This window comes from Pelecanus crispus, chromosome 9 (assembly GCF_030463565.1).
Source record: "Pelecanus crispus isolate bPelCri1 chromosome 9, bPelCri1.pri, whole genome shotgun sequence".
NCBI lineage: Eukaryota > Metazoa > Chordata > Aves > Pelecaniformes > Pelecanidae > Pelecanus > Pelecanus crispus.
In genome coordinates this window covers 6503067-6644572 of record NC_134651.1, presented here as the reverse complement: position 1 = coordinate 6644572, position 141506 = coordinate 6503067, and the positions used below count along the sequence as shown (strand labels likewise).

Genomic DNA, 141506 nt, shown 5'->3' with positions numbered 1-141506 from the left:
CTTCGCCTCGGCTGCGGGAACAGGCGATGCACCGCGCTCCCGCCTGATCACATTTCAGTGGGTGTTGCCTTAGCTTGATGTAATTTTTACTTTTTTTTTTTTTCCAGCTAGTGCTGGGTGGGGAAGTTTTTTCAGTAAGTCTAGCTATTGAGTTCCAAATAAACAAATAGTGTTAGCCTGTTACAGTTCTTCCGCTCCCTCAAGAAATAGTTATTAACAGGGTCAGTGTGAAGAAAGGTATTTTATGGTTGTCTGCATAGTATCTAGCTCAAATGAGATCAGTCTTATACAGAAAACCAGCTACATTAAAAAAATTTAACTCATGGATACCTCCTGGTTAATTAAAAGGTGTGATTTGTTCCTCACAGGCTGGCGTTGTGTTTTACTTGGAATAACTGTTGGCACATGGACTTCAGGGTGGTTCCTCCATCTGGGCAAGCCACCTTGGGGTGTCTGCAGGGATTGCTGGTGCGGGCCCCAAGGGGATGGGATGGGATGGGATGGGAGCCTCTGCTGCTGAGCTCTCATCCAAGCTCCTCCTCCAGAACGGAGAACGTGTTGTAATGGTAAGTAGTGGTCAGTGTGCCAGACAGAGGGCTGGAAAGGAGAGCTTGGAGCTTTTTCCAAGGATTCTGCTTCTTCCTGCCCATTTATCCTTGATTTTCCTGGTGAGGGTGTAATGGCCAGGGCGCTGGGCTGGCGGGCTCTGTGCCCGCAGGTGGGTCAGCGTCTTGTGTGGCAGCGCTGGTTTGCATTTTAAAAAAATATATTTATAGGTGAGTGTCGCTGAGGAGGGGTTGAACACGTTAACCTCAATGACAAAGAAACCAAATTTAGGCAGATTTTTCTTTTTAACTTTTTTCTTTTAAACGCCACATGATGGATCTGTCCCCGCAGAGCTAGGACTGAGGCATGGCCACGGAGAGCGGTACTGCGCTTATCTCTGCCGTGAATTAAGCTGGTTTGCTTCACGCCGAGGAGCAGAAAGAAAAGCGAGTCACTGCAATGGGTCGTTCATGGTAGCAGTCTCATTTTTCATGAATTGCTCAGGTCTCTGCCCACGTTTTCCAACACCTATATATCCACGTTCAGACCTACTAGTTTTAATCCTGATATCTCACTGCTTCTGTATGACAAAGAAAAAATCCCTACAAAGTGTAGTGAGGACTTGAGCCTTCAATTTGTTGCGTGGCCTTCCAAGTGCTGAGCAGCTGGTGGCACCCGTGGGAGTCAGCAGCACAGCGTGCCGTCCCTGGGCTCCGGCACCGGCATCCCGGGGCTCCGGCACGCTGCTGGTGTCGGTGCCGAGGTCCAGCGAGTGGAGGGGATGTGCTGGGGGGAGACCATCGTCTCTCCTGCCAGGGTCTCTGGGGTCAGCCCCATGCTGGCAGCGGTGAGATGCACGCAGGGAGCCATTCAATGCTTCCAGCTTACTCTTTTTCTTTTTTTCCTGCTTTGCATCCCTTTTTGAAAAGATGGGATGTTCCTGCTCCGGCACATCTTGCAGTTGATAAGTCTTTATACTAACGCTTTCCTTGGTGTTGCAATTTGTCCCTGAGCAAAACCATTAGTTGGGAATATGATGTCTCATTAAGTGTCTTAACTTGAGCATTCAGAAGCCTCCAGCTGGCCTCCCCATCCTGGACACATAAAAACCTCTTTATAGAGTTTGAAGCTCTTATGGACAACACGAAGGGCTGGAAATGCATCTTTATGTTTTATGGAAATAGAAATTCACATGTAAGAAGCTATCAGGGCTTAGGAAAATTGCAAATACGACTGGACTTGCCATTAGTCTCTTGTTTTATTAGAACAATTATGGTTATAGCCGAAGTCGGCAGTACTGCTGGTGCGTGGTGGAAATGCCTTCGTGTTCCTGTGCTTCAGAGATTTTTCTCTTTCACACTTTAATTCAGCAGGTCCAGGATTGAGGCCAAAGCTTTTCTTCTCTACATAGCTAATAGAAAGACAGTCAATTCAGCAGAATTTCTGTAAATAGCCTGTTCCAGATGAATTGCGAATTGTGTATCCGAATGCCAATAGGGCTAACGCGAGGGGTAGTTTGCAAAAGAAAATGGAAGTCTTGTGTTAGAGGAGCAGGCTTCTGAAATGCAAGGTAAATTTGCAAAAATAAGGTTTGCTGTAGTCATGAAACTGTGACCAAATCGCAGGAAACCAAAAGTCTTGGTCCCTGGTGCTGAAGGGCAGCATCCAGTGGGTGAATCCTCCCGGTCGCACAGAAGATGCTTAGGATCTGCTTAAAATCCTACAGCAGCCACGCAGCGAGCTGGTCCCTTGAACATCTACTAAAAGGGCTCCTCCAGTATTTTATATTACTTTTTTTTTTTTTTTTAATTGGCAAACAACAGCATCCGTTGGGATAAAAGAGCCATGGCCGTCGCAGCATGGTTTGGGATAGTCTTTAGCATCCGTAGAGTTGGGGGTTTAGGGGGTGGTGGGTACCGCGGGGGAGCTGCTCGGCCGGGCGGTGGTCCAGGGCAGCAGTGACCGCTGCCCGCGGCTCACACCCCACGGGAACGGTTGGATTCGAGGGCTGTCGCTGCGTAGCCTTTAAAAGCCAGCATTGATGGGGCGGGTTGTTCCTCCACGCTAGCTGCCGTGTGGCTCCTCGGGCTGTAAATGGATTTGCACGCGTGCCGCTGTGCTGGGCTGTGCAGGGCACGGGAGATTCAGCTTACAGCTTTCTGCTTGAGGAAGGGCACCGGCGGCAGGGAGAGGCTTGCTCTCGAGCTCCGTGTGTGTCTGTGGCTGGGTTGACTTGGGCTCTGAATCATTTGCATTCAGCTTTGTTGCAGAGTACGTACAGCGTATTTTATTTGTTTGCTCAGGTTAAGCACGACAGCGCTGTGCCAGGGCTGCATCTCCATCGTGCAGCCTTTTTCTCCCTTATGGCTAACTTGGCGGTTTGGGGTTTAGTTTTGTTTTCTGGGTTTTTTTGGGGGTTTTTTGTTTTTTGAGTGGATGGTTTGGTGGTTTTGGGGTTTTTTTTTTTGTTTGTTTGTTTGGTTTTTTTTTTGCATCTGCCTGTATTAGCTGAAACTTGGCACAGCCAAGGAAACTGGTGCCTTTCCCATGCTGTTCTGCAGCAGATACAGGTTTGCATGCAGGGCGGTGCCAGCAGCCAGCAAGGTCATAAAGCAAAGGACGTGGATCAGGCAAAGGGCTGACGGTAAGAGCGCAATTTCAGGCTAGCCCATGTGACGAAGACAAGCTTTCTTCCTCCAGATCTGTTGCCTTACTTCTAGTAAAAGCCCTAAACCTCTGATAATGGTGCCTGGAGTTGCGTTTAGCGAGGACTCAGCGTGTCACCAGTTGGATTTGAATATGGTGGGGGAAGAGGCTGGCGTGGGCTCGGCGTGAGCCCCGTCCCCAGCGCTGGCTGAGCCCCGGCAGCGGGACGTGCCCGCTGGCGAGGGTCCGAGCAGCCCCAGCCGGGCGGCAAGGGTCCGAAGAGCCCCAGCCGGGCGGCGAGGGCAGCCCGCATCCCTGGGGAGGGGACGTGGCTCCCGGCATAGCTATGGCAGCGTGCGCCTTAACCTCTGCTAATTACTGCCCTCAGCCCTATTCCAATCCTAGGGAATATCGCTTGGGTCGCGTGAGCCCGCGGATGCCTTGGCGTGGGGAGAAATGCAGTGGTGGGGAGGAGCACGTGTTCTTGAAAGCTCCTGCATACGCTCCCAGTGTTGGGGTTTTTTTGTTCCTTTATTGGTGATGGTTCACAACCTATTTGGGCAGGCACTTGAGAAGAAGTAAGCTAATTAGATAATTTAATAAAAGATGTGAGAGTACCGATCTAAGCACGCCGGCAGTGTTGGAGGAGCTGGGGCTGCAGAACGTGATTTGCGTTGCACGGGAGAGATTAATCACGTCGACTCCTGGGAGACAGGTCTGCTAGAAAGGTGCTTGTGTTGGATGCACCGTTTGTATCGTTAAACTTAGGCTGTGTACAAGAACTAATAAAAGCGGGAGAAAAGATTTCTAGCAGAAGGGATCAATAACTTGAAAGCATTCTAATTCAAAATTAGAAAAATGAGAACAGTTATGGGCAAGGAGGGTGTATTAATAAAGGAAAATGAGTATTTGTTACTCCTGGTGTGAAATGAGATAATTTAAGAGAAATGCTCTAAGTGCCTTTTGTCACAGTTAATGCCTTTTGTTAGATTTCCAAGCAATACGGAGCCTGCGACTTTCAATTTCAGGGTTCTCAGATGATCAAAATACCGTAGGGCAGTCTGATCATCTCATACTTTACTGGAATGAGGTCATCAATAACTTTTGCCTGGGTGTGATTTACACAGTTGTCAGTGTCTGAATTGCCATAATATGTCTCTGCCTGGGGAAAATGCTGCATTCAGAGGGGGGGAAAAAATAAAACCCAAAGCAGGAGGTCTCTGGGTAGCTGGTTCACTGCTAATAATGGATACAGAAAAGTGATTACTTGTGATCCATTCAAATAGAAAGGCTCAGCCTCTAAAGCTGGAGGCATGGAAGCTGTTACAAGGTCAAGCAGCGTCCTCTAAGGAGAAATAGGTGGCGAATACTGTCAGCTGCAGATAACACATCTGCAACATCATGAAAGTACATCTGAAATTAAGATTAAAGGTGCTTTGCACTTGTATTGGGGGGGGGGGGGAGAGAGAAGATAGAGGTGAAATCGGAAAAAAGAGGATTAGCTTTTGGTGGGTGACAAGCGATAGCTCTGGCCAGGGAGAGATTTAAGCAGCTAAGTGCTCGGTAACCTGGGGAATTATCGGAGGTTTCTGCAGCTGCTTCCAACGGATGGTATTCAACAGCCCCAAATTCCTTCTGTTTGAACCGCTCTCTCGCCCCATGCCTGCGTGTGTACATGCACATGCAAAACCTCGTCGGCAGCCCCATAGGTCAGGCTGGGAGTCTGGAAACCAGAGGCCCTGGTCATCCACGCTTGCAGAAGTCTGCTTTAATTTTAGATGCCTTACTTTATATTGAGGCAGAAAGGGACCTGACCTTCAGCTATGCTCAGTGGGCCTTTCTTTTGTTGACATACGCCGTGGGTCAGGGCGCCGAGAGCTTCTGAAAATGAAGTCCTCATGTCTTGGCAGATGTTTTCAAGTTTCTGCTTTGGTAAAGGGGCTAGGAAGCTTTGCTGAAGGTCCTGCAAGAGAAACTGGATCTCTCGACTGATGGATATGAGCCAGAATTAGCATTTCTTAATATGTTGAAGTGGGTGATTCTGTGAGATTTGTCAGTCCCACCATGCTGAGAAACCCCAGTTTGTGAAAATACGTTTTGGCTACAACCTCTCCAAGGAGTAGAAGGACTGGACCCTTTATAACCATGGCGGTGGCTCCACAGACAGGTGGGAAACTTGGATTCGTGTTCCCAACTTAGAGTGATCCCAAAGGAAAATACCTCCCCTGAAGCAGAACAAGCAAGGTCCAAGGGGTCTAATATGCTTTTCCTCCACCTTGGGAAAACACCACAGCCAAACAAAACCTATGGGTTTTTCATTCAAATCAGACCCTTTGATGCAAATCTCATTCTTGCAAAAACTTCCAAAAGGTTTGGGGTTTATTCTGTAGTGGAAGAAAAATGTGTTTGCAAATTTCAAGCATTTTGGGGAGCTGGTGGTGGTGTCCTGGGGTCAGCGGTACCCAGGACCACACGTCTGCTTGCTTCCTCTGTGGCAAGATGCTTGCTGACACCTGATTCATCAGGTCCCTAAATACCCGGGCGCCTGGGAGACCTTACTGGTGTCTGGTCCGTAGCTGACCTTTCATTTTGCTGGCAGAAAATGAAGATTAACCTTGAGATCAGCAGACTACAGTGAAGATTGCACACCCATGCTACAGGATAAAAACAGACGCAGAAACTGGAAAGGCAGAATATCGTGTCTGTTAAAGATCATCTATGTGCTATTAACGTACAGTGACCAGGCCTCATCCTGAGCTTGTGGAAGCTTTCCCTGCATAAGAAAATTGTGTATGAGCTATAAGGACCTCCCAGGTACGTGTCCTTCTTGTATGTACGTGGACCTTGCCTCCTCCATTTTCTCATGTGCCCAGACTCGTCTTATCAAAGGAGCACAGTGTTTAATTTGAGGCAAGGCTCAGAAGAATAAGCTACTATGTTTTTTGGTAGTCTGGTAGAAAATTCTTTCTGCATTTCTTGGCGCTTAGTTATTAATGAGGCATTTGTTCTGTTTGCTTAAAAACCTCCCAGCAGCTAGCACATGTGTGCTATGCAAATTATTTGTGGTCTTGTTAAATACTGTTTTTCTAGGAAGGGGAATAACTGAACTTAGTAGAGGAAAAAGAAGTAACATTAACCCTCTGTAGGTTGTTCGCTCATCAATTATTTTGGTTATTTGGCTCTTGCAATGGAACTGAGCGTTCTGCTGTCATTAACAGTGATTCGGGATCTTGGCTTGAATAGTCACGTACCCCTGAGTGCTTACTTTGGGTGGCAGTGGTCCAGAAAACTGCCAGCATCCTAATTAACACACTTTTTCAATGGACAATATTAATATTCATACTATTATACTGTAAAATGAGTAATTTGAATAGACAGAATGTCTTGCACTCTCTTGATCTCTTGTGGATTAACCTACAAAAGGCCATTGGCACTCATTCTTTCAGGCCTTAATGGGTACAAAGGCTCCTAATAAAACGGTGTGGAGCAGAGGTACCTAAAAGTGTGTAGCAAATATAATGCATCTGAGAGGGATGTTAATATTTTGTTAGAGCAGCGAAGGAAAACGTGAAGGGAAATGTTTGTAATAGATGAGCACCTCCGAATGATGGAGGAGTAAGGCAGCTCTTGGGGGTCACCAGTCCCACAACATCCATCTAAATGATGTCAGCCCAGCAGCAGTGATGCAGAAGTCTCCCAGCTGAGCCGGTGCTTAGAGGAAAATAGTACTGAAAGGGAGAAAGCAAATATATGTTTGACTGGAAAACAAAAGACTTGGAAGGCTGGTCATGTTTTATTGATGCCCACCATTAGGGTCTACCACAAGATATACTCCTGAGTTTAGCAAAAGGAATGGAGGTGCGGAAAATACTGTGGAAAAAAGAGTTTCACCCGGAGGAAAAAGTAGAGGTGCAGCTGAAGCAGAAAACACTGTATTTAGCAAGTAGGTTAAGAGGCACGAGGGTTGCAGGGTATGTTTGGGTAACCACCAATTCACTTACTAAAGTATCCAGATTACTCTGTTCACCTGAGATATGTGCCCCGCACGTGCACAAACCATGCTACGGCAGATACCCTCTGCCTCTCCCGGGGTCCGACTGACTTTGAGTCCTCAAGGAAGGAGAAACCAGCTTTGGGGTCCGTATTGAGGGGAAACCGCTGCTGAAGAGAAGACGAGTCTCAGCGCATCTTTGGTGCAACATTCAGTATAGAATAGGCTGTTAGCTGGCGGTGAACGGGCTTTCCAGTTGCTCCATCCTCTAAAGAGCCTTTGTTGGCGCAAATAGCGCAAAGGAAGGAGGCCCTTTCGGTGGCTGTGGTCCCTGCAGGACTTGAGATCCTGCAGAGATGCTGGTCTGTCTTCCGCAGCAGAGGAGCAAGCCTCCTTGAGTGCAGAATTGATGCTAACAAATGGCATTTTGACTGGCTCAGCATAGGAACGAGATCACATTCGACAGCATCGGGGGATACTTTGAAGAATTGATAGCAGGGAGCTGAGTGAGAGGGCAGCTGTGCACACAGATTACCTGCACCCAGGATGGCTTCTGGTGGCATCACGCACAATCTGTGCATTCGCGGGGAATGCACCGGCTGCGGTCTCTTTTGGAGGATGCAAACAAGCCTTAGATCTCAACAAGCAGAAGGCATCTGTAAAGAGCAGCATTTTTCTAAAGAGGAAGGTGACTGCATAGTACTGTGGGGCTCAGCTTAAAACTGATTTAGTTCACTTTGCATGCAGGTAGCTTTGACTTGTGGGTGAAAGCTTAACCATGGAAACTATAGCTGCCAGTCAGAGCAGCAAACCTCTTTCTGCAGAGCCTGGCCTGACTCTGCTCTGCTGGTGCCATCTTTGTGTCTGTGGCCTGTATAGGCTGTTGGAATGGGGAAACCTCTTTTTCTGAAGGTAACTCATCAACCCTTCTGCCAGCAGCCGAGATGGGGAGACAAGACTGAATTACCCAGTTGACTTCAGATGCTGCCTGTCAGCTGGTGGAAGACCTAAAGCGTTTGTGTGTGTCTGCCTAGGCTGTGTCCATCAGATGTTCAAAGATGGGTGGCATCTGCTCTTTTCAAATAGCTTCAAATACATCTTTTTACGGTGTGTTCACAATGAACACTTACCTCTGGTACCACCCATGAGCTCTTTCCGTAAGCTGGGACGTGGTGGGTCCTGTGCAAACACTGAATGTGGATGACTATTGAAGTATTCCAACCTTAGTGATTGCTAGTTTTACTTCCATTAAAAAATTAACCCAGCCACCAAGGCAGGAAACATGAAATTAATTATTACTCTACCCTTAATTGGTTTAGTGGTGAACTTGGTAGTGTTAGGTCAATGATTGGGCTTGATGATCTTAAAGGTCTTTTCCAACCTAAACGATTCTATAATTCTATGATATACATGCCTTTGCCCTTTCAAACCCCATGGCACGTTTGTGCATCCAACCACAACACCAATGGCCACGTTAGCTGTCACTTGGTCCACCGTGTCCCAACTGGAGCACGTCCCCAGCCTGCATCTTCATCAAATGTCACCCTGAGAAATGGTGTCATCGCACAAAGATTTGCGCTGGGCTATGGTGCCTGGAGAGCAACGCTGTGAACCCGTTCCCCTCAACTTCTGGGTAGGCACATTCCCACAGGTAGCGGCAGGAGTGCCACAGCAGGGACACTTAGTCTTCCTGGCTCTGTGAATTCAGTTTAATATTAAAAAAAAAAAAAAAGAAAAAAAAATCTATAATAATTAAGGTGAAAGGAGAAGAAAAAGAATGTCTTCAGCCTGTGCCAGAGGTTACTTGAGTCCCTGCACAAAGGAACCCACCAGCAAGATTGGAGAAATCCCGTTAGCCAGGAGCTGATGGAAAAATTAGAGGCTTTTAGAGCCTGAGTCAGTGTTGTGAATCAAATGCTGAAAACCTACTTTGTTATTGCAGCTTTAAGAGAACTTAGCAAATCTCCTTCAAGGAGTTTCTGTGATTGAATGAGTGTAAAATACAAGTCCCCATCCCACATGCTTCTCCGCTGCGGCCGTGGGGGGCCGGCTGGGGCTGGCTGCCTCCCCCATCAGCCCTGACTTCGTCTCTCCGCAGCTCCCTCCCTTGAGCAGAAGGTATTTTGGCTAGCAGTGAAATAGCCAGTGAGTCAAAAAAGGAGGAGGGGTAAAAAAAAAAAAAAAAAAAAAAAAGGAGGGAGCGAGGAATAATAATAAAAACAACGCTCAAGCCAGTTGGAAGGGGAGGGAAGCGGGCATCGCGCGGTGCGGAGCTGCGACTCCGGCAGCCCCGCTCCCCACGCGTGCCCAGCCAAGCGAACGCAACGCTGCAGCATCTCCGCCGACGGGCTTGGCGGCTTCCCGGCAGCCGGGGAGGCAGCGAGGCCGGCGGGCGGCACCGCTTTCCCCATCCCTCCATCCCTCCTCCGCTCTCCTCTCCAGCCCGGTGTCTCCTGCCGGCACCGCGGGCTTGCCTGTAGCGATGCCCGGGTCAGCCCCTGCCTCCGCACGGAGCTCGCCCTTCGCTCCGGCCGCCGAGAGCGCTGAGATCGAGGAATTGGAACTGCGGCGTGGAAGCAAGATGCCCGGTGCTGGGTGGCACGGGTACGCTCCTGCTGGGTTCGTGCGCATGATAAGCTGAGCTGAGCTCCCTCGCTGCTTCTTCCATCTGCCCGTGTCTTTGCTGCCAGAGTTCATAGAAGTACCGAAATCTGTTTTCCTGCCGACGCTTGCTGTCCTTACGTGTCCTCCTTTTGTGAAGCGCTTTCACTTTAATTGATTATTTTTTGGAACTTTTGGAGAAAGTCCCAAAGAAAGCCTTAAAATAGAGAAATCATGCAGGCTTAAATATTTTTGAGGAAGGCTGGGAAAGTATTCTGCAGCCTGCTCCATGACCTTTTCACGTCTCCTAGGAGGCTGATAGCAGCTTATTTTTGAATAATCCCCCAGTTGCATTCAAAATATGAAAAATACACATTTGTATAACTGCGTATTTGTCTTCAAGGTGACCTAAGTTAAGTCTTAAATGTTGGCAATGCGGGGCTGATGCCAGGAGGGTATCTGTGTCTGTCAGAACACCAAGGCACAGGGCATGATTTTTTTTATTTTTATTTAATCTCCCTTATGAGAAGGCTAGGGTTAACCAGGCCAGGCTTGAAGGTCGGTCTCCGCTCCGCCTAAAAGCTCGCATGGCATTTTATTCAATTGAGCTTTAGAGGGTTTATTGCATTGTTCTATAGGATCAAAAATTATTTTCCCCCTTTTTGCAGGAAGGACATTTTCTCCCAGATCCTTTGCTTTGGTGATGGGGGAAGGAAATTCTTCTGACTCAAAATATTCAAATGATGGTTTCCCAGTAGAAAGGATTTAACTACTTCCCCCCCGCCATCTTTTTTGGGGGGGGGTGGGGATTGTCCCAAAATGTGTATATAATGCAATACCTGTCTGGGAAATACGTGCTACTTTGAGGTTTGGTTCCCATTCTGGGGTTTTGCTTTGTTTTTAATGCGTCTCTGCAGCGGGAGCTGCTGCTGTTCCAGCTAGCTCTCTCCTCACTCGACATGAAGGCAGTTCACGAGAGGTCTTCCGAGGCTCCCCTTTCTCAACCAAATGCCTTTTCCTGCCTCCGCGCCCTGGCCTGAGGTTAAGCATCTCTGCTCCTCGAGGAACGCCGGCGTGCCCTTTGCGGGAGCAGCTAATTGGCAGCGGCTGCGGAGGTGAGAGTGCCCTTCGTCTGCCAGCCGGAGCGACGCTGTTAGCCAGCGGCGTGAGAGCACAGAAAGGAACCGTTTATTTTCCAATTACTATTATTTTGGCAGATTCTTCTGACTTTCTGAAGAGCCTGTAACCGATCTCTGACTTTGAGCAGTGGCTCGCTCCAGCCTCAGCTGCAGAGCCGTGTTATCCTGGTGCGGCGTTCACAAAATACTGTTTCTTGCTAATTTTGCGTAATGCTGTCGGAGGTACTTGAAGCCTGGATGGGGCAGCCAGTGCGAAGTGCAGCAGAGGGATCCGTGTGTTCATCCATCCTTCCCTGCCCTGCGGGATCCCTGCCTGCCCTGGGCAGCACGGGGAACAGGGGTGCTGCGTGCACCCTCTGGAATAGCTACCCCGGTGTCAGGGTTGGCCTCTGAAAAATGTCAAAACGCATATTATTTTGAACAGAATGAGGTATCTGTTTGCAAAACAAATGACTTCTGTTGGTTAAGTTGAGCTCCCCACCGGGGTTAACTTGAGCTCCCCACCAGTTCACAAACTTTGGGCTGCGTAGAGGCGAGGCACCCAGCTTGCTTGGTGTTGCAGTAAGGAAAGGAGATACCTCCGTGGTTATTTAACAACGACTGGCTCAATATTGTCCGTATTAGTTCCTAATACGGTTGTTTGCATGCTCAGCCCAAGCGTATGAACAGCCCTTTTGAAATCAAATGGGGCTGCTTGGGCGTCTAAGGGGGAATATTGGGGAGGTGTTTTGTGCTTACCAGCCTGATCCAAGTTAACCGTCCTCCCCTTTATTTCACTGGCCCTCACATGGTCAGGAGATAAAATTATGTGATGTTTTTCTCCCCTGAGATTGCATGGGTATGTAAGGCAGGGACAGACAGGTATAGATGCACCACAAAGGAGAAAGCCCCCTCCTCTGGCAGAGGCGGTGGCCGAGGAGACCCTGCAAACGCCCCCGCTGCAGCGCAGCGGGGAGAGGATGCTCGAGGGAAAATGGAAAATTAGTTCCCACGGCATTTTATCTAAGACCCAGACCCAGTTACTGCTCCAAGACTAGTTGAGTCTGATGAAGAACTGAAAGCCAGCAGATTATTTCGAATTTCTTTTTTATTTGGGAGGGAGAGGGGGGGAAGTAATTTTTAAGCTGTGAGGGTGGTATCAATTACCAAAGAGTGAGAGGACGGGAGGGAGTGCTGCGTGGAAACCCCAAGGGGTTTGCTGCTGCCAGGGTGGTGGTACAGGGGTCCTGGCCCCGTGCCCCGGGGTCGCATCCTGGCCCGTCGGAGCAAATGGGCGCTGACGTTGTCGTCCCTTCGTTAGGGCAGGCAGGGATCCGGGGCGGCTGGGCGCCTGCGAGGCCGGCAGCTGAGTCCCGGCTGCGGCGAGGGGATGCTCCGGGAGCCGGGACCCGTGCCCTCATCCCCACCGGAGCATCCCTGCCCGCCCCGCAGGGCTTAGGTGGCACCCAGCGGGTGTTTGAGGGTGGTGGAGGGGGTATCCCTCCAGCAATTAAGGCTGTCTTCATTCCCATCTTCTTTCGGTCCTGAAGCAGCGTTTGCATTCGTATCCATTTTTTTTCCCTGGCTGCTGCGAGATTTGTGCCGAGGGGGCCTTTTTGGAGAACGCCTCTGACAGAAATGTGTTTTCTTATCCCTTGAAGCTGAAAGCCATAAAGAAAAGAATGACTTTAATGAACAGACCTTGCCGAATCACCACCTTGAAGCTCTAGCTGCTCATGTGAATCAAAACCCACCAAAAGTAGGTCATATAGTAAAAATGAATTAAGTTTACTTCACATTTTATTGACTCTGCCAGTTTTTCATTCATAGAGAGGTATAGTTAAGAACGTATCTTGTCTTTTTAATGCTAGGCTGAGGTAGAAGGGGAAAAATACTGTTCTTTATTCCCTCCCTTTTAGCTTGCATGTTTGAGGTAGTCAAGTGTATGATGGATGCCCTTCCTCTTTTCCCTGTTTATTTTTTCTTTTATTCTCCTGCACTGAGGAACTGCTTAAGTGATGATCAAACTCCCGTGGTACGTTCACAAGTGGGAATTCAGCCTGGTCCTAAAAGTTTGTGCAACACCTAAATTCTTCTCAAAACTCCCGTCAAGGGTTGAAGTGGTGGCGTGGTGCCGGTCTGCAGGCAGATGGATTGCACTGCATCTCCTCCTTAGTGCCCCACTGAACCAGGGAAGCACCCTTGGACCAAGGATGCTTGGGGTCTCCAACCCTATTTATTGTGCTGTAATGTTGAGAAGACCCTGGGTGGCTGCACTGAGGTGGGCTGTGGGGGACATTTGCAGGTCCAGAGGGTGCCAAGTTTTTTTCAAAAGGAAGATTTTCTTGTTGCTCCTTGTTTATATGATTCACTTTAGTTATCTGAGAAGAAGCACAAATGAAAATCCTTGTAGAAGCTTGTTTTATAGAGCTGCAGGTTGGACTCTGCTGCGAGCAAGGGAGGAAGAGGGACCCAGCTGTGCAGCCACATTTGTGAAGGTTTTATCACCAACACAGCAGCCGGTTGCAATCCTGAGAGTTAATCTGGAGTTTTTAATTCATATTTGAGTTGCATTTATTATGCTATCACTAATTTAGCCCCTGTTTGTTTGTTTTGGCAGTGGGGCTGCAGCATCAGCGTGCCACTTCCCAGAAATCTCTGAGGATGGGGCTGGGGGGAGTCGGTGGTTTTGGACACTGAATAGCCGAGTAGTTGGGAAAGTTAGGAGCAACACTGTATTAATTTTGCTAAAATATGGGACTTTTAAGACCAATCTTGGTGGGTTTTGGATTGAATGCTGTCGCTGTCCCCATTCTGTTGATAGGACAAACCTGGCTGGGTGCAGGCTTGGTGTGGGAGGTGTGTGCTGGGGGTGGGTTGGGGAACCTCTGTGCTCTCTGTTTCATAGCAGCGTGATCAGATGAATTCTCTTTTATTTGTGATGTTACATGTACGTCAGTGTGGCTGGCTTACAGCAGAGCAGTCCAAGGCCAGCGGGTAGCGTGGGTGGGATAACCACGTACAAGTGTGACTGTGGGACCCACAAGTGAGTCACTGTAGCTGAGACCCCATTTAGATGAATTCAGAAGGACTTTCTACAAGGCCAGTTGGCAGGATGCGTACATAAAGTAGCAAATACAATGCATAAAATGGCAAATAAACCCTGGAAACTTCTAGATCTGACATTTCTAAATGATCCAGCACTGACCCCTGGGTTTCCAAATCTGGGGAGTTAGAACCACGTTCCCACGGCAGTGCGCGGGGAAGGGAGGGATGGGAGTCAGGCTGGAAAAGGGGGGATGTAGTGGAGAGGACTTTCAGCATCCGAGCACCAGAGCCATGACTATTGAGCTTCGTTAGCATGCTGCAGGTTAGTACTCAGGATGAACTGGTCAGATTCCTTCCCAAAGAGCCCAGCTGGTCCAGTCCCTGTCCTTATGGCCTTGGGGCGGTTGCTCCTCAGACATGAGTGGGTGGGAACACTCATGGACCAAGGCAGGAGGTCTGGTGAGGCTCTTCAGTGGAAGGTACTTAAATTGGGGTGTCTTGGGGATGCGCTGAGAGGGGGAGTGGAAACCAGAGCACAGTAACTAATTCCTCAAGAGACTCGGCCAGCATTCGAGATGACATGCAATACATGGAGGACATGAGGGATGGGTTTGAATGGCCAAGGCTGGTGGTGAACGACGGGCAGTGAGGACAGTGACTCTGTGCTCAGTACCCCTCACTGACAGGGCTTGGGGCTGGTTACGCTGATCATTTCTATCCCTTTTTAGAAGGTTGGAATTACTTTCCATATTTTAAGGATGATGATGGAGGGCTTTAATGGCGTGGTGGATGTCGTAGCCCTGAGGTACTGCAGTGGAGATGAGGTGAGGTAGGTCTCAGCTTCCAGTGCTAATGTGGTGATAGGATGCCTCCTGGGCTTTTTAACTGAGAATTAAATGCGCTAATTAGGATTTGGGAGTGTAAACAAGGGGGTGCAGCTCCATAAGTTCGTTTGACCATTTGGTTACAGCTTGCCGCAGCTTCTTTTGACATGACTTGCTGCACACGGGGAGGATGTTTTTCTGGTGGGAAAGGAGTAAAAGGGAACCGTAGGGCAGATGTTCACCTGCTGTACGCGAGGGCAGAGCCTGTCTGCCATCCTGCGGCTGGGGAGCTCAGTGCTTAAAGCATGAAGGTGTGAGGGCTCTCCGGCAGCGGGGTTCTCTCCTTCTGAAACAGTTTTCTGGGTTTGTGAAATCCTGGATTTCAGGGCAGTCAGACCTGCCTTGTCATCTGGCAGATGATGGACTCCACACGTTAATTTTTACGGCGTGGGCACAGCTGCAGGTTGGGCACCTTATTCAGATCAAACTTTTAATTTTGTTGTAAAGCTTTCAAGCATCAGCGGTTCTACTGCTCCATCAACCCCTGCTGGTGATTAATTACTCTCGCTTAAAAATGATGTGCTTTATTTCCCATTAGACTTTGTCTGTCCTCAGTTTGTAGTTGTTGGATCTCACGGTCTCTGTCTGCCATGTTCTGTCTCTTTCTGGTATCGAGATTTCTCCTGAAGTTTCTACCGGATTTAAACAACCTGGTCTCAGCTTTAGCAAGAAGCTGGGAGGAAGAGGATGGAGAGAAGGCAGAAACGTCGCAGCGGTGGGATCCCATGGCTTTGTGCACGCGGTATTCTTCATTTAAAAGACATTTTTTAAGGGAGATGTGTAATAACACAAAGCACTGAGATTTTATCTTGTGTTTAGGATTTCTGTCATAGCTAATGGCAAAACTGTGAACGAGGGCAGCTTCTCTAATGATTGATGATTTTTTTCCTGCCTTCCGCTCTCTTCTGCGTGCTGTAGATGGTACATACTTTAAGGGGGTGAAAAATCCCTACTGATAAATTAAGATTTGTTTTGCAGCCTTCTCTCTGCAATTATAGCTAACTGCTTTGATCTTAGCTGAAGACCTTTATCCAATGACAGAATATAAATCTTCTCTACCCATGGTTTCATAGTTTAAAGAAATAAAGCCAGAAGCTGTCTGGGTAAGAGGAGAGAGTCCCCACCGGTACCCCTGTACCAGGCTGCCTGGGGAGGGCACAGCAGAGAGTACAAGTAGCCTCTGTCCTTTTAATTACTGCTGGAGAATCCACACATTACCTAAAATCACAGCTTGAAAAACCTAAACTGTTTAATCTTGCATAATACAATGTGATGTACAGACGAAGGCCTGTAAGTAAACCACTGTTCTACTCCAGAAAAGACCTTCATTGACTATTATGTGAATAATAAATCTTTCATTTTCTCTAAGAAACAGTAATTACAGAATCTTCAGCTGCAATGGGTATCTCCTGCTGACAATAAATGTCTGTCCTTCAGCACATCATCAGTATCTCTGTGATGGATGCTGGTGTGGACTACGCTATAGGGGTAATATAAAATACTGTCTGTAGTACGTACTGGCAGCCCTTTTTTTAAGCCTTGTGAGTACAGATTGGGACAGTGCTCTGTGTATCCAGGAACACGTCTTGTTTGTCACACTTTCTTTTTTTAACAGTTCCAAGATATTTTTGCTGTCTGGCTCTTGGTTACTAGCAAGGAGCTCCAAGGAGATAAGCTCCACTCTTGGGTAGGTAGGAAGCCGCCTCAGCAGTCGCAGCAGAGAGGGATGACCTCTTTCACTGCTTCACCAGCAAAATTGAAGCAGAAAACCAAGGGGATCAATGGGAGCCGTAATCCAGTTTTGCAGCGTGGAACTGGGTCGCGGGGAAGCGCGGGCAGCTTGCAGGCTTCGCTGCTGCCTGCTGCGGGGGGCCTGCCTGCGGGTTCAGCTCCTGTGCCCGGAGCCAGCTCAAGGTCATGTTCGACTGCCGTTCCCTTTCGACCCTGATGGACACCGACTGTCCTACAACAGGGATTGGTACGTGTAGCAGGAATCGTCTTCAATATACATCTTCATTAGGGTTAACATAGATGTTGCTGGAAGGCAAACGTGAAGTTTCTCTGGCATAGGACCTACAGCTGGAGGCTTCAGCTCTGCTGCTCAAGCCGTCCCTGGGGACGATGGCTCTGCCACATGTTGGCATGTGTTTGGGTGCTGGTTACGAGACATCTTGACTCTAGATATCGTGGACCTAGCAGGACAACTGAGAGTACCTGGAAGCAGCCAAGGGTTGGGGAATCAGCCCAAGGTGACTGTCTCCCTGTAGTAACATCCAAGAGCTGAACTTCCACATGCTCCATGGAAGGGCTTCTGCTACTGGGTGTCTGCAATTTAGCACACAATGTTGGATGGATTTTTTTTTTAATCACTCTTACTCATGCAGGCTGTGTCCTGGTGGCGAGCTGTGCTGGGCACTGGGGAGGATCCCCTCTCTCTCTCCTTGAGAGGCAGCAGTTCTCCCATGACACTGCTTGACGCTTCCAAAAGTTGTCTTCAGGGTTAGTTCCTGATAGAGACTGTTGTGACAAGCTGGTCTTGAGCAGAAATGGAAAAATAATTGGGACAAGGTCCGGATGAAAAAAGAAGTGTTGCCAAAACCTTGCAAAGTACAGGTTTTAAAAATACACTCCTTCACCACTAGGCTTCATCCCTGCTTCCAGAATATCCACATACACCAGGGGCTCTATGGCTTTAAAATTGGATTCTTCTTTTTGGAAGGAAAAATAAGAGAGTATTTCTGGACTCAGAATGCTTCTAATCTTTAAATCCTGAACGTACATACCTTTGAGATCAACATAAAACTGGAAAGGTTTTACAGAAAACTTCATCTCTCAAATACTCTACTTGGGAAGAGCTGTGCAGCAGCAAGCCCCTCTTGGATGCTCAGCCAGGTACCCTGAAGAACAGGGGCCTCTGTGGTGGGGTTGTTTTGGCTGGGCAGATGGGGCCAGCCTCGGTGACTGCTTGCCTGAGCTGGATTCTGGACTTAATGCTGAAAAAGGTAGAAGGATAACAGGATGGAGCTAGATGGAGTCTGCATTTTTTTTAATTCTTAGACTGGTTCTTGAGAAAATATTTCTTGAGAAAGATTGCAACCTTATTTAGATGGCTGCAGATCTGAATTCACCGACAGTTCTGAGATTCTGAGATTTTTTGGTTTTATTTCTTTTTCCCCTGGCTTAACATTTATAAGCCCACAGGAGTTTGGTAGCAGCAGAGAGGCTTGACTTCTCTTTTGGAGAAGGCTCAGGTAGATCTGATTTTCTTGTGGTCTCATTAATTTCAGAGCCTCTTTGAATCGCCGAGAATTCAGAGCGAATTGGGGTCAAGGTGTCAGGTTGTTGCCTGTTTTGGCTGTCGTGTCGCAGCACAGACTTTTTCCATGCAGGGTTCACGTGCTTGGGACTTGAAACCGTCTAGATAAACTTTGGGAGGTGTGTGTGCCTCCATCAGCGCTGCTGGGGGCTTTGGCCAAGTCTTACCTGTGGTTCTGTAACTTCTAAAAAGAGTGGGATTGGGCAAGCAGATGCTGTGCTTGGACCTTGGGATTTTCTCTCCTCTGTTGCCTCTCTTCCAGGCTGCTCTTAAACAACTGTGCAGGGGGCACACGATGAACACCATATTGGTTTGAAGAGAGCATCAAAACAGGCAAATAGGCAACTTTTGTTTTTAATAGTAGCTGCATTCCTTGCTTCCCTTTCCTTTTGTAGAGTTTTTCTGGTTTTTTTCTTTTTTTCCTTTTCTTTATTTATTTTTTATCTTGCCCTAACTGAAATTGCCCTAGTTACAGCTGTCAGATTCTGGCTTTGCGGTGGTCTGATTTGGCAGCCCTATTCCCTCTTAAAACTTGCAGACAAATGATGGCATTTAACTTGCAGCATCCTCTGGTTGCTCTAGACTGTCACAACAAGATTAGAGCAATTCACGTGAAAGTAGAAAACCCAACTGTCTTCTAGGAGGAAAGGTGTACAGAATATGAAGATGGAGCAGGTTTTGCTGGAGAGCCAGAGCTCCTCTAGTTGCGTGCCTGTGTTTAAGCCACGCCAAGCGAATGCTGCATCCTCCAGTGTTAGTGGTGGTTTCATGGTGTTCTGTGCCCATCCTCTGCTTGTCTTCTGGAGGTGGAGTCGACTGGGCACCATTTCATTGCTGCTGGTTTAAATCCCAGGTTGAGCCGTATTGTTCCTCGGAAATGAGCGGAAATAACTTGCTGAGATGAGTGCCTAAATAATTTACTCTTGGAGGAGCATTCTTTGTGCGCTTTCCAAAGCGATGATGAGGAAGGAAGTAGGATGCTTCTCCTACACAGCAGCACGTTGAAAAACATCTCCACTTCTTTTTAAGTGATGCGAACAAATTTTGCAGGCCATGTTAATGTTCTGCTACCTCGTGTCCAGTGACTGATGTGGTCCGTTTCATATTATTCAGTGTTTTTTTTCCTGTCTGGAGCAAAAACTGGCCTTGCCTTTGTGGCTGGTGACAGAGGAGCTCCTGGCATTTCCTGAGATGACTCATCTCTTGCCATGTTGATGCATTTGGGATGACTTTGGGCTCTGTGGTAGTTTGGTAATTAACTGGGTATCTTTCTGAAAGGGCTTTCAATAGTGACTCCTCATGACTTTTTTTTGCTGTTTAGGTCATTGAACTGCGGTATTGAGAAACTCATGTTTGTGGAAAAGGGAGCTTTTGGGTTTTCCTTGCTGCGGGATTAGTGAGATAATGCCCAGTGGGCTACAGCTTGAAAAGGGGCAGATATATGTGGTTAAAGCACTAAGATTGAAGAGCTGAACATTTCTGCCGCGCCATGTGTTTTTGCTATGATCTGGGCCGTTGACCTTTCTGTGCCTCCCTTGTCTCATTGGTACCATCAGCCCAACAGGAACACTGCTCATTCCATTATGTCTCTTGGGTAATTGATGCCAAAACCGCATTTTCTAGTCTGTCCTCCTGTCTCCCCAGGGAGTTGCTGAACGAGCTTGTCAGCCTTGCGAAGCTCTGGGTGGGTCCTTGGTGTAGTACGTAGGGTCTGGTTAAGGAAGGGGTCATGGGGGACCAAGTCCTCAGCTGCAGGAGGGCTCCACGGGCATCGGTCCCTGCAGATGTGCATCGGTCCCTGCAGATGTGCATCGGTGCAGAGCAGTCTGCCTGCAGCTGAAGAGGAGCTCCACAGCCTTCACAGGGGTGTCGGCAGCTCTGAGCACTGGCTCTGGGTGTGCATTTCAGTAGCATTTGGGGGAGATCACATCTCCCATGGAGAAGACCCAGTCCTGGACCCGTTTTTGCCTATGCAGATGGAAGGCTCGGGTCTAGCGAGCGAGGGTACTTATTCTTGGGAGGGAGCAGAGGCTGCTCTTGCTTCCGTGAATTTATAGCACATGCCTCGTCATGGGAGCAGGTTTTAAAACCTGGGCAGCGTGGCAGTCTGTTGTTTGGGAATACGCTTGGTTACGGAAGCAGCCTTGTGCTCTTCTGTGAGCCATCCTGTAAAGGAAAAGGTAGGTCTCTGTGATAAAACACCTTGATCCAGGTACTGGTGTTGCACTAATTACAATATGTAACACTCTGTTAGGGACCACATTACTCAGCCTAGCTGCGGCCCCACAGGGAGGGCGCAGGAGAGGATGAGCAGGTAATAGATGACTGCGGTAGGAGCAGAGTGAATTTATCTGGAGGTGATCTGTGAAGCACCCTTTAAAAAATACTGCTGTGGATAGAAAAGCTTCACGGCGGTTTTAAACAAAGTGGAGCCAGCGGGGTCAGAGCTGTCCCCATGCTCTCCGCAGTTTGTGGCATACGCAGGTCACCAGCCAGATCCTGCTGTGTTCGTACCTGTCTGCACCACAGGTTGCTTACTGTAAGAAAAACAGAGTCCTTTTTCATTGTGGCTTTGAGAGATGCTGTTTTTCTGACCGAATACCCATGACTTAGCCGTGATCTTCACAGAATGACTTTTGTACGGAAGGTTTGATGTCAACCTTGGCTGCGCCACTATAAAAAATGCTGTGATTTTTATGAAGGCTGGAGTTCATGGAAATAATATGAAAATTCTATTTATTGTTAATACATGAAAACCCACGCTGAAGATGAAAACTCATCTCACAAACTGCTCTTTAAATTATAGCCATGTGGTGTTCGAAACATTCTGCTCGACCCTTTTAATTAAAGACTAAACTCTACGAGGCAACTGCTTTGCATCCCTCCCCTCATCCCCCCTTTGCTTCCTTGGCTGTTTGCTTAAAACACTTTCCCTCTGTTGGGATGAACGACTGAATTGTGCTGCTCCTTCCTCTCCCAAATGTCCAGGGGCGGGTTATTTTCTGGAGAGAGCATACGCCGTAGTATGGGTTAGCTCTATAAGCAGCAGGACTGCTGGTCCCTTTTTCCATGTGAGTAGCAAAACCGAACGGGTACCATGCCCTGACCCACGGGTGGGTTCAGCCATGGCTAAGTAAGGTGTCACTCAAAACACATTTTTTATTACATGTCCTGCTGTCCTGCTTTTGCTGCCAAACTGGTTGCTTTTGGACCAGGAAGAACTGATGGTGACCTCAGGGAAGACCATCACAGCATTGTAGTGCTCCTGTTGTGCCAAAAGCATTCTCCTCTTTGGTGAGCATTGCTCTTTGTGGGGCTTTTTTCCTTCTCATCTGTAACTGTAGTGTTGTTAGTAGAGTCGTATGTTGTGGTGCCTGTCCAAGTGCTGCCAGCATTGCTGCAGGCAGCGGGGTCCTTGCTGCCGGCGCTTGGAAAGCAATCAAAGGCTTTGATGTGTCAGGTCAGCTGAGCTCAGCGTAGCGTGAGGGTTCATTTGTGCCACCTAAATAAACAGTGTTTCAACCAGTCAGCTTTGCTTTTCCGGCCCGCTTTGAGAACAGCTAGGAATGGGGTCTCTGAGAACAAAAAGGCAGCAGTGATGTGAAGAGATGAACGAGTGACTTCTCTAATAGACAAGTGACCATCACGTTGCTGGTGCCCATGCCCTGTGCAAGTGGCAAAGCCCTGTCTGTGGTGTTTTCTTGTCCTTCTTAATCCCTTAATACCTGTTTTCTTCTTAATACCTTGGGAATGAGTGGCATCAGTCTCAGGATCAAGGTTCAGACAAGAACCTCCTAAAAGACTGAGACCATTTTCTCTTCTGAGCACTGCGCATGTACACTGACCGCTGCAGGAGTCAGGGAGCAAACTACTATAATGAAAAAAATCCCGCTCATAAACCACTGTGTTCTCGCACACTGTTATGGGAGAATCCCAGAGCATGTTCAGTTGTGTGTTTGCAAGAAATAGATGGGGAGAAGGGACCGTAAGTGGGACGGGTGCTCTTATATCACACCGAAGGAGAGAGCAATCTCGTACTTGCTGTTCAGAGAAGCGGGATGCCCCTATATTACAGCAGCAAATTGAAAAGTCATGGGGTAGATTAGGCTTACTAGTCTGGAGAATGCCTTCTGGAATTCAGATACAGTCGTGCAGATAATAGAGCATTAAAATTTGATAGCTCTTGGTTTTATTGAAAGTCTGAGTTTACAGCTAGTTACCGGAGCACGCTGGTGACCTGGTGAAGGTGGTAGAGGCTGGTAGAGCGTCCACCAGCATCTCTGCGCTTCACAGAGCAGTGCCGTGCACTTGTGTGTGCTGGTGCTGCCCAAGGCTGTGCTGGTGCGGACGGAGCAGCTTGGGGTGGAACTGCTGTTGCCTTTTGGCTGGAGGTCTCCATCCTTGAGCAAAGAGGGCTGACTTCTTAAAGAAGATACTGATGGTAAAATCCCAACCACTTTTTGAGTTTTGACCCTAATTCATCATGTTGTGCATCACGCAGGGCGCTTCTTTCTTCTCATGTGGCTGAACCTCTCAGCTTTGCTTGGCATCCTCGTCACTTGTGTGTTGGGGCTGTTTGACACAGCCTTTGACCTGGAGATGCTGTGAGGGGCTTTCTGAGGCGTAGCATCCAACCATGAGGGCCAGGATCACACTTGAGGAGAACCTTGCCCCTGGCTGAGGGGACTTCGCGGGCCATCGTACCATTGGAAGGATGGTCTTGTTGGTGCTCAGTGCTTTTCTTTTGTAGACCAATTCAAAACGAAGAGCAACACACATTGCTTTAACCAAGTCTCTGCTGATGATACAAGGTCCTCTTCATGGTGGTGTGGCATGTAGAAGCCTTTGGGATGTAGCTGTGGATCAATAATTCTGTTGCATTTGGCTTTTTGCAACCCCCATTCAAAGGTATCATCCCCACTCCAAAAGACTTCAAAAAAAAGAAAAATAAAATCTGTAATGCCCCCTGAGGGGACAGCGTGTGGAGGTGTTTTTGTCTCTGACAGCAGCTGAGCTGACTAGCTGGAGTTGGGAGAGAGCCTTGCTCTCTCCCGTGGGTCTGCTCTCGCATCTGGGTGGTCATGGTCCACGGTGGCCCTGCCTTGCATGGGGGTTGGACCAGGTGGAGGTCCCTTCCAACCTGTACCCTTTAAAAAAAGAAAAAAGTGAGGACAGCAGTTTTGTCTGTGAACTCAGCAGTTTTGAGTAACTCCAGGTGAGCAGAGAGAGTCCTGTTGTAACTCTGCTGCTTTCTCACCATCCCCACATCTGAGGTGGGTTACCAGATGACCTCCCCACCAGCAGGCCCAGGGAGGGTGAAGCGGACGGCCAGGTGAACGTCCCATTCCTGCACCACCGGTACCGCAGGATGTGGTGCGCGTTCCCCTATCCATCCCTTCACCTGCGGACAGTGGCCAACCACCGGGAAGCAAAGGGAGGATCTCCGTGCCATGCCGAGCACCGTGACCTTCTGCTGGCAGCGCCGGCCGGCCACCAGCCCCGGCTCAAGCCGCTGGTGTTTCCCAGGCAGGGCAGGAGGCGGGAGCAGAAGAGCTGACCGGGCACACCACGTGCCTGCGCTCAGCACAGATCATCCCGACCGCTCGCTTTGGAGGGCTTATTATTTTTAGACGAAGCAGGAGATGGGAATGTGCTGAGCCGGCTCCTAAGACCTGCCAAAAAAAGAACATCTTTCAGGACTTATTTTAACTTCCAGCCCTGTCTCGACGCAAGAGTGATCTACCTGGAATTGATAAGTGGTATCATGTAGGGTCAATAAGGCTTTTGTAAAACATCCGTAAGGTGTGAGACATATTTCAGAAGTAGTAGAGGCATTCTGTCAGGGCAAACATCAGGCTTAAAAAATAAAGCAGGCATTTTACAGCCAGAAAAATCTAAGTAGTAGATTTTTAGTACTTAGTACTAGGCAAGTACTAAGGGACTTCTCATCATTTAGGGACAAATTACGGCAGCTGTATTTGCATTGGGGTTATTGGTGGTTAGCGCGTGGCTGGAAGGCGCACAGCCCTCCGAATGAGAAGAGCAGTGGGGAAAGCCAGAGTCCTGGTGCAAAGATGGGCAGAGCTGCTGGCTCTTATCTTAGTGGAGTTAGGTTTGTTTTTTTTTCATCTGTATTTCCCGCAGTTTCATCAGTTAAACTCATGAGTTGTTTCATGAGTTGTTTGGCGATGCTCTTCAGCTTTCTGAGACCAAACCACTTTTATGCAAATGAGAAGTTTGTTTTCCATGGAGAGGCTTGACTCTGTTTTCACGGAGTTTCTAGGAAGGGAGGGTGGGGAGTGAGTGTGTGCAGCCGAAACCCAGAGCCCGTCGGTGCCCCCCGGGTGGGCCATGTCCCAGGGAGGGTGGGCATCTGGCCCCTGGCTCCCCGCAGCGCCCTGCCCGTGCCTCCAGAGTGAAATACGCAGAATATTTTTAATGAAATGTTCCAGGGTTTAAATGTTTTGGGGATGGTTTGAAGCGGTCCCCGGTACCGCTGAGCGGTGGGAGCTCAGGGTGGCGTGTGGGCGGTGGGTGTTTGCTGCCTGCCCCGCCACGTGCCGCAGCCCAGCAGCAACTGCAGAGCTGTCCGTGTGATGCGAGGAATGCCAGGCTTCCCCGGCGAGCAGGGCTGGGCATGACGTGCACCTTCAAATATGCTCTTTTATTCTTGGCCCTTGCAACCAGAAGATAAACTCCTGACTTATAGGGTAAAGACAAAGACCAGAAGCACAGCCTGGAGTTATCTTGCGTGACATGATTGCTGTGATGAAGTGCCTTGCCAAGGATGTTACCATAGCGTTTTAGTCTTATATTATATTACGTCCATATTATAAGGACAGCAGTAGAGGGTTGCGGAGGGATACGGCATTTTTGTATTGCTCAGTGAGCTTAATAGGGATAACTCATCTTTTTCCCAGACTGATAAGTTGTATTAAAAGTTTTCAAGACCTGTAAAATTAGGAGTAAATTAAAAAAAGTCTGGAACAGAGGTATCTTTTCTGTGTAATCTTTTTGTGTACTTAATAAGCAAAATATTTGGAAGTAGTGTTTGTTGTAGCCATGATGAACCAGGGACAGAAGAAAAGCCACGTTTGTAGAGAGCGGTAATGTCTTTTATTAGAACAGCCAGCAGAGCTGGAGAAGCTGCCTGAGCCCTAGGGCATGCTCAGTCCTTTCCTCAGTCTGGAAAAAGACGAAGTAAATATTTTAAGCAGACTGCTGACCGCGTTAGGATCTAAATCGGTGTCGCAGGTCGGTGGATTCAGTTAGAGTGGGAAAGGTTGGTCCATCTCCGCGTAGGATGGATGGGGTTTATCTACCTCCATGAGGAGATCTGGGATCTTTGGATCGATGGCTGATGTGAAACCCGCCGAGATGAACTGGAAGGCGGTGGTGGTCACTTGGGTTTGGGGATGAAGCGCGGGCAGCCTTATTTATGTCCCCGTCCGGCTGCTCCCTCAGCTTGCAGGTGTCCCTGGAAGGGGGAGAGCTGGCTCAGCAAGCTTAGCTTTCTCCTTGGCTATCAGTGCTTCACTTCCATGAGTAAATGTTTTCTGCCAGAAAAATGTTCCCAGCTATATTTTTTTTTTTTTTCCCCACTGGCTTTATGGAAACACTGTGCCTTTCTTCTCCTGGCATCCCAGCTGGTGCCTGCCCTTCCTGTGCATACCAAGTCCTCCCTTCGTCGCTGATAGGGGCTGCTCAAAGCTCTTGGTCAAAACTGGTTTGCATTAGGGGGAGGAAAAAAACCCCAAACCACTTTTATGCAAATGAGAAGTTTGTTTTCCATGGAGAGGCTTGACTCTGTTTTCACGGAGTTTCTAGGAAGGGAGGGTGGGGAGTGAGTGTGTGCAGCCGAAACCCAGAGCCCGTCGGTGCCCCCCGGGTGGGCCATGTCCCAGGGAGGGTGGGCACCTGGCCCCTGGCTCCCCGCAGCGCCCTGCCCATGCCTCCAGAGTGAAATACTCAGAATATTTTTAGTGAAATGTTCCAGGATTTAAATGTTTTGGGGAAATGAATCTGCAGGAAAGTTTTGTTTGGAGGGTTTTTTTTTTTTTTGGCTAATGTTTTGGGGTTTGTTTTTTTTTTTTTTTTTTAAACCATCTTTACTTGGTGCCAGCCTGGAATTGAGCATGAAAGCGATGATATGCTTTTTAGCTGAATTTCATAAAGAAATGAAGCTGCTGCAACTCACAGGGCTGTCAGTCAGACTCCTCCTCCGTCTGCAAGTCACGGAGATTTCCAGCCTCCCGGCTGATCCCAGCCGGATTTGACAAAAGAGTAGAGGTCTCCGAGACAAGCAGTTCCAACAGATTCCCCAAGGACAGGTAATCAGAATAAACGAAAGGCCCTCCATGCTGCTGAGGGAACAGCTGCAAATACTAAATTCAATTAGGTTATTGGACATCAAAGAATTTATATTTATGAGTGGCAGAAAATAGTTTTCATAAACTGTGATGCTTGTTTCTCTTTACCTTTTAACGAACAGAATCGCTCGTATATAAGAGATGTGTAAAGGACCCTGTGTGCAGCACTTATTTAACAGCTTGTAGTGAGCCTTGATGGGAAAGTGACCTAGTTCAAGTCCCTGGAGGCTACTGCAATAAAAATGATTATGAATAAAAATATTCTTATCACCATATGGCAGTTTCAGGCATTGCACACATACATAGTCTGCGACCGGTTTGTCCAGAAATGGTGAGCTTTCTCTTAAATAAATCTGTCTAGCAAAGGCAGAAGAGGAGGGGTTGCCATTATTAGTATTCTTCTCCGTGAATCGGCTGCAAAATCCTCAGTTGCTGGGAAGGGGAGGATGGGTTTTGTTCTGCAGGCTGCCCTGGATAATGTGCTTTGGGGATCTGAAATCCTCCGATGGAACAGAATCCGTTTTGCAGGTGCAGAGCACTTTACTTTTTCCTTATAAGCCCAAGCAGAGATTTAATTGCTGCTCTTCACAAGTGCAAAACAAGAGAATGTAATAATTAGAGCTGTCAGGGTGTCCTTTCTTTTACGCTGATGCTGACATTAGCTGGTTTAAAGCCTATTTTTAACCTCTGCAGCATTGAAGACTTCCTGTGTATTTTCAGTCTGGCTTTATTTGTTTCAAACTTTGTAAATTTTAAGTAACCTAAGCCACAGGAGGTGGGAAGAAAGAGGAAGAACTGGATGAAAATAGGAAGGAAGGAGGAAAAATTAACCAAACTAAATGAAAAATTATGTCGGTAAATTCTGTCCACCTTACAGTGAGTTCTTTTTATGAGCCTGCAAAATTCCCTCTAACTGGAAGCTAAAAAATCTCAAAACATAAAGTGCCAAGAGCGCCTGGTAAGATAAATATTGTGTTTAACATACCTTCAGACAGTGCCCTGGATACTACAGACAGCAGGAGGGCTGGTTTTCTGCTTAAATAGTCAGGGGTTTATCAAACTTCACCCCTGACCCCTCTGGGGGTTATCCTGGTGAGCCAGCAGCCATGGTAGCACTGCTGGAAAGCAGGTAGGATGTGCAGTGCTGATTCAGCACTTTGTATATATTATATGTACATCACAGAATCATAGACTCGTTTAGGTTGGAAAAGACCTTTAAGATCATCCAGTGCAACCATTAACCTAACATTACCAAGTCCACCACTAAACCAGTTAAGGGTAGAGCAGCAATTTCATGTTTCCTGGCTTGGTGGTTGTCCATATATGTGTGAGTAAATATGTCTATATATGCATAGTGAGTGTCGAGGGTGACCCACTGCTGCCCTGCAGCTTTACTGGGGTGATGGGGAACTGCTGGTTTTTACTGGAGACTGGAGAAGGCTGAGCTGGTGGAGATGCACCCATGCAGAGTGCCGACTATTTTGCCATGATGTAGCGAAGGGTTCCTCCTTATCCTGGATGGATAAACCCAAAGGGCATGCTGAAGCTGGGACTTCTTGGGATGCCCGAAAGGTCACAGCCCTTTGGGGCTGGTTAAGTATCTCCTTTAAACCAAGGCAGGGATGGAGGAATAGCGGTGCAGTTGCATGGTCTCAGTCTCGCTAAATTAGTGCCAGAATGGGCTGCTCAGACAGTCTCACCACATGGCTTCGCATATATAGGTGTTTTCTCTATCTGGCATTTAATTATACTTTTTTTTTGGCACCTGTCAGTGCCGTCAGCAGTACCTGGAGGCTGCAGGGAGGGGTGGGGATGGTTGGCCGGTGGAGGACTCCTCTTGGACCCATCTGAAGGTAGGGTAGACCCTGCCATGTCACTGGGTAGGTGCTCAAGTCTTGTGGCTGCAGCTGGAGAATCCCAGCAGAGGTGGTGGGAGTCTGCACGGTGGTGCACGTTAGTCCTCCCAGTGAGGGACCGTTTTACTGGAGAACACAGGCAGTGGTGTTTGCGGCAGATTGATTATACTTTTTTTAGAGTTTCTTGGCATGGGTGGCTCATTCTCTGCTTGCCCTGCCAGTTCCTCGCGGATGGATTAGAGCGTCGTCATGCCACTGCTCCTGGCCCTTTTCTTGTGCAAGGTATTGACATCCAAAATATGGATTTCTAATCTTAAAATTATATCCTGCTCTTTCATAACACAAAATCAGTTATTTAATCTCCAAATAGTTCCCCAGCCCCTCGTTAGTCACTTTGTGCTATTACGCTCTCAGCAAAACCTTTATCTAGGCATTAAAGCATGAATGTTAAATACGCCCGCTGTTTTGCTAAGGCGGCTCTGAACCTGCAGACCCCAAAGAAGGATGGGGTAGCAGGGGACGGAGCTTTTTGCGGCTGAAGTGACCGCCGGTGGGCTCAGCGCTGCCGTGGGGAGTTGGTGGCTTTACCTTCTCCTTCTCAAAGCCTGTTGGTGTGTGCTGCGAGACCCGCTGATCCTGACTTCCCTCTTACATGGGGGAAAGTGAGAAGCACTGGTGTAAATCAGACCTGAGAGCCAGGGTCGAAAACTTCCCTCGAGGCTGGCCAAGCTGTAATTTGTATTTTGTAACCACAGTTAAACCAGAACCAGGCTCCTCCTGTAATGAGCTCAGTTACTCGTCATGAGCACCGTGTTTCTAGAAGCTCTTGAGTTTTGGTTGGTTTTGTTATTAACTTTTTCTGAAGGAGTGAACCAGGACTGTGCTATTAAGATTACTGATTTTTTTTTTTTTTCCCTCCCCCATTAATCAGGAACCAAATGGGCATTTCTGCAAGCACCAGAACTAATAAACCTGGTTTCCTTTGTATTTATGTCTGTTGGTTGATTGAGTACTTCCCTAATTAAATTAGGATTCTGTTACGTCTGCCTATACCTAGTCTCTCCCTCCCATTACTTTTCTGGCAACACAGAGGCTGCTATAATTGACTGGAGAAAGGGGCCGATGGGATTAAAAGCGGTTGGAGATAAACCTCGTGAATGGCTGCATCCAGCATCCTTTGCCACCCAGCTGCCTGTTTCCGTGCAGTTGGTAGAAAATAATTATCTTTGATGTCTTTGAAGCTACCTAATAGTGTTAAAACTCACAAGCACGCACCCACATGAGTCAGATCTCCGGGTCAACTTGTTGCCGAGGAAGCTGGGATAAAATGGTGGAGGGATGGTGTCTTTTTAGTCTAAGCCAAGCGCTGAGGATTTTGGGTTGCGTGCTTTGCTTCAGAAGGCAAAGAATGTGTACGGTCAGCATGTTAAAGCCTGGTTTGGCAGTCGTGATATGGCACGGTGCTTTGTGCGTGTGTGCTTTAGTAGCACTGTATGTAAGGGAAGTCAGCTTACAAGTGAACTCTGGGGGCTTTTTTTGTGTAAGCACCAGCTTCCCAAATGTGGTCTGTACCCAGAAAATCGGGCTGTGCTTTGAAAATTGAGCGCCAGGGTAAACCTTACTGATTTCGGGGCAGGCAGGAGGTGGTTGAGCCCGTGTGAAAGCAAAGCTGCTTCTCTGGGAATGCCACAGCATAGACATCAATAGGAAAAATAGCATCTCATAGACCCCTGAAGGAGCTTCATTTGTAAGCCCTACTGCCCTCGTGCCCCCCCTGAGAAGGGGTGACACCCTCCGAGCAGGAGAACCTCCACGCTGAGCCTCCTGGGTCGCTCCACCTCGGACCATGTGGGGTCTTGATGTGCATTTTGGGAGCCCTTACCCTGAGGAGCAAGCGTGCCTGATGCAAGACTGTGGGGACTCTGTCCTGTAATAGGGTTGAGAAGGCAAGTTAGTAGGTTGAAGGGTGGTGTGAGATATTCCTCTGTGTGTTAAAAAAATCCTGGAATGATTGTAATTCTTGCTGGAACTCAATCTTCAGTCCGAAATGCTGAGTCAGGCTTGGTGGTTTAGAAAAGGTGGGAAAATCAAGACCTTGCATGGCAGATACCCACGTGCATATAATGATCTGGCTTAAGAGATGGCAGCAATGCTCAATTAAACTTTTAAAAAAACCAAACAAACAACACCAAACAAAAAAACCCCAACCAAACACCCAGAAATACAAGGGTGCGGAGACAACCTGAGGACTACAGTAAAAAGTGAGTTACCTGAGAAATGTGAATCTTTATATTTGCATATATGGCAAGACAGGGGAATTGCTTAATACTGGTATGGCAGCACTGCGCAGTCCTACAAAAGTAATTGCATAAATAGCAAATGTCCTCAGCCCACCTTTTTGCCCTTTCTTAAAAGTACATATATTCTTCTACAGGATGGGATAATTTTGCAGCCTTGGAATTGCCGTTTGTTGTTTCTCATTAACTAAATTAGATGTATTGTTGCTTTTCTGAATTACTCTGTATTGTTCTGCATGCTTTTAGGTGCTTTTAGTTTTAATTTATATTGTGTTCAGGTGCCACAATCAGAGAAGTATGGGTGGGGGAAAGGAGGAATCCTCCCATCAGCCCCATCCCTGCACCCACCTTGAGACAAAACTGCAGGGCGAGTGGCTTTGACCAAGTCCTCCGGCATCCTTACTGGATAGATGCCTCACCAGGTGGATACCTGGTATCGGATGGATACCTCACCATCCTTACCAGGACTGCAGTGGAAGAGGAAGCGGGGAAAAGCGGGGTGCGAGAAGTGGAGGAAAATGGAAAGAATGAAAATAAACGTGAGAGAGGAGGAAGACAGTGAGGAGGCAGCGGGGTCTCACGGGGCTTCGAAAGCTGGAGGCAATCAGCTGTCAGACAATGCCGCAGGAAGCCTGAACTTGTATTTTTAGGGACACTTGGGTTTATACTTTACTAAAAATAATGGGTTTGGGGGAGGAGGGGGAAAGAAACAACTGCTCTTCCTGCCGCCGGCTCCACCAGGCTTTGTTTCACTTCTGTGTTCCTTCCTCCCAACCTCAGCGTTTGCAGAGCGAGGGGCGTTAGCGTCTTCCCACCCCATCACTCCTGGCGCTTGTCCCCAGCACGGCGGGGCATTTCAGGGTGACACGTGGGCCGGGGAGCCACCATGTACTGTATGGGGTGGGCAGGGACCCAGCCCATCTCCTGGAAAACTGGTTCCTTCAGTCAGTTGTTTAATAGTGGTTTACCAAATTGGCAGCCTCTTGACCCAGGACCAGGTTTGCTGTATGTCAGAAGATCTTTCTTTTATGTTCCTAAGTCAGTGTTTACATTTCAAGCAGCACTCAGCTCAAAGCAGAAGAGCAACGGGTGGTTAATCCAATTTGCATAAAATTGTTCAGGGAAACAGGGTGCTTGTGGTGTTTGGAAGGAGAGCTGTACTTTTGACCTGTTCACTAAGCTTTCAGAACGAGAAATTATTTCAGATTTCCTCGAAGTGATTTCAAGCTGTCCAGGCGTTTCAGGGGAGACCGAGATCTTTGCTGTTGTCACATCAGGTGCTTTTCACTTCTTCTTTCTGACTTATTTTTTAGCAGAACTGGGACGCGTTTACATTAAATCACAACATTGTGCATTACTGGAAGTGTTGCTGAGGCAGGTTTTAAGAGGGCTTTTAAAAGACTCTTCCCCTATCAACATTTAAGACAGGACTATGGGGATGACTTTCATCTATCATCAGCATAAGCCTTTTCAGGAGGGACAGGACCATCATTTCAGAGCACATTAAGAGGCTGCTACAGATGGCATATCCTGAGCAGGTGTAAGGAGCTTTTTCCCAGTCTGCAAGTGCTGCTGAAATCTCTTATTCTTAACAACTATCCTTCATGACCACGAAACCCAACTCCCCGTCAGCCTTTCCTGCAGGGAACAGCCTGACTTGGCCATCATTCAGGTCAACTTAGTGGTACTGATCTCTTCAGGTGGATCTACATTTACACGGAGGCAGTTTATCCCCTCTGTATTGCCATTTATCTTCAAGGTGGGTTTTATTTGCTGAGTCCCATCTCTTTCTAGTCTATCACATTAAAGCTTTGAGATCCCATGAAGACAAGGAAAGGTACTGCAACAGAAATGTTAGGGGATGCACATGGGGTTAATAGGGACTAGATTTATTGAAATCTCTGGTGGTTCTTGATCTGAAAGGTACTGGGAACAGCAGCCTTCAGGGAATACTTCAGCTTATCTCTTTCAGAGATGGGTAGGAATTTGGAAATCTGGAAGAGGGAAACAAAATGTGAAAAGCTTAAAAAAGAAGAAAAGAAAAAAAGAGATTGTAGCACAAGTACCTAATCCAGTCCAGAGATTTGTGTTTCAGAAGTTTTGACAAGAGCTCATTCTTTGTCTGAAATTACTCATCTTCCCCCTTTGTTTAAAGCGCTGGAGGCTCACGGCTTGTAGGCAGTGCTGAGGAGTTGTGGCTTCTGCAGTCATCCCTGTCATCAGCAGTCGCTGGTGCTGCTGGTGTTGCCAGTGACTTCACTCCTCGGTTGCATCACCGCTGTGAGCATTAACCACAATTGTTCACTAGTAATTAAATAGCCAGGATGGATTTGTAACGGCGTTGTGGGCTCTCTGGAGTGAGCTTGGTTGGAGGCAACATCTAGAGAGGTTACGTTGGGGTCAGCAAGCCTACCCAAGTGAAAGGCAGGAGGAGGGGGCTGGAAAGGAGGGCCTAAATTAGGGGAAGTGTCTGTCCTAGGTCTGCTTTTTCCCAGCTAAAAGATTTCTCTCCGTGTTTCATTTGTGAGAATTAGCTTATGCATCTTTTAAATCCCCAAATAGTGGGAAGGGGAGGGAGGAGGTTTAAAGGCCAGACTGGTGGGTCCCAAGCCAAGTGTTGAAGAGCGCTTGCATCTATCCTTCAGGGACTTTGAAAGCTGTTTTGTTTAGGGACAGTGACAGTGATGGTGGTACCATGAACATCTGCAGGTGAGGAGACCGCTACGTCACCCACACAGAAAGTGGTCCAAAACTTTGCAGTGGTGTTCATCTAATCTGTGCTGACCTGAGAGCTGTCAGTCTGAGGAAGAGGTGTGGAGTCCCAGTGCTCAGTAGGGTGGCTGGTCCCTGCTCAACGTGTGCTTCCCCTTTGCTGTGGTCTTCATTTCCATCAGGAAACGCTCAGTTGAGAAGTCTTCCTCCTGGTGTCTTGCCTTTTGAGGGTGGTGACCTGAATGCAGACCAGTTGGGTGCTGGGAGGGAACAAAAATGATCTGTCACATTTGTTTTGTTGTCTGTGTCCTCCACTGTCTAATCTTCTGGTTTTGTATGATTAATTGAATGGCCAGTGGACTTCAGGGTTATTATGTTGGTCTTCTCGACCACACCCTGAACATCGGTTCTACCTTGCAAGTCTGATACGCAAATGGCACGTGGTCTGACTTGCTTCGGGCACAGCTCTGCAGTACTTGTGCCGTGACAGAAGTCTGCCTCCCTGCCCATTTGCCTGTGCTGCACTTTGCGTGTTAAAAACACGTATTCCTATTCAGCATGGACTCATCGCTCTCTACAACTACCTGAAAGGAGGTAGTAGTGAGGTGGGTGTTGGTCTCTTCTCCCAAGTAGCTAGCGATAGGACGAGAGGAAATGGGCTCAAGCTGCGCCAGGGGAGGTTTAGGCTGGAAATTAGGAAAAATTTCTTTACGGAAAGGGTGGTCAAGCATTGGAACAGGCTGCCCAGAGAGGTGGTGGAGTCACCATCCCTGGAAGTGTTCAAAAAACAGGTAGATGTGGCACTTCGGGATATGGTTTAGTCTAGTCTACCCTTGATTGGTTTAGTGTGGACTTGGTAAGTGTAGGTTAATGGTTGGACTGGATGATCTTAAAGGTCTTTTCCAACCTAGACGATTCTATGATTCTATGATTCTATCTTTGTGATACACAGTAAGCGTCTTTTGGAGGAGCTGTTCTGTTCAAAGGGATCTGCCTGCTCTTTGTGATGAGAGGGAAGGAACATCTTTCACCTCTCACAAGGACCCCCAGGTTGTACAAGTGCACCCTGTGACCCGATGCAGAGACACATCCAGAGGTTTAAGGTCAGAGCTGCCCGGTGCCTTTGCTGTAGATGTCCTCTGCTTCTCACAGCACTGCTCCTGTCTGAGCAAATGCAGCCCTGGCATTTCATTACCCTCTCGGAGTCTCCCAGCTACCTTTGCCTGCCCGGGAGTCCTCATCAGAGGTTCACCTCTTGCAGAAGCCGTCACTCTGAGGAGCACCAGGATGCACCATCTCTGCCTCATCTCAGCTCCTCACCCACATAATTACTGAAACAACAACAAAAAAACGGGCCAGGCACATCTTGTACCTCCCTCAGGGAAATGTGATGCCTGTGGAAATATTAGAAATTAAATACCAGGGTGATATTCCGGCAGCCAGTGGGTCCCGCTGAGCTACCGCGGTTGGAGGGGTGAGAAATACCGGGCAGTTTGGCAAGGCAGTTTTCTGCTCTGAAGGCAAAGGGACAGGTCACGTTTATGATGGTATTTATACAGAAAAACACTTGTGTTGATGGGCTCCCTCCTTCCCTTGGTGGTCCAGGGGGCTTCACACCCCATTTCGGTGTGGCTCACCCCTGGCCTCATGGCTTCCCATGGGGTAGACCAATAGTAAATGAACACCTTGGTTGCGGGTTGGGTTGTGAGGAGGTGGCTCAGAGGAGAGGGGCTTTCCTTGGTCTCTGTATGGCAATGCTGCCTTTGATCTGGTAGATGAGCGCCTGTCACCTCCTGAGCCCTGAGAAACTAAAGAAGAATAGATTCAGACTAGACATAAGTGAGAAATGTTTTACAGTGAGGGTGGTGAAGCAGTGGCACAGGTTGCCCAGAGAGGCGGTGGAGGCCCCATCCCTGGGAACATCCCAGGCCAGGTTGGACGGGGCTGTGAGCACCCTGGGCTGGGTAAAGCTGTCCCTGCTCGCTGCAGGGGTTGGGCTGGGTGGGCTCTGAAGGTCCCTTCCAACCCAAAGCATTCTGTGATTCTATGAAACTGGAGAGGAGAGTCAGGTCCTCAGCAGTGGTTCACCGGTGGGTTGCAAGGTGGTTCCCATCTCTTCTCATCTTCTGCAATTGGCTTGAGTTGATCTTGGGATCACCTTGGGTTTGGGGAAGGACCCTGGCAATGAAGGTGCCCTGGATTACCCCTCCCCAGTCTCCTCTGCCTCCAGCTCGGCCTTTGTGATCCCTTCTGCAGGCAGAGGCCCTTGCTCTGTGGTTTCTTTGGAGATGCTGAAGACTAGCTGATGCTTGTGTCTAAACAGGAGGCAGCCAAGTCTCTTGCATTCACCATGGCACTGGCACCTTCCCTGGGCTCACTGGCTGTTTGCATTGAGGGTTTTAATCTGACCCTTGCCAGGTCCTGGGGGAAAATCCTTTCACTCTGTGGCAAGGCTTCTGTTTCTAAAATCATTAGCAGAAACATGGTTTCCCTGTTTGCGGAGCCACCTCCTCCAGCACTAGAGAGGGGTCTGGTCCTTTGCTCTCATGGGCTGCTCATTTCCCCTCCGATGATGCCCAGAAATTAGGTGATAATAACTTCATTTTATCTTTCGCCCTTCGTTTTTAAGCAAGCCTTCCCCTAATCTTCGATAAATGCTGGCAGCTCACCGTGTGCTGTTGGGAAACAGTGCTCCGCTGGCAGAGCTGTCTGAGGCCAGGGCTGAAGCCTGCAGAAGCCTGAGTCATCTCGTAAAGAAGATCAGCTTTTAATTACAATTTCCAGTGCACTTTTTAAGCAGTCTTGTGGAAATGCTGTGTAGGAGCATTTGAATTACGAATGTAAAGAAATTGTGTGCTTTTTTGGTTTTTTTTTTTTTTGGTAAGGCTGCTGGGAAAATGAAAGCCCTTTGCTATAGAAAAAAAAAAAAATTAAGAATTTGTAGAGCGCTATTGTTTGAAGGTGCAAATCAGGGCCCTAAAGCAGAGTATGGCTGCATGAGGAACAGCTTTGATTCTCAAACATGCTTCTATGTCTAGGCAAGGCTTCGGAGGCTTTTTGCAAAGCAGCATCAAGCATTGCATCATCTTTATGGGGTAGCTGCAGTATTCTTTTACCCCTTTTATTGAGGGACAAAGTTGAGCGGCAAAGAGCCTGGTCTCTCGCCCAAGGTCGAGTGCAGTTGGTGGGGATCCAGGAATAGCGCCCAGCTGCTCGGCACGGCCTTGGCCCCGCTTCCCGGGAAATCGGCCCACGCCGCACACCGCCGGCTGCGCTCTCCTTCCTTGGCGTTTAAGCCTCCACAGCGCACTTAAAAATCAACATCAACTTAGTCAAGGCTAAAGAATTTATCCATCCTGTTAAGCGTATCAAAATTTACCCCAGCTGTGGGGGTTTGAAGGAGTGGGCAAATTGGCAGGGTCTTTTTTTTTTCCCCCCGGAACAATGCAGGGAGGTCTTTCCCCGCTCCTGTGTAGTGGTGGACGTTTACATACTGCATTTGCCTGCTCCATTACAGATGCCCAGACCCTGAATACCAGCAGCAAAACCAAACCGCGGTTCTGTTCTGCAGCCAGCTCTCGCCGCTGGGAAAGATCTTGAATTTTTAATATGAATCTGCCTGTAAGATATTGGCAGCTTTTAGTGCTTAGGCAGCATTGATCCTGCTGGGAAGGGGTTAAAAGCCTCGGAGGGGTGGCATGTTGTCCTGGCCATAGGAGATGGAAAAGTGGGTGGCCTGAGCTGCCTTTTAGGTAGGAGCAGGAAGCAGCCGGTCCAGAGGGATGCTTATAAAGCAATATCTTATCATTTTATTTCTCTTCGTACAGCTGAAATTGCAGGTTCGTGGTTTGATTCAATGCAGCGCCTGGCCTTGGGTCCTTCCTGACGTGCCTACAGCATGGCATAGTCCGTGTGAGGTTTGGATTAGCTGTGGATGAGGTTTCACGCCGAGCCTTTCAGATTTCCACTAAGATCTTTATCCAGTGGAATAGAAGGCCATCACCCCCTGCCCATATGTGTTCTCCCTGCAAAGCTGCAGGCAGCCTCCAAGCTGCCCACGTTCCGGCAGGCGCCCTGCCTGCAGGCAGCTTTTCAGGCTGCTTTGAGAGCTTTTTTCTCTGCTTTGTTTCTTTGCAAAGAACAGGGAGTAAAATCCATAGCCTTCAGACGGTTCCTTTAAACTGTACAGCATCGATTTGTGTCTATACATGTTATTTCTCTGTAAATAGGACCCTTAATGGCTAGATAGCCCTCCTGTGATGATAACCACCTCGGGCAGTGGCTGCAGTGGCTGGAGTCCCTTAATTAACAAATAGCGATGCGCTGCGCTGGTGCTGGGCTGGTCCCTTGTGTCCCCGAGTGCAGTCCTTTCTGGCTGCCTCCTGCTTGCTCCTCAGCCGTATTGTTCCCATACAATCCCTGATACTGTTCCTGTGCAATCTCTGCTACCGGCTTAACCTTCCCCTGCTAATCCCAAGTCCTCCTCCTCTCCTCCCTGCTTTCAAATCTCTGGCTAAAGCCCCCCCCTTGGCTGTGCTGCCTGCTGCGAGGCTGGATGGGGATCGTGTGTGGGGTTGGGAGGGATTTTTTGTTTTGTGGGGTCTTTTAGGGCTCCCTCCTTTCCTAGAGGAGCCCTCGCACCCCGGTTTCTCCATTTTGCAGAGAAGCGAGGACCACTGAGCACTGGGTGTCCTGGGAGGAGTGTCCTCTGCCAAGCAAGGGCAACACGGCGTTGCCCTGGGGTGCACTGAGGTCCATTTTGCAGGTCTGTCGGGACGGCAGGGAAAGGCAGTGATCTGGCTGCCTTATTTCTTAACGGAAAAGCTTTGCCTAGGCCAGTGTAAGGGTAGGAAATTCCTGCTTGAGCAGGGAGGCTTAGAAAGTGGAAAGCTATGAAAGCAATGCAATTTAATCTGCTGATAAACTCTGTTGATCCTAACCTGCAAGGCTGGCTTAGAAGGTGAGCCACAGTGGGGCTGTTCAGCAGCAGAGTCAGAAATCCCATCTTTATCCCAGACAAAGCAGCAAATGCACGTGACATACATAAAGCAAATACAAGGATAAAGGGTCTACATGTCATTTCTCAGACTCCCTTTTCCAATAAGTGGTTCTAAAAATTTGCTACCCAATACCTGACCCGCTTAAAGCAGCGGACGACATGCAAGTCTTGGTGTAGCTGTGTACAGCCAAATTAGTATGTATATCACATACTATTGCCCTAGGCGTGGCTGGGTCTTTTAAATCAGTAGAACCCAGGCACTGCAAAATGTTTATTGACTACTGACAGTAAGTGACTTGGAGTAGGTTAGGATGGACAGTAAGTTGTCAAGGCTGCTCAGGGCAGATGAAAACCCTGGAGGCAACTCTGGATAAAAGAGTGTGATGCCCATCTGCCTTCAAGTATGTGAGGTCTAGAATTGATGTTTGAGCTGTCATAGGTAGAAATGTGCAACACAGGGTCTGCAGTATATTGAGTTACACAGTCATTTGACTTAGGGGAGCACCTCAGCCCTCCATAGCACTAGATGTGGCGTTACTTATGTCATTTTGATGCTTATTTTCCTAACGCTAAGACCTAAGTCACCCCAAGAGGTATATGTGAAAGCTTCTGGCAGCTGTGGCATTTTATTCTAAGCCCCATGAAACGTAAGTACCTTTATCAGCTTTCTCTTCTTATTTCTACCACTGAGACAGGGACTTGGGGTCTTGCTTATGAGCGATGAATGTATGAAGCCTGAACGTACGAACTGGCTCAGATGCCAGTCAGCCTTGCCACATGGTCAGGAATCAAGGTGGTTAGACCTGAACTGATCCAAGTGTTAGCAGGACTGGAGGCACTCAAGGAGTGAGGCAGTGGAAGGCTTGTAAGGATGGCTTGCTTAGAAATTGGTTCAAGGTACCAGACAAACATCCCAGCTCCTGCTGTGCAGGTTCAGCCATTGCCAGCAATGAGACTGGACCTCAGAAGTTCATCCCAAATTTCTCTTTGGATATAGGGCGTTAGGGCTGGTGCACAGAAGAACCCAATGGGTTTGTGTTCAGGCTCCTTTCTGCAAGGTGAGAGATGTGGGGCAGGTGGGGATGAAAGAGGCGAGACCCCCTTTGAACTGCCTTGATAACCACTGCTGAAATGTCTGCTTATCAAATCTGGAGAGATCCCAGGTGGGATCCCAGGAGCTCATCCTGGGTCACCATGTCTGCAGAGAAACATAGGGCCATGGGGGGATGAGGGCAGCGTACGTACCCATGCTGTGAGCTGAGATAAAAGAAATGCTGCCCTGCAGTTGTGTGGAGAAACAGAGGGAACGGGAAAAACTTGGGCTGGGAAAGGAGGCTGGGCTGCTCAGTCAGCTTGGGTAATTCACGTGGACATGGACACGGTCGGTTTATGCCATTGGCAATTCAGTGAAATGCGATGGAAGCCCTTCATGGAAAACCATCGACAGCCATAGAGTTAAATTTCCTGGATTAAGTAGTCAGGTAATCACCAAGAAGAGATTTGGGCTTTCCTTCATACTCAGTTTTCCTGACACAGGGACAAAAAAAAAATAAAAAAATATCTCAATCAGCTTTAGATAACAGATACCTTAGTGTTACCTGGCTGCCCCGTGGGTGTCTCCTGCCACCATGTGCCATCCGTCCCTGCTGCTGGAGAGGATGCTGAGCACTCAGGTTCACGGGAGGTGGTTCTCCCCGCTGTTTGTTGGTTGAACAACCACCTTGCACTTTACATACCACCTCCAAAATTGGATCTTGCTACTATGAATCTAGAGCCGTAAGTCAAGCAGATGGCACTGAAGAGGTGTTTCAAGAAACCACATTTCCATCAGCATGTGTAGTGTTTTTTTCCGCAGGGGCCATTTTTTTAACTCAGCTGCAGTTTGCAAGACAGTTACTGGTTTGGGGCATGGATTAAAGAGCAGGTGAAACTTCATGTGTTGAAATGCAGCTCTTTAATGTGTGGCGCAGATAAATGGGCTACCAAAAGCCTGAGGAGACCTACATCTGTCTGGTATTCTGGGATGGATTGCCGTGGGAGGCAGCAGCACACATTTGCAGGTATTAAGCCCTGTCTGCCCTGCAGCAGGGAGCACGTTAGGAGCAATCTGTTTTGAAGGGACTGTTTTTCCTACCAATACAGAAGAAACAGCAGCAGCCCTGCCAAAGCACATTGCGTGGTGGAGACCTTGCTGGTGCCTCTGAGATCTGGGCACAGCAGCTCGCTCTCATCCCGAAGCAGATGGTCTGAGGTCATGAGCAGCCCTAGTAATTACAGGGAAGGATTTAGAGAGCTCCCCGGTGCCCTGGGACATCCGTTCCTGTATCCTGCACAGAGCCAGCTTCACCTGTGATGGGAACTGGTGCCCTGAAGCTGGTGGGCTCATCCTGGAGTTTGGGTTTGCACATCAAAACCGATGTGGTTGTGGCCACGGTAAAGCCGAGGTACCATGGGACCGTGCAGAAGTGGTTGGCTGCGGGGCAAACTGGGTTGCATACAGCAAAAGCACATGGAGATCGGGGTCTGCCTGGTGTTTGCAGACGTGAAAGCTTCCTGCTGCAGTCCAGACCCGGCCAGTTTTGTGAAGGTCCCCCACTACATTGCAAGCAGCAAGGGTCTGGAGGAAGGTGCCAGCCGGTGGGATAGCCTGGCCCATCGGAGAAGGCTGTGTCTGTCTTGGGCCACCCTCGAGAGCCAAGCATCTCCCTTTAGAGGACTGGGTGGTCCTGGCACACGTGGGCAGTGCCATTCCCTCCACGGCTCGGTACTTCCCGCTGGAAGGAGCAACCTGGTGCTGCTGTCAGAGATGTGGCCTGTGTGAAAGGGTGCCTTGTGGATCTCCTAAACGGAGATTTAATTTTAGTTATGAATACTGCAGTGTTGAATAGGCAGTGATGTGAAACAGAAGCACAGTGGGGGTGTTAAAGGGTGGTAATAACATGGCTGTCATGAACTAATGTTATTGGGAACAGACTGTACTCCTTCTTTTAGCTGCAAAAATGTGCATTTGCAGAGGAGCCAGGGGCAAAGGGAGGACGGGCTGTGCAGGAGGGGAAGGACCGGCCGCTGCCCTCCCTGCCCTGGGGGGCTGCGGGCAATGGGCTGCTCCCCTTGGCAGAGCGCGGCGGGGATTGCCCCCACGCTGGGAGCTGCCGGGTCGGCCCTGCGTGTGCTGGGGCTGCCAGAGCAAAGAGCAAAGCTCACGGAGGGGCTGGGAATGTTGCAAGGGGTCCAGCGGTAACCGGCGGCATCCCTTTCCTCCTCCATCCCACTGGTGCTCCTTTGAATCCTGTTGCCTTCAGTGTGGGACCAGCTCTGGGAATATTTTGCTAAGGCACTGTTTGTCTTTTTTTTTTTTTTCAATATGTCATTCTTTGTCAGGAACATCTCTCCTTTGGTGCTTCAGGTTTCCGTAGGCTGCTCCTTAAACCCACTTTTGGTGTATTTGCTCTCTGTTGTTGATCTCTATCTCCATCTGATCCATGCTGTTATGGTCGGTCCGCTCATCTTCCAGCCTAGACCTGCTCTTGTTGAGGCTTTGACCTGCCTTTAGGAGAGCGGGGTTGGTTCCTGCATCCTGGGAAAGCCCTGCCAGATGCAGAAACATTTTCAAATCTGGTCTGCCACAAGGTTTCCTGTGACTGTGAAGCACGGCTCTTCAAAGCCTACAGCTTCAAACGCTTGCGGACAAAATCAGTGCACAGTCCTTTGTGTGAGCGTGAAGCGGATAGACAACCCACCCGTTGCCAGTTTGCTGGTGTTAAATGGTGGCAACGCCGCAGAGAGGGGGGAAGTGCTTTCTAACCAGTGGTTTTCCCTGGGTGGGAATTAGAAGGGGTGCGAGCCACATCTAGAGGAACTGTCTATAGGAACTTCTGAAAGGATTTGGGATCTGATGCTGATTTAGGACCTCTTACGCTGATGGTTTTATCCATGGAAGAGGGAAACCTCTCAGTTCTTCCTGAGCTGGAGAAGGGCTGCTGTCTCCACTCTCCTTTGAACTACAAGAGAGATGGGAGATGGCTTAAGTGCAAGCATTGGCATAGGGAATGTGTTTCCCTTATGTATAAGGGAATATAAGATTATAGTCTTGCTCACCTGTGTGCTATAGTGAGTGTTATTTCTGGAGATGAATAATATGCTAATTTAACAATTTAGCTTGTTAATCTAATAATCCTGCCTTCTTTACTTAACGTCAGACCTATTGTGGAGCTGCAGTAATGGAATTGCAGCTCTCCAAGCTGCACAGCCACGATCAGAGCTTGGATTGATACAGAGGATTAGAAATATTTCAGTCCAAAGGTCGGCTTTGTTCGGTCAACACAGAGCATTAGCTTGGCCCTGTGCAATTAGAGACGTCTGTGCTGGGAGAGGATTTATGCCTTTCCAAGGGGATGCTCTGGTTGTTCAATCCAAACTGGAGTATTAATAAAAATGCCCAGCTGAGGAGAACAAAAAAAAAAAAAAAAAAAAAAGTACTCTATTTATTTTTGCTTCTCTTTGAGTTTTTTGAATGTTTTCCAGGGTTTTACTTCTTAAAATGTTGGAAGAGATGACAGGTGTGAGGGAGGATTGGCTATCAATAAAACTTGTGCTTGACCGGCTCACTGAAGGTCTTCTGCTCTCTGAAGGCACCCAAGGGAAAGAGCCGTGCTCGAGCGAGCAGCCAGCCTTCTGCAGGAGAGCTCAGCAGGATAGAGGAGCAACTCTGGAAACATCACCTGGCCAGCAAATGAAATGTCAAGTGATTGGATCCATCTTTTTATCTTTTTCACAGGTTTTCCATTTCTGGTGTCAAAGTGTTGGAGTTTCAGGCATGCCGTGTATATGGGAGGATGCCGTTTGCAGAGAGCGTGTTGAAGTCGGGGGGGGACAGAGGGTGTTTTAGGTAGCCCCATAAGCAGGTGGTCTTTGCCCTAAGTGGAAGGAAACAGCATCAAGTCAGTCGTGTCCTTTGGTGCCTTGGGGCAGTGGGGTCACTCTGAAGCTCTCGCAAAGCTGTTTGTGAACCCAAGAAATGATGGAGAGGTGGAAATGTGTGCCATTGGAGGGAAATGCACTACCGTCATGGTCGTGCTGTTTCTCTCCAAAAGGGCAGCACAAACTCCCGCTGGAAAGGGCAGAGGTTTTGCTGCAATGGTTGGCTGAAAGGCAGCGAGATGAGATGGGGCTGAGTCCTGGTCCCCAGTCGGCAGGGTTGTCCTGAGTCCCCACTGGCTGGAAATCCCCCTGCCAGTAGCTGGGGTTAAGTGCAGGCAGGAACAATAAGGTTTGGCCCATGATCGCTGTGTTTTAATCAAACAGATATTTTACTCTCCGTTAAAATAAACATTTTTCCCGTCCTGTTATATGACTCACTTTTTCTTACGCTGACCTGATATTTAGAGTATCTGATGTTTTAATTACCTTCTCAGAGACATGGATTTATTTCAGATATGTTTGAAGAGATGTGTAAACCAAGTGCAAAGCTAGAGTATGTCATTTATAAAAACAGCTTCTTTTGGAGATTGCTGAATTTTCACACTAGGCTAAGCCTGTTTTTCCATCAATAAGTATTTTAGCCCCTTTAATTGGAGGGGTTTTTTTTGGCACCGTCAAGATTATTTTCAGTGGGAAACAAAGTCCATAAACGTGCCTATACTCTGTAAAAGCCAAGGACAAGTCACACTGGGTGCTATAAAATGGTCTAATTTACCGCAGGGTGGCAGTTCGGATGCACAGCTCCTGTCAGAAGGCAATGTTCCTTCTCCCAGGAAAAATTGGATGCAATTTTCAATGCGTTAGTGCTAAAGTGCCTTCATGCTAAAAATCTTGGACCGAGTCCCTGAATTGCCTTGAACTACAAGAAAACAAGGAACTGGCAGGACCTGGACCAGGGACCTGCGTGAAGTTCTGGCCCATCCCAGGAGGGCTCCGCTGCAGAAGGTCTGGGATGCACAAACGGAGTCCAGAGGAGATGAGACTCAACAGTGAACACCTTGCCAGTGTGTGTGCAGAAGTAGGGCTTGGCAAGGGTTTGTCATAGGTAGCACATGTTAAAAATGATATAGAATGTAGAAAAATGAACTGATGATTTCTCACCTGGCAAAATCTCTGGTGTCCCACATCATTCCTGTTGGAGGAAGAATATGTGTGTGCTGGAGTTGGTGGTGTTGAGGACGTGCTGTCGAACAACACGGTTTAGAGGCAGGAGTTGGCCAGTAGAAAGGACAGTCATTGGGTTGCTGGCATCAGCTTGGTATTTTAACTGCAACAAAAACGTAACGGAAGAAAATTAGCTGGGAGGCTTCTGTCCTGCCAAAGTGGTAATATTCAGACTTCTATGAGACTTTTTGTTATTTGTCTGAGTTTATTGAGATTTCTCCTCAGGTTATGCTTTCTCAGCAGTGAGGGGTGGCATTGGGGTCTGGTCCCAGCAAAGCTGTCCGTGTCGAAATTTCTGCAGTGCCTTGCAAGAGCACCCTAATCCCACTTATTTAATATTTACCTGTTACATGACTAAGGGCATTGCAAAATGGCTGGATCCCAAGTGTTTTGCTTTAAAGTATCAGACCTGCAACAGGGTTACTCCATTAAATGCCTGCTATGGGGATTATGTATGCATGGGGGGTTGGAGGCTGGGTGCCCTGGTTGGGAGGTTTAAGAGATGATGCTCTGCCGTGCTGAAGGAAATGGGAGTTCTGCCTTTCTCAAAAGAGTGACAATTCTGGTTGTGTCCCACTGGTTGCAGCAGGTGGCAGGTCACATATTTTGTTGAACGAATAGGAGCAGACAGCAGAAGTTAAGTAAATGTGGTGGGATACATTTCTGGGTACAGAAATTGCAGTTTTTGCTTAAAGCTGAAATCTATGCTTGTGCAAACAAAATTTTAAAAAGCAACTATCGGTCATGTTCTTTCTTTTAAAACATGGGCTTGAATTTTGGGCCAGAATATTCAGGTTTTGTGTACAAAGGCTGTTTTGTACAAAGCGTTTATTTATTTAGTTAATATAATGCCTGAATGTATCAATTGATGTTTAAAGGCGTTTACCAATGTTCCCATCATGTGCCAGTCCATTATGCTTTATAGAGTGTGAGGACCACAATGTTTTTAAAAAAAAACCTTGTGGTGCCTGCTTCATTTGCAGAAATTAGTCAAGTTAGTGATAGCTGATATAACATTTTGAGAGTAGTTAGGAGCGTGAATTTATGCTCAGATGGATGTTTAATTAAAAACTGGGGCAGCTTTGAAGTTCACGCTTGAATAATCTTGAGGCTGAAATGTGGGTTTATACCCAAGTGAACCTTGACAGCAAATCTGGAGAGGGGAAGATCGCTTTAGTAGTTCCGATTTCCTCCTACTTGTTTTATGCTGTGGGAAGCCATCACAGCGTATGTAACGGTGCCGAATTTATGAAGATGAAAGCAGATCTTGCAGTTCAGCCAGTGCTTACTGTGAACAGCCAACGTGGGGTGGTGAAAGTGCCTCCTGGAAATCCCTTCTCCTTCCTCTCCTTGAACTTCTTGGGGGGTTCAGTCACTGCCCCGTGTGAGTGGGGAGGAAGAGGAGAGTAAACCCATGCATATGTCCAAAGCAAAGGCAATGGCATGCAGGAGCTTGAGCCCTACAGCAAGGTGGGGCTGGTGGTACCACATTTCGGATGCTGGGATATCGTGGCGGCTTGGACTTTGGGAGGATGCCGGTCCTGTTGCATCTCTCACTCTTATGTACGAGCAGCTGGAAGCAGCTCACCCATCACCGACAAGTGGAAAAATCCTGAACAATGCCAGGAGACAAAGAAGGCGAGAAGACAAAATGTTGCAGATTGCTAAAGAGCAGATCAGCTCCTTTTCCGCAGGCAGACAGATGACCGAGGGCTGTTGGAGTAGATTATTAAGCAGGCAGGAGGCGAGGAGGGCGTGGCGAGCAAGGGTGGCTGCAATGATTGCTGCTCCCCTCCGGCTTCCTTTGCTCCTGTTGCCAAAACCGGTGGTGGTGTGGTCTGAAGGCTCAGAAGTGACTCTTTTACCTGGAAGGGTCTCATCCTCCCGAACGCTTTGCTTCACAGCATTTGCACCCTCTCCAGCATCCCCAGGATGGGCTCCCAAGTACGGGGGCACCAAAAAGGAGGAATTTTGAAAAAGGAGAGAATTTCTGTTGGAATTCTGTGTAGGCACCTGCAGTCTTACCTGGTTTGACCCACATCTTTGCTGTTGGGGGAACACAGGTGACCCCAGGAGCAGGAGTTGGGCTCAGTCGTTGTGTGGTTTTGTAGCGGAGGCCCCTGCTCTGGCGATGGTTTAAAGGAAAAAGCCAACAAGTTTTGATGGATGGAGGACATATAGGAGGTAAAAGCATATTGCAGCAGGGGCTTTCTGGCACTTTTCTTGGTCTTGCTACCCCAGTCCCCGTTTGTAGCTTCTTAACAGCAGTGCAGGGTTCACACTGGACAATTTAGCGCTTGCCACTCATTAATTAACAATTTCAGATTGCCTTGGCTTTGCAGAAATGGCTCTGCTGCCTGGTGCAGCCCGGTTCCTTTGGAAAGGCTGCAGGGACAGGGGTGCTCCCAGTCCGGCTTCCAACCTTTGGGCACAGGCACTTACTCCTGCGTGGCCAATGTGCAGGGGCAGTTGGTGGCTGATGCTGTCAAAAGGGCTTGTTGCTGCCATGACATCTTTTAATGTCTACAGGGCGGATGCTAATTTTCATTTCTGTATTGCATCTATCGCTTTCAGTTCTCAGTGTCTCTCCAGCCTGTCTGTATCTGTACTGCAAAACCAAGGATGCCCGCAGTAGGGTGAAGATCAACTGGTTTTCTAAACTATATATGATGGTTTCACTGCAAGTATCAATGCTGAGCACTAGGTATGTGGAATTAAAAGGGACAGTTAACTGGTGAGGAAACGCCCGGTTTCCCTGGACAGAGGTGGAAATCTATCGGGATGAAGCTCAACAATCCGTCACTGCAAACAAACTATACGAAAAGGAAATGTTTGCGCTAAAGTTCCAAGGCTAAATACTTATTGGTTCCACTTTGCCTGATCTTTGCATGACTTGAGTGTCCCTCATGGCTTACATTAACATACATCTCAAAGCGGTTTATTTTGTTTTGGTGAATGTTCACACAATATTAAGATCTTACCTTCATCTGTGAATACTTGGGAGCTGTACGGGGGCAGTGGCAGATCCCTGGGAGAAGGATGGTGTGGGCGCTGGGCTCCTTTTCCCCTTGGCCAGTATCGGAGGTAGGCAGCAGCACTCCGCCGCAGCAAGGCTGGGCCATGTCCTTAAAATACAAAATGAGGTAGTGATATGTCAGACGAAGGCGAAATAGCAAATACATGGCTTGAAATGTCCCAACTTGCTTCCCCATCTCCCTCCTCCGTTTCATGGAAGATGCGGCGTGCCGTGGGTGTGCCTGAGCGTATTCCTTGCTGGTGCTCTGTTGGCTTTAATTAAAGAGTCGGTAAGTGTGGGGGCTTCCTGGCCAAGCAAAAAAGGATGAATTTAGGAAGGGGAGGATTTGTTTTTGCATATCACACTGTCTAAATAGATGGTGTCTAGCGATGCGCCCCTCCTTCCCGACGGCCGCATCCAGGGGATGCTTCAGCCGCAGCCTGGTGCTGCTGGGCTACGTTTTTTTCTATTATTTTTTATGTTGCACGTTTTAAAATAAAGCTTTTTTCCCCCATTGTTGGAACATGTGATTGCTCAGGACATATAAATTGTCTTAATAAACGAGCAAGGAGCCCTGGTGGGTGAATTGGCTTCCTGGTGAAGTCATAAATTTGGAGAGGATGATGCTGCCTTGCTCCGCAGCCGGCGCGTGGGTTTGCTTCCCAACACCGTGCCTGGAAACGTGAGGGGCTGAGGAGAGGTCCCCATGTCTGGTAATTTGGGGTTCCTGCTGGAGGCGAGATGGTGTGAAAAACCAGCCTGCCGGAGGGCTGGGAAACCTGGGCACAAACCCCAGCTCATTGGCAAGCACACCGGGGCAGGGGCCGGAGGAGCCTGCAATTTAGGGAACGCTCATATTTTCCCTGTTTCTGCCATGCCATGGCTTGTCCCCTCTCAGCCTTTGCTCCGTGTTGCGTTAATTATCAGCGCTGCAGGGCAGGAGCTGCTGTTCCCTGTGTGTTGTCCACGCTGTATCTCAAGTGATGGGGCCTTGGGCTGCTCCCATAGTAAGAAGTGACTGGGAAACAGGGATGCTTCCCTTTGCCTCCCGCCTCTCCTGGCAGGGTTGGCGTCAGCTGGTTTTCCTGGAGAAGCAGCATCTTTTCCTCTGACTGTGCCCAGTTTGTAAGCAGAGCACGTGCCCTCAAATGGAGGCGGGGGGAATGAGTTGCTGTGAGTAATTTTGATACAATCTTGGATGATCCATTTCTCGGGAGAGGAGGAAAGGCTGGGAATTGGCTTGCTTTGATAGCAGCTGTGTTGGTTTTAAGACCCCATCAAAGTTTGGGCTCTTCTATAGTTTTCCGCATAGCTTCCAGGCATTTTTCCATTAGGATTAATGTAGTTGAGCACTATGCAACAAGCAGTTTATTGCAGTGATTTGCTAATTTTTCAGTTGCCGAAAACTGAGGAGGCCGTATGTGTCAAGGGGGTTCTGTTTCTGCGCTGGCTCGTGAGCATCTCCTCTAGATGCACACTCCCCACTTGTGCCAGCGCTGAAGATGCGGTCGCTTCCACAGCCAAGAAGCAAATCTGATTTTAAAAACCTCTCTAGCCTGCTAATCAAGGCTTTTGCAAAATAAATAAATTAGTGGACAGAGTGTCTAATGGTGCCCTGCGGGCTAGGAGTCCCTGCTGTGTCCCCAGGTCTGTGACAGCTGGGGCTCGGAGACGAGGGGACCGAAGTCAGTACCATGCGGGTACCCTCGCCAGCATGTTGCCATCGTCACAGCTCCAGCAGACCATTTCCAGCCGAGTCATGCTCTGTGCTCAGGAGAGGCCCTGAGCTAGTTTGGTTTTGGGTTTTGTTTTTGTTTTGTTTTTTTTTTTTTTTTTTTCATGGCTGAGCATTAAAGGATATTTCCAGCACTTGTGTGCCAGGAAAATATAGCATCGAAGGCCCTTTACTAATTAATTGTAATGGCAGGAGGAAGGGGTGGGAATTGCTTTCCCATTGTGACTGCTGTGAAGATGCTCTTGAAAAAGAAAAAAAAAAAAAAAAAAACCCAAAAATGTGCAGATCTGCCAGGATGAGGAGATTGTTGAAGAATCGCATTCGCTGCAAGGAAAACATTGCCACTGAGCAAAAACAAACAAACTTCTCCCTTTTCTTTTGCAGGGTCGTCATGTTAAAACAGGCCAGCTTGCTGCTATTAAGGTTATGGACGTCACCGGGGTAATGTATCCTCCTCCTCCTGCATCCTTAAATTACAGATAAGAGGGGAAAGGGGACGGGGTGTGATAGCATGTGGGAGTTGGTAGAAGCCTTGTATTCCTGGGAAGCAAATCCCCTTTGCCTTAATGTGAAATGTGCCATTAACAGGTTTTGGTTTTAATAAATGCGTGAGAGAAAAATAACTCTGGAAGAGTTGGAGATTAAGTAATTTTATGCTGAAACAAAACAGCATCCAGTTCCAGCAGTGGTTCTTTTGAATGCATTCATAAAATCTGAAGAAAATTGGAGCAACAGAATCGTGTATTCATAACACATTCCAGTTTTTCCAAATCTATGTTTTTCACCCCAGAAGCTTTTGTTCAGCAAAACTTTGTGCAGGTATTGTTACGAATAACTTTACTAGGCAAGTGAAATTAGTCCTGTGCATCCTGTTGATACAGAGGAAAACATGCATCACCCTGGTCTCAGAAATGTGGCTCTTTGGAAACTTGTATCAGACTAAGAAAACCAAGAATTTACAACTTATTAAATGAATAACAGGATTTAGGGGAAAAAATTGTTTCACCATTTCTCAACGGCCACCAAAGAAAAAGTGAGTGGAATTGCTGTGATCCCTAAAAACCTAACAGATGCATTTAGGAGGGTCACATGAAAATGCTTTTTCTTGAATAAATTTTTTTGAAGTGCAGTATTATACCTCCCAAAGTTCCTGTTTACATGAACAACACCAGGTTTGGGAGCAAGAATGTGTTTTATTGTGGTTTTTTTGTTGTGGTTTTTTTTTTTTTAATTGGAATAACACATTTCAGAATTTAGGACTTGGTCCCAATCTACCCACCGTATTTTTTGGATTAATGTTTTTAATTAGCTTTCAGGAGTTCAGCACATACAGAACTGACTTGCTGTGAAAGCAGTCAGCCGGCCTCAGGAGTATGTTTTGAAATACCTTAGATGTTGTAATGTGGTATTAATATCTGCAGGACCTTCATCCAGGTTCTTTCTTGTGCTAACAGGTGAAATGATGCGTGGAAGTAAGTCAGTAAATGTGAATGAGGTTTGGTTTTGTTTACTTGCAATATCTACAAGTGCCATTTGTCTAGTTCTTGTAGGAAGCAGGCTGTAAGGGAACAGGTAGACCCACCAAACGTAACCCCATGGCATAAATGGCAGTGAGATTCCCATGGGGTGAAGTCTGAGGTCACAACAAATTTAAGCTGAGAAATCAGAGTATTACTTTGAGGCCAAACAGGGGCTTAAATTTGAATCCACACTTAGTTCGGTGGTTTTAAAATATCATCACTTCCAAGCGAAGATGTTGGAGAAGAGTAGCCCAAATCTGATCCTGCCCAATAACTAATATTTTCAGCCACGTCATTAAGTAGATGTCCCTGATCTAAACCTTTACCTTCCAGAGCAGGGTCTCAGGTAGGGTCTCTGAACGTCCAAGGTAGTAAATCGGATATTTGGCATGGGATGTGTTATTTGGATATTTAATTATTTTCCCCTTAAGCTGCTTTTAGCCGTGTTAAAGCACATCGGCTATTTTTCTTTTAATATATAACATGCAAATTTTTTAAGTCAGTCCTCTAAAAACACCCCCTAACTAAACTTCTGCTCTCTTCTACTTCTCCCTACCCCACTGAATACCCCACGTGGTAGCTTCTCAGCCTCAGGTGACCCCAGTATTGCATGAGTGGAGAAGTAGCTATCTAGCAGGTGGTAGCAGGATCAGCTGAGGTGCAGAGGTGAGACCTCCACGTCCTCTGAAGGGATGCCACCAGCCCTTAGTCACTGATGGAAGGCTGTTCAGGGAGCACGACCAGGCTTGGGCAGGACAGGCGATGACCACAGTGAAGACAGAGCAAACCTGTGACGTGGTAGGGGACTGACTGTGCTTCGTAGCTGATGATGCTGAAGTCAGATCTAGAGCCATGTCCTCTAGCCACCTCAGGAATGGTCCTGGGAATCCCTTCTGGAGTCGTTTCTAAAGCTGGTCCCTGAATTATGCCTACAGCCACGTCTGGCACGTGCTCCAGGCTCAGTGCAAAGGCTGTTGGTGAAAACCCAAACGTGTCCACTCCAGTCCTTCACCACCTCCTGACACGCACTGGTATCAGTGTTGCTGCTGCTTCATTTTATCCAGTTCTTCCATCCCACCCTTTTTTCCAGGATGTCCCTGATGACAGTGTGGCTTTTGGAAGCCTACAGAGAACAGAACTAGTGTGGTCATCCCAACCATAGCCATCTGCACTTTCATGGAGGCAGTTTTTAGAGTGTAAAGCCCCCACATGCTAAGCAAGCTCCCAGCCAGCATCTCATCCCAACCACATGCCTTGCACTAAACCCCCAAAGGCTCCTGACGACAATGTTTTGATTCTATGCTCTTGCTAATTATCTGTTAGGGAAGATGGCAGCGTAGAGGCCCTCAAATTACAGCACTTGATCAGTTTGGGCAGCCACTATTTCTGAATTAAGAGTTTGGATTCATTTTCCAGAGGCTGGTCCTGCTGCATGCCCTACTTCCAGCGATGGATGTAAAAGAATTGATTGATGGAGGCAAAGTGTGGCAGCAAAACCTGGTCTGTGGGTTTGGTCGATTTTGGGGTTGGAGTAGCTACAGCAGCTCGGTATAATAATTCATTTTTCTTCCCTCCCTCACTGGATTTGCTGGTGGTGATCGCTGGCGATAGTCCTGCTTGGAGCAGGAGGTTGGGCTGGAGACCCCTGAGCCTGGCCATGCAGACGTGACCTCAGGTGTCATCCACAGCTCTGATGTTTTGGGGGGGGGGGGTTTCCCCATTTTGAATCCTTCAACCTAAAGAGGGACTCGAGATAAAACCTTAGATGAAGTGTCCCTGTGGCTTATCCCCATTTTTCCTAGAGATCCAGGTGTGAGGTGGGGGATGACGGAAGAGCTGGCCAGTGGTACTCAGGGTGGGGTTTTGCAGTGACTGCTCCTCCTTGCTCCAAGCACCGTTGAGCATCCAGCTGCTTTTTTTGTTGCAAGGGGCTTCAATAAAAAAAAAAATCTCTGGGGCCCAATAAACGTGTTATATTCCCTTGTTTCCTGGGAAAATGAAAACAAGCAAAGTTGTGTTGACTGCTTGAAGGAAAGAGGTGATAAAGGTCTTCAAGAATAGTCCCCGGGTTTTCCTTGTAACGTTTGGGCCCGTTCCTCATCCTCTCTGGTGCTTATGCTCTCCATGTTCTTACCAAAGATAAAATTGGAGCTGTTTAGAAAAGCTTCACCTAGTTACTCCTTTTATTTGTTCCTCCTGTCCTCATCTTCACTGTCCTTCCCTGCATTCTCTCTGGAAGACTGTAGTCATTAAACTACCACTTCCCATGGTAGTTTGGGAAGAAAGCCCTGTTTCTGTCTGTGTTGTGTGGCATCTGGTCAGGGAGCATTGCTCTTCAAGAAGAGCTGCTCCTGCAGCTCCGCTGTTCGCTGAGGTGTCTTGTCCTTTGCTGTTTTGTAAAACTGAAGTCAGGAGGAAGCAGGTGAGGGACACAAGGGTAATAAAGAAGAATAAAGAAGTAACAGCCCTTCTGGTCCTTCCGTAATAAAGCTCATTGACATCAAGGCACTAACTGCTGCTCCACAGCCCGTGGAATTACAACTTAAAATAAAACGAGAGCATGTTTGATGGTCATGAAAGCAAAGAGGTAGGACATCAAAACAGGTATCAGTGCAGTTCCCCTGCCTTGGCTGCTTCAGCTATTGCAGCTTTGCAGACGGGACGGAGAGGGACCGTGACAGCCCACGGGAATGGTGTTTGTCTACAGGACCGAGTGAGTCTGGCAGAGTTTGTGGACAGGCAGCATCTGCCTGCTCCCTGCATCGTGCCCCTGCACCACCAGTAACACCTGATGTCCCCAAACGTCTTGTGCTGCTTCCAGGGTGGGCAGCAGCGGTGTGTCGGACGGCTGGGATGCACAGTGCAGGAGCGCTTCTGCCGTGCAGAGGTTTCTAGAAAGCCATCCTCTTGGGCCTTTGATGGGTCTAGGAGGGTGTGCTGATGCATTACTGGGGTAACGCAGGTATCGTTAAGCTTCAGAGCAACGCGATACTGATGTAAATTATGATATGAATTATTAAAGGAATTAGTTTATAAACGTGAAGGAATGTCGAAACCACTGAAAACGTGTAATTTGGCTGTGGTGCTGAAGTTTGGCACTGGTGGCCCTCTGGATGTAGAGCATGTCTCCATGGAAGGGCTCAGTTCCTGGCGCGACCTTGTCTTGCTCCCACCCTGCAGATCAGTGTCCTTGGCCAGCCCTGTTTATGCCTGCAGCATGTGCAGGTTTTCGGCTCTTCGGGAGGTTCCTGGGGTCTCTGCTTCCACTTGTGCCATGGGTTTGAAACAGCGCATGGGGATGGTGGGTCATTAACCCATGCGAGAGGCCTGCTGCCCACCCTTCAACTCTGCCAGCATCTTTAGGATCCTGTTCTGGAGGAGGGAGCATGTTCTGAACTGTTTGGAAACCACCCGATTTCTGCACCACCTGAAGATCTGTCCAGTTCAGGGTTCAGAAATTCAATAGGCAAAGTGGCAAAGCATGTGTTTTCTCCAATTCTGCTCATCTTAGTTTTTTAGTTTAACCCATTAGGAGGTCTTTTTTTGTTTTGTGGTGGTGGGGTTTTTTTTGGTTTTTTTTTTTAGTTTAACCCATTAGCCTCCAGTCAAGGCTGCAGGCTCCCAGGGCTTCCGTATCAGTTCCATGCTGCAAAAAGTGGCTGTAAAAAAAATGGTGCAAGGAAACGTAGGTGAGGTCGGTCAGAAATGGGGTGCGTGGAAGTGCACCCATGTACAAAGAGAAATGGGAGCCTGTGAAGTGCAGTCTCTTAGTGTCTCTGGTTTTGTTTCGGTTTTCGCCTCATCCCAGGATGAAGAGGAAGAGATCAAGCAAGAAATTAACATGCTGAAGAAGTATTCTCACCACCGAAATATTGCTACGTATTATGGTGCTTTTATTAAAAAGAACCCACCAGGAATGGATGATCAGCTCTGGGTAAGTTGCTTTCTTTTCTTTAAATTAACTGGGGTTCATCACAACTGATTTACTCCATGTTGTTTTCTTACTACCACCTATATTGCACAAAAAGCCTTGTTTTGCATCCGTCTTTTTCGAAGTCATGGCTTTGAAAAGGCTGTTCCTGCGCTGCAAAATGCTTCTTCATTTTGCCGTGAAATCTGTGCAGACTGACGGTAAAGCCATTTTTATTCTGAATTGTCATTAACAACATCTTTGTTACAATATTCAATTGAAAATTATTCCATCCTATGAAAAGAAACGCATCAAGAAAAAAAAAAACCTGGAGGGAGCCAGGAGCGTTGCTGGGAAGATGGAGGCTGGGTGGGGGATGCCGGGCACGTGTGCTTCTTGCCAGCTCTCGGCGCTGCTTCTCGTGCTTAATGTTTCACAGAGCCTCTGCAGGCGAATAAAGAGGAGGGGGACGGCAAAGGGCAGGCAGGAAGGTGTGTGACTGTTCAGCCATTTCAGTGACGATCGCCTCGTCTTGCTGAAGGGCTGCAAGCTGCTTTGCCTCTCCCTAAATCCTTGCCTGCCTCGTCCCGCTGCTTCCCTCGTCAGTGGCTTCTCGGTTATTAATTCGTCATTCCCAGACCACGGGGGATAGAGTTTAAATCCACCGTCTATCTCCGGAGACAGCCGGAGCATCGGAGCCCACCTCCTCGCTGGCAGCTGATGCTCGCAGGGGCCGGGCAGGGCAGCGGGCACCACAGGTCGGGGCTCTGGGCGCTGGCCTGAGGGAGATGAAGAATTAATTAAAATTACTGTGCTGTATTCTGAGCTTGGCTGTGCTGATCTAAGTCTGTGGAGCAACAGCCTGCAGCACCCGTGGGCGTCTGGCCAGGAGTTTGAGACCCTGCTTTTGTTAGGGCAGCATTGAAGAGAAGGATACATTTGAATTCTCTTAAATATAACGACCTGGATGTTGTCCTGTGGTCTAAATAGCGCTTATTTCCTCACAGTCTTGTAAATCCACTTAGTTCTGAGTTATCCATGGGTCGTTTCCAAAGTTTTTCTGTGCCTGAACAGGATTGCTAGAGCCTAATTTTTCAGGGGTAACAAATACCCATGGTTCAGCTGGAAGGCTGTGGAGATGCTGAAGAGCAGCACATCTTTTCCTTTACTTTCTGTATAATCTAGGCTTTATTTCAGCAAAAGGTTCAGTGGCTTCAGCTGTTTGCCCCTGTGTCTGCATGCCAGAGCATTGGGGGGTGGTGGGAACCAGAGGGTTTCAGAGGACATCATTCCTCCGGGGACAAAAATGGAGCTGACAGGCTTCTGCGCTGCTTTGCTACCCGAGACTTTGCGGTACGCTGAATTATTGGGAAGACTTGGGGGCTTGGACTCTAGGGGCTTTTCTTACTTGGGTGTTGGGGTTATTTTTGGTGGGAACTCTTAAAAAACATGTTCTTTGCAGCTGGCCTGTGATTCAGCGAGGAGAAAGCTGTCAAGCTGAGAAATGCCTTTTCATCCCGTGAAATTCCATTTGGCTTTAGCTGGTTTATAATCTGTTTCAAAAAAAAAAAAAAAGGAAAATAGAAAACCAACCCACAGCATTTCTCCTTGTGCTGCTGGAGTGCCTGGGGGGAAAAAAGCCCCACCAGCTGCGTGCCAAAGCCCTCAACAGCGAGAGAAACCCTCCCCGGAGCTGGGCTCTGCCCAGTGCCTTTATGCTGCTTGGGTCTGGGGTTAGCACGGGCTGACCAGGGAAGAGAGCGTTGTTTTGGTTTGGGTTTGTTTTTTTTTTCTTTCCTCTAGCTCCAGTGTGAAGAGCTATTGGCATATGCAGGTGTTCATAAAATCATAGAATCATTTAGGTTGGAAAAGACCTTTAAGATCATCCAGTCCAACCATTAACCTAACATTACCAAGTCCACCACTAAACCAATTAAGGGGAGAGTAGCAACCCCATGCCTCCTGGCTTGGTGGCTGGATCATTTATAATGAAAGTAAAAACTAGGAATCATTAAGGTTGGAAAGGACCTCTAAGATCATCAGTCCAACCATCGACCCAACACCACTGTGCCCACTAAACCATGTCCCCAAGTGCCGTGTCTACCCGTTTTTTGAACCCCTCCAGGGATGGTGACTCCACCACCTCTCTGGGCAGCCTGTTCCAATGCTTGACCACCCTTTCTATGAAGAAATTTTTCCTAATCCAATCTAAACCTCCCCTGGCGCAGCTTGAGCCCATTTCCTCTTGTCCTATCGCTAACTACTTGGGAGAAGTGACCAACACCCACCTTGCTACACCCTCCTTTCAGGTAGTTGTAGAGAGCGATAAGGTCTCCCCTCAGCCTCCTCTTCTCCAGGCTAAACAACCCCAGTTCCCTCAGCCGCTCCTCATAATAATGTTTTTTAAATGGTTTGCCCATCCAGAGCCACCCAAACTGCCAAAAAGAAAAGCTCAGTAGAAAACTTCTTGGATTAAGAGAGGCTCTTTCACCAATCCCCATCATCGTGAAACAGCAGAGGATGCTGTACGTGCTGTATCGCCTTCAGATGGCCGAAGTCAGGAGGAGAACCTGGGCTTTCCCCCAGCGGGTCACCCAGCCGTGCAGGGGGGAAGGTGTTGGTCACCCCGCTGTGCTGCTTGTCTCTTGCCCCCTGCGAAAGGCAGACTAGGTAATCTAAATTCCCTTCCAGACCAGCTACCTCTCCTCTCAATTTTGGGGCCTTTCTCATGGGCTAGTGAAAAAAATTGTTGCAAAACCTGCTTTCCTTGCACCGCAGAGCGCTAGGGTGTGAGGTTTTTTTAAGTCTGTGCCCGGTGCTGGGGCTGGTGAAGGTATTCACAGGAAAGCTCCCCGGCCGCAGAGGAGAGGTGTGCTGGTGTTGCTGTGTTAAATAGCTGTGTTTCAGGATCTGATTGAATTAGGACTTGCGCGAACTCTATCAGTCTTGCCACACAGATAAAGGCTTGTTTATTTTTCATTGGCCTTTTGTTGAAATAAAACGGTTTCTGATAATGCCCAAGTAATTCTTTTTATCGACATTCAGGAGGCTGATACGGAAATAAAAAACAGGGAGCTCTTTCAGTGGCGATTAAGATCTCTCAGAAACGCGGCAGGCTTCTGACATGAAGTATTGTCATCGTTTCTGCCGCGGTGACGAGCAGGTCTTTCAGCGCTGCTGCTCCATTCGATAGCAGCCACTCGCCCTGGAAGACGAGCTTACTAAAGAAGTGAGTTTTCCTGAAATTAGCTGCATGGAGGATATGTTAGCTGCCCACGACACAGAGGGCAATGGAGACGTGCATCACAAATCTTAATATGTTAGGAAAAAAAAGGAAGTAAAATTCATAGGGACAACCTTTATGGAAAATGACAAAAAAAAAAAAAAACCAAAAAAATAAGAAGTAGGCTTACTCCTATGTTGGATAAAGTGTTGCTTTCTGGGGGTGCTGTGGTCCTTTGGGAGGGACTGTGCCCATCTAACCGAGACAAGGGGGTCCTGGCCAGGGGAGCCTGTGGTGCAAGGCAAAGAGAGGGTGGGCTGCAGAAACGGGGGAAATGACCCAGGGGACAGTGAGGACCTGGTTAATCAGTTAACTGCTGCTTCTCGGAGTTAAACTCATTAAATTCCCCTTGCACATTTCAGATCTAACGTATAGGTTACCAGGCTGCACGTAACCCGGGGGGGCGTGTTTTGTGATTTTGGGGGTGTTTTTTAGCGGTGGAAGATGGGGCATTCATTAGGAAGTGTGAACTTGATGGCGGAGGTGACCCCATCCCAAAGGACCCCCACCCCAGCACATCTCCTGCCCCGATGGCTGCTAGAAATTGCAGGCTCTCTGCTTCGTTGCCGTGCACTGACGCTCCGCACACATCCGCAGGGCAGTAGGGACGCCTCTGCGCTGCGTGTTTGCCATCGGCCCTTGCCCTCCACGCTGCGCTGAAGCCATTAACGGAGAAGCCCCCGCCGTGCATGGGCAGCGGCACCGGGTTTGGGGCGGCGGGCAGAGGGGGGGTTGCAGAGCGCGGGGGCTGCGCAGCGGCCGGCAGCAGCCTGGGGCAGAGCCCACCCGGGACAGAGCCCACCCCAGACAGGGCCCACCCAGGGCAGGGCCCACCCCGGACAGAGCCCACTCAGGGCAGGGCCCACCCCGGACAGAGCCCACTCAGGGCAGGGCCAACTCAGGGCAGAGCCCACCTGGGGCAGGGCCCACCCGGGACAGAGCCCATTCAGGGCAGGGCCCACCCAGGACAGAGCCCACCCCAGACAGAGCCCACTCGGGACAGGGCCCACCTGGGGCAGAGCCCACTCAGGGCAGGGCCAACTCAGGGCAGAGCCCACCTGGGGCAGGGCCCACCTGGGACAGAGCCCACTCAGGGCAGGGCCCACCCAGGACAGAGCCCACCCCAGACAGAGCCCACTCAGGGCAGGGCCCACCCGGGACAGAGCCCACTCAGGGCAGGGCCAACTCAGGGCAGAGCCCACTCAGGGCAGGGCCCACCCGGGACAGAGCCCATTCAGGGCAGGGCCCACCCAGGACAGAGCCCACCCCAGACAGAGCCCACTTGGGACAGGGCCCACCCGGGGCAGAGCCCACTCAGGGCAGGGCCTTCCCAGGACAGAGCCACCTGGGACAGAGCCCACTCAGGGCAGAGCCCACCCGGGACAGAGCCCACTCAGGGCAGAGCCCACCCCGGACAGAGCCCACTCAGGGCAGGGCCCACCCGGGGCAGAGCCCACCTGGGGCAGAGCCCACTCAGGGCAGGGCCCACCCAGGGCAGAGCCCCCCTGGACAGAGCCCACCTGGGGCAGGGCCCACCCCAGACAGAGCCCACCTGGGGCAGAGCCCACTCAGGGCAGAGCCCACCCAGGGCAGAGCCCCCCTGGACAGAGCCCACTCAGGGCAGGGCCCACCCGGGACAGAGCCCACCCGGGGCAGAGCCCACTCAGGGCAGGGCCCACCCCAGACAGAGCCCACTCTGGGCAGGGCCCACCCAGGGCAGAGCCCACTCAGGGCAGGGCCCACGTCGGGGTCCTTGGGGGCCAGCGGCGCTGGCTGCCAATGGATGGCTGCCATGGCAACCCTGCCTGTTGCCCGCAGCTGCATCTGTCATGAAGGGGGGAGAATTGCTAAGAGGCAGGTTGCCAAATACCTGCTCGTGGTGAGCACGGACAGGGACCCCACGGGGACAGAGCCGGTGGGGTGGCCTCCGGTGCATCCTCTGCAGCGGGGTAATCTGGGGCAGTTTTGGGGAAGAAGGAATTAGGGCGATTTAGGTCCGGAGGCTCCGTCAGGATGGCACCCGCTGCAGCCGTGCAGCGCTCGGGGCTGTCGCCGTGTAGTTGGAATGTGCTTTTTCACCATGTCGAGCCATAGGGGCCCGCTGAATCGCTGCAGGGTGGTACGAATGGAGTCACACCGGGGATCTGGAGAGCAAAAATGGGGGCAGCGAGGCTCCACTGAAAATGGAGCACAAGCCATCGAAGCAGTGCACCTCTGCAGCTCGGAGCAGGATTGCTCTCAATCTGTTTATAGGCACTGAAAAATAGTTTTGGGTGGTTGCTGATAGCTCACGTCACAGGAATTAAATCATTAAACGTTTGAGACGGGACGGTTTTTGGTTGAGCTGTAATTCTCTCTAGTCCCTCCACACGCTGCATTCCCAGGGGAGTGTGGGGGGAGCTCCTCCGGCCCCGACCGAGAGCCTGGGGTTAGCAGAGGCTTTCTGCTGCTTGGCGGGCTGAGTAAGCCAACGCTATTTTATTCTCACTCCTCTTCAAAGCGATGTCAGTGCTGTAAACACCACAAGGCTGCGAGCCCAGCTCCTTTCGCTGCCGTCCCTAAGCCCAAAGCTTTCAGCCTGCTCAGGACCCACGGCGGCAGCTGCCCGCCGGCTCCCTAAGGGACAAGAATTGCTTGGGTGGCCTGGAAGCGCAGGGAGGTGCGGGCAGGGTGCGGGCAGGCGAGTCATTTATTTATGAACACGTGTGAGAGCGGTTTGATGCTGCTGTCAGAGTGGGGAGAGCGGAGCAGCGCTGGCCCCGCTGCTCCCACCCAGGCGTGCTGCTGCAGCATCCTAGCCTGTTCCCGTTGTAGCACCGACACAGGCAATTAAAACCTGTGCTTGCCTTGCTACAGAATATTTTAGTCATTGCTTAATACCTATTTGATCAGTATTTCTCTTCCTGAGATGGACATCAGCTTTGCTGATCCACCAAGTGAAGGTCTCTGCATTTTTCTAATGCTCCAACACTGGCTCCGGGTGCCACGATGTGTGTGGTGAGGGACCCTCGTGCAAGGGAGCTGGGCTGTGGGGTGGGTTGGGAGGCTTGGGTGGCCAGGGCGTACGGGACTGCGTTGCACCCGGGCTCTGTTTACACACCCGCAGCAGGAAGAAGGATTTCCAGCAGCATTTAGCTGGGGGATGTTGTGTGCTTGTTTTCTGTAAAAGAGAAGTTAAATTGTTTGTGGGATGAGGGATAGCAACACAGAAGGATTTGGCTTGCAGAGTAAAGGAGTTGGATGAGTTTGGGGGGTTCCTCTGGACAAGCTGGAGCAGTTCACCATCAGCTGGATTGGGGTTTCTCTACGGGGGGTGCTCAGGTTTGAGCCCTTCCAGGTAATGTGCAGTGGCAATGGGAACAGAGGCCTTACTGGCCATTCCCAGACTGGTGAAGGTGGTGGCTGATTTGAAAGCTGCGAAGGCTCTTTAAACAAAAAAATTGTGAGACAGCAGGACACAGAGATTTAGAGCTGCTGCTTCTGAATTTGCCTTGCTTATGAAGTTTGCTGTCACTCTGATATGAAGAGCTAAGTAAATGCTAAATGAACTGTATTTAAAAATACTTCCTCAATAAATGGCCTTGTAAATTAAATTTCAGAAGATGATCTTACCTTTAGCCCATCTTGATGATAATTTTAATTATGGTTAATAAAAATTCAGTCTGCATTTCAAGTTTATTGTCTTACCCCATCATGACTTCATCCTTTAACAAGATTGGTAATGATGCAAGTGTGTGCAGGGCAAAGCACTCAACTAGAGACATCGGACTTATACTAAGAAAATATCGTAGTGTAAGTGCCATTTGAAGCCTTTCCTGCATACGCTAAGCTCTGTCCTAAAATCAGCTGCAACTTCTGTTCCCTTTTCTTTGCTTCTGGAAGGCTGTTTGTTGGTTTCCAACCTAAATATACCCATAGGGTGTTGATATATTGATATTATGCCAGTATCTACCTTGTTCATCTCCCTCTCTGGTGCTTACCTATCCATACTGTTGACAATATACACTCATATCCCATAGCCATCCATCCGCTGGCTGGCTGAACAAGTCCTCAGGTCCTCTGAGAAGACCTGTTCATCTTTCTGTACCTGCTCCAGTGCATGTTTCTTGTTCGTGGGCTCTATCACGCAGCGCTGTGGGAGGGGTCTCACCTGCCCTCTTGGTGTGACTCCTTAGCTGTCATCTCTTTCTCCTCTCTTTGGAGGCCGCATTGTGTGAGCTGTAGTTGGGACTTCTGTAGCATCCTTCCATCTGAGGATCAAAGGGGATGGCAGTGCTGCTAAGCGCCGCAGCAGCGTGCTGCCAGCTTTCCTCCCGTTCCATCCAAACCTTCTGGAAATCATAGAATCATAGAATCGTTTAGGTTGGAAAAGACCTTTAAGATCATCCAGTCCAACCATTAACCTAACATTACCAAGTCCACCACTAAACCAATTAAGGGGAGAGTAGCAACCCCATGCCTCCTGGCTTGGTGGCTGGATCATTTATAATGAAAGTAAAAACTAGGAATCATTAAGATTGGAAAGGACCTCTAAGATCATCAGTCCAACCATCGACCCAACACCACCATGCCCACTAAACCATGTCCCAAAGTGCCACGTCTGCCTGGTTTTTGAACACTTCCAGGGATGGTGACTCCAGCACCTCTCTGGGCAGCCTGTTCCAATGCTTGACTACCCTTTCTATGAAGAAATTTTTCCTAATATCCAATCTAAACCTCCCCTGACGCAGCTTGAGCCCCTTTCCTCTCGTCCTATCGCTAACTACTTGGGAGAAGAGACCAACACCCACCTCGCTGCAACCTCCTTCCAGGTAGTTGTAGAGAGCGATAAGGTCTCTTAGATGTGAATGGTGTTTTTTCACATCAGATGTCCATCAGCTCTCCATTGCGGACAGGGATACTTGGCAGCCTCGTCATCTTTCTGCTCATTTTCTTGGAGAACTCGCGGCAGAGCTTTCGGGAAGCACCTCGCTGTTAGCAGCACGTGCTCACTGCTGAGCCTCCTTGGCCCCTGCCCAACTGGACCTCGAGCCTGCTGGTACTGCCAGAGATCTGCTGGTACTGGATATTTTCCTATGGATGTTACAGGACTGCGCAGCTCTTAAAAAGCCGAGTTGGAAGCACTCCCCGTAGGAGTTTCTTTTTCCCTCTCTGTTTTTTTCTTTAATTTCCAGGAGATTTCACAATTACACATTTGGGATACATCAGCAGGTGGCTGTATTATTGACCTCCTGGTGCAAAATTAATCTTTGCTCTATGGAAATTCAAGGACAAGGTAGAGGACCGAGTGAACTGCCAGCTCTGTAAAGATATTCTGGCAAATCAGTGGATGCACTGTGTACTTTTAATGGGATTTCTTCCATCTTCTTTTAAGCGTTGTGATTGCCACACATAGCATAGCATGCCCTAGCTCTTCATCCTGCTCCAAATCCTGGTGAGAGCCTGTGGAGGAATTTCCATGGAAGGGGACTGGAGAGGTTCAGCCTTTCAGGTTGGAAAGTGTTTGTGGCTGGCTCAGCTATCCAGGGTTTTCCTTCCCATGCTTGCTGCCATGGCATCCCAAACGTTCATTTAATTAGAAACACGTGCAGACACTTAGACATGTCAATCGCCCAAAGGGAAGAAAGAGAGGAAAAGCGACTGAAACCAGTTGTTCCATTATTCCCCATTCGGTGAGCAATGAGTAACCCATGGCTTAGGCCATGTCCCAGTGACCCAGCTGGATTGCTGGTCTCCTGCTGGGGTGGAAGAGCTGCAAGCGCTGCAGCAGCTTTTGCACAGGACAGACTTTGGCCAGTCACCCATCTCTTTCTTGAAGCCAGTTTCCTGACATAACAGGGATATATAAAGAATTTTTCAGCTGTCAGTTTAGGAAGAGAAGAGAAACTTAATATCAAAACTGAAGATAGGAGCATGGTCAAAGCCAACTAAGGTATAGTCTGCTCAAGTATTTTATTTAACCTGAAGGTTTATAACAGTACTCTGTCTGGGTTTAATGATCATTTATTTATGATAGTCTTTTAAATCACTGCGTTTGAGCAATTTCATTAGAAGTAACCCTTCTGCTGTTTCTTTCTCTTCTCCTCTTGGCCCATGCTTTTAATAAAGTGATGTCACTTGCTTTGGAGAACATTAAATGCCATGTAAGCTTCATGTGATAAGAAACTTTAAAACATGCACATTGAAGAATCTGGCAAGGCACGACTTATAAGGCAGTATCTTTTAGTAGCAAGCTGATCGAATTGGAAAACATGGTTTCACATCTGAGAGAAACACTTCTACAGGTCTTGGAGGAGGCTTGTGGCATACGCGGTCGGTGCTCGCTTTCTGGAGCATGCTGACAGCTCCTGCATGCTGTGGGGATCCGTGATGTCCCTGGGAGCAGACTCGCATCCCATGCTATTTTTATAAGGTTTATTTCACCGTTGCTCAATGACGAGATTAGGTTTGGGCCGGGGTAGATCATTGTGCATTTGATATGATGAAACTTTGTAAGTGGTACAAGCGGTGGTGCCCAGTCTCATTTGAACCAACCCAAGCGGTAGGACTCCAGCCACAGCTGCATGGCAAGCTTCCCCTCAAGGAAGGTTTCCTGCTCAAAAAGGTGGTCAAAAGCAAAGACCTCCTGGTAAAAAAAAATTTGAGAAGTGTATCTGGTTTTTAAGATTGTAGGAAGCTTTCAAACATCTGTCTTCTTGTCTTCACATTTTCACAGTTGAAGAACTGATATGCAAGAGGTGGAGTTTTGCTTGTATTGCTGTTGATACTAAATATTGATACTAAACATTGATCATAAGTATAAAGAAGGGTACGTAGCAGTGGGGCCTGAGATTTCAAGGTTTCCGATTTCCTCTGCTGATTTTCAGCACTGGACTGATTCCTGTTTCTTGTTCCCATCCTTCTGGAGAGCAACAAGCCTTTAAAGCCTGCCAGGCTTTTATTGTTTCATTTTTATAGCAAAACCCACATGGATTAAGAGATGATAGGTTCAAGATTATGTCCCGGTGGCTCTGCGTAGCACTGCAGTGGCTCCACAGCTGCGTTGCCAGCATTGGGGTCCTGCCCTGGAGTCGGGCAGCCTGGAGGATGCTGTCGGTGTCATTGCAGTAATTGCATTTTTGTTCCATTTGGCAGCTGGTGATGGAGTTCTGTGGCGCTGGCTCTGTCACCGACCTCATCAAGAACACGAAGGGGAACACCTTGAAGGAAGAGTGGATCGCCTACATCTGCAGAGAGATTTTACGGGTACGTGTCCAGAGGGAGCTAAATGTTGGGGGTTGTTGGGGTATTGCCCTCGGTGTTGGGGGGACACAGAAAGCCTTTGGCCCTGCAGGCTTCCTGGCTGCCACGCTGCCATGGGCTGGAGCCTCTTTGGTGCCAGCAGGCACAAATGATTCATGTGCTTGTGGGATGCATAAGCCCTGTTTAATGCCCTTTAGCTCTGTTAGTTCCCTGACTTTTAACCCTCTTTTTCCTTCAACAAGAATATAATTTCCTTTAGTATTAATACGGCAAAGATTTATTTACATTAGAATTACATTTTCAATTAACAGAAAGGTGAGGACTAATGAAGTCAGTGGAAAGAATCTTCATGATTAAAAAGCACCCCAGGTTTTATTAAATCCACATGTCTCTGGCTTTAATGAGGATGCTGCAGCTTTTATACCCACAAGATAAATGTTTGACTGCAATGTCTTAAAATGGGCTGTGCCAGAGTTTCATGTACTGGGAGATGGCAGCTTAGCAAAGGCTTGCTTGCATTTTGCACAGCTGAGGTCAGATGATGTGATCATAATAGTTGCTTCGACATTAAAATCCATTGCTCCATGAACCAAGATTTTGTTCAGGAGAAAACAGAAAAATTGGGCACTTGAAGGAAAACTGTGAAAGAGCCATTCAAATAAAACAAGGCAAAATGACTGCTCCAGAAGGCCGTGTCTGACACTGCTGCTGAGGCTGCCACTGGCGTCCAGGGGTGACACAGCACTTCTCTGTTGACCCTGATTGCCACTGTCTGCATCAACACGATCTGCAGGAGACACTAGCGCTGTAGCTAATCAGGTGTTGTACGGACACTGCTTTCAGTGCCAGGAAACCACAGTTGCACGGGCTTATTTTAAATGTCTGAGCCCTGTGCGCCTACTTCTTCAAATAGACCGTGGCAGTGAGTCAGAACCCAGCCACTGACTCATGTCCCAGGGCCACCATCGCGTGTCATCGCCCGCGTTTTGGCTGCGTGTTGGGGCGGTTGGTTGGTGACCTCTGTAGGGTTTCAGGTGATGAAAGGCTCCCACCTTTTGTGCTGCAGAAGGTGGCTCATTCTTAGTTCAGATGCTGAGGACCTGTTGTAATTCTAACATGAGACTCAATCCTGCGCTGTTAAAGGATTTTTTGAAATTCAGTGAAATTTTTGCTTTGCCTCCAGTGCACAAAGGTGCCTCTAACTGCGTACAACATGGCTAAAAAAGGGCTCCTGTACAGATACAATCTATTCCACAGTGTTGTCCCAAGGTAATGAGCGTAAAATGACTAATAACTACCAGAAGTGATAGCAGAAATTATTTTCTTCTTCAAATATGAATGTTTAATGTGAAATGTAAACCTAATGCAAAATTAGTTTTTGAAGTAATCCATATTTTCACTGAGCTGGCAATATAGGTGGATGTTACTTTGAAACTGAAATAATAAGGGAATGAAATAAAAATGTAGGTTGCAAAAAGAAATTAATGAGCTAATAAAAAAGCACAACAGAAAAGCTAGTTTACCTTTAGTCTTTGAGACAGGCTTTTAATTTGAGCTATATCTCCATTAGGGATATGTGCAGGTTATAATATTTGTATTTACATGGTAGCTTTTTTTAATACAAGCTTATCAGTGTATTGAAGTCCCGTTTATTGGGCCGATATAACAAGAGAATTGTTTTCTTCAGTTTCTGGATGACGGAAATGCGGAAAGGAGACAAACCATTCTGTTGTTTCTGCCACAGAAACGGCTCCCTAAGCCAAGGGAGAACATGGGGGAAAATATGTCTAGAGATATGGAGGAATTTGGGCTAATATGGGTTCCTGCAGAAACTGAAAGGTTGGTTTTAATCCCTATAGAATTGATGGTTCCTGTTTCCTGCTATGGAGAGCACCCGCTGCAGCAAATAGAGCCCGTCGGTGGGCGTCTTGCTTGCCGGGCACGTCCTCCCAGCGTGTGACATTGGATAGTATTTTGAACACATGATAAACAAAAGTATTCTCAAGTGCTTTACTCCAACTGTGAATCTTTCGTTTCTGGAGCATAATTGGTTGAGGAGGAATGTCAGAAAATAACATGCTTTGAACTTGGATTCCTCTAACCTTTCTCTGAATTCTCTAGGGCTTGAGTCATCTACACCAGCACAAAGTAATTCATCGAGACATCAAGGGACAGAACGTATTGCTGACGGAAAATGCAGAAGTTAAACTAGGTAAGAGTGGGTTAGAGCTCTTGGAAACTGCAAGTGGGCTGGCTGGAGGGAAGCAGCAAAACTGACTTGTACATGACTTGGAGAAAGGGGATGGATACTAAGAGCTACTCTGTGTTTTTACTTGTGCCAGCCTCAATAACATGACCTTGGGTGTTGACCAAGTGCTGTGCAATAAACTGCCAGTGGTTGATGGCCAAGTTCTGCATGCAAAGATGTACTTGCAGTTGTGTTTCTGTTCAGACAGGTAGTTTGGGCAGCTCTGCCATCAGATACAGGTTAAGCAATCAGACCATTTTTTCATGCCCTGGATTGAAAACTGGCCTCTGTGCATCGCCAGCCGTCATCAAAGGCTGTTCCCTCGCACCTTCATATTAGTGTTGCACAGGATCATAGTCCAGTCAATTTTGTGTCACATAATCCAGATTTTTTTCCAAGCCAACCTGTTGGAGAGAGCTTAATTTGCAAGAACTACTCTGAATTTCATACGCAATGTTAGTCACCCTGGAGAAGACCAGGCATTCACGTGAAGATATCTGGAAGACAGCAGATCAGCAGAGATGACATGCTGATATCCTCAGTTGTCCAGCACCAGTGTTATTAAGGCTGTCTTTGTGTGTTTTAATTTATACTAGTGATGGAAGATCCCATACACTGGTAAAGTGAGGTGCAAGCCTTGTTTTCCCATGTCTCCTCTCTTAACAGCAGAATAAAACCCCAGCTTAACAGATGGCACCGCCAGCTCATTTGGTTTTATGCTGGTGAAGATTCCCCTCCCAGGGGAAATTCTCCAGGGCAAATCTCCAGCCACTGTGTTGCACAAAGTGAACTTAGTGGACCATAGAGTATTCTCTCATTGATTTGATTTCACGAGTTTTTGCTTCATTTTGCAGCTCTCTTCTTGACATTTCCCTATAGGCCTTTGTCCTTGGCCCTTAGTTCCTTAAGTCTTCTGCATTTCTGCCATTTCCAGCAAGAATTTAGGTAGAAAAATGAGGCTCCTACCAATATTTGGCAGGCTTTAATTCAAATGAGAAAGCATAGAACAAAGGCTCCTGCTTATTCATGTTGCTAACCCTGTTTCTCATTAGTGTGAGGAGCTGTGATTTCTTTTCATTGCCTCCTGGCAAGGAGGAAAAGGCACAGGGTTTCTTACAAAACCTGGACGTCAGATGATCAGGTTCATCCTTGACTGACCTCTGTTGATCCCAGCAGAGATCAAACAGGAATGTCTCTGGCCCTGTCTTTCTCTCCTGATCGTGCAGAGAAGTTGGTCTGAATGAATTCAATGTTTTACAGTCAGCAGAAGAGTTCCTCGGGTTTTCTCCGACCTTACAATGCCCTGTTGTCTCTCTGATCCACAGTGGATTTTGGTGTCAGTGCTCAGCTGGACAGAACGGTGGGCAGGAGAAACACCTTCATTGGAACGCCTTACTGGATGGCCCCCGAGGTCATTGCCTGCGATGAAAATCCTGATGCCACTTATGACTTCAAGGTACCTAAATGAGCATCTTCCTACTCTTTTACATGTGATTACAGATGTAGTATTTGCAAAGTCTACCACATTCACGAATAACGTAGGCGAGGAATTAAAGCAGCCCTTATCGGTGCTTGCAATGAGAGTTGTGATCATAAACATCTGAAGAAGGTGGTTGGTATGATCTCAGATTTTATGCCCCAGTACCATGAACTTGAGCACTCGGGAATCTAGTGTATTCTTGCAGCCTTGCAGAATATGTTGACAGCCAGCGTACTCTCCTCCTGCTTTCTGGCTGTTGGATTTTGAGATGCCAATTCAGGTCCAACGTGAATCTTTGTTGTGTTGTTCACGTGTCCAAATTTACTGTGAAGAAGTCTTTCCCTACACCAGGAAAGGTGTCAGACAGAGGCTTCCTACCTGCTAGCCTGCTTTTCAGTGCTGCATGTTTAAATACTACAGTCAAACATGCTGTGTTTGCTCTATTTACTCTAGAGAGAAGTCAGGTCAGGTTTAGAAAGGGCAGGATCACATCTTCTGGCCTGCAGGCTGGTATTCGCAGGGAGATCTGAAGGCTGCCACACAATCAGACGTTTGGGGGGCTGACCTACTTTTCACATGTCTCTCTTGCCCATTTGAAGTTTATTTTTGGATTGGTGGCAGCACAACATTGCTGCTGAGTTATAAACGTGGCACAGAGCCCCATGCCATGCAACAAGTCAGCAGGAGGGTTATGAGTTCCACCTGCCCATTCAAACTACAGTGAGGTCCGATGTTTAAAGCAAGGAGAGCTTAATATATTTTATCCTGTTTCTGCCTTACTGCAAGTTTCTGGACACACATCTGTCGAAATGTCCTTTGGTTTTTGTCCCTTCGTTTTTTAAAGCATCCAGAACTTGAATTTCTAGCTCCAAACCCCCTAAGGTCCACTGAGTGCATCCGGAGAGCAGAGCAAGACAGTGACACATGGGCTTTTGGGGGAGAAGCTGAGCCATATTGTCGTGGTTTAAAGCTTGCTGTACACATGCATACTGAGAGGCCACTTAAGAAGGTAATGTTGAAAAAGGACTTTGAGACCTTCTGGTGTGGAGCTAGGTAGCTTCCTTTTAACGGTAGGACACTACAATATAACAGTGCAACAGCCCACCAGCGTGGTACGATTTGGGGTGCAATTACCAATCGCTCAGAGAAATTTTTGAGAGATGAAGGATTTTTAGTAACCAAGCGATGCTTTGGTATTGCGGCTATTTAAGTGCATCAGTCAGCTGTTGAACTGATGGTTTTCTAGAGAGCAGCTCTCCAGTCTGAGTTCAGACTCCGGGTTACATAAATCGTTAATAAGGACATGTAGAAATAGTTTAATCTGCAATTACTTAATTCTCTTTGATTAACCAATTACAACAGGCGTTTCCTCAGCTCTGCTGATGGCAGCGCTTCGTAGCAGGGCTGCAGCCCGCGCTAGCTGCTCTTGCCGCTTCTCCACTGACAGCCGCCTGGCTCTGACGGCGCAACGCTCTAATTAACTGCAGCTTTTTATTACTATTTTCTTAAAAAACGGACTAATATCTTCATAGGCTACTTTTTACCCACAGAAATCCCTGAGGTTTTTTCTGTTTCCAGAATAACTAGGGCACTTAATATGCCATTGACTGACGCACAAACGCCAGGACCAGAATCCCTCTATTGTCCCTGAGGATCAAATGCTTGTAGCGAGCCGGGCGTTTGCGTCTCTGAAGTTGGCATTGAATGTTTTCCCTTGGCTAGCAGTAGGAAACAGAAGGCTGAATGCTGCCGACATGCTCGTTGCAGGGTGCTTTCGGAGCTCGTGGTGATGTGGGAGCCACTGGACACTAGTCCATACCCCAGATCACATCCCTGCACCTGATGCTCTTGCTTTGAAGGGGGGGGGGGGGGGAGGATATAAATTACTTAAATGACTTTTTTTTTTTTTAAAGGGCTGCAAATCAGATGCTCTCAGGTTTAGCCGACTGGCTTAAAATAGTGAATACAAAAGATGAGATTTATAGGGTGAAAAAAGGAATCCTCACAGGCTTATTCTGTTGGACAAAAAGCCCCTGATCTCACTGTTTTCTTAGCCAGAAAGAGATGCCTGTGTAATCTGTGGAAGGAGGCAGTAAATACCTCCTCATAAAAATAAACCACTTTAAAAAAGAGCAAATAGAAACTTCACATTGTTGAGGTTATTTGTTGGGTTTTCCCCCAGCCGGTCTTCCTTTTTTCTTTAGAGATATCTTGTAAATAAGCTTAGAATCAAAAGTGGGGGGAAACAGGAATCTTGCTTCCCTTCCCACGTCAAGACAATGCAAATATATTAGCACGGCGTCTTTTTGCTTGGTGGACTGAAAAGCTTTTCAGACTCAAAAATAAAACACCCCCCCCACCCCCCCGAATTCCAGATCATTATAAAATGTGTGCTTCCCGCAGAGTTTTCTGCTTTCTCTGGGAGACTTAGAGAGGCGATAATCCCTTTCTATGTTGCTCCAGCTTTAGGATCACTTGGCATCTTGCATATAATACTGGGCACCTTGATATGGAAAGACACACTAGGAATTTGGAAGGAGTTCAGCGGCAACCCAAAGGGAAGGGGTCATGTGTGCTGAATCATGTGGAAAGACTGCGATAATTAAGTATGCGGCAGAAATCCCAGCTGAACAGAAACAAAGAATGGATGAGACTGTCCTGCTGGAAATAAGATCTGAGGGAGAATTTTTAAGCAGGCCCAAAGATGTGTAGCAAGGACGGCATTTTTTAGGGGGGAACTTGAGTTAAAAATGAGGAAAAGTACCTTAAAATTGAAAATCCAAGTTGTCTTTCCTGGATGGAGTATGTGAGAAGTTGCTTGTGGTCCCTAGAGGCTATGTCTAGCTCTGGCTGAGCTTTGGGGGCTCTATGCTGGGATAAACAACCTTTCTGGGATTTACTTGCAAAATTGCAGGTTTAGAGGCTTGAGGTGGTTTGGAAAGGGCAGCTCTTGAAACAGAGAGGAGAATACTGAAGTGGGACTGCAGGGATATGGTGGAGAGCGGGGCGAATGGAGAGCAAGACGTGAGCACTGGAGGTGCAGGAGGAAGGGTGGAAGGCAGAGTCCATCCCTTCCACCCTGAGATGTAACTCCTTACAATGTTTACTGGTTTTGATGTGCTAACCAGAGTTTAGCTGGTCTCCAGCAAACTTCAGCTGCAGCTACATAGCATCAGGCTTGTTCTGGTCCCCTGTGCTCCTGCAGCTTCTGCCCTTGCTGTTGCCACCCTCCCATCTCGGGCAGGTCTCTCCGTCCCCCTGGAGATGTGTCAGGCTGCGCTTGAGATGAAGGCACAAAAATTAGCCTGGGTCCTGCTCCCGATGCAGCAGGTACTGGGTTGTGAATCAGTAGCGGCCCTAGACGCAGCGTTCAGAATAGCGAATTAGCCGCCTTCTGCCAAAAAACCAAGTTGCGGCAGTGCCGTTAGGGAAGGTGCTTGTTTTCTCTCGCTGGGCACGTACTGTCTCTGCCTCCGCGGCTGTCCAGGAGAGCCGAGGCGTCCTTTGGGGCTCATTACCAGATCTAGAGGTGCAGCCGCAGCTCATCAGCGATGTCGGCGTGGGGTGGGTAGGCAGCGCTGGAGGGGAGCTCACCGCTGCTCTCTGGCAGGGAGCTGGGGATACAAACGTCCCTGTTTGCAAGGGAGAAAATGGAAGGAAGAGTCATACAAGTATGAAATCAAAGAGTTTTCCAAATAGGTGCGTACTCTGTGCTCTGATCATTCAAGAGACTCAACCAACTGTGTGGGCTGAGCAGAGCTTGGGAACAGGGTAAACGAAAGTGCCCATTTCTCCTTCCACTGGTGAAATGCCGCTTTTCAGGCTTCCATTTAATGAGCAGTCCATGATACAAGAGTCTCCTGAGGTATCTCAAGATACTTCATATTTTTAATTCATTCCAGGCGGCCTGTTTTCTGTGGAGCTGTATCAAATCCATGGATGTATCACCCAGCTTTAAGCAGGGAGCTGGCAGCCAGGTTTGCTGCTGACCCCAGCCATGAAGCCAGGAAGTAGTTTGTCAGCAGCTAATCTGGGAGCCAGGGTTTCGTTCGTTACTGCACAGGGCTTGTTAAGATGCCCTCACCAGGAGACCTTCAGGTCATCAGCATCTCCCCAGGCAGTGTCCTCACCACGGCTGCTGGGAGTGGTTCCCCAGCGAGGTGGCCGTGTTCCACACCGAAAACGCCTTGAAGGTTTCGAAATAAATCTTGGAATAAACAGGACTGGAATTATTTTCTAAAGCCCCAGCACAAGGCAGGAGGATGAGACAAAGCTCCCAAGGTGTGGGTCTGGGGGCTTGTAGAGAATATGGAGACCTGGCTCACCGGGCTGAGGCCCCTGGGCTGGGGAGAGCCACGCTTTCCCCCTCACTCGGTGCCCGCCGCTGTGACAATGCTCCCCTGCATCACGCGTGTCCCTCTGCTTTCTTTTACAGAGCGACTTGTGGTCCTTGGGGATAACAGCCATCGAGATGGCGGAAGGTGCTCCCCGTAAGTAGCTGCATTGCTCTGCTTTAATTAACCCTGGGTTGTAACGTGCTGGGGTTTGCTTAGCACCGGCCAGTGCTGGGTTCTGTGGAAGAAACACTGTGCAAAGGTTTTCCCAGGCAGCCTGGGCTCGCTGAGCTGGAGCTCACAGGGTCCATGGGGACAAAGCTGCCAGGACAGCGTGGCCTAGGGGACAGGATGGGCAGTGAGCAAAGGCACAAAACCCTGCGTGACTCCCGTTACACCATTTAAGCACTCTGGGACTCAGTTTCCTCAAATAAAATACATATGAAGAAGAGGTGGAGGACTGAAAGCAGGTAAAACGCTGCTCCTCAGCACTGGTGTTTCTCTGACCTCCACGGTGACACAGTCAGCGGCACGCTGGGTTCAGCTGGTGCCTCTGCAGGGGTCGTACTGCCGTGGTTTTCCAGCGTTATCCTGGGACTGTCCTTGTGTGCTGGTAAATGGAAGTAAATAAAGCAGAGCGTGGTGGCACGTGGTGCAGCTGTACCATACTCTGGGCCCCTTGCTGTCAGCACCTGGCAGGGTGCTGGGGACACGCAGCTGCAGGAGCGCAGGTGTCCGGCCGCTGAGCCCAGCGGTGCTGGGGAGACGCGTGACGCTTGGCTGGGGACGTCGGCTCTCACCTCAGCTCCAGGCTGCTGCCGAGCCAGCATCTGCACGCGCTTGTCACTGCAAATCCTCCTGCCCTGCAGGTCTTGTAGCTTCAGGGGAAACTTGGGTCTCCCCATCTGGGTGGGTAGACTCTTTAGGCAACTTGGGTGGCCTGCAAGACGCTGTCCTGTATTTAATGCCTCTTCTTGCACATTGCAGCTCTCTGTGACATGCATCCCATGAGAGCCCTCTTCCTTATCCCCCGCAACCCAGCCCCGAGGTTGAAATCAAAGAAGTGGTGAGTCTCTTTCTCAGTCTTCAGTGGCTGTAAAAATGTCTCCGGCGCAACTTGTTTCTGCAGCCCGGGTGCTCTGGGGATTTGGTGTTTACATTTATATAGCTTTGGCGGGTGGTGACGGTCTCCAGCATCACTCTGGTGAGTGCAGATTCGGGTCTCGATCTCCTTTGGAGAGGCAATTTGGTCTGAAGGAGTCGTGCACCGTGGGATGGAGAGCTTCCTAGGTAGGCAGAGAGGGGAATGCTCTCTAATGCTGCCCTTTCACAGCACCGACTCGGCTTTTCCAAGGCAGTTCGTGCAGCATGAAGCCAGATGACACTTTGCTTGGCTCCCGTTTCTTTCCAGTCAGGTTCCGTTTTGAAGTGGAAACCTGTATCCAGGCCAAAAAAAAAGGATAGTTTATCTTGAAGGCCCAGGAATGCGGAGATTCATACTTAGTTTGGGCTTTATTTTAAAATTTTGCAGGAAAAAATACATCAGTGTTTTGAAAAAAAAGCAGGGCATGCCAATAAAAACCCGTAGGAAAAATATTCCTGAAGCCCAGCAGATGTTGTTTTGTTACTCTATGTTCTGTACTGATGGAGCTGGACTCCTTAAAAACAGTCATCTTCAGTTTGTGCTGTTTGCCTGCCCCAGGTTCAGCAGTGGTTTGGTCAGGAAAGATCTGCCAGATGTTAGAGAGGCAGCACTGCCCCTTGGTCCTAGATAGGCTGAGCTCACAGAAGGAAGTTTTGCCTTATTTCTTGAAATTATGCTTATTATCTTGTTGAAGACACATAAAAAAAGGAGAAGAGTAATTGCTAGGTATTGAAAACACTTCGTGCCAAAGTAGCAGGTATTTTGTTGCTGGGAGAAGAGCGAGAGGGGCATGCATCGGATGCATGGTGTTGGGGTTTTAGGACCAGCCCCTGAAAACTCACCCAGACTTTGACAGGAGGCATCTTAATTTTGTTGGCCCAATCATCAGCTGATCCAGTACCAAACCAGGAGGAGAGGGACCTTTCCTGGCTGGCTCTGCAGAGGGTGTCAAAGATCCTCGCTCTCCTCGCGCAGCCTTTTGGGGATACTATTAGTCAGCTGAGAAGATAGTTTATACACTGGTTTTCTGCCAGATCACCAGTCTCCTACTTCATTATCCTCACTGCTACAGCACAAAATGGATTGTAAGACTTCAGAGTTTATTTTTCATACAAAAGTGCTGTTTATTCAGCAAAGGCTTCCTCAACCTCCAGGCAGAGGCGGGGCTGACGAAAGCAGGTTTTAAGCAGAACATTTCCCCGTCTCCTAAGGTAAAACCTGAGCTGGGGTGGCAGTTGTATTTTAGTCCCTGCTCTGAGTTACTGGGGTGTGCTTTGTGCAAGCCGGGGTGTTGCTTGGCACCACCTTCCCCTCGCATGGCTGGTGGCTGTCTGAGGTTTGCACATCTCGTGGTGGTGAACCATGGTGGTGTCTGACCAGGGTTGGCTCGTCTCTCCAGGGCTGTGCTCTGTCCATGCCAGGGATGGCATCCCGGCTGCTTTGAGAAAGGGATCACTTTGGAACTCGTAGTTTAATGAAACTCCAGCTTTGAACCCCTCCAGGGGAGCGTGGTGCTCACCTGGCCTCTGCTACCCCTCCATGAGCAAGCAGGGATCTCTGGTCTCCGGTAGAGCTGGGACACGTGTACCCTGGACAGCTCAAACCTATATCCATCTTCCAAGCTTTCATTGCAGTGAGAAACTCCAAAGGACCCAGATGAAGCTCCAAGCCAGTACGACTCCACCTATTCCTTAAGAGCAATTTTTTTTCAGTATTTTCAGTGGAACACAGGGCAAACTTGCTGTCCTTGGCTCATTTCTCAGCTGCAGGTTTTGGGCCCAGCCAGAATGGGTCCTGGAGCTTTGCAAGCCTGACCCAAAAAGACTGGAGATGTTTAACCAGGCTTTCACAGTGGCTGTCTGGCAGTCAGTGGTTTTCACAAGCACAGATCACAAGAGAAAAACAAAATGAAGAAAGGTTCAACTGGAACCTTGAGTTCATCCTTGCTTCTTGTGTGCAGCAACACGTGAAAGTACATCACGTGGGCAGACCATCTTTTTCCTTCAGTGAAAGAAATAACGAAGTGACTCCCGCACCTTTGAGGGTAAGTCACGGAAAGCCGAGAGGGAAAGCAGACACGGGAGCTGGCCCGAATCAAAAATCCCAGAGAGGAAAATACTTTTGTTGCTTACGAAATCCTTGAACTCGCTTTTAAAATAGTGCTGTGTTCCTATGAAATTAAAGAGTCTTTGGTATCATTTTCTTTCCCAATTAAAACCAGCCAGCAATGAAGCTTTATTTTCTTCTTCCCGTGTTTCACAGATAAAATGGACTTGAACTTTAGTGATGTCGTTCCCATAAACACTCCTTAGCTCTGCCTTATAAGAGATGACAAAACCTCTTTGTTAATGAGGTGATATTTGCACTGTGATACCACTTTTCATCCAAACAGCTGCAAAGACTTTGCAAACATTGATTTAAGCTTTACAAACCCCAGGAGCTGGAGGAGCGCGTGGTTCATGAAGATGGGCTGACCTGCACCCAGGGAGGGGATGAGATGTGTGACGGTGTCCTCCCGGATCAGAGCCAGGGAGAAAGCCCTTGTCTTCTGCTCCAGCCCTGGTGAGGGCTGAACTGTGCCACTGGACAGGCTTCCTTTTTTGGAGAGGAAGATTTCAGGAAAACCAGAGGCGTGAGCGGGTCCCTCTCCATAGCTGCTCAGCCAGCTCGAGGATGCAAAGGTGTCTTAGGGCATCGCAGGGCACTGGGACGCCCATCACCGAGAGATGGGCAAACCCATCACTTACTGGAGGATAACTCTTTAGCTACTTCAGCTGGACTGTATTTATGGGTGCTCTGGACCATGCACCCAGGACCGCAGTCTCTTCAGCTTCACACCAACAGGGGAGAATCATATTTTAGAAGCAGATTTTTTTTTTGAGCGTTGCATGGATTGTCCCTTCCGGAATACACCGAGACACGGGGTTTCTTGGGGCAAGGTGGAGAAGGAAGATTTGCTTGTTAATAAAGCTGGAGGGAGGATTTAATTGGATCTAGTAGCTTATTTTATTTTTGCATCTCAATTTGTATGGATTAGCACTTAAAAGATAAATCACTTTTAGTCTGACAGCTTAAAAGTAAAATCCCTGAAAGCTTATTGTTTTACTTCTAATGCAATTTTGTAGTATCTGTTGGCTTCTGACATTAATTTACACTCATTTTCCTATTTCCTAAAGCAACATCTTTCTTTCTTGTAAATCCCTGTTCTCTTGGGTTTATAATGTGGTGAAATTAGTTCCAGGAAAACTTTTGATATGCAACACTTGAGACTAAGAGAAATTTGTTTATTAAAGATTTGGCTGAAATTGTTTTAGCCGAGATTGAATTTAACTGTTTGCAGGAAGGCGGGCTGCAAGGAGGGGCTGGGCTCTGCCACCCACAGCTGCGTTCCTACCTCTGCCCAAGCTGTGCTGCCCAAAGAGCACACCCCATTTGCCTGGGTCCGTGTTCGGGGGACCGGGACACGGTGGCCCCCAGGACATGGTGGGTCAGTAATGCTGCTGGGGCTCACCCTGAGAGAGCCAGGGAAGGGCTGCAGGCAGCAAGCATCGCCCAGAGCTTGTCTGATCTTTAACAAGCCATGTAGTGTCAGGTGATTAAATCTAAAATAACCATCAACCTAGCTTGTCCTCCTCATCTTCAGAAAGGTACATCTCTCAAAACACTGCCCGGGGCCACAAAATATGGACGCAATTATTTAATTGCTTTGCAATTGCTTTTTAATTGTTTTGCATTTATATCTGTATGTGTTGTCTCTCGTTTCTACCTGCACTTTCACAGGGCAAAGGGAAGGGAGGAGGAACACTTCCTTGCATTTTCTTGGTTGCCATTGATGACATCTGGCTTTGGTGATTCCATGGTTATACCGATGGTTCCCAACTTTCTCCAGACTCAGCAGAATGGTGGTTTCTCCTGGTTGCACCAGGAAGGCATAGATAGGAGCATGCATGGGAAGAGTAGGAGAGAATAAAGTGAGAGAGGGTACATGTGATAGAGCTGCTTTGAGACCATGCTAAGCATCAACCGAGAAGTCATGTGAATCCACTTGGAAGGCTGCATCTGAGCAAGAGCTGTGTAGCAGCCAGACAATCTCAAAAAACACAGGTTTCTCACTTTCTAATACATGAATCGATATAGTTTCCAGGTTTTTTTTCAGTACCTTCCTTTTGTGTCCTGGGCCAGGTCTAAAAAGTTTCAGTCCTTCATTGAGAGCTGCCTAGTGAAGAACCACAGCCAGAGACCAACCACGGAGCAGCTGATGAAGCACCCCTTCATCCGAGACCAGCCCAATGAAAGGCAGGTCCGCATCCAGCTCAAGGACCACATCGACAGGACTAAAAAGAAGCGAGGAGAGAAAGGTTAGTGGAGAAGTGAGAAAGGTTAGTGGAGAAGCAGTGCTCTGGGCAATCCTTGACCTCTGCCATGTGCTTGGAGATCCCTAGGGTAGACCAAGGTGCATCTGTGTGGGCTAAAACCTGTGGGTAGAAGAAGGAAGGCAAAGAGCACTGGCTTGCTCACAGTCTTAGTACCAGTTTCCCTTATTCAGATGGCTAAGTTTGTTTGCAAACTGGTTGAGTTAAATAGGTGTGGTCCTTCTGTGTGACAACACGTCTTATGGTTTTGAGGTCAGATTATTTTGTTTGATTTGATTCCTCTCAGTCATTGAAACAAAAATAAATACCAATAACAAAAACAATCAGTGTTCATACTAAGCCTACAGGTGATTGTCATCAGAGCTAAGCAGTGTTTTTAAATCTTTTTTTTTCCCCTGGTGAAAAATGGTGTCTTTTTTGTCCAAGTGGTAATTTCCACATAGAACTTTTAAGCTTTGATTCATTAAAATGTGTGTATAAAATTTACGTCTGCATATATACATACCGGCGTGTGGGAGGGAGAAGCTGCTAAGCTGAATTTTTCCCAGCTCATGTATTTCATGCCAAGTCTGTTGATCTACGTGACATTCATGCTGCACCAATGATGAGCAGAGTTGTGCAAACGAACATCTAGATAAGACCCTTGCCCCAAAGCAATTCCATTGACTAGGAATAACCTATTAAACTGAATGTTTTCAGTGAACTCTCCAGGCCCTATCAAAGTCCTCTAGAAGGAAGATCAGATAGCCAAAGAAACTTGTTAAAGTATTCAGCTGCTTGTGAACTGAATTTTAATTTGAAAGCTCATTTATATAATCCAGCAAATTAGTATGTCACTATTTCTCTTCTTATTGGTAGCGGTATTAATTTTTCATGCGTACCTTCCAGCCCCTTGTAATAGATTTCACTACAATCAAAACAATAAAATGGGATCCCAGTGAAGTATTAAATGTGTTTAGTCTGGCAAATGAAGGTTGGACCCTAGAGATGGAGAGTAATTGCATAAATGCAAGTCTTTCTTTTACTATCATTCCCTTCATCCGATAAAGTTGATATCCCAATAGAAATCACAGTATATAGGAAAACATTGCAGCTGGGCTTTTATGTAGATGTCTTCATTGCCTGGAAAATACATGGGTTTGCATAGGAAGAGCATATGCTTAGAGAGAGAGGAGTTGGTGCCTTTAGAGCCATAGTTAAATGCCACCTTCCAGTGCCTGTGGCTTCAGTAGCTTGTGGTGCTCCTCCCTTCGAAGAACCCTCCTGCAGAAGGGGGTCACTCACTGTCATATGGGGATAAATTCTTATTTTATGGACACCCCCCATCTTTACATTGAGCGTCTTCAGTTGTTGGGGCCGTTGTCTGCTGTGCTGGTGCTGCCCGCGGCGCTCCGGCCAGGACTGCAGCCCTCTTCCCGGCCGGCATGGGCGTGCAAGGTGCCAGCACCCAGGGAGACCGCCCATCCTTCCCTGGCCTTGCAGCCCCCCCTAAAAACAGAAAATGGAGAGAAATAATGCTGCTTATTCTTTGTCATGCGAGAAAAAGAGAGTTGTCTGTTCTGCCTTCAGAGCTCTGGGGTTTTCAACCACTGGAAAAACAATTGAGTCCAGCAAAGGGCACTGATGAGCAATTCTGTTCCTAGATGAGACAGAGTACGAGTACAGTGGAAGTGAGGAGGAGGAGGAGGAAAATGACTCCGGAGAGCCCAGGTAAGAATCAGCATTTCATTTCTGCCCTTACATCTCTTTAACTTTGTATAAAATTGGCTTGGATTACAGGCCTGTATGAACTGGAGGTGGAAAAAGGACAGTTTGAGCTCTCAGTCCCGTTCCTTGGCAGAACAGAGTATATTCCCTCTGCTAGATGGTGCGTGGGTATAAACTGATGCTATGGGTCACCTTGGCCAACAGCTGAGGAAGAAGACACGGCTACCCCACTGCCTGTGGGATCTGCGGTGCGGTGGGGTGCTGTCATGGGAATGTGGGTATTTAGATGTGGAAGAAATGTGAGATGAAATTGAAGAAGACTCTTTAAAATGTGGTTCTTTACACGCAAGCGTAACTCCTGTTTCCATGTAACTTTTCACCATGAAACCTCCCCAGTGCTGCTGCAAGCGCGGTAGGGCTGGAACTTTCTTTGGTGACATTTTTCAGAGCCATTGTAATTAGTATCAGGTTATTCCATTATTTCACTGAGATAATGTAGTATTTTAATAGCTGGCAATGATTCATGCTAAATGTGCTTTGTGAACAGCTAAATATAGTGTGTGCCACTGCAGCACAAGAGGCTTTGGTTAGAAACTTCATGTAAAGGAAACCTTTAGCAAATAAATTGCTGGTGAGCTGTGAACGGAGCGCAGTGTCTGCTGCCCTGCCCTGACATTTGTGGTCCCCCCATCCCTCCATCCGCTGCTGCCCAAGCTCTGTCGGGTGTTGGGATGCTGTCGGGATGAAGGGGAGAGGAGCCACGATGGAAAATCAGGCAGAACTTCCCCTGGCAAGAGGTTTAAGGATATGGGGAGGGGATCTTCTCTGATGCTTCTCTCTTATGCAGCTCCATCCTAAACCTGCCCGGGGAGTCGACGCTGAGACGGGATTTCTTGAGGCTGCAGCTGGCGAACAAGGAGCGGTCGGAGGCGTTGCGCCGGCAGCAGCTGGAGCAGCAGCAGCGAGAGAACGAGGAGCACAAGCGGCAATTGCTGGCTGAGCGGCAGAAGCGGATCGAGGAGCAGAAGGAGCAGAGGCGAAGGCTGGAGGAGGTAACTGGCCAGAGCCGAGCAATGGGCTGGCAAAGGCTGGTTTTGGGCGGAACAGCGGGATTTCTGGTAGCAGGTCCCAAGTGACTGTTCTCAGCCTGGTTTAAGGTCCTGTCCTAACCTCTCTAGTTGGTAACCCCAAATGTTTTGTTACACTGGACAAACCCCCCGCTCATGCTTTTTGCGTACCAGCCTCCAGCCACTCTTGTCACCATAGTAAGTGTTGCCAGCTCCTGTGAAGGTAATAGAGCTGGTTTACTATAAATAAACCCTTGAAATGCCAAACTTAAAAGGATCCCTGGAACTACTGAGCGGAGTTAGCCCATTATTGGGGTGATAGCTGTATTCAGTCGAGGTGGGCAAAAGTCTTACTCGTCCAAGCATCTGTCAAGTTTGTTATCATTATTTCCTGCTGTGGACTGTTGTAGTTGAGAAGGAGCTGAATAGTTCCATTTGCCCTTTCCCTAGATCCATGTGCCACTTTAATCCCCAATTTCAACTTTAGCCCTTCCAGTCCCTGCCAATTACAATTTCTCTTGCAGGGGAGGGGCAGATGCCTGCCTGACTTGTGCAATGATCCGTATGTGCCCTGAAGCATAAGATTTCATTACCCTTGTCTTAACATACCAGCTACAAATGCGATCGGTCATAAAATTATCCACCCCATTTAAAATCCAGCTGCAGGATTTGACCGGGTGACTTTGGGTGTCCGTGAGTTGCACAGCCCGGCTGCATTCTCTGTATGAAGCACTGGCTTTTGGTTTAGCGCTCAGTTCCTGGATGGCAGAAGTCCACCAAAGAATAAGTGGGGGGGGTTGGGCTTTTGATGTGGTTTTGCACAAAGAAACCCATTGCCTCCCACTGAACTTACCCTAGGTGTCTCATTGAAGGGTTCATACAGTAACGGTAATTAAATTAGCTTTCTGAAGAGGTCATTGATATGTCTGAAAACAGGACTTGCAGTAAATGGGCTATTAGAGCAACCACCCCCTTAATTTGCACGAGCCAGAGTGTCTCATACATTTAACCTGACTCTCGGTGTGCTGAGTAATGTCCCCAGGCCAGGGGTGCAGACAGGAAGGAATTTCAGGCAGCTGATGGTGATGATGATGGTGATGGTAGGGCCCCTCTTCGAGGTGGTCCTCTGAGCCCCTGCGGGGCAAAAACCAACACGGGCAAATCGCAGGCAAAGCATTTTTTCAGTCTGGTAAATATGTAGGTCTGTCGTGTGGTCAGAGCACAGTGTTCAATACTCTGTAGGTCGGGATTTGCTTGCGTCCTGCACCCTTCCCAAAGTGGGCGAGCTGCTTTGAGAGAGGATGGGGTTTGCATGTAGATGCACCGCGAAATCCCCTGCCCCAATAGATCTGAGGAGTCTAGTAAGGAAGCCTGGCTCTGCCTTTGTCCCAGTCTGCTTGCTGCAAGCGGTACAGGAGCAGAACAACAGTAGAATAAAAGCAGACACCAGATTAGCTGCAATCCTGTAATGAATACACTGCTTGCTGCTGTTTTAATACGTCCTCTTCACATAGAAGAAAATCGTTCTCTCTCTTTGCCGCTTCCCAGGCAGGTTTTGAATGGAGGACTAATCCCCTTGCTAAGCTGGTGAGCTCTGCCCTGAGCTACAGAGGCGCTGCCTTGCGGGGCCCGGCTGTGTGCAGCCCCCCGGGCTCTGCCGGTCCCCCCCGTCCTTCCTCCTGTGTCATTAAAAGCTAATGCCACCATAGCCAGGACTTAAAATCAATGCCTCTGTTTGTGGTGGCTCTAACAGCCCCCCTGGGCTCTTCACCCATTGCCTTCTTCCCAGCTGCCTTGCAATTTTCAGACCTAAATTGAAAGGGAGAGATCTGCTGGGGCAAAGCCAACGAAGAGGCATTTTCATGCTCCTGCCATGTCGGAGAACGGGGGAAAAGACAGTGGGACTGTAACCGAGGGGCATCCTCTGCCCACCCCGGCATGGGGCCACCGGCATGATCAGCCCCATGGGCTCAGCCAGGATTAGGGCAGAGCGAGCAGCTGCAATGGCCCCAGCATCTTCTTGGGTGCCCTTCTTCTTGGGTCTGTCTGGCCAGGTTTAGCCTCACCTGCATCTCCAGCCGTGGTGTAAAACAATGTCTCCTCCTTATTAGACACCGTTTGCCTGGCAAGAAGAAATATAGCCGAGTTGCTATGGTGAGGAGTAAAGCAGGAGTCCTTGAAGAGGTACAAACCTGTTGCAGACGCGGTGGGTTGTGGCAGCAGTTAGGAGGGACACTCCCCAGCGTGGCCAGCTGCGGCTTTTCCAGCTGCAAGGTGTTGCGTATCTGCCATGGGCTGCTGTAGGAAAACCAGAAAAATAGTAGAGATTAGCAAAGTTTTGTCGCTCCTGCAGGGAGTGGGATAGAGGAGCCGCACAAGCAGCTTGGGGCATCCTCCCCTTGAGCTTCCTGCTTATGGAGGAGCCCCAGCATCCGCCCTGGGGAGGGATGCTGTCCTGGGGACACAGGAAGGGGTTTGTACCCCAGGCTGTCCCGCTATTTCTAGCACAGCCAGCCAGTGGTGGATATAGTTTGGTCTTTATGTTCTTCCCATGTATTTTGGGGCAGGAAGCATCTGATGGCCAGGCAGAGGTACCAAACAGCGGCCGTCACAGCTGTGCCAAGTTTGATATCGCTGCCCAGAAGCACCAGCACACTCCATCTATGTCGCTGCAGTTTTGCTGCAGAGAGCAGCACTGCTCCAGCTCTCCTACCCGTCACAACAACACCCAAACCCTTCCGCGGCAGCCAGGCTGTTGCCTTTTGGCCTCTCTGCATTTTCTTCGCTAGCTTTGCTCTAACTTCAGTTGTTGGCTCTTGGCTCTGGATTTATTTTGGTTAATGGGAACATGGTTCCTTCCAGACTTCTTTATGGTCTGACTAAGGTGGGGTGTGCCTCCAATAGGCAGATCTCTGGGAGGAGAGACGAGTGGAAGACTCAGATTACTGTATTTTCGAAACGAAGTTGCCCTTTAAAACCCAATAGAGCATCCATGACAAATAAACACTTGGAGCTGTTGGCTTTTGGGGCTCCTAAGTCAGCCTGTTTAGTACTGCCAGGCATATTACTGTGTTTATAGAAAGAGCTCTGACTCATAATAAGACACCATGAAGGTGGCCAGGCTGAGCGAGCGCATCGGCTGGGCCCCAGCGCAGCACCAAAAGGATTGACTTTGGAGGATGCCAAGCTCCAAAATGCCTGGAGTTAGTTTGTACTGGAGATGCACAGCAAAAGAGCTAGAGAAGGGCTGTTAGTGGGATAACTGGTCCGTTCCTCTGTCAGAGAAGACCTTCCGTAGATTTTCTTGTTTTTAAATACTGCCGGGGTAGAGCTCCCACCATTTCTGCTCCCTCACCCAGCAGAGTTCATAAGGAAGGAATCCCATTTTTTCTGTCATCTTGATCTTTGTAAACGAGGATTTCTGAACCTCTCACAAAGTACCTCTCATTTTAGGGCCTTTTTGGGGAAATACACCGTCTCCTAATGTTGCTCTGGTAATAACACTAAATGCATATATAAAAAAGTCAACTAAGGAAGTCTGCTGCTGGTCTCCTGATGCACCTCATGCTGCTGCCAAGACCTGCTGCCATCCTTAGTGTGACTCCTTGCATCTGTCAGACACCCGAGTCTCCTTTTTCAACAGCTGACCAATTTCCTTCTTTAAGGCTGAATCTTCTTCCAGGCAGCCGGAGAGATTTAGATTTGCAGCTGTCTTTAATTGCAGTGGAAGTAAAAATCCCCAAGCTCGCTTTGAAACCGGGACCTTCGTGGGAGTAGAGTTGCAGCTTTGTTTTCCCTTGTGCAGAAAGTTGGTCTCATGAATTCAAAATGTGCACCAGAACTAACTGCAAAAAAACCCAAACCAAAACAAAAATTAGAGAATTAAAGATCAATAGATCAAATAGCATTAAGGAAAATATTTGTGTAATGCAGAAGGGTGAATAAGCTTCAATATATTTTAATTTTTCCCTGTATATACATGTATTAGAGATATATAGTTCCCTAATAAACCCTCCATTTGTTGCTGGCACAGAATGAGCCTTGCTGCACCAGCTTAATTACCAAAACTCCGGCTGAGCTGTAGGAATAACACATCTCCCAGTCAGAAGCACTGGGGATCCTGCAAGACAAAACTCTGTGCAGACCCCTTGGCAGCAGTGGGCAGATGTAGTCAGGGAGGGGTTTCCGTAACCTCATTTTTCTGCCATGTTGTGGATTTTTTTCCTTTCTAGGTATAAAATGAAGGTCAGATTTTTTCAGGGAATGTACAAGGCAAATCTAAGCATCGTGCTGTTTGCACGTGAGGTTTCATGCAGAGCAGTTACAGAGCTAGATGTTCAGGGGATAAAAAATTGCTGCAGCTCCTTTATATGTTAACCAGCAGAAGATTGTCTACTGGAAGCTCTTAAAAAGCAATGCAAAAAAAAATCCAGCAATTAATTACAGATAAAATTAGGTTAGCTAAAATGGTGGTTGTTATTTTCTTCTGCATACGCAGGTGTCATATAGCTTGTAGGAACATTTTCATTCAGATGACAGCCTCCTCGCAGTAATATGGTACATGGGGGTACTGCAGTGGTCCCAGCAGCGGTCCTGTACCCATCTCCAAGGAGAGCTGCATTACAGCAGCTCCTGTAGTAGAGGTATGTGCTGAGCCTTACATCTCTCTAGTTTTTCTTTGGTTAGAAAGCATGTAGAACTCATTGTTTCTGAAGTAGGAGCCTTTTCCTGCATGGAGATCCTTCATGATGATCCTGACTAAAAGCTCCTGCGATGGTTCTGAGCGTGTCAGATCCCCGATTGCTATGGTGGGAAGTTCTGACCCAGTTTCTCTACCAGTGGGAAACACCACTCCGTGCTCCATCGCTTGGTGTGTCAGGAAAGATGATGTTCCAGCCATAGTCACTCTTTCCCTGGTGGCTCAGATAAACGAGCCTGTCACAACAACGCAACCACCTAGAATATTTGTTTTCATTTGCCACTTGGAATTCCCCTTCCACTCCTTTGCTGGGTCATGCTCGTGTTTGGGAGCAGCAGCCAGGGTTTCTAGGAGCCTCTTTTTGCAAGCTTTGGTGCCTCTCCGAGCTCGCTGGGGTCATGGGGCAGCTCCAGCTCGCCGATTGCTCATAGTCCTGAACGCGTCTGATCTAGCAAAGTGAGTTTGCTCCTTTGAAGTCCTTGTTTCATGCCAGGCCTCCAAGGGCCTTTCCACCAGAGGTTTTGCCTTCATGTGTCTTCACTCATCAATATTTAAAACCTGTCATCTCTAGTGCAGTGCAAATAAGATCCCATTCTGGCTTACAAGCAGCTACATATAGCTTTACCTGCAGAGTTATATAAATGCAGTCCTAATTAATTGGCGCTCTTGCCTTGCATGAATAATAGATCTGGATAGTGTAAATACACACAGTAGTTTCAGGCTTGGAGAAACGTGGGAAGTGTGCATTCGCAGTGGGAGAGGGAGGGCAGAAAACAGGGAGAAAAGGAGGCAAATAAAGAGAGATCTTTGAATCTCTCCCCTTTTTTTACCCCCCCTTTCTGCATGCACTTTCCACATGCAGTTTTCAGCTGCATCTCACTGAGCTCAATCCCTACTTTAAACAGGGTCCCTGTCATCCTGATGCTGCTCGGCACCGGCGTGAGCAGAGGCAGAGGGGAGATGGGTGCGTTGCTGGAGGCTTTGCCCACTGCAGTGCCACGTCGTCTCCAGATGTTTGCCAGCTGCCGAAGCGGGGCCGTATGGGGAAGGCAGCTGAGCGTGCCGGGAGGCTGTGCCGCTGCCGATTCAGCCCCGCATTGCTGAGCTGGCGGTGCAGAGTTTAGCTGAAGGTGCTCATAATGCGACTGTGACAAATGACTTGCTTATAATGTGACCTGACAAAAATGCTGTTGAGCTGGAGGGAAGCTCTGTACTCCTGGCCTCGGTAAATGTATATATTTCATCCCACTCACAGCCTCAGCCTGAAGAGCCTCACTGTGGCAGGGGGCAGAGGTCCTTTAAATATCCAAAAGAGCATCAGGCCTGGCTTTGAAAGAAAACCGTGCTTGGGGGGCTCAGTTCCCAGCTCCTAGGGTTAAATAGGCTTTTTGGTGTGGAAATGGGCCGCTGGCCGGGTGGTCCCCTGGAAGGATGGTGGTGCGCTGCTCCCTCCCTGGGAAAAATGCTTTTGTCTCTTTCCTTGGAGGGGTTTGGCTTTGTTGGCCTGCCAGATTGGCAATAAAGACCGATCGGGTGATTTTTAGTTAAGAAATAGCTGTGGCATTCAGAGCCTTGCCTCCTGCCAGCCAAACCCAGCCTACACAAGCATTATTGTGCTTTATTCAGCAACGTGCTATTTTAACTGAAAAAAACCCCAACATTCAAACCCACCCCAAACCCAGAGTGGTACGCACTATGACTGGAAGCTCAGGGTAATGTGTATTCAACCTGTTAGTCAAAAGATCGGTGCTCCTGAGTGCACGGGAGCAATGACCATCACCAACAGCGCTCATCTGAGGAGGTCAGGGAGCGCTGGCAAAGCCAAGAAATCCCATGTGTTACCATTACTGCTGCAGAGTTACCACGTCCCGGTGGTGTATCCTCTGCAATTCCTAGTCTAGAGTTCAAAAAAATATGAACAACCCTACATTTGCGTTGTACTCGGCGAGGACAGGCGTATGCATGGAGTAACACATGCATCCCCGGCTTACGTGGGCAGCGTGAGTGACTATGCCTGGCGTGGGACACGCCGGAGTCTGGAGCTGGCAGGTTATTTCAGGTTGGATGTGATTTTCCTTCCCTGAGGCGAGTGGAACAGCACTGATAAATATGGCTATAGGTGGCACTAAAGCTGTGCTGCAGCTCGAACGTTAAGCTAGAGGAAATCGGCAGAATCCCTGTGCAGGATGGCTGTGGATGTAACCTGTGGCTGAGGAGATGGCAGCCAGAAAGGCAATGGCTCCTCCCTGTATTGAAATGGGAGGGTGTCTTGAACTGTTTGTTAAAAAAACTATGTATCTGTCTAAAGGTGTATCTATCTTTGAAGGTATCTATCTATAAAGATATCTGTAGATACCTATCTCTAGGGAGATATATAAAGATATATAGTAGAGTATAGAATGGAACATAGAATGGATATATAATAGAATTATAATATCTATAATAGATATCTATCTAATAGAGTAGATCTATTAGATAGATGTCTATTATAAATATATGTATTAGAGATGGAACTATTTTATTAGACAGATATCCAGTTAGATATCTAATCTATCTATATTAGATTATAGAGGTAGATCTATAGAATGTCTATAATAAATCTCTATAGATATCTATAATAGGGATAGATAGATATATAGAATATATCTGGATAGATATCTATTATAGAGATAGAACTGCAGAATATCTATAATATGTATGTAATATCTCTATAGATAGGTATCTATAATAGAGATAAATATCTATATAGAAGATATCTATATAGATAGCTCTCTACAGATAGATATAGATACCAAATCCATCTGTATATGCAGTGCAGGTTTACTGCAGAGCAGCAGTTTAAAGTGGATGCATCTTTGTCTCCAGATAGCTCAGCCAGCTCCTCGGGCAGAGCTGCTGTAGTCAGCTGCCAGCTCCGGCCCTCCACGTGATTTAGCTCATGGACGGCGTTGCCAGCCCCGCCGGTGCCTGCCTCGCCACCGCAGTCTGCTCAGCCGTTGTGTGTTGGCAACAGGGAAGAAAAAAAGGGAGAAAAACAGGACGAGGTTTATGCTTCAGCAGGTTGCCTCCCCATTAGCGCTGCACGCGTGTCGCTGCACCCAGCGCATGATGGAGTGCCTGCAGGCTGCAGAGCCCCAGTAGCCAATATTGGCATTTGAGTGCCCTCTGCCGATGTGCTGGCTGCGGGGCTGCAGTGCGGAGCAGCCCGTGGCCCCTCTGCCTCATGGCAGAGCACTGCAGCAGTTTGCTGCGAGCCCCTGCTCCCCAGGATGGGAGAGCAGGGTGGTTTGGGTAGCTGGAGTTAAAAGGGGGTTAAAAGCAGGGGGTGTGGGGGCTGCGGGTGTCAGCTGGGTGCCCAGCGCACCCTGGGTGGCTCACAGGAGGCTGGAGGTTGTCATCACCCCAAAACGCCCTGGCTTGCTGTTGGCAAAGGTGCTACAGAGCCGAGCAAGCAGGGATGCGACCCAGGAGGCAGAGGGCAGGGGTGGCCTGAGGACAGCAAGGCAAGCCCCTCCACCTTGCTCATTTTGTGTTTCAAAAAGGAAAAAACTCTTGGATTTTGGTCTTCTGTGTTAGCTTCTGGTCTCAGCAAGCGTAAGAGGGACACGTTCCTCTCTCGGCAGGCAGTAGCTCCCCCAGCACCTTCCCTCATCCTCATGGGTGGGTTTGGGGCTGAAACGTGAGTTCCCATAAGCAATGGGCTCGCGCAGCTCCCGGGGTGAGCCCCCCCTGCGGCCGGGGCGTGATGAACGCACCAGTCGGGCACACTGGTAAGTGAGGACCATGCACTGCCTGTGTGGCTTCACCTGCAAGCGGGAGGAGAAATGAGGTTGCCTGCATGGTGCGGTGCTGCCAGGAGGATGCTGTGGGTTCTCTGAAGCCGGTGCCAGGCACCGGAGCATGTGAGGATGAGGTGGGATCGCCAAGCCCCTCTACCACCCCAAACAGACCTGCCTGCTGGCAGGGCATCTCCTCAGGCGGGCGGGAGCGTTGCGGGTCACTGGGCTAGGTGGCTCGCCAAAAACTGTGAGAAAAAGGACTTTGAGCCCCCAGGGAGAGGAGCGGGGGTGCTGACCTGTGCCTCCTGTCCCCACAGCAGCAGAGGCGGGAGAAGGAGCTGCGGAAGCAGCAGGAGCGGGAGCAGCGGCGGCACTACGAGGAGCAGATGCGGCGGGAGGAGGAGCGGCGGCGTGCGGAGCACGAGCAGGTAACCCGGCAGGAGTGGGGTGATCGCTTTCGGCACGGATTCCTCTTCCTCTAATCAGAGGTTTTTCTCGTAAACACATTTTTTGCCACTTGAGAGCAAATTGCTTAATTGTTAACGCCGCATGTGTTGCTTTCCACTGCCATCATTTATTTCTGTGTGGATCCACTTGCTGGCCCGCAGGTGTGGAGACACTTAATGCAGGTTTTTCCCACCCGCTGGTTCCCAGGGCAGGGCTCTGTGGTATTCCCAGTTAATGTTTGCCATTTCCCAGTGTTTTTTCACCCTTTACCCTCAGAGGTCCCTAGTAGAGTGATGGATATACCCAAGGCTCTTTGGGCAGGGTTGGAGGGTGCCTGGGCTGATTGATCGGTGTCAGCTCTCAGGTGGGATGGATGTGGGTGCCCACCTCATTCTCCTTTCTCTTGGGAAACACTGTCTCTTTTACCTTCTCTCTCTTTTTTCCTTTGATCCTTGCTGCCCACGCCTCCAGGAGTACATCAGGCGACAGTTAGAGGAGGAGCAGAGACAGTTAGAGATCCTGCAGCAGCAGTTGTTGCAGGAGCAAGCGCTACTTCTGGTAAATGGGAGGCCCCGGCCACGCTTGCCGCTTTCCGCCCGTGTCGCGTGTGCATGTGCCCACATGCACCCGTGTCCCCCGAGTGCCTCCTGCCATGCCGAGACACGGGGGACACCGTGGCCACGAGCATGCCTCGATTCCCCCACCGCCGCTTTGGATTGGGTCCCCCCGCGGTGCCCGCTTCTCTCGTTGCATCCCTTCCGCGGCATTGGCGCGCTTGTGCCTTCGTGAGAGGAGCGGCCCTCTTTGCGGCCGCCTAATTTTGGAGGCTGTCGGCAGCATGTTGGAGCATGGTCGAGCTGTCGCGTGCCTGTGCCTGGCAAACCCGCCCTGCCGTGCTGGTTTTCATATTCTGAGTGAAGGCTTTTGTTTTAATTTCCTTGCAGGAATTCCGTCTCGTGCTGTTCGCATTCTAGATGTCCTCTTTTTTTATTTAATTTATTTTTGAGTTACCCTTTTTTAATGCTGTCAGCTGTTACTCTCACTGCGTTTTCTTTTAATCCGCAGGGATTATTCTTTTTCTCTCTTGCTATTAATTTTATTTAGGGAAAAGAAAAACCCTCACACAAGCCCTGGCCTTTTAAAAAGGCCCTTTCAAAATTATTTACTCATTAAACCTCACAGAGCTGTAGGGATTCAGAAAGACCGTACAGCTGGCTCAGCTGTACAGACAATAAATTCATCCTACAGAGGACTTGGCTTCAGTTGGGTTTTGGCTGACCCGGTGGTGTTTGGCACCTCATCGGATGGATGCTTTGTTCTTCCCATCCAGAAAAATCTGGGCAAAGTCAATGGTAACTCATAAGGGAAGGTCTGAGCCCTCGAGGGGTCTCGCAGTGTTTCCCCAGCGAGGCAGCACTGGCTGCAAAGTGCCGACGCCAGGGTCACAACTCTGAATTTGCTGGCACTGTCCTCCCAACTGTCTCTCCTCCAGGATGCTTTACAGCTGGGTCTCCAAAGTCTTTCAAATCAATAAGCTTTGCCAGAAAGCAGCCTTTCAGATACTCAGGCCCAACTTTCCACCCCAACAGATGAATCTGCAGTTTGCAGCCCCGTGTTTGCAGGCTGGCCGGGCACCTGTGTCACTGTGCTTTCTTCTGGGTAGGAGTATAAGCGCAAGCAGCTGGAGGAGCAGCGGCAAGCGGAGAGGCTGCAGAGGCAGCTCCAGCAGGAGCGGGACTACCTGGTCTCCCTGCAACAGCAGCAGCAGCAGCAGCGGCAGGACCAGAGGCCGGCAGAGAAGAAACCCCTCTACCATTACAAAGAAGGGATAAATGCCAGCGAGAAACCAGCGTGGGCCAAGGAGGTAGGCGAGAGTGAGGAGCGTGGTGGTGCTTCTCTGCATCCGCAGGGCTGGGCACGTGGGTCAGTCCAAAATACATACAGCAGATTGTGCTCTGCTGGGTCAGCCTCCAGCAGATGCCATTAGCTGTGCTGGAAACTCTCAGTTCAATGCAACGTGTGTGCATCTGTGTGTGTGTTTGTGCAAGCAAAGAGAGTGGAGGAAAGAGGTTTTTCTATGGGGGCATGCAAGGAGGAGGACGTATCCCTCCTGGAGTGGTTCAGCCATAGCTGGAGACTTGTGGACATGCCAGGAGCTCCTGATGTTCCTTCCTGGTATGTCCACAAGTCTGCTGGGGGTCAGGGGCGAATGCGGAGGGTAGTTGTACAGGGTTCCTTGCTGAGCACTAATTCAGTTCCCCATAATCAAACGGGGACCAGACAGCTTTGCCTCCCGTGCTCAGGGTTGTATCTCTTGGGATTGCTCTTCTTTCATGGTTTTCAGGAAGGCAAGCCACGTTGCTGATTTTATTTTTCTCTCTAGCAAAGAGGGAATTGTAACAATTGTGAGATCTTGAATATTAATTATTGCTTGGTTGCATAGTCTTGAAAAGATGAAGACATGTATTGTCTGCAGTGCAGTTTCAGGATCATGTGCAAACTCTTTCTCCTTAATCTCTTTGTGGTGGCTCCGGTAAGACTGGTGCCCACTCCTGCTATTAATTTTTCTAAAGTTCTTTGTGTTTAGTTGGTTTAATTTTGTAACCCTACTCCTGGGCAGAAAGATCTTTTAGTAACTCGCCTGTGTCTTCCTACTAAGCAGGATCACAGCTCTGCTGCCAAATGTCTGGCACCCTTTAGTCCTGGCAGAGATGCGATGTGCATCCAACACGTAGCTGCCTCCTGATCATTCCTCTTGACAGCCTTCAGCTGCCTCCACAATACCTGCAAGCATCAAGTGCTCAAGAAATTCAATCAGCTATCTATTGCTAAGGAAAGGCCAGTAGTACGAACAGTTCAGAGATAGATGTGCGTGTCAAAAACTCTTTTCACCTCTTTATACTCCCTTGGGTTTCTCTGTTCCCTTCTGATTTACTCTTCAGAGTCTTCTGGTGGCGATGCACAAGATGACAGATTTTCATAGAGTCGCAGTGTTGTTCTCCAGCCCTTCCGGTGGAAGAAGAGGTTTGGTAGGTGGGTCTGCAGATGGGATGTTCCAGATGTACTGAGCCGCCTCTGATGGGAGAGGCTTCCACCTGGGTGGTGCCTCTGCGGCTTTGTGCAGAACTGGGTCTCCACTGTCCATCTCCAGAAGTGCGGATAGTAGGCAGCGGGCAGGAGAAAGGGAGTAAACTCTGTCTTTCGTTGCCTGGTTTTAAATAAATCCTCTAGAAAGTTGCTAAAGTACCTCTGGCGCTGTCTTCAAAACTATAACAAAGATACATAAAAAGGAATCTTATTCTTTGTCTGGGGCGAAGGAGAAAAGTGCTGGATTTAGCTTTCCATTTCAAACACAAAGGCCCATTTCTTCTGTTCTTTGAGGTGTCTTTCTTTGATGCCGTCACTGGAAGCAGGACATTGGGAACTGTATGGTGTGGATAAGAGCAGCAGAATGTGGCCTCACACTCTTTGCTGAAATCATAGGGAAGATGAGCTTTCCTGTTGTTGGGGAACATCTCCAGCTTCCACCAATTAGCTCTCCAGACCATTTATTCTTTACCTGTGTCACTCTGTCCCGTTTCTAATGAAATGCTCAAAGCAGTGACTGTGGCATCTTCATCCTCTTGAGAGCAGTAGTTTGATGTACTGCCTTGACACAACACCCTTGGGAACTTCCCAAAACTACTCCTCCTGCCTCCATCCCGTTTTATCTACTGCATAGACCCATTTTTAGCACAATTCAGCTACTTTGCTGCATATACTGAAGTACCATCCTGGCTGGCTATACAGATAGATTTGCACTGATATTTAATCAGCCTACCATGGTTCTTGCTATAGTTTAGCAATTTCCATACCCAACCCATGCATGCTAATTTAACAGAAATATTGAGACGTCGTTTTCCTTTGGGAACAAGGAAGAGACAAGTCTGATGCTCAGCCTACAATTTCTGGAGGCTCTGTAGAGCTTATTGGGATATTTCGTGAGGATTTTGCATGACATCCCGCACCGTCCTTTGTTTTATGCTCTTTGGTCTCAAGTCTTCTCTCTCAGGAGCTTGATCACCACAGCTGAGTTCTCCTTGTGCCATGCCCCTCTCTGCTTTTCATACCTCTCCGTATGCATTTGTTTTCCCACCTCACACATGGTGTCTCCAAGTCCCCGCAGACGTGGGGTGAAGCATGAAGGGGAGGCTGTGGCCACTCACGTTGCCGTTGTGCCTCCACGTCCCCTTGTTAAGGGACTGGCCTGTTGGTGAAGACAAAGCTCTGGGTTAGGAACCAGGCTGTACTGCATCTTTCATAGCTTCCCCAGAGCACATTCCAGGGTTTCTCTTTTTTATGCTAAACAAAACAGTCTGATCAAATACTCCTACCAACACGCATGGATGCACAACCATGCTGCTGTCCCTTCTACTCATCTTCTTGTGAGTGAAGGGTTATCCGCTGGAAGTTAACTTGGGGTATAGCTTGGGTGCTGTCCCAGACGTGCCCTGTTTACCCCGGCACATCCCTTCTTATAATCAAGGACTAGCTGGGCCTTTTTGGACATCATGTTGGGACCCTCTGATGATCCAGCCAGGGACATGTCATTAGCTGTCTAAGCAGTAGTACTGTAATTAGCAGCTCTCTCCATTACTGACTCTTCTGTTATGGACCAGTATTTGCTAAACAAAGTGATGCGACTAGCCAGGTCTAACTTCTCAGTGACCAAGAAGCTTGGTCAGCTGAAGGATGGGTTTGGGCAGGTATATGCCATACATGACCATGCATAAAGGAGGGGACAGGTTTAATCGAACCTTTTCCACGTGGTGGCCGGGCCCGCGGTGCTTTCCCGCAGCTCAGAGCTTCCCGGGGGCTCGGCTGTGTGTCACGAGCCGTGCTGTTCCCTGCAGCAGCTGACACGCATGTCAGCTCCTCCCTCAGTCCCCGTGGCTTTTATCCTTCTCTCGCTTTGAAGTGATGTATTAAAACATTAGCAGTCTTCCACTGGGACCTGCACAGAAGCTGCTAGGGATGTTTCCCATTTGAGGGGAATCTTGAGTTCAATTAGCGATGGCTGGAACTGGAGCAATGATGAATTCCTGCAGGGTTGTGCTGCTTTTTCCCCCTCTCTTCTTAATGGTGGAGTAGTAAGGCTCTATGAAGTACAGCTAGAGAGCCCCAAGAGCATCCTCTGCTGTGCTGGTGCGACAAAGCGCTAGCGAGGAGATGCTGGCAGTGGGAAAACCAAGCACCTTTCTCCTTCCCAGTACACAGACATCCCCATTTCATCACTCCTCCTCCCTTCTCCTCCATGCAAGCATTGAAGTCCTTCGTAATCAGCCGCGCATTACGGCTTGGCAGTGTGCCGGAGAGCGCCTGCAAACAGCCGGAGGCCTCGGCGGTGGCACCATCTCTGCCTGCTGTCATTCATGCCAAGGCTTGGCTGATGAGGAGATGAACTGGACCGGGCCTGCGACCCAGCACTCGTGCTGCTGCTCCCTCGTTCAGAGGGAGTTCTCCTTCCCGCCCTACTCTCCTTCCCATCCTTGCGTCCGCTCCCGTGGGCATCGCTGAACCGAGCTCTGCACGGCCTCTGCTAGCCGGTGGGCAGCGCCTGGGGCAGTCGTGATGACCTCTTGGGACACAGCAGTGGCGCCGGTGGTCCCTCGTGAACTAGAAAGTAAGGAGCCCATAACACAAATCTCTTACCTAAATTTTACTCTTGACTCCTGCTCAGTATCTGAAAGAGGAAAAGCTTCATTTTTATTAATATAATGGCTGTTTTGTTTCATGAGTATTTATTTACTTAAAGAAGAGCTGTGTTTCTTTCCAAGCAAACCTGTTTTAAAGATTGCCTTTTAACATGACATTGTACATGGTGGAATCAAGACATGCTAAGGGTATTTAACACGTTAATGATACATAAATGAAAATATATGTCAGATCTCGAGGTACCAAAAATTCTGCATAGCATATGCTGCATGAATATCAATGCATACAGTCTAACTGCAGGAGCACCCGGATTGCACATATGTCTGGGTTAGCTGAAACCGCTGCATTTTGATCAGGGTAACTGAAAGCAGTGGGCTTTAGGTTTATTTCTCTATCAGTGGTAGAGGTTTTTCCCCTTCTATACATGACAAGGTGCCAGACTTGCTAAATCCTAGATCAAAGCCAGCCATTTCCTGGTGCCATGTTTATTCTTTTATTTGGATCAAACAAAAGCACTCCTCATGCTGTTTATAGTAGTGAAGGCAAAGGGTCCCCTTGCTTAAAGATACATTTGAGAAGAAGCAAGAGCTTCTCAGGAGTCATCTTCTAGAAACACCTCTCTGAGGCATGTTGCCTTTTCTTTATTTTTCCATTTCATATTCAGAAATGAATTATGCGCATAAATACAGAGAGTCCTTTCGGTGTCTTTAAAATGCGTTTATTGCACTATCTGCTGGGTAACTTGGATTCCGTGATCATACAATATATATGATATGCCTGAAGAGGAAAGAGCTTCCTATATATGCATACCCTGGTTTTCAATTGGAAAAGGCTTTTTACGGGGCATTCACCCACTCTCCCCATCTCGCCGCAGGTGGAGGAGCGCTCCCGGCTCAATCGCCAGAGCTCGCCGGCCATGCCCCATAAGGTGGCCAACCGGATTTCTGACCCCAACCTGCCTCCTCGGTCGGAGTCTTTCAGCATCAGCGGCGTGCAGCCGGCCCGGACCCCACCCCTGCTCCGACCCGTGGACCCGCAGGTAATGGTGCTTCCCCCGGCAGGCTCACCTACCGGAGCCAGGATGCTGGGGGTGCTGGTAAGGTAACAAGAAAAAGAGCGGATTAGAGGGAAATAGTGTCTTGCTCCCTGGTTTCTCAGCCTTAAGCGTATTCGTGAGTAAGAGCAGCATCTACATTCATGAGTGGATTCCTCTTGTCACCTCCATGTGCTAGAAACATCACGCTGGTTTATACCTTCCTTTGAAGCATCACGTACTGGTTACTGCCAGAAACAAGCTGGAGGACCGAGAGGAACCGCTGGTCTGGTCCAGTGCGGCAGTTGCTCTGTTCCTCTTCGGATCTGGTTTATTTAAAGGACCAGAAAAAACCACAGCGCCTGGTACAAAAGACCCAGGACGCTTTGATGCTGAGGATCATCAGAAAGAGGTTTTTGCTTTCTTTGCCGCTTTAATTCAAGGTTTTGTTTTGGTTTTCCATTGAGTTGACATCAGTCACAAACACATCTGGAGAGGGCATAGATCACCATGACCATCTAAAAATTCCTCCCAGCCATGAGGTCTGTAAGTACTCTGCCACCAAAAGCTCTGCACTGAGTGTCGGTGCCAGCTCTGGTCCAGCCCCTGGAAGTGCTCCCACAGCTCCGCAGACTCCAGCAGGGATTTCAGAGGGAAGTACAAAGCCTTTGCTCCGTGTCCACGTGGGCTTCCTATGGGAAAATGTGCCAAGTGCCATCCACGTGTGGTATGCGCACCTCTAGGTCACCAGTGTGATGCCAGCTTTAAACAGAATACGGGTGGGAAAGCCCTTAAACATACAGCTCTTTTTCCCCCAATGTACATGGTCTATATACGTTGGGAAGTGGGGAAGACCCACTTCACCGTAATCTCTCTGTTTGACCAAACAATTTTCAGTGACCTTTTTGACGACCTGTATTGTCAACAGCTACAAAGACTTTTGTTTGGTAATAAAATACTGATGAAAAGGTTGTTTGAATCCCAGAGACCCATGTAAATGTCTGCATGCATACACATGTGCACATGATACATGTACGTGTGTACATAGAGGTGTGCGTAGAAATGTCAAATAAAAGTTACAACCCCACTGTATCAAAGAAGTGCAGCTTCACAGGGTCCTGGGAAGAAGCTCCGATTTCACGAACTCTAACTTTCACGAATTTCTCAGATTTCCCAAAACAGATGTCAGTATTCTCTTCACTCATAACCCTTAGATCTATAAGGCTGATCCATGGGATAGGGGCTACCTAGACCTATAGGAACTGATGCCTCAAGATACGCTTTTTTAAGCCATCTATGCCTCAATGCCTGACGATTTCTTTTTATTAATTATTATTTATTATCGTTTCCTTCTTTTTTTCATTTTTTAACAAGGAAAATCCATGCCAAACCTCATTAGCACAACCTTAGAGGTGCAGGTGTAGGAGCTGGAAATTTGGCAGAGCCTGGGGCGGGCATGGTGTGTGCGGGAGCTGGCAGGAGGGAGCAGCCTGCCCCTGCTCCTGGGGTGGTACCCGCAGAACGGCGCGGGGCTGGCGCTACGAGCCGCGTCACCGAGCACACGCAGGAGCGGTCAGGACTGAAGGATGATGTTGCCTGATTTTAAAAGGCTGAGCTGTGCGAGCGTGATTTTTAATAGCTCTCGCGTTGAAGCGATGGAAGTCAGAAGTTCCTGAAACCAAGGCAGTGCTGATCTCAAACCAAGGGGGTTTTTTTAGTGCATCTGAAGTGCTAATCAAATTTTTTTTTTTTTAAATCAAATTTTTAAATTTTTTTTTTATTCCTTTTTTTTTTTAACATTTTGTACTGATAGTTCTGTTTTGACTTGGTGCTTAGATTCCACATCTGGTCACTGTGAAATCCCAAGGAAGCTCCTTGTCTGGGTCTCAGTCACTGCATGAACAGCCTGCAAAGGGACTGGCTGGGTTTCAGGAGGTTCTGACGGTGACCTCTCACCGCACTGAGATGCCAAGGCAGAACTCGGACCCCACCTCAGAAAACCCTCCTCTGCCCCCTCGCATTGAAAAGTTTGACCGAAGTTCTTGGTTACGGCAGGAGGAAGACATTCCACCAAAGGTAACACTATCGCTCCTCACTTTCAGCACGTCAAAGAGGCAATCCCGGAGCTAAGCCCCCGCGGGACAGTGCTGTGCTCAGCACCTCCGGCAAAGCAGAGTGGGCAGGACCGAGCCCATCCCCGTGGCTCCGCAGCGGGTACCGACCTGCCGGGGGGCTGCATTTCCCGAGGCAGGTTTTGCACGAGATGCTGGGAGCTGCTCTCGGGCGCAGACACAGGGCTGCAAAATAGCGTTGCCCTCCAGCAAAGAAGGTTCTCGAGCCCGGACAGAGGCCAAAGCAAATTAATTTCTCCTTTCCCTAGGATAAAAAACAACCTTCTGTTAAAATAGAATTATAGGAACATAAAATTTGTCATATTCGGTAAGACGGGTCCTTTTTAGTCCGGTACCGTGCCTCCAGTTGCAATCAATATTTGATGGAAGACTTGTAAAGGCTCCAGCAGCTTTATACTTTCATTGACATTTTGGCAGCGTGTGGCAGTACCTCTTTAATTAAGACTCTTCTGGACCAGTATTTCAATCGCATTGTTTATACACCTTCATTCTGGAAGAATTATAGCTTGGCCATTAAAGTTCCTCTTACAGTGAATCAGCGCTCAGCCTGGGAGGATTTTTACAGGGAAAAAATGATTACAAATTTATTAGTGACAGTGCGGCAGTATTTGTCCCTGATGGAAAGGCAGTATTTCTGTGTATTAACAAAGTAAGTGACTTGCCTTTTTAAAGAGCAAAATATCAGCTGTGAGCTAAGCCTCCCTGTGCAAGGGATCTACGGTGGCGTGTCAGATATGTTAATAATATTCCTATTTCTTCTGCCACCAAGTGATAAGAGCCATTGGTGCTTACTTAAGAGGAAAGGCAAGCCAACAGCTCCTGGAGTTGCTCGTGTGCTTTGCTCCTCAGTAGTGCAGAAGGGTGGCTGCCTGGTTTTAACCCAGTTTTGATAAACCCTGTGCAATTTCAGGTTGGCTTTTGCCTTGAGTCCTTTGAGAAGGGCATCTCATAACTGCAGTAACGTGCTACGCGGTGAGACCGCAGCACTTGCTCCTTGGTAAAAGGCTGTTTTCCAGCACTATGGAGTATTTTTCCCTCGACTGAGGAAACATGAACTGTGGAAGGGGTGCCCACCAGGTCACATTTAAGGCCGTCGTGTCGGCAGTAATACCCATGAGGAGTCTGACTTCACATTTTACTGCCCAAAGTGGGTTGGATGTGTTTGTAAGCGGGAACGAAAGGACTGCCCCGTGAGGCAGGGCCAGCCGTCTCTGTGGTCCGGGGTCTTGTTTCTGCCAGTGCTTACGGCTGGATGCTTCAGAGGAAGGTAAAAAGCTCCCCAAGTCCTGAGTGCGGAGTACCCTACCCGGAGGGGAGATTGCTTTTTAATTAGACAAGCTGTAGCTAGCGGTGCTGCAGAATGTAAAGCTCGCTCGCTCTCTAAATCTTTTTATCTTGCCTAACATAACTGCGTGTTTATTCTCAAAAAAAAGGCCTAATCCTTTTTTTGCTAATCCCACCAAGCCCTTGGCCTCTCTGTTACCTGGTGCAAGGTATTGCACGGTGAGTATCGTCGTGCCTCTCCACCTCAGCCTGCGCTGCCTGGCGACGAGACCACCACGCCCGCGGTGATGCCCGAGCTCCCACGGGACGAGGCAGGGCTCCGGGCTTATCTGCCGTCGCACCCGAAGGCTGCCGTTGGCTTTGGGTTTCTGCTGGTGCTGGTGAGCCGTCCTGCTGGCAGCGGGGTCTTGGCAGTGGCATCCGAAGCTCAGCAAAGCTTTAGGGTTTGATTGCGAGCGTTAGGTGGTTCAATCTGGATCTTTCCACTGTCAATCCTCTTGTTTGTCCACCAGTCAACACCTTCTCTCTGCTGGTGCATGTTGTATCTGAACTAGAGATGCTAAAAACTCCACCATGGCTGCTGAAATGCACTTCAGTCTGAATTTTACCTTATAAGTTACTTTTCTGGGGTTTGTCGGATTTAGATTATGTATATGTGTGTGCGTACATCCAGCTTTTGAAAAAGTAAATGCCCTGTTTGATGGTAGCCGGGCGGCTCTGTGTGCTGCTCGGGGCTCCTCTGCTGGGAGCATCCCTGACCACGCCTTTGCAGCTCGTTTCTGTCTCACACCCAGCTGATTCCTTCTAAAAGCCGAGATCTTCGTGTTTTATAATTGCTATAAATATTGCATATCTCTCGTTGGGAAATTAATTGTAAGTCAAGTCTTCAGGCAGTGCTGAAGGGTGATCGCTCAGACGTGCCAACGGCCGCCTGACGTGGTGGGGCAGACTCGGTGACGGCGAATATCTCCGTTCCTTTCCAGGTGCCTCAACGAACCACTTCCATATCCCCTGCTCTGGCGAGGAAGAACTCCCCAGGGAATGGCAGTGCCCTGGGGCCCCGGCTGGGCTCCCAGCCCATTCGGGCAAGGTACGGACACCGAGGGGGACGGGCAGGAGTGCTCCCAGCGTGCTGCTGCCTGCGTTCCTCCTGGCATCGCTCAGCTGGGGAGCCCAAACCTGGGCTGGGGTTTAGCCCTGCTTTTGCTCGCTGGTAACAAGACGCGATTCGCAACGCTTCTCTTGTTGCTGGGATGAACTAGTTTTGCATTCGTTAGTATTTTGTCACAACAGCAAAGGCCATGAGCGCTTGGATCCCTGGAGGTTTTGCTCCCTGGGCTGAATACGTTCCTGGGCATTGCAGGGTTTGGAGGTGGGTGCTGCATCTGCTGTTGTAAGGTCCAACAGGAATTTGGGGGCTCCCCTTAGTGGAATTAGGTTCTGGTTCTCCCAGCGTCACCTCTTGCATATAAGGGGGTCCATATAAGCCAGTGGGGAGATGTCAGTGATACATACCATACATTTTCTACCGTCAGAGCAGCTTTTCACAGATAATGACCCAGGAATGTGCCGGGGGACAGACACTGATACAGCTTGGTGAGATCTTTCTTAGATGTAGATCAAGGATTAAATTCCTTTCAGCTTCCTAGGACTAGGCCCTTTAGCTTAGCCAGATCGAGCTCCTCAGCACAGTGGCGTGCAGGGCACGCTCGTAGCACCCTGAGGAAGGATGCTGCGCCGCATCTGACGTCTGCCGTGCCAGAGCTATCCATGCGCATGTTTAAAACGAGCAGGAAAGTTGACAGGCGCTGCTCAGAGCCGGATGGAAAAAATGTGGCTTAGTCATGCGAGAGCTTGTCTTTGGTTCACAGAGCATCGTGGGCAGATCTAGACCTCAGACAGGCAAATCTCAGGGTAAAGACGTGTTCCACGTAGCCTCGCGTGATGGAGCTCCTCGGTTCCTTCTTCCTGCCTTGTCATTTTAGGGTGAGGTCAAAAAGTGAACGCTGGGATGCTCGTAGCCGTGTGCCGTCACCAGTTTTCAGCATACACCTTTCTTTCCAGCTCAGTGCCCCAGCCATGCATCAGCGACCTCACGTACAGCGGGCAGCAGCTTAGAGTAGCTGGCAGGGGTAGCAGAAGGAGGTGGAATCTTTTTTGTTGTTGTTGTTTTTTAAATTAGACAAAACCCATGCGTATCACGGTTGGTTCCTCTTTATTGCTCAAGGCTGAAGCATTTTGTATTCTTGAAAATGTTGTTCTTTTAATTAGCTGTTGCTAGAAGGACAATTTAAAATGCAGAGGGTTATTGGACTGCATGGTCCTAGTAAGTGATAGTATTGAAAGTAAAAAGGATAATGGGAGTCTGTGGGGTTCAAGTTGAAGGTTGCCCAGTGTTTCCTTCAGCCTCCCAGTCCCAGTCCTGGTTGGTACAGGTAAATACATTAATATTATTTTATTCAAATACATTTCTTGAATTAATTTAGCTAAGGACATGTCAGCTGTTTAAGGAGCATGAGCTGGAGGCCTTCAGTGTGATGAAAATTGGAAATGATTAGGATGCTACCATGTCCATTAAACTAAGTATTCAGTGAAATAGTTCCACATTTCATTTCTCTCACAGTAATGTAGCATTTCTCCAGTTTTCCTTTTTAACTACCTCTCCTATTGGTTCTTGGTTCCTCCCATGCGTAAATGTAAATATTATTAAAATACGCTTTCTTTTATTCGTTACGCTGTTGTAACAAATGAGGGGATATTTCCTTGCACACAGAAAGTCACTGTCTTGCTCTTATTTTAATACCCACCTGTGTCAATGCAAGATAACACTAAGCAGTGATTTTATATAATATCCATGCTAAGCAGGGTCCCAGCGATTCTGCCAACGACCCCATTACGGCAGTGGGCCTTTGCACAATTTGCACGATTGTGGTCGTTCTCCGAGGGATGCGGCGTGCACACTCCGCACACCTTGCACTTCATGTGCACACCCTCCAGTTGCAATTGCATTACGTCACGTGGCAGTATTACCACATCATTTTTATGTATGCGAGGTCCTCATGGGACTCGATGGAGAAAGCTTTGTATACATTTTTAATGGGACTTTGAATAATAAGATCACTTAACAGGTATATTGTATAAAACCAAATTGCAGAACTCTGCCTTGAACGTGTCTTCTGATGTCATTTCAGTGCCAAATAAGAATTAATTTCCTAAAGGCATCTGATACTCTGAGAGATATTAGTCACTTTTTGTCTATCAAGGATGCTTTTTATGCTAGGTTTATATATGTTCACAAGGGTGAAAGAAATCAAGGAAGAAAAGTGGGTACCTTATGCAGGTTTAAAGTGAAGCCATGAAAATTGGGAAGTGTGATTGAGTGGCAAAAGTGATCTGCAGCCTTGTTGCAAACTCAAGATCCTTTCTTCGCTGTAATACTTCTTTCTCTGTCTAACAGCAATTTGCAAATTCCTGCTTTTATGATGAATATTGGTGGTTAATTCAGGTAACTCCAGCATTGCACATCTACGGGTTGAAGGGGAGTTCTGAGCAAAGAACCTTCTAATTTTTGCCGAATTTGGCAAAATAAGAGTAGAAAGCTGCTCTAGCCGATTTTTCATCATGGTTGTGGTCCACCTCCATAAAGACGTTGAGTGCCTAATTCAGCTCCCCTGGATTTCAGTGGGGCTTGCAGGCTCAGTAGCTTCCAAAGAGAAGACCTCAGCCCTGTCTTCTCCGGCAGAGGAGATGTCTCCTCACCTTCCAGCTGTCCCCATCAGTGTGGGAAGGATCTGAAGCCCTGGAGGTGCATGCAGTACCATCTGACGGTGCCTCTCTGTTTTGTGCTCCCGCAGCAACCCGGACCTGAGGAGGACAGAGCCCATCGTGGAGAACCCACTGCAGAGGACCAGCAGCGGCAGCTCCTCCAGCTCCAGCACTCCCAGCTCCCAGCCCAGCTCCCAGGGCGGGTCCCAGCCTGGCTCCCAGGCTGGCTCCAGCGAGCGCAACAGAGTCAGAGGTGAGGTTCTTGGAAACGTCCCTTAGCACCGGGTGTGCTTTCTGAGGCTTGTCTGATAAGCAGGAAGGGCAAGAGGTCTGTGGTCTTACGTATGTTTTTTTAAAAGATTAAAAAAATCAAAGGATTCATCATTTCTGACGTACTTCTGCAACCAGCTGGCCTCCTTGCAAACAGAGATGCCGATGCTCCCTTTTGCCTGGGTGCTGATGTAGGATGCCCGCAGCAGCGTGCACTGCTCCTGCACTCTACTGAAGCACTGCACTGCCAAGTAACTTATCCAAAAGGAGATGGGGGTTATGCTGTAGCATTAAAAAAAAAAGAATACCAGCACGCTTCCTATTGTCATTGACCCCAGCTCACTTCTTCTGTGATGGTTTCTTTAGGATTGTGTTGCACTTCATGTGGGTATCTCTTTTTTCCCTTTTTTTTTCTGAGCTTCATCTTTGTGCAAAGCCTGAGATGGGAGCAGAGGAGTGAATTAGCCCATAAGAAGCTTTCTCTGAAATGCTTTCACCAGGCAGCCGTGCTTACCCTGGTTTTATGTTCCTAGCCAAATTGTTTCCTCTCATCTTAGAGCCACTCTTAAAGATATTCCATTCCCCCGTTCAATCGCAGTAGGAGTTGCTAAAGCCCATACAGCCCATACATCTGCATTTCTGGCACAGCCCCGCAGTATAAATCCCCAGGGCTGAGGCGCATTAAAACAAATGCTGCCTCCGTGCTCTGAATTTTTTATGACTTGGCCATAAGATGACATGTCTGTTGTCGAAATCGTCACTTCTCCAGGTAGTCAATAAAAGCAGTTTATCGCCAATTGTCCTTTTTGGTTTGGTTTGGGTTTTTACTAATGAGGAACCCTGTGACAAATCATGTCCTAGCAATGTCAGGTGCTGCAGAGCTTTTAATTTATCACATGCCCTGCCCTTTTGCAGATTGAATTTGTTTGTTTAGTAGAAAAAAGGGCAGTCACGAAGCGAGAAGGCTGTCAGTGGAGGCTGGGCTGGATTATGGTTTCTGTCGCTGTATGGAGGAACGCTCCATATAGTCAAGTAGAGAGGAGCAGGAGGATTTTTCGAGACCACAGAAGCAAAACGTAGTGAAACCTTACTAGCTGGACAAAAATTACCTATTTACAGGGCATCCAGTCCTGAGCCTGGGATGTCCTTGTGTGCTTTCACCACCATCTTCCTGCGCTTCATGGGCAAATAGCTGGGGAAGGGGCTGCCGGCACCCCGGCGCAAGGGGGAGGACGATGAAGCCCCCCACACCCACCCATCCCAGGCGATGGGATGCAGCGACGGCTTTCAGCAGCGTTGTAATTCCCGCTCTCTCCACTTGCCTTTCACCCAGGGAACGCCAAGCCCGAAGGGTCCCCTGTACTCTCCCACGAGCCCGCCAAGGTAAAGCAGGAAGACAACAGGGACGTGACGCGACCGAGCCGACCCGCTGTGAGTCTTAAATTATTTCCCATGGGGACGTTGCCAGCCAGCTTGGCCACGTTTCCCTTTGGTGCAGTAGCACAACCGTGGGGACCCCAAAAAAGAGGCTAGTACCATTGCTCATCCAGCGGAGAGACTGGAAAGCAGTGGTATGGCTAGAGCCCTTGGGAGATTTGAATGCTTAAGAGAGTGCATGAGTTTTTATCAGGAACCCAAGTCTAGGGGAAAGCACTTAAGCCTGTTTTCACGTGAAGCAGATGCTTAAGGGCTTCGCTAGCTTGGGCGCGGTGGTTGCTGATGGCACATTGTTGTGTTCCGTGCTGCATGTCCCCCCGCAGCAGCCCAGCGGAGGGATGCTCTGCTCGGGAAGGCCGGGTGACCAGCCCCCGACAGCCTTCACAGCTTAAAACCAAACCTGGTAGTGGTTTCTGTACACTCCCGTTCTATTATTCTGAGCAAAATCTCATCCGAAGTGTTTCCTCCTGGTTTAATGCTGTTGACATTTGTCTTTTAAAACTGCAGAGTCAGCCTAATAACAAAATGAATTTCCACTGCTTCTCTTTTTTAATGTGTATTAATGTTTTGTTGATGTTGGTTTTTCTCTCTACACTCCACAGCGTTGAGCTAACAATTCTAATTTTATTTCTAACCTGCTTGCCCTTCCTCTGGCTTTTTCCTGTCCCGATCTGTTTCCTCTGATGCTGATTATTCTTCCTTTACCCACAGAGCTATAAGAAAGCTATAGATGAGGTTAGTGATATCTTTTCTCAGTGGGTCATGCCTATGCAAGGTTGACTAGTTAGCGCTTAATATCGAACCGGGTTTTCTTGGTGCTGACATTGAAAAAGGTGGCGATGCAATCTTGGGTCAGATGGGAGACCGAACGATTGCGTTTCGGCGTAGGGAGCCTGCCCGCGGGGAGGGGAGCGGCGCTGCCGGTGTGTTCTGCTCAGCCGTGGGCTGCCTGAAACCCGCTGGCCAGACCACTTGCATGGAGGCCGTGGCAAGAAGCACCCCAACTTTCACGCGTGGAGCAAAGGGTGCTGCCGTTGTTCGGCGCATTTGAAAGAGAAGGAGTGAGAGCGGAGGTTTCTTGCGCAGGTGGAGGTGGTCGAGGCAGCCTGCACCACTCACCACATTCTGCTCTCAGCTACAGCCCCCGGCCGCCCACTGATTTCAGTGGGGCCATCGAGCGCTATTTGAAATGCATTTTAAGCCTAATTTGAACGAAGGCGCTTGGCAGATAAAGGAAAACAGAGCAGTGGAATACAGTGGGGAATTCATTCTCATGGACCAGACCATCAGCTGTAAAGCCAGTCAGCGGAGCTGTCTTGGATGTTGATGGGCAATGCTAGTCCTCATCCATCCTTTTAAAAAAAAAAAAGAGTCCTGAATCACACCTTTTTCACTATGTGATAATATTTTAAAAGCGTGTGCATCTGGTGATGGTGAATGTTTAAATGTTCATGGGAAGAGACCAAACATTCCTGATTGAGCATTTAACTTGCCTGACACGTGAATTGCTGTGCACACACTGCTCATACTGGTAACTGCGGGGCTGCAATGGAAAGCACCGGTATCAGCAGCCTCTCCTGCAGCCTCTTTCCTCTAAAAATAGAAGATATGAGAGAAGGAAGATGCGCTGGTTAGTAAACTGGTTCTCTTGGATAAAACATGAGCAATGCGTTTTGTTTAATGAGGTGCTTTGTTAAGAAAAAAGCACATAAATCAGAGTCTAAATAGAGGCAGCGCGTGTGTGCTAAATTCAAGTTCAATGAGCTATGTGATTTTGGAAACCAATCTGACTTGATTCTAGCAAATATTAAATCTCAAGAAGTCTTTGTAATTAGAAGTAATTAAAGAGCACTGATACTGCTAACTTATGTATTATGTCACCCTCACTAATAACATTTCAAACACATGTGGAACTACAGAGCACTTTCTTTCTAGTTGTCAGATTGGTTTTGGTCCAAGAACAACTCAGTGAAGCCGTTTAATCCTACAAAGTGCTCATTACTTAGAGAAAATGGTAGCATCAAAGAATTAACCATCCCGAGGCAAAGCTTTAACTAGGAAATACGAGTTATCTGATGATATTGTCTGGGAGTATTATTGCTGTTATAACTTCCAAATTAGTTATTAAAAACTAATTAAGCTGATTTTTCAAATACTTGACTATCTTCTAGTGATGACCAAAGAAGGTTGGTAGGGTGCCTTGAAACACGTTAGAAATGGAAGGTGCAAAAAATAAGTAATTTTCACGGTCCATCGCTGTGATAGGGAAGGGTTTAGTGCTAGACCTGCACTGCAGGAATTTCAGCTGCAATTTTAAGAGGCCCTGATGCAGTCCTAAAGTCCTTTTTAAAGTTGAGAAAGCTCTAAGCCAACTCAAAGGCAAGTGCTCAATAAAGAGCGTATTTTATACTGTAAATTTTATAGTCTACTTTGTTAAGCTGTTCAAATTTTCATTGATTCTTATTTAGGTAAAGAAGCAATCATATGATAGAAGCTGCTGCAGCACTAATTAAAATAATTTGTTGTCATGACTGCAGATTTGACTGCATTTCAATCGCAAAGATGTTGGCATTGAAAGTAAACTCTTGTAATAACCACATTCTCTCTTTAACCGTGATAAAGAGCCTTTCTTTAAAGGTACAGAGAACGTTTGGATTTGGAGAGGGATATATACTACCTACCCATCACAGGTACCTGCTGGGAAGCAGGGATTGATCCTTTCGTTAAAAACCAAGCTTTTTTTGGTATAGTAATATTTACAGGTCTGATGCAAAGCCCTCTGATGTCCATGGGAGTCTCTGCTCTACGTCAGAGGGCAGGCAGGGCAGGCAGGCAGGGCAGACCTGGGAGCAGAATGTGCGGCTGTCCACCGGTGGGAGCCCGCTGGGAGGTGTGGGTCACCAATAACCAAAGTACAAATTGCTTGCAAAATATTCCTGCTTCACGATTAAAAAATAAACTGGGTTTGCATCTCAGCCATAGAAGTTTTCCATCGTTTTCTTCATGTGTCGACGGGATAGATTTTAAGAGCTCCCTTTGCAACCGTAATTAATATTGCTGTAGTCGCCCTGCTGGAACGGTAAACTGGAAATGCAGTAAATGAGAGTATGGCCATAAGACAATTGTGGAATTTAGTCTTTTTCAATGAGTTTCTTTCTCCCTAATCCTTTATCTCTGACCGAATGCACTGATGCCTACCTCGGTCACTAATATAGGGAGAAATGGTAAGACTGACAATTGCGATGCTTTGTTCGTCATGTGCATGTCTTGTGCAACAGAGTTCTCTAACCCATTCTAATTCGAGCTCTCATGCTTTTCTGCCCTACTGCTTCCCCCTGCATTGCTATAAAAGCATGTAAGATAACAAAAAGTCTCTTTTCTACACGGTGCCTGCCATGTTCCTTGTTTTGAAATAGCAGTGTCTATTTTATATGACTGTCGGGTCTGAGGCCTCATCAAAGTCATGGTAAACTGAAAAATTATTACTAGGCTTTGGGACTGCTCCTATCTTTTTTCTTGTTTCAAGGCTTTTTTTCTTTTCTTTTTCCCCTTAGCTTGTAGGCTGCCACATTTCACATAAAGTGCTTAATGGGTCCCACTGAGGGATGGTTTTGGGGGGCTTTTTTTTTTTTTTGATTGTGTGGCTGACTCAGAGCTGTGACTCCAAAGTCTGGCTGAGCTGGGCGCTTCTCCTCGTGCTCCTCACCGCCTCTCGGCAGCCGCCCGACGGCCCAGACTCACCACGGAAGCAGCTCTTGACGGGGGATTGCACCACTCCATGGGAGATGCTGTCATTGCTTCCTTCCCAGATGCATTTATTACAGAATAAATACAATTATGGGGTCTCTTTGAGAAGTTTGAAAGAAGAGAAAACCCTGCAGGAGAAATTCTCCGAGCCAATCTTTGAAATGGCGTTGTTTTCCAGTTTACTATGATGGTGACTGAACTTCACCTTTTCCAACAAATATAATTTTGTCGTGTATATACATATAAGTGTGTGTATATATATATGCACATACGCGTTCCAAACAGAAAAAGAAGAGGTTGGCTATTGATTTTTCAGTGAGCGTAAATCAGTTTTGTTTTGTTTAATAAATGCTACATGCTACAAACATTGTCTTACATTCGTCTCATGTTTGTAACGACTCTGTAAAGCTATTTCTTGTTGCTCGTGCTGTTAGCATTGGCTTTTGAAGAGATGTGTGTGACGTTCTTCTCACTTTAAATATAATAACCATCGCTTTCTTGTTTTCTTGCCCCCATCCCCTTTAGGATCTGACGGCATTAGCCAAAGAGTTGAGGGAGCTGCGCATTGAAGAAACCAATCGCCCCCTGAAGAAGGTGACGGACTACTCCTCCTCCAGCGAGGAGTCGGAAAGCAGTGAGGAGGAGGAGGAGGACGGGGAAAACGAGACGCACGATGGGACCGTGCCTGTCAGTGACATCCCACGGCTTATGTAAGAAGCGCTTTCTTTTGGGGGGCAAACTGTGAAGGCGCGGCGTGTCTTGGTCTGGAGGAGCCGTAGCTGTGATACGGGACATGTCCAAAGCGCGTCGGTGTTCGGTGGCTGGCACTGGGAACGGCGTCATGGTTGCAAGGGGTAATTTACTCAGATGGGTCTTTTTCCTGGTCCAAATTAGAGATACTTAATGGGAAAAACTGAATTATTTCCACTGCATATTCAGTGAACTTGGACTCCAAGCTGATGGACCTGTTCCTGCTGATGAGCAAGGCGGGTTTTTGGCCAGAGTGGACATGCCTGACTTCATCCACACCTTGAATGTGCCCACAGGGTTGGCATGTTAAAGCTCTGCCTGCTCTTGAGCCTGGTCTTGCCCCAAATCTTGATTTCTACCGTGCAGAAGCGCAGTACTTGGTGGCCTGCCCAGTGCCAACTGTTAGAGCCAGGATTATAATAATCCTGAATCTTTGTCTTTGATTTTTGTCCTTGGCTCAGTCTCTGTGCAGCCAGCAAAATGTGGTTGGCTAAAACGCTGAAATGAAGAAGTCAGCAGGCTATACTATTGCATCCCCATTATAGGTCGTGGGAGACTTGCGCTTTTGAATATCTAGATGAAGGAGGAGGACAGCACAGCTTCAACACACACAAAGCAGCTGTCATCATGCAGAGTGAGCTCGTGGGGCATCCCTGCCCGGGCTCCCTACCCGGTGCTTTGCAGCCCTAGCACTGCAGGGGCGTTTCTGGGGGCTCTCCGCCTGGCAGTGGGGTCTGTCTCCTGCCCCTTTGAATTCGCAGAGGAGTTGTGGGAAGGCTTTAGGGGATTATTTGCATTTTAATCAGGTTTTTTCCATTCTTCCTGCTAAATGAATTATTAGTCAATATAGGTCTATCTGGCTTCACAGTGGTGGGGCATGGAGCAGCAGGGAAGCCTTCTGGGTGGCAAGGAGAGCCAGGGGATCCATGTTATACAGAGTGCCAAGCTCCAGGGCTGGAGCTTCCATCCAGCAGAAGAAGAAAAATCAGAGCTCTTGGAATTTGTTGGAGAAAGTCAGGAGATGGATGGATGGCTGTGAATATGCAGCAGTCGGGTGGGCAGGCACGTGTGCAAGAGGGGGCCTCAGGCTGCTCGCAGAAGAGGAGTTAATCTGTGGAGTGGTTAATCTGCACTGACATCCTTCCACCAAACACCTTTGCGTTTGACACAGCACTTTTCAGTGGATAAAATATCTCACTGAATGCTTTGGAGCCAGATGTGTCGGACAACGGGCATGGTGGTGAGATGGACGCCCCAAACCCACTGCCAGCCGAACACTGCTGAATGTGCCCCCGAGACTGAACACTGGGGGGCAAACCCTTGGTGTCCCAGTGAGGTGGCAGGGGCTCTGTCCATATCTAAGCCTCTGCAGGTATCTGCGGTCATGGCTGCGCTGCTCTGTGTCTGGGGAAAAAGAAAGTGAATGCTTGGCTTTACACCCTTATTTCACAAAAGGAACCTTAACTCAAGTTCAGGCTAGATGTAGTTGGGCATTTTTCTATCAAAGCTTTATTTTTTCCTATGTTCAGTGTTTTTCCATTAGAAACTGGGGCTGAGAGGGATCATCTCAACTTCTCCTGCACCTTCTGAGTGATCTTTGTATAACCCATTTTTAAACTTCCCTGGGCATCTTCCCTGAGCCCTGCGCTGCTCTTCATTCCAGCCTCTGTCCAAGTCTCTTGCTACGGGATAAGCCCATCCATTGCTTTGTGTCCCAGTGGACAGGAGGGACCGTTTACTCATTCCATCTTTACAGATACCTCTTCTACATCTGAAGACTACGATGACTCCCTTCACATCCCTCTTCTCTGGGCTGTACAAGGCAGCTCTTGCTCGTGTCCAGGGATTTCTTGCAGGGTGACACTGAAATTTGGGACCTCGGGGCTACCACAGCCATTCATTCACTTGCTGTATGGTCTCAAAATTAACATAACCTCCTTTGCCTCTGGTTTCTTATTTCTAAAACTGGAATAATTGTGTTACTTTCCCATCCTTTGGCGGTGTTGAAGCGCTAATGGTAGGAAGGAGGTGCGAGCTCCTCATGTGAAAGGTACAGCAGGAGAATGGCACGCTGTTGTTCGGAGTGCTTTATTGATGCCTTTCCAGTCGTACGTTTGATACGATGCAGGCGAGGATCCATCATCGAGCCAGTCCCACCTTGAGGTCCCCGGGGCTCACATCTCGCGCTGGACCAGTAGCCCCCTTGATTAATGCAGGCTTGCTTTGCCTTTTCCCATTACGAGGCTCCCTTGTGAGCCTCTGGGCATCGACAAGTAGGTGTGCATGGGGATGACGTGGTAAAGAGTGAATTACTTCAAATTGATGGAAAGCAACCGGTCTGTATGGCTTTTAAATGCAAAGTAACAGGTCTCATCAGCAACACCTTCATAACCACCATTGACCTTTCCTGGCACACGGGCAGGGCTGGGTAATCCAGAGGCGCTTCGTCATTTGCTTTTGGATTCATTTGAATTTAAGCAGCTGGTCTGCTAAGAACGTAATAATAAAGTAACGGTGGCTCCTCACCACCTGCGACATCTGCTCTCAGGCAGTCCTAAAATTTAATGTGTTTGAGAATAAATTCTAGCCTCTCTCTTGACATAGCAGCACAGAAATAAACTCAAGGCAAAATCGTGGGTTAGGGCTACATTTTCACCTGGAAAACAGCAGAGAGCTACAGGACACAACTTGTCCTCCTGCCTGAACCTCCTCCAAACCCCGTCCCCTCCCTCGTTGTCTTTTGTCGTCAGATGCTCTGATGCACTGCTCCCTTTTCAGGGGTTGAGATGGGGAAGAAAGGGAGTGATTTTTTTTTTTTTTTTTAAACTTTCTTAAGTAGAAAAAATGATGTAGAGCGGGACTGCAGCTCCTCGTTACCTGTTTGGCAGTGCCTCTCTTGGGGCACCCTGGGACAAGAAATGCCCTTCTCTTTGGTGTCCGTGCTCTATCTGTGGTGTATCGACCTGACCCTGCTGCTCTATTTCTGACAACATAAATAATTTCCCCATACATTTAAGTGGATATATTTTCTGATTTTTCTTCCTGAGATACAAAGCCTTACCCTTATTGAAATAATACTGTATTAGAGGACTCTTCATCTAGTTTAGCAAAGGAAATAGTCATCATTAATGCTTTTCCATTCTGTCCTCAGACCAACAGGAATTCCTGGAAGCAATGAGCCGTACAACCTGGGAATGGTGACAACCCACGGGCTAGAGACTTCCCATGCAGATACGTTTAGCAATATTTCAAGGGAAGGGACTTTAATGGTGAGGGAGGTAAGTTGTAAAACAAATATTTCCATGGAGCATCTTCAGGAGGTTTTGCCCATGTAAGCACAAAAACTAACAGTGCTGTGTGTCCGGAACACAAAATGACTGAGTAAATTGTGCTCCTTAGTGCTCTCGTTCATACAATTTACACTCGGAGCAAATGTGACAAGTGCAAATGTTTCTCAGAACTACAAACAGCAGTGAATAGTAACGCCAGGGCACAGTGGGGAGGATGCTTGTACAAATGACTTTGCCGTAATCCCATGATAGCTCCAGGCAACAGAATTTACCTTCAATTTACAGCGTTTAGTTAATACACTTGGAACCTAGCCCAAAGTTTCGCCTCTTCTTCCCAACCTTTGCCACCGTATAACCGTCAGAGGCGTGCAGTGTTTGTAGAGCATTTGGAGGCTTCTACCAGGGGCTGGTCCTGCTCGGGGACCCCGAGCCCCCCTCCCCACCAGCCAGCCATCCTGTGCGCGCCCAGCAAGCCGGCTGCAGGGGGCACTGGGCATCCCACACGGGTGTGAGCCCCTGTCCCCAGCGTCACGGAGGTAAGGCTGCGGTGGGAGCAATCCTGATGGATGGTACTGCAGGAATGAGGCAGAGGAGGCATGTTCAGTTGGCTGTGGAAGATGTCCCTCAGTGTTTCTCAGTTTCCCAGTTGCTGGAATATGCTGGTGACACTGCTGGAAATGCAGACGGGTAGCAGATCTCCCGGTGAGGGGGCAGGAGGCTCTGGCAGTGAAACAGGGGAGTCACTCTCCTGCCGGCATGTAAAGGAGGTGGATGGGAGAGGAGAAGGAGTGGGGGGATGTTGGAGTCAGCAATCATAAAGGAGGAATGTTTAGATGAAATGCAGACTAGGCTTGAGCAGCACTCTGATTCTTAATTCTGGTTTATATAAAATACATATGAAAGGGAAAAAAATGAATGTAACTTTGAAGGAGAGGAAGGAGCTAGCAAAAGAAGTCACAACATATTTGCTGCCTTCCTCCACAAGTTTTGGAGCTGGGCAGCAACGCACAGCCCACCTAACCCCTCGCTGGCACGGAGCTGTTCAGAGCAGGGATCCCCCCAGGCTGGGCCGCCCTCTGCGCATCCTTATAGCAGGGAGGGTGATGCGGTTGAGCAGGAGAACAAGTCACTGCTGTAACAGTGAAGCCATTTCTGAAAGGAGCTTGGTGTTAAGCATCGCAACGGTAAAACACGTGCCACGCCAGCAAGGCCGCTTGAGAAAACAGTGATGCAGAAGGGTTTAAAAGCCATGGGTGAGACAGGCAGCTGGGAAACCCCTTTGGGAGGAGGGAGCGTGATAAGAAGCCCAAACTGCAGCCTCGTGCTGGGTGCTGTTTGCTCCCCGCTACCGCCGTAGCCATCAGAGGACAGATTCGCTGAGGTCAGTGGGCTTTGGGCAAAGGGCTTTTCGCTCTTTGGCAGGATGGCAAGGTGGCTGGAGGTGATGGTAACGAGCGAGCAAAAGATAAATGTTGTCAGGGCTGGTCAGAAGCTTGGTGAGCCTGTTCAGAGGGAGTTTCCCACTAATCCCAGTAAATGGGCAAGTCTCTGTAATGATCTCGTTGATGTGCTCCGGGTAGGTAGGATTCATCAAAATGGCAAATACCTCAAAGCAATAGGCAGGGAAGGGAGAAACTTCCCAGCACCTGCCTTGCACAAGGTGGGGATGGAGAGGAAGGGGAGCCCCGGGGAAGCCCTGGGAACCTCGTGCGCAGAGCGAGACGCCAGTTGTTCTGCCGATGTTCTGCCAATGCTGCCGCTGTTCACTGCTGTTTTGGGTTACAGAAACATGCAACGGGGGCTGTGTTGGCATTTGCAGTTGGGCTACTCGCCGCTGTAGCTGTGCAAAGCCGTTAAGGCTAATGCTGATCGAGGGGTCAGATTCTGCTGTCACCGTGGCTGGCGGCCGCGTGGGAGGAGAGCTGGCCATGGGGTTTGCACCCATGGTGGCAAGAGCAGAATCTGCCCTGCATTCCTTGTCTCAAAATGACAGTGATCAGGCTTCTCTCTGTAACGTGGCTAATGACTCTGTATTGACTTTGTGATTAATCCTGTCTTTATTTCTCCTGGGGCGGGGGGTTGGTTTGCTGCTTGCCAGATTGCATGGGGATGGAAAGAGAGAGGGTCCTTCTCCTGCGCTTGCTTTGGGAACAGGGGGACTGCCAACGACTTGGGTTTGTTTGGTTTTTTCCTCTTCTTTTTCTCTTCCCCCCCCTCCCCCCCTTCTCGTTCTTCCTCATGCCTTGTGTCTCTGCAGACCTCTGGTGAAAAAAAGCGTTCTGGCCACGCAGCCAGCAATGGCTTTGCAGGTCACATCAATCTACCTGACCTGGTGCAGCAAAGCCACTCGCCTGCAGGCACGCCGACCGAGGCCCTGGGGCGAGTCTCCACGCATGCGCAGGACATGGACTCGGTGCCTGAAGTAGGTGGTGGGGGGGTTCCTCTTTCTCCTTTGCATCGCTTTAAACAAGTATTAACATCTGCCCCATAAAGGGGCTTTCCTGCTTTCCTCCCTGGCTTTCTTGGCTCTTCTCTCTCTTTGTGTCTGGTCCACGTGGGTGAGCATAGTGGAAATGCAAGGGAATCTGATGGGTTATTGCTGTGGCTGATGGTAGAAATTTATACTAGGTCTTCTCTCAAGCCCACCAGCTGGAGTTTTGGTGGTGATGGCTTGAATGCTGCCAACGGATGTGCAAGTTCCCCCCCCGCCCTTTTTTTTTTGCACTTGGAAATAAGAGAAAATTTTGAGAGCCAGAGATGCCATTAACTTCAGTTGGGCCCAGCTTCCACCCTTGTGATCTCTGATACTTAACATAACTCAAAAGGTTAGCAAAAACCAAAGACAACAAAGTTCTGCATAGTTCTTCAGACTAGCAAAAATCTGCACACCTTTAAAATTGTGTGTTTCCAGTCATGGCAAAGTATTTCTCCCTGGTAGCTGTTTTACAGGGACATGATTGAACATTAACAATGTATAAGGCGTAAAAAGTCCTAGAAAGTACAAGATATGACACATAAGACAAGGGAATTGGTGTTTCTTGCTTACCATCACCAGCTGTGGGAACCAGGCAGAGTTCTCTGTTTTCCTGTTAAAAATCAACCCATTTGGTGCTAAATCAGCTGTTTTATTTAATTTTTTCTTTTTATTTTGTTGGTTATACATCAAAAGTTCTGTCATCGTATTCTCTTTCATAGAACTGATGTACTTATTTTATGGTTTACTTTTACTAGCAGTATAAAAATAAAAACTGCTTGGAATTGGGCATTGATAAAACGTAAGAACAGATGGTGCGTAACTTGACCTCAAGGTTTTATGCGTTTCCTCGTTGCCTTTAAAAGCAGTGATGAGAGAGTTGATCCTGAATGTAACACCTTCCACGGTCATCCTGGGACTCCTTAAACACAGGCAGACAGTATGCAAGGATTGGGTTTAAATATACTCATTTATAGAATACCAACCAAGAAGATCTTTTCCATTTCTAAAACTGCATTTTTAGGGCTGACTGAGCCGGGAGTGGGTGTAAGTGGAAACTTGGGGATTTAGTTCTCAGGCTTCCAGGTGACTCATGGTGCTGCGAGCAAAAAGAAGGGAGCACACACAATCTCACCCTGCAGCTTGATGCTGTCTCCGTAGGCCACCACGGAGGTTTATAGGCAGTTGAACAGGACCTGGAGGAAGATGAGGTCTTAATATTTAAATAAGGGACTTGGATGCTGTTAAAATGCCAGCTTCTTAGGAGACTGGCTGAATCTGAGCAAGGAAAAGAAGTGCTCGGTACATTGGGATGAGGGGTTTCTTCGTAATGCATTTGTCGGAAAGTGCCTGGCTCTCAGCTAGAAAGCATCCGCGTGAATACTGATTTTTTCCCCCTCCTTGAATTGTTGGTGCTTTGTGGAAAAGACATCCAGTGCAGGGAAAAAAACGTGTATTTCTTGGATATCGAAGAAGCACAAAGTAGTGAGTTTATCTTACATGCGCACAAAAATATCACGGCATACTGTGTATGTATATGTGGTATCTGTTCCTGCAGCCTTCCCTGCCACAGGCTGTTAACTCCTTCCATGGGTCTCGGTTACCATGTGCTTTTTGGAAATCCATCCCATTTCTATGGAAACAGGCGGGCTGTCAGGGACATAGAGACAGGAGGGAAGCGGGATGCGCAGCGTGGTTTTGGCAGGCACGGGGCATGGATGCCAGCTCGCCCATGGGTGCCAGCCCCAAAACACTTGGAAAGTTTTTGCTCATAAACCTTTTTGTCACGCGATGGAGGACAGGTACGAGCCCAGCCCAGTTTCGGTACGATGTGCCGGGGCGGTGGTGTTCCCCATGGCACGCGTTCCCGCGGCACGGGCTCGTCCCCGTGCCAGTTCTCCATCCAGGGGCTGCGGCGGTGGCGTTGGGCGCAGGGAGCAGCCTGGGCTCTGGTGACTCGGTGACATGAAAGCTGAGGGAGATTTATTTCAGGGAAGGAAAATGCCCCAAGGAAGAAAAATGTGAGCAGTAATGTTGCTGCAGAAGGACTTGGGTTTTGCTGCTGTTACAGCTCTTCATGGAGGTCATACGTAAAGCATATCCTGGGTAAATACTGCAGTAGGAAAAATAAGCTGCTCAACGAGGGGGAAAATCACATCACATTGATTCCCAAGGCAAGGATTTCCTCTTGCCTGGGAGAAGGCCTCAGCCCCATTTTCTGCCTTAACAAAGCAATGACTTTAAAAAGAAAGCAGTGCGATGTTGCAGTTTGTTCCTCTCCAAATTCCCCTGGCAAAGTATTGGCTCTGACATTCCCCGCGGTACCTTCAGATTAGGTTTTGTTAGCTTAGAAATGGCCATTTCTGCAGTCCCACCTGAAATGCTGTGGACAATTTAAAACACTTTATTGAAATTGCAGGCGACCTGTACGTGATGTCCCCGTGAGGTGTGCTGAAGACCGGACTTTGGGGGGGATGGAGCAATGTGGGGGATGCCGTCTTCTGATGAGCCTGAGTATCCGAGGCATTTTCAAACATCCCCTGTTCAAAAGCTCACCCTAAATTTAGTATCGCATAGCTCACCCCAAGCCTTCCCCATCTCCAGCACTTCAGATCCTCCCAAAACCGGAGCAGCCAGGCGTACTGAGGGGTGTTGCTGGGTCCTGCCTCAGTGGTGGGCATGAGGAGCAGCGATAACAGCCCAGCAGAAAGAAAAATAGGCATTTTGCTAAGGAGCTGATTTTTCCTACTTTCCCAGCAGCATCATCAATATTTTGGGCTTAGCCCAGCAAAACCCTAGATTACAGCTGGCAAAAGCAGAGTGGTATTACAGCAGTACGAGCTCTCCCGCTTATGCTTTACAGTCCTAAAATAGATTTCCATGACCTGTTGAAATAAAATCTTTGCTCAGACTGTGCTAGTTAGCATTTTGCTTTGGCACAAGGAAAACAGAAGTCCCTCCTTTTCCGGCTCTGAATTACTCTGGTGGTCATTGGTCTGTGTCCACTGCCCTGTGCCGGAGCTTTCTGGAGGCTCCCAGCACCATCCTGCCAACCTCGGCTGCAAGGTGGGAGAGTGGGAAAAGCAAACTCTTGCCTGCCTGACTTCCCTGCTTTTAAGGCAGGCGTGTTACATGCAGAGAAGTTGGTTTTTACCTGCATTGACTTTTGCCTCTGGCCCTGCGGCTTCTCCGCTAACTGGTCTCATGGCTGTGCTGTGCTTCTGCCTGCGAGACGAGAGCAGAGCCAGGCCCTGCTCCTCTTGTTTTCTGTTCCTCATGGACACTCACAAATCCAATTTAATGTTTTTCCTGATTAGTTGTCGGGGAGGAGGAGCAGATGTTCATAGAGGGCTCGAAAAGGACACCAGCGGGGCAGGCACCGGGTCTGCTAATTAGAAAGTCTTACATATACACACATACACAAAATTATTGTTATTTCAGTGCTCTGAGATCTCTCTTTGCTGTTTATTTTCCAGTATGGTATGGGAAGTAGCACCAAAGCCTCTTTCACCCCCTTTGTGGACACCAGAGTGTATCAGACCTCGCCCACTGATGAAGATGAAGATGAGGACGAAGAGTCATCTGCTACTGGTAGGAGGCAATGGGGCCAGTTTGAGAGGGGAGGGCAGCGTGGAGACCGGGTTGTGGAGCCTGAATAACCCCACTGAACCTTTTCTACCTTTCACTTACTCTTGTCCAAACATTGCTCATGTCTGCATCCTTGTGCTCACCAGTTTCCATCCAACTTCTCGCCCACCAGTGAAATGCCATCAGAAGGGTCCAGGAAAAAATAGGGAACAGCAGAAATCCACCCACACGTCTGCCTGGGCAGCCAGGAGGAATGTTCCTGGCAGAACTAGGAGGTGGTAATTGCTCCAAAAAGCTGGCAGTCATTGAAAATGGCTGGATATGGGCAGGCGGGCAGTGAATAGCGCTGGTCAGCTCGATGGGCAGGGCTGGAGGTCTGGGGACATCACCTGCTGATGGGTCTGGTGGTGGTTCCAACCCACAAGAAAATCCTGATGATCCCTCTTCAAACTAATAGCTCGTAACATAGTGATACCAGAAAATAAACCAAGTATTGTCTTCCTATTGCAAAACAAACCTGACAGAAGGGGTACATACAATGAATCCATCACACCTCGCTGTTTTGTTGTGTTTCCTTGCCAGCCCTGTTCACCAGCGAGCTGCTCAGACAGGAGCAGGCCAAGCTGAACGAAGCTCGGAAGATCTCGGTGGTGAACGTCAACCCCACCAACATCCGTCCCCACAGCGACACCCCGGAGATTCGGAAATACAAGAAGCGCTTCAACTCGGAGATACTCTGTGCTGCTTTATGGGGTAAGCCCTTTAGCACACCGTGCCCTCAGCAAAGCTCTCCAGAGCGTGTGGCAAGCAATGAAACGTGACTGTGTCATTGCAGAACCAAGCCCCTGCCTCTGGTTGTCCCCTTCTCCATCCCCGGCAAGGCTAATGTCCCCGAGTCCCTGCGCTGTGAGAGCGATTCTTCATGTTCATGGGAAGATCACAGCCTTAGCTGGGATGGGTCACTCTCTCAGTGGTAGCAGAGACGAGCTCGGGGTGTTGTCCTTGGGAGCAGCCATGGCTCCCGGTGCCCATTGCCCTCTCCTCTTCAGGTGTGAATCTGCTGGTGGGCACAGAAAACGGCCTGATGCTGCTGGATCGAAGCGGGCAAGGGAAGGTCTACAACCTGATCAACAGACGGCGATTTCAACAGATGGACGTACTCGAGGGTCTCAACGTCCTCGTGACAATATCAGGTATGCCTGTCGTGCTCTCACCCCATCATTAACCTTCTCAGCCGTATTCTCAAGCGGTTCCAGCTCAGACAAAACCTGCCCACCACTGTCAGAGAGAAGCTCCCAGGGGAGGTTGGAGGTGGTTTATTCCAGAATCAAAGGCGTTAGATCTACAAGAATGCCTCCAAGAGCAATTTGCTCCCATCGCCTGCCAGCTTCGCTTCATCTGCAAACGCTCCATCCTCCTGTAGCAGGGCAGGGACGGTGCAGGATACAGGCAGGATACGGGCAGATACCCCAGCAAGGCAGGTAGTCACGGCTTGAGGGGGCAGCGAGCTCTGCTCTTGCGTCTGTTTGGCTCTAGCCAGGGGAGCCATGAACCATGGCTTCAGGGCTCCAGCTCAGCCCACAGCTGTGCTTGGGGTGCCCCGAGCAGTGTGAGGGCCATGGGCTTGTCGCTGTCCCCGGGTTCAGCTGGGAGCTCCGGAGCTCTCAAATCAGGCTCATGGGGAGATTTCTGGCAAAAAAGCAAAATCTCTGTAGCCCAGTCTCCCAGGAGAGCACCCAGCGTCCTCCTTGCAGAGCAGCCCTGTGACACACATGGGTGGCAGAGCTGGGGCAGAGCCTTCTCCTGCTGAGACCTGCCCTGCAAAGCTCACGGAGGACAGCAAGAGAAATGCTCATTAGGAAAATTGCTTGATACCATCCTTCTGTTTACTTTCGTGTTGTTCAGCACCTCCCTGGGCTCACTCTGCATTTGCCAGCAAATTCCTGCTCCCTCCATTCAGACGGGGCACCAGCCCCTGCAACAGCGCTGAGGACAAACCCTGAGGGCTTGTGGAAGCCCACGAGCAGACAGAGCCCCTGGTTTATGGTTTGGGTACTCTCCCACCAGCCTCAGTGCGAGCTGTGTCCTGTCCCTGTAGCAGGGGCTTTGCAGCAGCAGAGAGGTTTATAGCCAGATCGCAGCCGTCCAAGAGGCGTGCAGAAATTTGGCAGCCCCTCAGCATTGCAAAGCCCAGCACCGGGCTTGCTGGCAAATAGCACTGCCAGTCACAGACCGAGGAGCTCGTGTCTCAGCTCCGGGGTGAAATTAATGTTGTACAAAGGAGAAGAGAGGGAAGAAACCAGGTAGTTGAGGGGTAAGAGAGCTGGGGTCATGGCCCCGCTGTGCCTGACTGTCTCCATGAACACTGATTAATAGGAAGAGGAACATTTCCAGCCTGCGGTGAGCGAGAGCCCGGCTCTTCCCGCATCCACCTGCAGTCTGGGAGGCAGAGGTCTGTGCTCTGCTTTCCATACCTTTTTTCCCAAGCAAAAAAAACCCACAACAACTGAATTACTATTTTCAACTTCATTGTGAAACGAACTTTTATGTTGCCATCTTGCGAGTGAAAATAAGCACTGAAATCTCAAGATGCACTGCTCTGATGGGGAAGTTTCCTTTGCCAACAGGAAAGAAGAACAAGCTGCGCGTGTACTATCTCTCCTGGCTGAGAAACAGGATTTTACACAACGACCCTGAAGTGGAGAAGAAGCAGGGCTGGATCACGGTCGGGGACCTGGAGGGATGCATCCACTACAAAGTCGGTGAGTGGCCTCTCCAGAAAAAAATGTCTGGAGGGATGCATTTTTGTTCTCTAGTCTTAGATCTGACCTGACAATTTCTCTTAAAAGGATGGGTAGACCACAGCCACAGAGAAATTTGGTCTTCATCTGTATGTATTAGGTGGACACTTTACCAAATGAGGTCCAACAGAGAGATAGCCTGAGAAGCTGTTCCTGGAGATGAGTTGTTCAGTCTTGTTGGAAAGAAAGTGAATGTTTTTAAAATGGGTTTTCTTTTTATTTTAGTGAAATATGAAAGAATCAAGTTCTTGGTGATTGCCTTAAAGAATGCTGTAGAGATCTACGCTTGGGCTCCTAAACCATATCACAAGTTTATGGCATTTAAGGTATGTTTCTCTTTTAACCAAAATACACTCTGTAATTGTAAATACGTGAGATTTCTGTACTATGCAGAGCAGAAAAGCGTCTTGCTTACGTAGCTGCGCTCCTCGGGATGCCTGGCAGGCATGGGAGATGGGATACATTCTGGCTGAAGAGATGGGATACATTCTGCTTACGGCTAGAAATTAAGCATTAGTATTAGCTTATGCTGGCAGGCTTTACTTGGGAGGTTTGCCGAAAGCTGACCAAATGTCCATGAGTAAAGCTGAATTGGGTTTTTTGGTGGGGGGAGATAGTGTTGTGTTGTTTTTTTTTTTAACTTCTGCCTAATTTTCCACATACAGTATGAAAACAGGTTGGCATTATTTTCCATTTTTATTTTGCAAGGTCCTCTCCCCTTCTGCAATGTGGATTCTGTTTCAAGACAGAAAGTCCAGGAGAATGACCCACTCTTTTTCTCTTTTCCTCTCTCTTTTCATCTACCTCAGTTTCCTTCAGTGAGACCTTTCTCCTCTATAACCTGCCAACGGGTATTTTATACTTAGTACTTTAAAGCACTTTTCATCCTAAGCTCTGTGCAGAGACAAGTCACAAGGGGCAATGCCTTCTGGAGACATTCATGCTGAGTAATCTCATTTTGCATCCTTCCAGCACAAATGGGCTTATTTGGTATTAGGTCACATTTGCTTTTTCTGAACAAAAGCCAAAATAAATGGGCTCAGTGACATGGATTGCTCAGCAGCATTAAAATATCCTGGGATCCAGCCTCCGCCGGCTCTGGTGAGGATGCTGGTTGGTGCTCCTGGTGCTGCTTCTCCGATTTGGGGGGGGCTGAGCTTCCTTTCCTTGCCTTGTACGCAGGGATCTGTCGGGACAGTGGGAAATACCACCCACTGATTTTCCCTGTCAGGAGTCAGAGTGGTCCTTGCACAGAGAGCCAGGAGCCCTTTTCTCTCCCTGGGGGTGTTTCACCCTCCTGCTGAGGACCTGAGCCATGGAGAGATACTTTGTCCTGGATTGGTCCATGCCAGGTACCTGGTCCCAGCCTGCATCCAACAGGTTAGATTGAACAGGGATAAGTAGGTCTTTGCTAATCTGACTCATTTCAGCTGCCCAAACTGGAGCTGTCATCCCTGCTGAGAGGGGAGATGGGTGGTCACAGCTCCCTGCAGACTCTCATCTTGTTACCCTGAGCAGCACCGGCATCGGGGGGGTCCCCGCACGCTGGCTGTACACACGCTCATGTAAAATTGAGCTGTCACCTTCCTTTAGAGACCAAATCCTCAGGCTGGCCTTGGTCTCCTGGGGGAAAAGAGCAGTGCTTGGCAAGGGTGAGCACTTATCTGCTGGGATGGCTGGAGCGAGTGGGTAATACCCTCTGAGGCATCTGACATAGGAACAAACAGGAATGTAAATAACCACATATTTAGTAGGAAACACAGTCAAACAAATATGATTTCAAAAGCGTATCAGGCTGCTGCTATGGGGATTTGTTGGTTTTCTGTGATACTCACTGAAGGGATTATAAAAGTCTTTTGCAGATCTCCAGCACAAACCGTTGCTCGTAGATCTCACTGTAGAAGAGGGTCAGAGACTCAAGGTTATCTTTGGATCACACACTGGTTTCCACGTGATTGATGTAGATTCTGGGAACTCTTACGATATCTACATACCATCTCACGTGAGTACCTGTGGGAGTGCTGCTGCATGACTAACACAGGTCACCAGCAAGGTTTGGACAGGCCCTTGGTGGCTCAGTAATGGTGACCAGCCAGGTGACATCTTGCCATGGGTATGCCGTTCTCCGGTGCCATCCTCATTGATACTCACTTAAAGAGGACTCGGAGGTATCGCATACTTCATGTTCATTATTCACACAGGCTATTTCTGTCCTCGAACCTGAGCAGTCAGGTTTAAGGTCGCCATGTCCCACAGAAAGGAGAATCTGTCCATACGCCACATGGAGCGGTAGTGGAGCTCTCTGTAGGGCAAGATGCCATGAAACCTGGTTCTTGGTTGTTGGACAACATAGACCCACCAAGAGCTGGATGCCCAGAGCACTGTCCCATTGCACGGTGTCCCAGATGTGCTCACCAACGCTTACTTGTTCCTGCTGAGGTAGTGCAGGTGAGGGTTGCAGGATTAGGGTAGCCCAAACGTCAGTAAGCCTGCAGCTCAAAACTCCCAAACCGCCTGACAGCAGGGACTCACCACAGGACCTTTCTCAGGTCCATCAGCTATTTCAAGAGAGAACCAATGCTACAGCAAATATTGTAGATGAGGATTTTCTTGTTGGCTCATTTAAGTTCCATCCATGCTGTTGGCCCAAGCAGCATGAGAAACTGGTCTAGGAGAAACTGGGTCACTAATCAAATGCAGAAACTGCTGAATCTGATCTGAGCAGCAGAGCCTCCTCTGTGAGAGCTGGCAAAAAGCGTAGGGAGAAATACTGGGGCAGTTTGGGATGGTTTTGTTGTCTTAGCTATGGAAGGGCAGACATGGGTGGAAAGTCGCTGTAGAAGCCCTTGGAGCTAGAGACTGATGGCTAAAAAAATGGGACTATTTCCTCCCTAGGGCTACCTGTAAAATTCTGGGTTCATTTGCCTTAATTTGAGTAGGAGATGGATTCATCAGTCAGCGGTCGCTTATTTGTGTTACAGCCAAGTGTCAGCCATCAGTCTTGGGGGTGTGTATGTTGTGATCGCTCTGTAATTGCTGAACCTGACATGTCAGACAGCTTTGATGGTAGGGTAAATGTGACAGTGTATTCCCCTTCAAGCTTATCTCTGAAAGCCAATGCCTGTTTGTTGAGTCAAGGGAGGGTTTTGTTCTTGGCTTGGTTTGGGGCTTTGTCTTTCTAAGGCTCTGCTCTCTTCTCCCTATCCCTTCCTCCATTCAATGTAATTCTGACTTTTAGGGTTTATTTTAACTGCAGATTCAGGGCAATATTACTCCTCACGCCATTGTCATCCTGCCTAAAACAGACGGGATGGAGATGCTTGTGTGCTATGAGGATGAAGGCGTGTATGTGAACACCTACGGACGGATAACTAAAGATGTGGTGCTCCAGTGGGGAGAAATGCCTACTTCTGTGGGTAAGTTAACCTTTCCTCTTCAGCTGTATGAAATACAAATGAAAAGTAAGATGAGGAGTTGAGGATGCTGAGATGGAGTCATTTGGGCTTTTGTTTATCAAAGGAGATTTCTCTCAGCCAGATAAGAGATGCAGTTGCTAAATGTCTACAATTTGGTCCTGTGCAATAAGAGCAAGTGACTTCTTGGAGATTTGAGCTCTGGTTCATCTTAAGTGTAAGATAATATAAGCTGTTGCACTGGTGGGATACTGTGTTGAGTGGAAGAGGGGCTGAGTGTGGAGCTGGGAGCACCTGGGTTGCTCCTCTGGCTCTGCTGTTGCTCAGCTCCACGACCCATGGAGGCAGGCCACTGCCCAGATCCTCACCCACAGAAATCGGAAGAAGTGATACTTCTTCCGTTTAAATGAATCAGCAATTTCTGGATGAAAAGTGCTATGTGGAGGCTATTATCCCTGTGGGCACATGCCTGGCCGCCTGTGCCTCTGGCAGTCAGAGCTCTGCCATTGATCTACCCAAGCTTTGAATAACAGCCGATGAGAGCTTTTCTGCCTGTTGTGTCATATTTAGCTCAACACGTGTTGTAACACCTACCAAACACTTCCTTTTGACAGCCTACATTCATTCCAATCAAATAATGGGCTGGGGAGAGAAAGCTATTGAAATCCGCTCAGTGGAGACGGGACATTTGGATGGAGTATTTATGCACAAGCGAGCTCAAAGGTTAAAGTTTCTATGTGAAAGAAATGATAAGGTAAGTCCACTTCAAAGCTTGTACCCATGCTTTAAGCTACAGCCAGCTACTTTTAGACTTCAAGTCTGGTTTATCTTGAGGTTAATAATTAATCTGAAGGTCCTGTTTAATAAGCAGTGCCCATAAACCCCCTCCCAATTAATTCAGTGGATGCAGCCCTCAGCCTGTGATGGGAAGATCTGCAAGATGTCTTCCACCTCAAGCTGAGATCTACGTTGACTTGGCTTGACTTTCTCCCAAGTCTTGCATCTGAACATTAACTATTGAGGCTGCCAAGTAAACTCTGCAAGAGCTGAGAAATGGTAGCACTAAGGATGTGTAAGGGACCCTGATTTGAGCTCTGGTGCAGAAACGCTTTGATGCATTTTTAGTTTTGTGATCTTAAAACTATTTTCTCCATGGAGCCCCATTATTTTCTGTGGACAGCTCTGGAGGGGCACCGGAGTTGCATGGGGAACACGGCTGTCGTGTAGGTGACCCCTGCCGTGGGTGTTGCTGGTGGGCAAGGGGCGCAGGGATTGAGGGAAGGAGAAATTCTGGGAAGAAAAGGAATATTTGCATGGAAGATGGCTGAATGCCGAGGTCCGTTTCTGCTGTTGGTATTTCCTCATCTCACAGTTTCACCAAGATAAATCAGGACCATGCAGCAGGGAGTTCTTTTGTAACAAGCATGATCACAAAACACATGAAGAAACGGATTGCCCTGTCCCCAGAGCAGGGTTCATAACATGCAATAAATAAGGTTTGAGGCCGCGATCCGTTTATTGAACAGCTGCTCATTAGTTGAGCATTGCCCTACCTGCTGCATGGAATTAAGCTGGAGCTGTGCAGAAAAAATGTATCCTAACCTTGCAATTGAGTAAACCACAGGAAGCTGCCCAAGAAGCTGAATTTAAGTTGTCCAAATACCCCTAGTTTGCTTTTTTCTAACTTTTGAGTACTTGACTCTGCAGGTTTTTATACTGTTTTTTTAAAGGGTTGTTCTTCTGGTTTGCTCCTATTGATTCCTTTCCTTTTCTAAGAAAACTGGAAAACCCCCCACCTCAGTCTTTCTAAAATACTGGAACCAACTGATCACTGGTGGGTTTGAAATTCTAAATACAGATGTTTCTCTTTCTGGAGAAATGGTTAATGCCTAAAGTTGTGTGAAGACTGAATAATTTTTGGTTTTAAAAAGGCCAGAGGCTTCAGACTGTCCCCTTAGACATTTGCAAATTATAACTTATTTTCTAAGACTTCTATTGGGGTTGAATGCTGGTGGATCCTGACAGAAGCACCAGAAGGTGTGTTCTTCATAGAAAGTCCTGATACGTTTCTGTGCTTTGAGCATACTGAAGGAAAGTAGTTTTCCCAAGCTTTATTTTCAGAAACAGCTGAAATACCGGGACTAACTTTTCCGCAGAAAACCATTTCAAATTCCCATGCAGGATATTGACCCAAATGGTTAACCTTTAGCAAGAGCCAAACCACCGACAGCACTCTCATTAATATTGCATAATAAATGGTGCCATGGCAGTAATATGTGACAAACTCAGTATTTTTAAGGCATTCCAAACCTTGCTCTCTTTGGTAGTGATAGCGAGGGAGGTTTTATTACCATGTTTGCTAATAAGTGGTTCGATTTGATCCGAGTCTTGCGTGGGTTAGCTCCGGCCCCTGAGCTCCATGGAAAACTGAGAGCCGGGCAATGGGTCTGCGTAAAATTTCTGCTGTCGACTGGAGAAAAGGAGCAGGGAGGGAGGTTTAGGCAGAGGAAACCCACAGGGCGTGGGGCAGCTCCTGCTTTCCTCGCTCACTGAGACAATTAACAGACTTTTTCTTAGAATAATAAAAATTATTAATAAGGGGTTTTTTTGCTTCCAAACAGGTATTTTTTGCATCGGTGAGATCCGGAGGAAGCAGCCAAGTGTTTTTCATGACCCTCAACAGAAACTCCATGATGAACTGGTAACAGAGGAGCACTTGGCACTCACCGCCATGGCATTATTTCTAATTTAAAGGACATTAAACACGTGGACTAACACTGTAGAGGCAGATGCGGGGGGCCCCGAGGAATGCCGCTCCCCACGCTCCCCCGGCGCTGTCAGCCCCGGGGCGGGGGCTGCGGGCAGAGATGGACTTTCGCGCTTGGACCCCCCGAGGTCTCCTGATTACGCTGTGTTATAGTGGGTTATGAGTTTTCCTTTTTTTTTTTTTTTCTTTTTTTTTTTTAATTTTACTTTTTCTTTGTCCCCTACTTTGTAAGAACGGGGAAAGAAACTGTGTCAAAAAGTCTGTTTTTAATTCTGTCTGCCTGCTAGCATCAAATATATAGTATGTTGTAAAGTTACCAATTAAATCTGGTGAGAGACAGCACAATAAATGTACCTTTTATCTTTGTGATGAAGGCCATAACCGTATAGCTGGGTAATTTTAGAAATCTTTTGCCTTCACCAACATTTACATGTTGCTTTTGGCAGCAACGGCTTAACGGATTTTTAAAGAAGAGAAAAAATAATAGGTTTTTTTCCCCTCTTTTGGGAAATGGATTTTAAATGGCTAAACTACTAGCCTTAGACTAATAAAATCAGCTACCATTTTTGTCAAGTCTGTCAATCCATATTTCTATATGGATCTTCACATAATGGTGTGTCTTGGTAGGGACAGAGGTGCCATTTGTTGTTGCTCCGGAGGTGCCCGCCTGCCCCGGGGCTTGGCCGCGGGCGCTGGGATGGGGGATCGGAGGAGGAGAGGACAGCGGAGCGGTCGGAGGAGCCCCGTGCTCGCCCCCGAGGCGGGATTTGCGGCCGCAGACGGCTCCCAGGATGCCGTGGGCGCTGGACCCCGATGCCGAAGCCGGCACGAGCTGTGGGCGCTCGTCCCCCCCGAGCCCAGCGCCGGGCGCTGGCGTGCGGAGGCAGCCGGCACAGGGACGGGGACCACGAAACGAGCTGCCTGTCCCCCGCGTTGCTGGATTGGGCTTGTAAAGAGCTTAAAAAAATATATATGTGTGTGGTTTCTTCGGCCGAGGGTCTGAATCTCTACTCGTTTTCCGCCCCCTCCGCTCCCTAGGAATTACCCAACATACAGTGAAAGACAACATCTGTGCCGAACCGTGTGTGTGTGTTTAGTTCAGGTTGAATCGTGTCCCTATAAACTGCTGAGTTGATTTCAGTTTTCGGTGCGTATCTGGGGTTTTCTTTCTCAGTAGCTGCAAGCATGGCCGCCTGTGGTGTTGGGGTGTCGCATAACAAGGTCTGTGTTGCTGGTTTTAACCTACCTCGTTTCGGTTGGGGTTTGTTTTTTTCTTTTTTTTTTTTTTTTTGTTTTTTTTTTGTTTGGTTTATATATTTTTTTTTTCCGTTCCGCTGTGGATCACAGCGCTGTTACCTCCAGCGACATATAGAGAGCTTAACTGGCAATCTTGGTGTACTCAGTAACGATGGCTTTATTAAAAAATGATTAAATCAACAGGACTTGGTCAAACTTGAATCTTTATCAAGGGTGAGAGGCAATGCGGGGTGGTGGGGATGGGACGGGGTGGGCCCCCCTCGCCCGCAGCGTCCCGCGGGCAGGGCGTCGTGGCTGTACCCATGCGGGCAGGGCGTCGCGGTTCGGTACCGGCAGGGATTGCCAGCGGCGGGATGCGGCGTCCAGGGGAGCGCAGGCAAAAGGTGCTTTGCAGGTGCCACCTTCACCCCCGCCGGGCATTGGGCACCTTCCCACTGGTCCGGTGCAGCCTGCCCAGCACCTGGCTAAGCGCCCTGCAAAGCGTAGGGACAGCCGTAAGACCACAGTTCTGGAATTAAAACCCCGTACAAGTCCCATCGCGGACACTGATTGCCACCAGCTCTTCATTGGTTAAAATATAAATAAAATAAAAACCAGAGCTTTTTATTAAGTTACGTTGCAAACTGATAACTTTTTTTTTTTAAATCCCCCTTCAAGCGGCAAATACACAGCTTTGGATGGTTATTTTTTTTGTATTGTGGGTTTTTGGGTATGGTGACAAAATAGAAGGGAATCGTTGTGTTTAAACATAAGGTGGTTTGTGAATGTATTTTTTAAAATCTTAGAGTCATCTGAAACAAAAAGCATAAGAAACCGATTATCACCGCAGTCTTGCGTTAATGTGTACATGTACATGTGTGTACACGGACATACCATAGAGCAAACGTGCTTCTGGTGCCAATAAAACACAAAACTTCAACGTTAAGCCATGCCTTTTATATTGTTGTAAATAAAACCCAGGCTGTTAACCGTTAGCAGGTCACGGAGGTGAAGTGGCTTTTCAGGGCTCTTTGCCTGGGGGGTCTCAGGAAAGCGCCGGGTTTGGGCAGGATGAGTGCGGGGGGACAGGGCATGTCGCCTGCGATGCTGCCCAGCAGCGAGCAGCAGCTGAGGGATGTCTCGATGGACCATCACCACCTGAAAACTTTCTTCTACAAAGAATTGTACACAAATTGTGTTCAAAAAATGGGCAGACGTGGCACTTTGGGACATGGTTTAGTGGGCACGGTGGTGTTGGGTTGACGGTTGGACTGATGATCTTAGAGATCCTTTCCAATCTTAATGATTCCTAGTTTTTACTTTCATTAAAAAATAATCCAGCCACCAAGCCAGGAAACATGAAATTATTACTCTGCCCTTGGTTGGTTTAGTGGTGGACTTGGTAGTGTTAGGTTAATGGTTGGACTGGATGATCTTAAAGGTCTTTTCCAACCTAAACGATTCTGTGATTCTTCTATGAAAATCAACCCATGATTATTATAAAGACACGCTTTCCCCTCCAAATATTCCTAGCTTTGATTTGCTTGTCTTTTGTTGTAAGTACAATACACTTGTGGTTGATCAATGCTATCAGAAACTACTTAATTTTAGTGTTTAAAGAAATAAAACCTGGGGGTCTTTTTAACACCCTGTTTCTGGGAGTTTTTACCCAGGAAAGGAAACTGTTGCTCATTCAGCTGAGCAGTGCTGCAGGAGGAAAGAGAGAAAGAACGCCCGTGCATGCAGGAGTCACTTGAGCCCATTGCAGATTCAATTATTTACAGAGTTGCTGTGAAATACTGCATGAATTTCAGGCACAAGTCATACCCTCCATGGCAAATGAAAGAAAAGCCCCGAGAGCTGGCGTGAGGCCGTGCTCAGCCGCGGGGTTACCCCCCAGCACGCTGCGGACACCGGGGAGATGCTGGGCACCATTCCCAAGGCAAGGGATGCTCAGAGGTAAGGCTGTAGCAGCTACTCCTGGGAATTGAATGTGTTTTCAAACCTTTCAGAATGATTATCAAATGGTGTTTTTCTTGTTGCGTGGTGGTTTCGGGGTTGATCATCATACGTATTTTGGGATGGAAAGGGGATGTGTGAGGTGACCCCGGCCCCGGCCCCAGAGCTGGGCTGGTTGCTGGTGCAGTTGACGTTGCCGTGCTGCAATTCGTGGTCTCGACCTGAGCCTGCGCAGGTCCATTGCTGCTCACCCAACAATTTGTGGGGTGATGCCACGCATTTGGGTCCAGTGTGAGCATCACGTAGGCCAGCAGCGAGCAGCAGCGGGGACTGAATCTGCTTGTTCCTGAAGGTGTGGGGTGGCCCTCCCTACCATACCGTGCCTGTGCCCAGGATGATAAGCCACCCGCCTGGGGACACGGCTGCTCTCAGGAGATCCAGCAGAGACGTTCTCAGCAATAAGGATGCGGTCCAAGGCGTAGGATGCCTGGCGCAACCGCCGCGCCCCTGCGGCATCTGTTTGCTGCCCCGCGCGCCGCTGCAGAGCTGCCACTTCCCATCTTAGCCGTCGTGACCTACTGCAGAAGAGGTTGGCTGGGTTTGCTTCCCAATTTTTCTTTTCTGGGAGAAAAAGAGTTGGGGGGAGTGGGAGGGGTCCCGTTAAACTCCACTGGTTTAATGCCACTAGTTTTTGCTGGAAGGGTACAAAGCCAACACACCGATATCTTTACAACTGTGCTGTAAATGCACCAAATTCTCCCTCTCAAATGTGTTTTGTCAGCCTGAAGCCTCTGGCCCGTGAGTGGCCCCAGCTCTGCTGCCTGCCCCGGCTGCTGTCCATATATAGAGAAAAAACGAACACCTATCGTGTTCTTTTTGTGCCAGCTTCTGATGTGCCTCACCAGCCTGCTCTTACCTGGAAAGCCACAACCTTATGGTCTGGATCTTCCTTTTTTTTTTTCCTTTTTTGTTTCAGTATATGTTTTGTTTTTTCCCTTTTTTTTTTAACATCAAAGCTGCCTCTGGATGTCCCGAAGGCAGTAAAATGAGTGTGCAAATTAGCCCAGCCGCAGAGAAATCCTCGCTGTCCTCATGGAGTCTTTAAATTACTTCCAGTGATGTGACAGCATGTTCAGTTGTTCAAAAGCAAAGCCCAATCATAAACTTTAACCCATTGCTTTTATCACATAGCATTAGATTTAGCAACCACACCAATTGTAGTAGACATGGCATACAGTAGGCAATAAGCTTGGCAATTTAGCATGACAGTAGCATTATATGTAGTTCTTACTCTTCATTAGTATGTAAAATACTTAGCAATAATGCAAGCGCTGTTGTTTGCAAATAATGTAAATGATGCCCATCACGAAACATTAAGATTCATGCTACAAGGTGCAGTCACCCGGGGTTAAGGGGCTGGATGCTGTTTAGGATTCCTGGCATTTATCTGTTTTGCACACTCGGGCAATGAGAAGCTACTAGAGCAGTTTGGAGCAGCTTCTTCCTGGGAACCATGGAGAAAAGCCACAAAACCCTACTACAGCACTGGCCAAAGCACTAACAGGGGTGGTGGCGTGTGCTGCTGTCCTGAAAACAGTGAAATTGGTATTTTTACAGCGCTTCACCTGGGAACAGCAGTGATGCCCTCAGGGTGGGAGTCGCCTGGACCCACGGCGACGCTCAGCCACGCACGTGGAGACCCACATTTGTCATCTGCATGGTTCACTGTGCATCACACCACGTTGCCTGAATAACTCTGGGATGAATCTACCTGGCTGAGCTGCTCTGCTTGCCCTGGCAAGGAAAGCCCTGTGCGTAGAAGGCGCATGAACACGTGTGCTCGTTACCCTCAGACAACATTCAAAGATCATCTGAACACGGACAAGAGAAAGTACAAATGAGGCCCAGGCTGGCAAAGCTGGGGTCCTAGCAGTGAAGATGAGGATGGCAGGGCTGGCCCCGCAGGGAAGATGCTTGTGGGCCAGCTGCCATCTCCCCTTTGCCCTTTTGATCTCTCTGCCCTTGGTCAAATCACTTAACTGCTGCCTGGCGTGGCTTGCCAGCTGTGGGATGGGTTGGTACTGCTCCTGAGCTGCGCTGTGTTGACGTCTGCACCCTGTGGTCTGCGGTCCCACAGCCAGCTGTCAAACATACAAGAGATTAGACGGGCTGATCATTCATCCTGGTGGAGTTGGGCACGGACCTCTACCATGTAGGAGCGTTGTGCTTCAGTTTTCCAAGCAAACAGTCAATTTTCCAAGCGAACAGTCAAGGTGTGATGCTCTGACAGCCCCTTTGGGAACTGACTGCAGCAGGAGGCAGATTTACGCACTGACCTTTCCCATCCGTGAGCCTTGGGACCAGCCTCAAGCTGGCCTCTGCTAACCAGCACATCCAGACCCCCGTTCAGAAAAAGAGGGGCTCAATCTGTTGGTGTCACTGATTGCTAAAAACGTGCTTAAACTGCCCAGGGACAAGGCTCTGGAGGACTGTATTACAGCCCAGCTGGCATCAGCGGGGGGCTGTACACAAGAGGCAAGGCAGTCCTGGGCACCGGCTCGCAGTATCCAGCCCAGCAGGGAGGGTAAGAGGGGCTGGAAAGGGATGGGAGAGCTCTGGGAATACTCCATGCCTTTTGCCAGCAGACCTGGCTGAGGGAGGCTGGTGGCCCTGGGGCTTCCAGCCTTTGCATCCAAGGTTTCCATGGAAGTCGCTGGGCCGCTCCTGGGGAGGTGACTGATGCTCACCCATGCCTCCCCACCGCTGCCCCGGCCGCTCCGCACCCCCTCCCCGGGAAGCCACATTAAGGGAGGGTTCTGCTCTGTAAGCAGCAGTGGGGAGGACAGGACAGGCTACCAGCCACGGAAAGGCCACCCTGCTCTCTCCGTTCGGTATGGAGGCGGCCTTCGCCCCCTCAAACTGCCTCCGGTAGGCTGGGAAGAGTAGGGGGGAAAAGCATCATCCTCCCTTGGCTGGGCACCCGCGACAGGATGGGGATCCCAGAGAGGGACATTGGTCCTGGCCAGGAGTTTCACAGTGCCCGAGGGTTTCAGTTTGGGATATTGGGTCAAGGCCCTCAATTGTTTTCTGATTCAAACTTGAGCAGCCTGTTAATTGCCTAATCCTGCCAGCCCCCAGCATGGAGGCATTTAACCACCATGCAAAGAAACGGTGCTTGTAAATGCCTGGGTATCCACACACAGTGAGTAAACAAACGCGACGGGCAAAGATCTCAGCTGGAAGGACAAATACTGGGGAAAACTTCAAAAAGCTGAGCCTCGGGGCCCTCCCCCTTGCAGCTACGCCAGCCCGAGAGGGGAATGCAGGTGCTGCGGCTGGAATCAATGCCTGTGTTAATGCAATGAACTTTTCTCCTCCAGTTAAAGTTTTACTTTACTGGAGGAAACCAGTGCAAAGATTAGTGGTCTTACGCTTACCTTTTTTTTTCCTCTTCCTCTGTAGAAAGTACATTTTGTGCCCATGTGGAGCCTGGCTGACTGACAGCATCATCCAGTGAGTCGCCGTAACTTGGCTGCTGGACCCATCGGGGCTTATCTGGAAGGTAACGGCATTAATCAGCTTTAATCACCTTCTCTGCTGATTCAGACATTGGCATGTCTGCTACGGATGCCACCACCCGCCCTGGCCCTGCAGCTCCTCTCACTGACGATGTCCGAGCCCCCCGAGCGAGACCAGCTCAGACCAGCTTTTGCAGATGTGCAAAGTTCACAACTGCCGAGTGAGCCAAGCCAAAGTACTGCGATATTTGGCAGCATCAGCACTATTTGCTAGCATCGGCAATATTTGACAGCGCAGCAATCAGCTGGTGGTGCTGAAAGGCTCAGCATTCATGCCGTTGTGGGTTTTTTTTAACGAAAACATACGTTACTGTAATACTCTGGGTAATTTTGCTATGTTGCATCTCCATTTACGCATACAGCCATCTCCTCTGAATGCTTGAGATGCATACGTACAGGTGCGTGCCACCATTACAGCTACGTGTTGAGGTGGCTGTCTGCATGCAGGTATGTCTGTACGTATATACAGAGAGACCTCTGTATTTATATATGTTTATGTGTGCATGTTATACACACACGTAAATATATTTTAAAGCAGGTGCCAAGTGCTATCTAAATAAAACATTCTTAGTCATTTTCTAGCTTCTTTGCTACATATGCTGGAAAGGTTTCTTCTTGCTAATTCAGCAAGAGGTTTGTCACGTAGCACATAAACCCAGCATAGAAGCCAAGGTGTTGAACATCTCGAAATGGGCTGTAGCATGTTCCCAAGTCCCTGGCATGTCACATCGCCAACTGTTCAGCTGAGGGACAGCCCCAAACCAGCCTTTCAGCTGGATCATTCGAATTTCCCAAGCCCACTCTACGTCTGTGCGGGTATCCCCTTGTTCCGTTTATCCCCCCAAATGTGGGGATTGGTAGTGGCTGCTCCGAGCCGAGCAGTAGCCAAATAACACATGGAAGGCTTGGGTTTCTCATTAACTCCGGAGTTGATTTAGTCCCATCTCTCGGAGCACCAGCCAGTTTTGCTGCCTCCATCCCAGCCCTGCCGTCCCTTCTTCCCTGCCCAAGCTCTCGCCTCGCTCCGCAGCCCAGGACAGTGACGGCTCCTGGGAGGACAGCGGAGGAGCTGCAGGATGGACAAGAAAAGCAAAATGCAAGCGGAGAAGGTAACCATGGCTCAGTGGTATTTTTGCGCTTGAATTTCGGCAGGAGCCCAGCACTGAGCAATGGCAATTATTGCTTGCCAAGACCAAAAGCAACAACAACAAAAAATCCCCTCCCCTAATTAATTGCTCTTTGATGTCTGCATACTGAGCACAGGGGCAAAGGCGTCAAGGGATTATTTTCTATTTTTAAGAGCTCCGTCAACTCATTGGATAATTTTAACTGTGATGGAAGGAAATAATACTTGAAACAGCACTACTGAAAAACACCGTTTTGGTCTTTTTTTTTTTTTCCTAGCCGTTCTGCTTCAGCGGTGGTGCTGCCGGTGTGCTGGGGATGGGGCAGGGCATGTTGCTGCTGCCTGTGCTGCCGTACCGGGCAGAGCTCCCGCTCGCCACGAGCTCCGGGGCGAGGACGGGCACAGGGTGCTTTTTGTGGGGCAGCACCATTCTGCCCCGGGGACCTGATCCTGCCCGTCCCCAGGGTCTTGCCCTTCTCCTTTGGAGCCAGCCAAAGCACCTGTGCTGCTGCAGCAGCATCCCTGGGTGCCGCTGTCCTGGCCAGCTTGGGATTCCCTTGGGACAGGGCTGGGGTGTGGCCCCCCAGGTTTTGGGCAGGGCTAGGACAGTGGTGTGAGGCTATTCTCTGCTTCCTCCCCCAGCACCTCACGGGAACGCTGGTCCTCTCTGTCTTCACCGCGGTGTTGGGCTTCTTTCAGTACGGCTACAGCCTGGGTGTCATTAATGCCCCCCAGAAGGTAAGCTGAGCCCCCCCCCCCCCCCCCCCCAAACCATGCACGGCCAAGGGATGAGGGCTTCAGGGCAGCCAGGGCTGGTTTGTCCCTTGGGGAAGCCCTCAGGAGGGCTCTGTCCCTTCCCCAGGCGCTACCTCCCGCAGTACAAAGCCCCCACGATAAGGCAGCAGGGTGAGAAAATAGTGAGGACCCCCCGCTGCCACTCCCGCAGTGCAAGGAGCGGGGCTCTGCACGTCATGGTGCCGTCCCCACTGTGCCCAGACCAAGGGACGACACCTCTCCGTGGGTGCCGAATCCAGACACCGCGCTCACCCTGTCCCTGGGAGGTGGCATTGGACGAGGGGGGATGCTCCACGCCTCCCCTTGCGGTCCCTTCCTGCTGGGGGTCTGGGTGCTGGGGAGCTGTGGCGGACCCCAAGATTTCACCCCTGCAGAGCCTGTGATGAAAAGCTTTTCCTGGGGCAGGAAAAAAAAATCCCAACAGGGGTTGGGGTGGTTACAGATTTGAGCTGATGACATTTTTCCTCTTTGCCCATCACAGGTGATAGAAGCCCACTACGGACACGTGTTGGGCATTGCCCCCCTGGACAGACATGCCCCAAATGCCTCTGGGGAGGATGGCACCGTCCCCACCTCTGGCACGGAGCCCTGGGCTGGCACCCAGGGCATGCTCGCACCCCTGGCTGACTCTGGCGAGGACCTCGCCACCTCCCCGCGCATCCTCACCATGTACTGGTCCCTCTCCGTCTCCGTGTTCGCCATTGGCGGCATGGTCTCCTCCTTCACCGTGGGGTGGATCGGCGACCGGCTGGGGAGGTGAGAGGACCTTGTGTGCGGTGACTCGCATGCCACAGCCCAAGCCTTTTGTTTGATTTTTCCCCTAGAACTGTTTCCTCCCCGCAGAAATACAATTCGTGTTATTTTCCCCAATTTAATCAGAAAAAAAACCAAACCTCAAATCTCCAAAATACTGTTCCAACCATCACAGAGGTCTGGCTTATTAAAATCCTCAATTATAAATCAGACGGTTTATTGCAACTTTTAGCACTTCAGACAAGCAGCTGATGAGCAGCCTTGATTAACTTCCCAATTCCCCCCTTTCTTTCCACGGCAAAAGGGAGGGGAGGGCATCTTGCACAGGATGTATAATATACTTTTAGCTACTCTGATTGCACCCCTGCCCAATATCTTTCAGTGCCTACAATCATTATTTTTTCCCCTGTAGTGCTGATTAAGTCACTTAATAGCTCTGACTGTATGTGGCAATGGCTGCTTTGGCTGAGAGAGGTGCCAGAACGAGCTGTGCTGCTGCCGCCTTGCAGGGTGAAAGCCATGCTGGTGGTGAACGTCCTCTCCATCGCTGGGAACCTCCTCATGGGGCTGGCGAAATTCGGGCCGTCTCACGTGCTCATCATCACCGGGCGAGCGGTCACGGGGCTGTACTGCGGTAAGTCCAGGCAGGATCAAGCACTGCAAACCAGACCCTTGGTGGGGCTGCAGTTAAAGAGTTTCCTATATTTTTTAACCTTTTTTTTTTTTTTTTTAGTTCAGAAGGGGTTTCACAGGTGGCAGTTTCCCTCTTCTCCCTATGTCTGTCCTGCTCAATCCAGGGTCTTTCCCAGAAGTATTTGGGTTGGGTCTATCATGAAATCAGTTTATTTTACATACCCTAGAAAGCAGTCAGGCCCTCCTCTGTATCTCAAGGCTCGATCTCGGTGGTGGCTGTTGTAACAGTATGTTATTAGCCATGCTGTTTAGCAGGTTCCCTAGACAACAGTACTATAGTACTATCTAGCAGATAGTACAGGAGCACTGTACACCGAGAGGATACGAAGGTAGGCAAATAATACGGAATCACATTAGAATTAGCTTAGAAATAACAGCTCATTATCTCTGTTACTGGTATGCAAATACAACACTCCGCTCTGAAGGTTCAAGGAAAGTTTTAAGAAAGCTCTTTGCTCTGTAATAACCTCTCCCAGTGGACAATCTCTGCTCCATGCTCATATGTAGGTGTTCAAGTGTAAAGGCTTCCCGGCTCAGGGCTCTGAATCTGGGGATATATGAGCACCTTTGCAGGCTGCAGGTGGTTCCCAGCCAGGCACGAGGAACTTGGTGGGATGTGGGATTCAGCACACGGGCTCCATCCTCCTGTTCCATTTGGGAAGCAGTTTCTGCTGGTTGCTGAGCTGTGGTCTAGAAGAGGTGACTCCCGCGTGTGCTCGGTGCAGGGCTCTCCTCTGGACTCGTGCCCATGTATGTCAGCGAGGTCTCTCCCACGGCCCTTCGAGGAGCGCTGGGGACGTTGCACCAGCTTGCTATCGTCACGGGCATCCTCATCAGCCAGGTAAGAAGGAAAGCGCACGAGTCCAGAGAGGATATTTCAGTGATATGCTGGGGTATCACTCATCATTCCACCCCAAAACTGAAAGAGAGTGGGAAGCAATCTGCTCTAATGGGGTTAAACTTCACCCTTGAGTCAGAGGTGTCCTTAACAAAGATGACTTCTCATGAACTAAAAAGTACTTCTGCAAAAAATTTCTCCCCTCCCCTGCAAAGTTTTTGTATGCATCTCATCAGAGTCAGCCTGGATCCTGAACATGAGATCCCTGATAGTCAGGTGCTCAAAACTGGCTTCATCAGAGAAGCAGGGAGTCCAACATCCCCATCAGCATTTCCCACCACGGCAGGAGTCCCAGCTACATGACAGGCTGGCACATAAATGTACCGAGAACGAACACATGCAGAAAAACTTAACGTAACCACAAAGTTCATCTAATCTGACTTAGGCAAAGACTATGGACAGACCATGGGGAAAAAAGCTCACAAGGTAGGTCCTGCCAGCTTCACTGGCTGTGGGAATACAAAAAAATGCTTTGCAAATTGTTGAAGGAAAAAGTTTGCAAGTACAGGCTGAGAGAGTTGGGGTTGTTCAGCCTGGAGAAGAGAAGGCTGCAGGGAGACCTTAGTGTGGCCTTTCAGTACTTAAAGGGGGCCTATAGGAAGGATGGGGACAATCTTTTTAGCAAGGCCTGTTGGGACAGGACAAGGAGTAATGGATTTAAACTAAAGAAGAATAGATTTAGACTGGATATAAGGAAGAAATTTTTTACAATGAGGGTGGTGAAGCACTGGCACAGGTTGCCCAGAGAGGCGGTGGAGGCCCCATCCCTGGGAACATCCCAGGCCAGGTTGGACGGGGCTGTGAGCACCCTGGGCTGGGTAAAGCTGTTCCTGCTCGCTGCAGGGGCTGGGCTGGGTGGGCTCTGAAGGTCCCTTCCAACCCAAAGCATTCTATGATTCTATGACTCTGATTCTACTCACAACCCCTCTGGAGCGCCTTTTGCAATGCCATAATCCCACGCTGAAGCAAAGCTCAAGTCATCCTATTTGCCGAGCCTGATGCTGCACTGCGGCCCCAGTGCTCAGACTCTGCTGGTTAGCGGCCAGGCAGCTGGGGCATCCTGCGCTGCACAGACTTCCATCCAAGCTCTGCAACTTTATGGAGTTGCTTAGGACACATACGCCCATAGAAACCCATACCCTAAAAACCCAGGAGAGCAAGGTCTGAGGAGAAAACATTTCACCAGCATGCCTGTATTTGCTGAGCTGTTGACGCAGCGGTTCTGGCCAGGCACAGGTCTCCTGCTGGTGGCACGTCCCAAGAAGGACCAAGTCACCGCGCGGTGGAGAACAGGCTTGCAGAGGTTTGTCCCACAGCACCTGTAAGCCAAAGTCTTGCTCGTGACATTTTACGCCATCTGTTCATTTCCTCCCTGTAAACGTGCATTGTAACTAAAGAAATCAAATTGTTAGGACTGAGAATTAGTATTTGCTTCTAGTTTTCCTCTAGGCTGTTGCTTCAAAATGCCACAACGGTCAGTCGCTGTCTTTTTCTAGGGTGTAAAATAAGCCAT

The 141506-nt window shown here is 48.5% G+C and overlaps 2 protein-coding genes across 7 annotated transcripts in view; both read left to right on the top strand.

Moving 5' to 3' along the window:
• Nucleotides 1-49663: 49663 nt before the first annotated feature.
• On the top strand, nucleotides 49664-128893 carry TNIK (TRAF2 and NCK interacting kinase). Of its 6 annotated transcripts, XM_075716187.1 has the most exons (31): nucleotides 49664-49719; nucleotides 54607-54732; nucleotides 65126-65236; nucleotides 67355-67445; nucleotides 68807-68937; nucleotides 73397-73451; nucleotides 74283-74361; nucleotides 78622-78797; nucleotides 80456-80522; nucleotides 81367-81571; nucleotides 90382-90492; nucleotides 90983-91069; nucleotides 92175-92375; nucleotides 97080-97244; nucleotides 99075-99314; nucleotides 101638-101744; nucleotides 104509-104672; nucleotides 106023-106120; nucleotides 106838-106861; nucleotides 110399-110583; nucleotides 113775-113901; nucleotides 116171-116335; nucleotides 119863-119977; nucleotides 120557-120727; nucleotides 121024-121167; nucleotides 122602-122736; nucleotides 123001-123101; nucleotides 124628-124777; nucleotides 126032-126191; nucleotides 126803-126942; nucleotides 128810-128893. In XM_075716187.1, exons 1-31 carry the CDS (start codon nucleotides 49705-49707, stop codon nucleotides 128891-128893), a joined length of 3930 nt encoding a protein of 1309 aa, XP_075572302.1. In that variant the 5' UTR covers nucleotides 49664-49704. The 6 variants fall into 6 exon arrangements, with proteins under 6 accessions (XP_075572302.1, XP_075572304.1, XP_075572306.1 ...); XM_075716189.1 differs by lacking the exon at nucleotides 90983-91069; XM_075716191.1 differs by lacking the exon at nucleotides 97080-97244.
• A 7911-nt stretch (nucleotides 128894-136804) lies between these two features.
• SLC2A2 (solute carrier family 2 member 2) overlaps nucleotides 136805-141506 on the top strand; it is a 10579-nt gene continuing 5877 nt past the window's right edge. The window contains exons 1-5 of the mRNA XM_075716126.1: nucleotides 136805-136837; nucleotides 137497-137592; nucleotides 138131-138405; nucleotides 138912-139036; nucleotides 139821-139936. Of these exons, the coding sequence (XP_075572241.1) occupies nucleotides 136805-136837; nucleotides 137497-137592; nucleotides 138131-138405; nucleotides 138912-139036; nucleotides 139821-139936 (645 nt within the window). The remainder of the gene's footprint in view (nucleotides 136838-137496; nucleotides 137593-138130; nucleotides 138406-138911; nucleotides 139037-139820; nucleotides 139937-141506) is intronic.

Coding starts and splice junctions, on each gene's coding strand:
- TNIK (XM_075716187.1), top strand. Junction 78,798..80,455: donor AAAGAAGCGAGGAGAGAAAG/GTTAGTGGAGAA, acceptor TTCTGTTCCTAG/ATGAGACAGAGTACGAGTAC. Junction 110,584..113,774: donor AGTGACATCCCACGGCTTAT/GTAAGAAGCGCT, acceptor TTCTGTCCTCAG/ACCAACAGGAATTCCTGGAA.